At 35.2% G+C, this 144,179-nt stretch overlaps 3 protein-coding genes and 1 long non-coding RNA gene across 8 annotated transcripts; 3 read left to right on the top strand and 1 right to left on the bottom strand.

The window, feature by feature from the left end:
• Positions 1–441: 441 nt before the first annotated feature.
• LOC129292533 (zinc finger protein ZAT3-like) lies at positions 442–1,278 on the top strand. Its single transcript, XM_054930093.1, has one exon. The coding sequence runs from the start codon at positions 520–522 to the stop codon at positions 1,228–1,230; it is 711 nt and encodes a 236-aa protein (XP_054786068.1). The 5' UTR covers positions 442–519; the 3' UTR covers positions 1,231–1,278.
• A 22,433-nt stretch (positions 1,279–23,711) lies between these two features.
• Positions 23,712–28,429, top strand: LOC129292760 (protein NLP2-like). Of its 2 annotated transcripts, XM_054930400.1 has the most exons (5): positions 23,712–23,975; positions 24,591–25,444; positions 25,805–25,855; positions 25,955–26,981; positions 27,230–28,429. In XM_054930400.1, the coding sequence occupies exons 2-5, from the start codon at positions 24,623–24,625 to the stop codon at positions 28,066–28,068; spliced, it is 2,739 nt and encodes a 912-aa protein (XP_054786375.1). In that variant the 5' UTR covers positions 23,712–23,975; positions 24,591–24,622; the 3' UTR covers positions 28,069–28,429. The 2 variants fall into 2 exon arrangements, with proteins under 2 accessions (XP_054786375.1, XP_054786377.1); XM_054930402.1 differs by lacking the exon at positions 23,712–23,975 and having other exon boundaries at positions 24,499–25,444.
• A 2,689-nt stretch (positions 28,430–31,118) lies between these two features.
• LOC129293584 (uncharacterized) lies at positions 31,119–40,679 on the top strand. Of its 2 annotated transcripts, none has more exons than XR_008589174.1 (5): positions 31,119–31,748; positions 33,017–33,193; positions 34,618–34,697; positions 36,420–38,313; positions 38,446–40,679. It is a non-coding gene; the product is annotated as an uncharacterized LOC129293584 (long non-coding RNA). The 2 variants fall into 2 exon arrangements; XR_008589175.1 differs by lacking the exon at positions 38,446–40,679 and adding an exon at positions 38,314–38,429 and having other exon boundaries at positions 36,420–37,416.
• Positions 40,680–41,105: 426 nt separating this feature from the next.
• LOC129293484 (uncharacterized) lies at positions 41,106–133,817 on the bottom strand. Of its 3 annotated transcripts, none has more exons than XM_054931482.1 (40): positions 133,682–133,816; positions 133,310–133,545; positions 132,732–132,805; positions 131,990–132,089; positions 131,753–131,860; positions 130,028–130,144; positions 128,266–128,416; positions 120,882–121,126; positions 120,565–120,756; positions 118,111–118,178; positions 117,889–118,006; positions 115,619–115,702; positions 114,194–114,289; positions 113,947–114,048; positions 113,675–113,743; positions 99,760–99,855; positions 98,362–98,469; positions 89,099–89,212; positions 88,879–88,962; positions 88,583–88,711; positions 74,961–75,159; positions 74,614–74,757; positions 60,318–60,361; positions 59,510–59,593; positions 59,350–59,418; positions 59,153–59,229; positions 55,568–55,637; positions 54,773–54,922; positions 54,445–54,510; positions 54,179–54,323; positions 53,979–54,043; positions 53,819–53,884; positions 44,570–44,663; positions 44,420–44,456; positions 44,243–44,300; positions 43,878–43,988; positions 43,533–43,600; positions 41,922–41,988; positions 41,733–41,801; positions 41,106–41,412 (listed from the first exon to the last, which is right to left on the bottom strand). In XM_054931482.1, the coding sequence occupies exons 2-40, from the start codon at positions 133,352–133,354 to the stop codon at positions 41,314–41,316; spliced, it is 3,882 nt and encodes a 1,293-aa protein (XP_054787457.1). In that variant the 5' UTR covers positions 133,355–133,545; positions 133,682–133,816; the 3' UTR covers positions 41,106–41,313. The 3 variants fall into 3 exon arrangements, 2 of the variants coding, with proteins under 2 accessions (XP_054787457.1, XP_054787458.1); XM_054931483.1 differs by having other exon boundaries at positions 133,648–133,736; XR_008589167.1 differs by lacking the exons at positions 41,106–41,412; positions 41,733–41,801; positions 44,420–44,456; positions 44,570–44,663 and having other exon boundaries at positions 133,682–133,817.
• Between the last annotated feature and the right edge of the window lie 10,362 nt (positions 133,818–144,179).

Raw genomic sequence — 144,179 nt, 5'->3', positions numbered from 1 at the left:
GTGACGAAGCTGTCTTTCGAAAAAAGTAAACGAAAACCTGAAAATTAACCTGAGCGTTGATGGAGAGCATGCATGGTGTGGTATTGTAAATGGAAAATGGTATTAAGATGAGGTTCATGAAATCATCTTCCCACGTACTTGATCGTACGCATCGCTATTTAACAGATGGCGGAAATGTCGGACATCTTTTCTACGAGGCCTGAACTCGAAGAAGCAACACTGAAATATCATGTGTGAATTTTATGACGTAGCGTGTTACGGGAGTTAAGGCCCAACAGTTTGTAAAGGGCTACAACTAGCAACGTCGACCCAGTACGGAGCAAGGAAATAATCAAATTATACTTTTTTTTTTTTTTTTTATAATGAGATAGGAGGAGGAGGGGGAAGAAACCGCCCACTTTAACAGAGACGTTGTAGTAACCGCTTGGCTCGATCCATGTTCATGCATATAAGCCCCTCCTCCTCCATCGATAAAACTTTTTTTGGTGTCTTTCCAACAGGTAACTGAGTCTGATCGCAATGTCCAACTCCGAGTCCGGAGCCGTTGCCACTCCGAGCAGCACCCAGAAACAGCACTGTCGAAGCAAACGAAAGAAACGAATCACCGTGACGGAGCAGGGCGTGGGTTTCAAGCCCAACTACGCCAAACAACCCCACCCTGATGCGCCTGTGATTACCCGCCCGTGCACCGAGTGCGGGAAGAAGTTCTGGTCATGGAAGGCTCTCTTCGGCCACATGCGGTGTCATCCTGAACGCCAGTGGCGCGGCATCAACCCACCCCCCAATTTCCAGCGGCAACCTCCTCCGGAGAAGCAACCACCGGAATTCATGACCCCAGAAGACCACGAGATCGCGGCCGGTCTGTTGTTGCTGGCTAACTCGGACGGGGCGGGGCCGTCGCGCTTCGAGTGCTCCAGTTGCAAGAAGGTGTTCGGGTCACACCAGGCTCTGGGAGGGCACAGGGCCAGCCACAAGAACGTGAAGGGGTGTTTCGCCAACGAAGAAGATGATGAGATGATGATGGCCCTGGAAGGGCACAAGTGTGGCATATGCCTGAGGGTATTCTCCAGCGGCCAAGCGCTGGGCGGTCACATGAGGTGTCACTGGGACAAGGGCGACCCTGACCCTTCCATCGCCCACCATCATCATCATCATCATCAGGGATGTGCCCTTGACCTCAATTTGCCTCCCCCTCTTCAACACGATCTGGATTTGAGATTGGGACTTTAAGGTGGGCATCACATCAACACGATCCTGATTTCTTATTACTTACTCCCAAGTTACACTGATTAATTTGTTCCTGCCAAATTCATTATTATACTCTCGTCTGGATATATAATGTATTATTTTGTATTCGGAAATCAATATATATTCACCTCATCCCCTCTGCTAACTGCTCTTATGGTTGAACTAATTAATGCCATTTTGACTCTCATCCAAATTGATTTAATTACCTCAACACATGCCCACCACCATACTTTTCTTGTTACTATTTTTGAAAGAGCATTTCCTTTGCCATCCTCCCAGCATGTTATAATACCGTCACTGATGAGCCATGTGGCCGGTTAATGCATGGAAATAGGGAATGTTGTTATTGTTCAATTGTTGCTGGTTTATTGTAAACTTTCTAGTATTACTTACGAGCTCTTGATAAAGGCTTTAATTTGATCAAGTCTATCGGAATTGGGTATCGTTTTTCCTTCTAAATTTCCATCATAGAATTAGGATCGTTTGAGTAAATATTAGGATATCCACCTTTATTTTAACAATATTTCACTTGTAATCCGCTGTACATCTAGTGTTGCTTTTAGTTAAAGTTACATGTCCTTCAGTTTTTCAAATAGAATAGGTTTGATATTTTCTTTTCCTTCCCTTTCTTTCTTTTTTTTTTTTCCCCGAGATTTGCCATCTAAGCATCACAGTGAATGGGCCGGCGGACTGGGCATCATTATGCAGTGGAAAATCTTGAGGTTGTAGAGTGCAACAAATTAATTACTCTTGATTTGGGTAATGTAGCTACGGTTTATATTAGCTCAATATTATATGATTGAATCTTCAATAAAAAAATATTATATATATGATTGAATCTTTAAAATACATTATTCATTCAATTTTCATATTTAAAAATTCAATCAATAAACATAAGAACAATTAGACCCAAAGTATTTGGTGATCAAAGCTATAGAGCTTAACTCTAGTAAATCTCCAAGATAAACTCATTCAACTTGTATTATTATTAGTATTTGAAGAAAATAGTCACAATGCTGATGCAAGAGGCAGATGAAATATAGGAAGCGTTTGGACCTGAATCTGTTATCTTGATATCTAGTGTGGGTGTGACGGTTGAATGGAGGTCGCCAGCCCATCCATGTGACAAGAATCAGCAGGCTTTTCTTTAGTTATTACTATCAACTATAATATAAGGAACTTTTTATTGAATAATTAAAGTTTATTTTATTTTAATAATTATTTTTAATATATATTATTTTTTCGGTCTTATTTATAAATTATCTCTACTAACTTTATCAATACCAATATAACAAAAATACAAAGAATAAAAGTAAGTAAAATTTCAAAAATAACTCTCAAGGAAAAAGCAAAAATATACAAACCATGTAATATTTTTTTTTTCTGTTTCTCTCTTTTACTTTTCAAGGGTAGTTTGAGAATTTTAATTTAAAATAAAACAATTCCATTAGCTAGTGATTTATAAAATGAATCAGATTATGCTCTTAAAATGTGTCTAATATATAGGATCGGAGGGAGTATTATTTATTTAAAGACTAGAATAATATTTCTATTTTTAATATATTATTATTATTATTATTATTATTATTATTATTATTATTATTATTATTACACACACACACCCGCGTGCATGTATCTTCATGGTACATTGACAAACCACCCATTAATCTGGTTGGCTCAGCTTTCTTTCTGGATTATTGTATGGTCCTTTCATCTTGACGCTAGCTCATACCTGAACGTACGTGCCTAGGACTTCGTTTCTTAAGAAATCTGCGCAGTGGAAGATCCTAAATTTGATTGGCTGGGGAAAAAAGAGATCACAAATTTGAGAATTGTCCATGTAAACTCACAACATTTGGTAAACTGTCCACGGTGGCCACGAGATAAACTTTTGAACACTTATGGTCTCCTTTGGTTTAATTTGAAGTGATTGATATTATGATTTGTAAATGAGATAATATTTTGTTAATTCCTATTTATAAATTATGTTGGGTGACTATAAATTATGATTTTACTTGTAGATAATGAAAGTAAAAATGTCTGTGTTGTTTGGGATGGATGCAGAGTGATCAAATGTTTCACCCAAGTATTGATGGTGATTAGATGTGAAGTATAATGTTGGAAAACTTTGTTCAGAGCCTAAAGGGAATATCGTGGGTGAACTCTTGAATAGTTCTTTTTTTTTTGGTCCAACCCCGAACTCTCGAATAATTCTATTTGTATAATTGAGAGAAAAGGTATGACGTTTCAAATTAAAGTATCATTGGGAAGTCTGATTTTGAATTGTCTGGGATTTGTTATAAATTTGGGATTTTAAAGCCTTCATCTCAGATTCCATTTGGCATACCTTGTTCATTTAGTAAAATCTTAAATTACCATAATAGGTTTATTTTATTATATATATAATTCTTTATTACCATGGTACACTCTTTTCTACCATGGTAGTTAATTTAAAAAGGGTTTTATTTAATTAAGGAATTTTTTTACCATGCTAAATCTTTATAAAGTTTATTTGATTCTTAATTTCTATAATGGTCCCTCTTTCTACCATAGTAGGATTTTCTTTGAAAGAATATTTTTTATTCTTTTTATTATGATAAACCTTTATTACCATGGCAGTATGTTTGAAAAATAATTTTTGTCCTTTGTACTATGGTAGACACTTTTCTATAATGATAAGTGTTTTTATGAGTTATAGATTTATAAATAATCATTATGTTAGAGGAATTAAATAGGGTTGAAAAATGAAAAAATTACAATCAGGTCTCATAGAAGAAACTTAAATACAATCAAGTCTTATGAAATAGAAAATTATTTTAGAGTCCCTTAGTCCTTAGGTGTAATTTGGGTATATGATAAATGATGAAAATGAAATCTAACCCATTATTAAAACTTCCCACTTAAAGCCTTACACCAGTTATCGAACTCCTTTTATTCTCACCACTCTCACCTTTCGCTGAGTTCATCATTGAGTTCTCACCCTTAAGTTATTTTGCGTCTCGATAGCATTTCGGTGAGGGAATCAACGTCTTCGACTTGGTCGACGTCTTTAAATGACTCAACATTTTCTTCGAGGACCTAAGGTGCAATCGCTTTTCCTTTCATTCTTTCACTTACTCAACTACCCTGTTCACATATAAATCAAAACTCTCAATTATGTTTATGTCACACTGGTTAATTGCATTTGTTGTCATAGAATTTGAATCACTCACATTTTCTTTGCCTCTCTCAATAGCACCAGGTTCCCCTCTTTTTAGTTCTTTATAGGGAAATCTTTTTGCTATTTTTGGTTTTGAAATGTAATTGAATGAGTATATGCTAGTAACAAGTAGGGTGTAGGACAATAACAAGTTCACTTAAAAAATTGACAAGTAATGTACGGGGCATTAACTACTAAATTGGTATTTGCTAGTGACAAGTATGTTATAGGTGAATAACAAGTTCACTTAAAAAATTGATAAGTAATATACAGGGTATTAACTAGTAAATGGTTGTTTACTGGTGACAAGTAGGGTTAGGACAATAACAAGTTCACTTAGAGAATTGACAAGATGTATGAATGTTTTGTGGATCACTTAACAATAACATGAAATTTATATTGATGCTGTGAATGATATGACTGCTTTGTTCATATAGAATGACCTGCGACAAAAGAAAGTTGAATGCATGTGATGGCTTGTCAATCATGGTAACAATAAAAAGGAACCCATTGTGATGTCTATGTTATTAGGATCGCAACAAGACAAAAAGAAAAGATAAAAGGGTTACTTAAGTTGTGCAGATCATTTTAAGGTGGAACTATTTTGAATATTATGTACTTACCTTCTTACACTATGTTATCACTTTTTTCAAACTCAACAATTCTGGATATTGCACTTTGTAAATGCTTAGTATCAATGGTGACTACTAGTTTTAATGCTTATATTATGGTATTCACAACTTGAAATGTTTTAATTAGACTAATAATCATGTACAACTAGGCAAGGGGGAATGATAAGTCATCTTGGGCCATTCACAACTTAGTATGTTTTAAGTATAATAAAAATCTAAATAAATGTATAAATGTTGCATGCCGATTGTTCAATTGGGCAAGGGGGAATGATAACTTCCTATTCATTCATTGTCAACAGGGCTTACATAAGTATTTACAACTTCAAAATATAGAGCAACTGTAGAAGTATCATCCATGTATTTACATAATATTAATAACCCATTTCAAAAATAACTATGTGGGTTGCATGGATATAGTGCACCTTTAGATACATTTACAAAAAAACATACTATATGTATTTACAAAAAAAATACCATATGCATTTACAAAAAAAATTAGCTACATAGCCAAAAAAAATGCACATCTCTAGCATTAATTAGCATGAATTAGGGTTCTTGCAAATCTTGAAAGTATGACCAATCTCATGATATCTTCCACAATGATAAACCTTCTTCTTTTAAAATTGAGATTCATATCTTTTCATTCTAGGCCTTCTAGTCTTTGATAGCTCCAAGAATGCTTGGTTAACATATTTGTGACTATTAATACACCTAGACATGGAATATCATATATGGACATAGACCTCATGCCAAGGGCATATATTTTTTGTTAAGATGTAAACTTATAGCATTTATTACAAATGGATACATATTTTCATAAAGCAGCTTTATTATTACACATGTAAGTGCACAAGGTATTCTACTCGTTTGCCATGCCAAACAAGTGCGTTCATGTTTTGAAAGATTTACATTCAAAGGAATTATTCCATTAGGTGAAAAAGTTTGTATTAAGATCCAATTTTCTCCATGAAATTATAAATGCAAATTTTTAGCCCTCACAAATTGCTCTATCAATTTTGCATTTATATTAGATATTACCCCATCTTTCCAATTTATCATAGCCATTTTGGATTCAAGCATTATGTTTGCCAATTTCTCTCGATGCTAGTGTATTAAACCATCAACATTGTATTTTCTCTTCTTCACAATCCAAGCATTAAATGATTCAGCAATATTAGTTGTAATGTTATTTCATCATTTATAAGTAAACTTACATTGTGCCCATTGATCTACATTCCCTTAAGATTCAACCCATTATACCAATTGTGGATAGAATAATTTATGGTTTCCCATGGCAATATTAAATTCTTCCTCATCTTTAGCATAAATAATAATATCAAGCAACTTGAGTGCATCCTCTTTGCAATTCCTCAAGGTCCTCTTCTTACCTTTATTTCTTTTCACATTTTCTATACTAAAATTTTCCTTCACATGATGGTAGCAATATGCATGTCTCTTACCACCAAATATACAGCTTGCATAGTCTCAATATAATAGCATTATGTCAATCAGAAACTATTGTTATCTCAATTGATCTTATAATGTCTTTGACATTTTTCAAAAACCAAGATCAATCTTTAAATGTTTCCCTACTCACAATAGCATATGCTAGTAAAAATAAGTCATTATTTGCATCATAAGTAGAAGCTGACAACAATGTTTCCTTATATAGACCACTTAAAAAGCATCCATCTACATAAAGTATGTGTTCATAACCTTCTAAAAAATCCAAAATATAGCATCTATATTCAATGAATAACCTCTCAAATCCATTGCTATTTAAGGCATCTCATTTTGCAATTGTAGTTAAATCAGTTTCCCTTAATCTATTGCAAATTCAAAGGGTTATCATATAAGAATCTTATGGAAGACCATATATATCTCACAATTTTTTTCTCTTCCCCTATATGCTTGATTATAGGTCAATCGTACACCATATTCTCTATACAAGTCTCTTCTAATTTATTAGTTCTCTTGTCTATAGTAGACCTCAAAGTATCGACAATGATTGGTGATATTAAATCTGACCTTGTCGAGTACGAAACAATAAGTTTATCCTGTGCATTATGGATATGCTCGCTATTGAATCTTGTTACCTTTAGAAACTCACAATGTTTCCTTATTAAATATGTTACAATATTTCGTGAACAACCTTAACTTTACACTTAGCAATAACTTTTTTTATATTATTCTTCTTAAACTTGCATGAAAACTTATGGCCAATACTATACTTGTATAAAGTTTGTCTAAAGGCCATTGCATCGGTAAATATTTGGCCTTCACCTACAAACGATTCCTTCCATTTTGTTGAATTCATTTTAGGTATTAGTATAGGCACCATTTATACAGCACATGTCAATGATGAGTTTTTAATCTCAAGATACAAACTAGGTGAAGATAAAGAGCCTCCCTCAAACCAACTAATCAATTATCTATCCCACAAAAAATTACAATCCCAACATATTAGCAGTACTACATTTTAACATTATTTATGTTAATAGAAACAATTAAGATAACTTACACATGTTGGTACTTAACTAGATCATCCATTAATACTTGTGCAGTGTCATTTTCATTTGTAACTATATATACATGTCCATTTTCTTCATTATATTTAATTAAATGTTCTACTCTATTATCATCAACAAGATCTATAAACGTGCTTCTATCAATGCTAAGTGTGAACTTCATCTCACTTCCATTGCTTTCATACCCTATAATTGATTGTAACATGCTTCTCAATTCTTCATATGTTGTCCTTTCCTTTATACTTTTTGTTCTTATACTCCCACCCATATATTGCATATTACCTTGTCTATCATATGTAATGTGCCCTCTTATTTGAAAAAAAATATAATAGATATTTTCCAAAACTATTAGCCATCTTTCAGGTCAACCTACACCATACACGATATATTTACAACTATTCATAGCATATTGAAAACTTATGCTTAATATATTAACAACATATACAAGATATTGTTAACCTGAATCGCACACAACATATTGACAATTACCTATAACATATTGATAACTTAAGTTTCAGCTATTAACACACAAAAAATATTATTAACCTCTACTACACATAATATATTGACAATTATCCATAGTATATTGACAACTTATATTTCAGCTATTAACAACACATCTTGATATTTCATGATAGATTTATCAATTTGACTAAATGGCATTAGATTCTCAAATACACCAATAGAAATGCAAGGCCAGTGACCACCCACGACAGATATACCCATCAAGAGAGAGAGAGAGATAGACCACCTACGATTAATATACCAATAAGGAGAGAAAGAGATAATTATATTCTACTAACAAATAATAAAAGACCAGATTAAATGATTAATATGGAGTACATGCAAACCGATCTTATCATTTACCTAGTTTTGTATGGTCACAGTCTTGAATTCTTTAAAGGTCAAAATTGGGTTCAAGCTGGATTAAAGGTAGGCCTTCTTCCTTCACAAACTCTTACCTATCTCAGTTCGAAGAAGATCATGAGAATAGGTTTGAGTTCTAGCTGTAAGATGATCAAACTCAAGGTTATTCAAAAGATGGTCGCCAAAGATCCCTTAGTTGGTTTGGCCTCATCATTCATCAAAATGCCTCCCTCTTTCCTCTTTTCTTTATTTTTTCCCTTTTAATCATCCAAGGCAAATGGGTTATTTTTGTTGCACAATTATTCACCCCTAAGGACTATAAGACTTCATAACAATGTCTCTATTTTGTGGGACTTGGCTATATTTAGGTTTTTTATATGGGATCTGATTGTGATTTTTCCTTGAAAAATTAGGGCATTACATCTTCTTTTTATCTCCTTTGTCATGCCATAGAAAGTTAAGGTTGCATCTATTCAACTCGTCATATATGCTAATAGGAAGAAAGGAGGTTTGATATAACTTGGAATAGCAAATGTAACAACTAAAATCAAAGTATTCCATCCCGTAAGAGAAAGTAAGGTTGGCTTCCACTTTGTCAATCTCCTTTTCAACTCTATCCACTATCTCATGAAACGTGTCTTGTTCACTCTTTGATGTATAATCGGCACTCCTAAGTATTTACCCAAATCAATAGTTTGCAAAAAGCCCAAACTTTGCCTTATTTTCTTGTATATGGTATGGTTAACATTATTTGATAAAAGCATATGAGTATTTGAAGAATTTACCTTCATGCCAGAAGTAGCATAAAGTACATCAAGAACATTACTAATGATCTCAACCTGCTGAAGAGATGCCTTACAAAATATGATAATATCATCTACAAAGAATAAGTGTGATATTAAAGGTCTATTCGTAGTAAGGCAAATAGGTTTCCATTGATCGATGCACATATGCTCCTAAATGAGGTAGGCAAGTTCCTCTATACAAATCACAAAATAAGTACGGAGACATTAGATCACCTTGTCTCACTCCCCTCAAAGGTGTCAAATCATCTGCTTTTGAAACATTCTAGAGTAGTTGCATTTCCACCGTAGACAAAGTCATACAGATTAAATCAACAATATTGGAAGGCATCTTCAACTCTTGCAAACATCTTATTGCAAAATTTTAGTTGACCCTCTCATAAGCCTTTTCCAAATCAATTTTGATAACCATAAAACCTTTTTTGCCCCTCATATTTCTCATGGAGTGGATGACCTCATGTGCCACAATAATATTATTGGAACTGTGCTAATTAGGTACAAAACTGCACTGGTTTAGAGAAATAATATGAGGGAGAAAGCTCCATATCCTTTTTGAGATCACCTCTGTAATCACTTTGTAAATAACCTTACATAAACTAATTAGTCTTAAATCCCTGATCGTTTTGGGGGAATTCTTTTTTGGGATGAGAGCAATTAGTGTACCGTTAACCTCTCTTATAGCATGAGGATTGGAGAAAATGTGTCTAACAAATACACGATAAAGCCACCCACACAACCCCATTGGTGCTTATAAAATAAGGTTATAATTAACGTTAAGGCCTATAATTAATTAGTACATTAACTCATTTGCTTTGTATGTTGATTAAATAAGAACAAGAATTGCTATTGTTTTGCCTTTCCTATGAATTTCTCTCCTTTCCAACATGTTTTTCTACTGATTAAAAAGGAATCAATGCCGAAATGTGCACGGTAACATTTTTGTAAATAAGTTAGTGTTAAAAAGGAACTAGTTAGAAATAGCTCGGTCTCTAGTAATTGTTGGCTGATTGTCTTTTGCTGTGTATTATTGTTGTTGTTTCTACTTGTTTTTAATGTAAAAAGGATGGTTAGTGCGGAAGAAACATAATGTATTTTCTTTTAAAAAAAAGATTATTAGTTTTTATACCACTGGTGCGGAAAGTTAGTTTTTTATAACGGCTATGACATTAACCAATTTAAAAATAAACTTTTTTATTTTACATTGGTTATGACACTAACTAATGTAGAAAGTAAATAAAATAACTATTTTTTTAATTTTATGCTATCATGTGTAACATCACAAATTTTAAACTTAAAAGTTGAAGAATAAGCTTGAATCTTCTAGGTCTAAGATCTGACATGTTATAACTAATGTGGAAAATATTTTCTGCATACCAGTTATATTTATAATTATTTTAGAAGTTAAAGTCATAACTTTTGAGACGAGTTAAATCTAACACTGTATAGGTAACCATATAAAAAATAATTTTTAACCTATCTTAAAAGTCTTTTTTTATAGTAGTGGAAGATTCGAGTGGTGTACTTCTATTTATCAATTTATACTCCTACTGTGTGATGGCAATATTCATCTTACCTAACTTCCCTATTGACATCCTTTGTGATTAGATGACCATGAATTACTTAATGAAGAATAATCATCATCAAGTTTATTTTTATAATGCCAAAGCGGGAAATCAGCCAATATGTCTTTCCCTTCACAGGCTACCTTTAGTTGTTATGTCATGAGTTCTAGGATAATATAGATCTCCAATAATGCACATCAAATATTGTTCTCAACTTGCGAGCTTCTGATTTGCATAATCAAAGCAACCAGCGTACCCCTTCGACTGATAAGTAATTTATAATTTATCTTCTAAAGTGTCATAAATCATTATATTGTTGTGGTCCAGAAATTAAACTTATTCTTGCGTTTTGATCCTGAGAGATTGAGTATTCGAGTTATATATATAGATTCGAATCAATGTATTTGTCGTTACTGAATCCCCTGTCAAGTATACTGTCACCAATATAAGCTATATGTTAGTACTTTCATCGATACACTCATCTCTTTTTGTGCAATATTATTCGAGGAAAAAAAAAAAAAGGGGTATCGTCTAAACATGAAAGAAAGAATCTTGAATATATATATATATATATATATATAGATGTGAGGCGACTGAGATACATTTAGATGCACAATGGATTATCATCATTTCCACATTTCATTGATTGTGTGGGGAAACAAAAATATATGCTTACAACAGATAATATGGATTGACGTGAAAACAATTACGCTTCTATTCTGTCATGTGCAGGCTTGTAAGCTAGAACCATTATTCAATTTGATTTAGGTAGAATCGCAAATTAATTTCTGAAAGAGATCTTGTGTTATTTATATATTCTTCAGGACGGTCTTGCAAGAATAATTGCTATGAGCTAGCTTGGTTTATTTTAATCAAAGACATTCTCAATAAATTAATAATAAACAGTAAAAATTAAGAAGGCTAACATAGAAAAACATGATTGTGAAAGGTAAGGAAGGCCGATATAGTACATCAAAGTCAACAGCGGTCGTTACGGATTTTAGAAACATATAGACATATATACTTTTTGTCATGTCACTGGCCAGTAATAATATAGGGATTATTGAATTAATCAAGAAAAATTAATTCAATGTATTAACTATTAGATATGGAAATCCAAAACATGGCACAACTGTATCTAAGATTTGATATGAGAATCTAAACATTGGGATCTTCAGCAAATCCTCTGATCAACACACTCATTGCCGGCAAACATGCTAAAGAAAAATTTATTTTAAATTTGGCTTCCTGTTAGTTCAACATGTTTTATCCGTATAAAATAAAGTATTAATATGTTTATCAACATTACTTAAACCTAAATCCTTGTGTTTCTATGTCAAGAATCAGTTAAAGTATTTTGGAGTAGCGCAGGCTCTATTCTGGGTGGAAAAGTAAATGAATTGCTTTATTGTATGAATTTTATTTGGCTGGTGTTTTTAAAGTATAGAAATAAATGAAAAAAAACAGTAAATATGATTAAAAAATGCAAACAATTTCACGTTCAAGTTCGTCTATAATAAAAGTCACTAAATATAATCTTTCTAATGATAATAAAAGTGGAAAGTTATTGTGAAAGATCGACCATATAATTCAAATCTCCACCATAAAAGTGCTTTAATTACACATAAAATAAGATTTAATGATATGTACAGTCACTTTTACATAAAAAGCATCAAATTCTATGTCAACCTTTATAAATAAAAATGTGCATCTTTAATTATTTCAGAAAGGCAAGAGATTGTGATCTCAATTCTACAAATAAGTGGAGTATAAAGTAATTGAGCAAGAAAGTAAATGCTAGGAAGAAATGCAAAAACCATGTAAATTATTAAGAATAGAGAGCAATCGCCTGAAAAGAAAAGAGCAAATAAATGAGTAAAAATAACATAATGATACAGCATCTTAACTTAAAGCTTAATTTATGAGTTCTTTCACTTTATATACGTATCATTTATTAAATTTAATTTTATTTAATATGAGACTTCTTATATTAATTCAAATCTAGTCATGCTTAAAAAATTTAAGAAACTTATTTGCAAATATTGTTAAACAATTTACAAGTAATGCCCAAAGTCCTGTAATATTGTTCTTCTCATTGTGATTATGTCCAAGATGGTACGGTGTTAATTACACGATAGAGCATAATTGGAAAGATATTATAGGCAAAGCTTAATTAAAATAAAGAAGTTAAACGTCGTATCGTTCTTACAAATTTTCTTTCGATGGTAATTAAATTTTATATCCTAGCTAGCAAGCGATATATCTCATGGTAATTTAACAGGATGACATTTTCAGGTTGAGGGTGATATGGTATATGGTTAATAATTTGCTTCCCATGTTAGTCCATGCAAGAGTTTCAACTTTGAGCTGCGAATTTATCGCATTCGACAATGTTGTGGTGTCAGAGAAGAGGAATAATTGGCTGAGCATCAAATCAACGAAAGGGGCAAGTGGAGTGGGTCAACCTCAAAACTCTTGAAAGGATCCATCCCCTCCCCAATAATGATTTGTGCCAAATTAATTAAACTAGTTGCCACGATTCTTAATCTCACATCACCATCATTATCGATCTCCAATCCACTCTCATTTCACTATTTTATTATTTAATTTACAATTCGCCGCTTAATTTCTTCATCAAATGACATAATATTCTTGAACAAAGCAGCAACTACGAAAGAAACTTGATTGTATGTTAATTAATTCTCTCTAGGCTCAATGATTCCGCATCTTAATTACTTATTATTTATATACATGGTCTTTAAAGAAACCTTTTATTTCGTTTTCACTGACTAATCTCAAACACTATTATACTATATCATTTTCTGCTAACATTAACATGCATGCTTTCTTGAATATAAAAATGATTGAAAATGACGGACTGCGACTCAACTCATGATTTTGTAAATTACACCAGCTCTGGTTTATTGTATATGCTAATTAAGATGGGTACGATCGATAATCATTTGATTATATAATTTTTTTGGGCGATTCGATTTTTATTTATGGATTGTTGTTGACATATATCTAATTTCATGATGCGAACATGCCGGCCAAAGTTTCTACGCCTTTCTGACATTCCATTCATGTCAAGTCATCATATGCAACTTGGTTTTACAACGGTTTCAAATATAAGCACCAACAAATTTATTATAGTTGAAAGACGAGTTGAGTAAAAAACGTCAATTATTGCCAACCCGCCCCCCGGGGAGGTTAAATTTCCCTCCAAATGTACGTATATGGCCAATTAAGTTCTGAGGATGAAGCGCTAATAGAACCCTAGCTTTACCAATAATAATACAAAGTAGAAAACAAAGAATTTTGGGAGCAAGAGCAGTAGATAAGTAGATGCTATACATGTTGGGGGAAGAGTAACAAAAGTTGGTAAGAAAAGAGGAATGGTGGCAATCACGCACAGTGAGTAAGCAAGCAGTGAAGCATGGAATCTTAAAATGGCCAGCTCATCCACACATATTCACGAGGATTCCCATATCGTATGTGGACCGCAAAGCACATTACATTGTTGCTCATTTAATTAATCAAATTAAAGTGTATTTAAGCAGCTTACTTTACCCCAAAAGTTTGAAAATAACAAACACCATAGTACTATAAGGGCAGATTAATTAAGAAATATATAGTATTTTCAACAGTTGTTTGCGCTAATTTGGCTTCCCGGCGCACTGAAATCCCACCACTTTTTTACCGTCTTCGTGAAAGTGACCCCCCAAACCCAAAGTACTCTCTTCTCTTTCTACCCCTTATTTTCAAATATTTAATGCCTCCCCAGCGGAAAGCCTTCGCCCCCATCATCCAACCACACTGCTTATTTAAAATCATTAAATCGCCGTCCCGTTAATATTTATATCCTGCATATACCTCCCACCATTTTCCGAATAATGCCCTCACATTAATAACATTATTAAATTATCTTCATTATACTGAAATTCAACGTTATTTTATTGCAATGCATTAGATATTAGTAAAATTTAAAGATATTGTACAAAAAATTACATTATTCCTTCCATTTGGCTAAAATTTGTGCACCAAAAAATTGCCGAAACATCACCTATATTTTTAAAATCTATATTTTAGTTCAATTTTTAATGCTGTCAAAAAATTTTCACTAAAAATTCTAAAATTCATAATTTTTTAATTGAAATTATGTTACAAATTTAAAAATTATTAATCCAACCTCATAATCTAATTGTCTTCTTTCTCTCCAATACAAAGAATTTACAATAATTAAGAAGAGTTGAATTAATGTTTCAAAAATATTAAAATAAATGCTTTGAATATGATTGTTTTCAATAGGAGGATACTTATAAGTAATAAAAAAAAATATTTCCTCTGTCCCAAATTGTAAGGTACTTTTGAAAAAGTTTTTTCGTTTTAAAATATAAGATAATTTGAATAGATTAAGGTTTCATTAATTGTACCAATTTTAATATTACCCTTTCTCTCTCTATAATCAATTTCCATCACTTTTTCTTTCAATATATTAAATAATGGGTATTTTGAAAAATTTATATTTTTATTTTGCAAATATAAGGTAGTTAAGTATACTTAATGAGGTTTATTGGTGTGTAAGATTTTGTCTAAAAGTGTCTTATAATTTAAAATAGAAGGAGTATTAAAATAAAAAACACCAACAAATTTATTATATCACATTTATAATTGATTCTCCATTATAAGATAATTTTGGAGGTGATTTGGTATTAAAAAATATAAAATAATTTTTAAAAAATAAGGTTTAATTAAACATTTTTCAATATTATTCTTTTCTCCTTATTCTATTCTCTCCCTCCCTCCCTGAGGTTACTTAAATCAAGGGTACTTTTAGAAATTCATATTTTTGTTTTGAAAAATAATTATAAGATATATTTAATAAATTTTATTAATATATATACTTTTATTTAAAGCTGTCTTATAAATGGAGATGGAGAGAGTTTTTTTTTATTTTTTTATATACATGTTTAGAATATTAGAAAAAATTAATCTTTACGCTTTTCACCTTTTAAATAGGTTCCTATGCTTTAAAAATTAAACTGGTAAATAGTCCCTAAAGTTATCTTTACAGGTCTGTTTGATTCAAGGGGAGGGGAGGAGAGCTCTCCCTCCCCCTAATTTGGAGGGGAGGGGAGGAGAAATTTTTAAAATTTTCCCTCCCATCCTTCTAACCAAAGGAGGGGAGGGGAGGGGAGGGGTGGCTCCCCGCCCCTCCCCCCAACTAAACACACCCTATAAGTTTTGTTAGTTCTTGTAGTACAAAAATTGTAGCAGCCCATCATCAACGACGTCCAATAAGAAACACTGTTGACACGTGTGAAAAAATAGGTTAACTCTATGGATATTTAGACTTAGTTTGGATGGAAGGAAAACTCTCAAAAAACCTCCCTCCATTCAAAAATATAAAATATATAAAATTTTTTTGAGGAGTTGTATGCTCAAAAATATAAAGCAGTTTTAATTTTTGAGGTATAATCATTCTTTTTTTCAAAAGTACCCCTATTAATAATAATTTTATATTTATTATACGATATTTAATAGGGATAAATGTAGAAAGATAGGGTTAGTTAGAAAGTAAGTAACTACTTTATTGGGGAGTGAGATTCGGTTAAAAATATTTTACATTTTTAAATGGAGGGAGTAATAAATTTATTATTTTAAAACAATTTTTTCCTGATATTCTCTCCTGTCTATTTTATTTTTCTTTCAAACTGATAATTATGTATACTAAATGAACTCCTCATAAGATATTGATTTAAGAAAAGCCCATTTTTCTTGTAAAAAAATAATAATTAGATTTTGTATCTCAAATCAATTTTAGTCGTCTGCATCGAAATATTCAAACATCCTATGACAGCATTATGGCTTGTTCAAGGAAGGAATCGAGGAAGGGTAACTGGAATTTGTAAAATATAAGGCCCAACATCAGTGACAGACGCATATATATTTAAGGGTGGGCGATTGCCCCTCTTCAATTTTTTGATACATCATGTAAATATGAATTGGGTTCTAACTTGCCTCCACTGATATATTAATTTTGAACTCAGTAATCAAGAGATAAATAAGAGAAGAGGATGAAAGAAGGGGGACAGAGAGATGACAATCACCTAGATCTAGGTAAGGAGTTTGTGTGCAAAATTTGTGAGGAAAGAGGGAGTATAATTGGATCTTGAATTTTAGATTTAAAATCTTGGGCCGAATGAAGTTAACCATGAGATTATGAAAATTTAGAATAGTAGATAGTGAAAAAGAATTGAGATTTTAAAATAATTTAATCTTATGAACGATTTTTTATAGACTTTTATTTGAAATTGCTTAATTCTTATATTTTTGGTAGAATCATTTATTTTATTTTTTGTTGAAAGCATTCATATAGTTTAAAATAACTGTCATCTTTATATATTTAATTTCTTGTTTATTTTTTTTAGCAAAATCAAGTTTTTATACATGATAGGAGGTTTATTGTTATTATTATTTAAACAAGTTGTTGGAATTTGAATCTTAATTGTTATGCATATAATAAAATCTAATTTATATGGTTCTATACACTGACAAGTTAAATTTTGCTATTAATAAATTATATGTCATTCGTAACTTGTCAAAAATAAATTTACCTCCACTAATTCTGGGTCCTATGTGGCCATGGCCTACCGTAGCTAGGAGAAATAAATTTTAAGGATTGAGATTTGAATTTTTAAAATATGGGAACCTGTTTACAAAATAGAGCTATAAACTATGAGGGCCAAAAGTTGGTCCAAAAAAAAAAAAAACCTACGAGGGCCAAAAGCTTAGTGTTTTTTTTTAAATTATTATTTTCGCTAACTCAAGCATTTTGAAATAAAACTAAAACTCCATACTCCCAAATTCACAGTTAATTACTTCCTTTATTTATTATTATAAAATATTTTAACTAATTCATGCATACCAATGCAATTAGTTAATATCCAATCTTTTTAAATGTACTCTTCAAAATAATTAAATACAATTAACTCTCTCTAGGGAATAAACCAAATTAATGAGGATCAAGTAATTTTTTCATTTGTCAAGACTCAAGAGTATTTTTGAAATAAATATATTAATTACTCTCAACATTCTATAAAATGTCTTATAAATTGAAACATAAAACCTTTATAAATATGCCTAATAAAAAGTGCAAGGAATATTATGAGAAGAAAGAATATATAGCAATGCATACTTTCCTTCTGAATCGATACTATATATTTATTACATATATTATATTCTCTTTCAAAATTTGACAAATGGACTCCTTAGTATAGTACACAATTTTATTACCATATTTTTTTTTGGTTTCCCATTGTGTAAATTACAATAGACTATTTATAGTTAAATTAAGCCATTATTCGGTTGTGTGAAATATACCGTCAGTAGAAAATTTATGAATAATAATCAAACTCGGTTTTTACATTAAAACCTGTTAAAAAATTCAAGAAAACCAAAGAAAATAGGTTGTGAGGAATCGTTAGACATAGTAAAGGACCCACAATCAGATATGCTTACATCAAATTGTTGCTCCCTCCTCCTATCCTTTATGTAAATTTCCTTTTAATCATTTTGTAAGAATTCATAAAGTATTAATTGTTTTATTTTTAAAATATCTTTTCTTTTATCAATTTTCAATGAGGGTTGAGATAGGGAGGGTAATCCTTTTTTTTTTTGAAAGTTTATAGTATTCATCAAGGATAAATATGAAAACATATATAATAAGTAATTTTTAATAATTTTACTGATATAATTAACTTTTCTTATTTCGATAAAGTGGTTAAATAAAGGATCAGATGAAATATTAGACTTCTAATGTGGGAGTTTCCATTTTTTTTTTAATCTCCCGTTGCGAAGTGTTAAGTATCATTATACAGTAAAGTATTATGAGAATATGCTATGGTTTTTCACAAAAGTAATTCTTTCTTTAATTTCTATGTTTTTAAAATTGTTTTTTAAGATCGGTTGTATTGGCGGCCCAAATTTTTCCCAGCCAATAAAAAAGGATTGGAACGTACTAATATCTCTCCAATCCTATTTATGAGATGGAAAGAGAAGAATTTGTTTAATTTTATTTATAAGTTATATCATTAATTTTTTATCACAAATTTTTTCTTTTTCTTTTAATTAAATATTGATGAGAGAAAGTATATTATTTAAATAAGTATATTTAATAGGATAAAGTTAAAAAATTATTAGAGTTTTATGTAGAGTTAATAAGCTTTAATGTTTGTTTTTCTTAATTTCAATAAAAATATGTTAAAATTAACTTATAAATAAGATTAATGAGTAATATATATTAATATTGATCCATAATCCATTCATCATAAAGAAAGATAGCTTACTAAACAAGTTTAACTATGACGTGATGAAGTAAGCCTCACTGCTCTAATTTAATAGTACGTCTTGCCAATTTATGATCCCAGGCGCGCCCCAATTGCAAAATTTGAAATCTAATTGCTTAATGCAGTTATTAATTTGACAATTTATAACCAAGGCCCAATGGGCATTCGACAATTTTTTTATGAATATATATAGTTGAAACTTGAAAAAGACTTTTGATTCTACAAAAATAAAAAAAAGTTATGGCTATAATTATATGAATGTTTGTAATTATCTTGCTATTTGTTTCAGTTTTCCAGACACACAACTTCAATGCTGAACTGTAAATTAAGACTATAATAATAAACAAATACTAATATAGTACTGCGTCCTCCAATCTCATCCCGGCTAGCTAATCTGTATACTTTTTTGGGACCATAGTATAAATTATTTTTTAAAAGTTTTGTTTTATCCTGAATATGGAGCATTGAATGTGTTATATAATTCATCTGTTTTTATATATAAAATGTTTTTAATCAAATTACACATTTAAATAAAACTTTATCATTTAGTTGAAAGTGCATAAAATCATAACAACTTTGCAATTTTATCCCTAATAATATCACAATTAATATGATTGTGGTTGATAAAATATGCAATTAATATCTTCTCCTTTTTCAAGTAATGGGGGTAAAATTATTCAATTACTTTAAAATATCATAACATCTTTATATTTAGAGACAAAATAAACTTATAAAAAACACCTTATATGTAATGACTAAGGGAGTATTTTTTTTCAATTACTTCCTTACTTTATTAAATAATTAATGAGAGTATTTTACATAAGTTAAATGTTATATATATATATATATATATATATTCACTTAATGGCATGATTGAAAAAATGTAAAAAAATTTTGAAATCAAGATTTTAACCAATTTTTTTAGAAACATGAATTAGTTAATGAGGATTTATATTATGGTCCATAAGGAATAATTAAGTATTAAGTAATACTCCATCTATTAAAAAATATAAGGTATTTTTAATTAAATTTTATCCTCTAATAAAATAGTTATTTGTCTTTAAAATAACACCATATTTTTATATGATGTTTCACTTTAAAATAAATATAAAATAATTTATTTATTATGAATACTTTTGAAAAGAATATAATAATTATCTTCTGAAACACTTTTGAAGCATATTAAACGAGATTCTTTTTTGGTAAAAATAATTAAACGAGATTCCTCGACATAAATGATAGATAATTCAGGTTTATAATTAATTGATCCTGACTCTAAAACTTAGATAATGAGCTTTGGTTTAACCAAGTAAATGCGTGTTCTGCATCAATTATCATGGACGATCTAGCGAGATATTGATTTTGTTTCTTAATTTTGAATTTCCATTTATAGCGAATGCTTATAAATGGAAATTCAAGAAACTACGTGATGAATAATAATTGCATGATGAATCCGAGTGACAGTCGGGCGAGCTGATTCTGTAGCAAGGGATCAGAATTAGGAGTGAAAATAAGCTGGGTCGAGTTACACTTTGATTAAATAAATTTGACCTTGTGTCATAAATTAGATGTCTGAGTCTAACTTGAAGTTTGTATAAGGCTTTTTTTATAACTCAAGCCTAAATATACTTAAAACCTGACTTGACCTACAAACCTTTTTAGAAGCCTACTTAAAAGTAAAGCCTTTTAAATAGGCTTACGTTTTAGTTTTAAACATTTTAAATATATTTTAGGGTTATTATAATATACAATATATAACTTAATTTATCAATTATAATATACAAGAATTGAAAAGACTTACTAACTATAATATAATACAACAATAAAGTAACAATATTAAAATTAATATATGAGTCAAATATGATTGAAAATAACTAGAAGTAGTAAAGAATAAATTGATTAAAAATTATATGGTGAAACTGATGTGTTTGTGATATAGTACATAATATATATACACACACACATACACATATAAATATGAATGTAAATATAAATAGGTCAGCTTGTTGGGCTTGTAGGTTAGGCCTTAAAAAAAAAAGCCTGCCTTATTTAACTAAATAGGTTTAATTAAAGGCCTGAGTATGGCCTGAGCCTATTTACTAAGTAGGTTAGACTAGGCTTGAAGTAGGTTAAACTATAGACTCTTGTTAAGGGCCTGACCTATTTTCACCTCTAATCGAAATTGGTAAATAGTTAGATATGAGTGAAATATTTTTCTAGGATTGATCCCTTAGACTCTCTGTGTGGTTGAATTATTTCCTTCAAATTATAATACAACTCATAATTAATTAATTCATGGAAATCAAGAAACCATTTTCAATGCTCATTATATAAATAGACATGGAGAGTTCATCGTCCAATCTAATTTTTATGATCATAGTTTTTCAATTGATATTTTTTAAAGAATTTTTTTGAAAAACTAACCGTTAAAAATTGCTTTTATTTTAAATTTTATATCCATTAAAATAATTTTTTTAAAACAAATAAAAGTAAAAAGTTATAAACTTAAACCATTCAAATTAAATCCGGATGACCTAGAGAATCTCATTACTCACTTGTATGATAAGCAATACAATTGATTTCAATAGTTGAAATATTAAATTCTTAAAAATATTTACATTTTTTTATTTATATTTTTATTAAATATTTTATATAAAAACTTTAATAATATTAATTAAAATTTTAATATATAATTTTTTTAAAAATAATAAATAAAGTAAGAATATATTTAAAAAATAAATATAAAAATATTTAATATCTTATATTTTGGATTAGACGAGTAAACTAAACTCTTTAACTTTGCCTGTGCCGCCGGTGCGGTTGGTACGACGATTCATTTTATGACAGGTGGCACTGGGAACAACTAGCAGTGGTTGTAAGATATATTCTTTCTCTGTTTTTTTTTTTAAGACACACTACACGTTTCATTGTTTTTATAAACAGAACTATAAAATTCAAAAAAACATTATTTATCATATTTTTTTAAATTGCCTTGCATCCGCGGGACAAACTTATTTATTTACATGCTAAAAATTAACTACAAAAATATTTTAGTCTATTTTTCTAATTTTAAATATAATATTATATATATTCTTTTTAAAAAGATATAATCATTATACTTGACTGGTCAATTTTTTTAAATTATATGAGTTAGTTAAAATTTAATAAAATTTAATGAGAGAATATTACATTTTATGTACACTGAACCATGCATTCCTTTCATTTTTATTTATAGGTAAAATTATTAATTTTAGTTTTTTTTATATAAGCAAAATTACATTTCTCAATAAATATTTATTGCAAACTTATTAAATTACCCCTCATAATTTAATTAAGAAATAATTAATGAAGACTCAATTAATACAATTAATAAGGAGTATTATAATCTAATTTTTTTATTTTCAAATATAATTAATATAGTAAGTCGATTGTTTTAAACTATGTAATATAGTTTTTTTTTCCTACCAATAAAAACGAATGAAGTACTTAATTATTCCCTCCATTAAAAAATGTAAGGTATTTTTAATCGAATCTCACTTTCAATAAAGTAGTTATCTACTTTCAAACTACCATATCTTTTCATATTTATTCATATTAAATACCCTATAATAAATATAAAGTCATTATCAATAGGGACACTTTTGAAAAAAAAAGATAATGATTATACTATAAAAGATTAAAAATATTTTACATTTTTAAACATTCAACTTCTTAAAAAATATTTTATATTTTTTAATAGAGTATGTTATATAATGTGCGTGTGTGTGAAAGTACAAATCTTATTCATGCCCAAAAAAAAGTTCAATAAATCTTCTAATTTAGGAAAGCAAACTGCGGAGCTAACATGGTGATATAGTAAGGGGGTTATTTTAATAGAATCAGGAAGTGGTCCAATTAAACAAAACACAGACAGAAATTCTGAAACAGAAGATATGACGTGATTTCAATGAATAAAAGAAAGAACAAGAGGGAGGTGTTGAAAGTGACATATGGATCTCAAGATCAACGATTAATCCTCAGCAATTAAACAGTATGCCCTTCGTTTTCCAAGAGGGGCCCAAACAAACCATCCATCTAACTTTGTTTAATTAAGTTAACCATAATACGTTAATAATGTAGGTTTTTGGAGATTCGTGGCGTCAATGAACTCAACCAATGAAACGCAAGGGAATCTTTTTCACGGCCTCAAGTTGGATGTTAAACACGTAGAAAATTAAGCCCCTTCTCAATCCTCTCTCACGGACAAGGCCGCCATCAACTGGAACGATTTAATACGCAGAGAGGCATCGTTTTCGATCGCCGATATCGTGCACGTGTACGCAATCCCTCGCCCGGTAGATTTTTTACAAAAGCTAAATTTGTAGGATCGCCACGTGGCACATGGAGAGCGAGCCAACTCTCGCTCCCACGCACACCTTCTCGTCTCCCTCCTCTATTCAACTTGAACATTCTTAAACTCTGCTACTATATTATATACTCACACGCCCATTGACACAGATAGGTGACTGAGAGTTGGTTAAGACATAGGAAGGCAGGCAGACATCCGAACGTCATTACCTTTTAATATTACCAATTCCATAATATATACCCTTCTCTGTCTTGCTTACTCACATCCTGCTCCCCCCACTGCTTGAGTTCTTCCTTAGTTTCTTTATGCAATTACGCTTTTTTCGAATTCTGTGAGTTATCGGCAGTCTGCTCAGTGTCCTCAATTTGTCAGCCCAATTACCTGCTGTCTGCTATTACTATAACACTCTCGAGGCCGATCAGTTCTCTAATCTTCCGAAGGTATAAGTCTCTTTTTCTCTCGATCGGTTTATGCATAGAACAACACTTTTCCATCGCCAGCAACAAAATGTCTGCCTTTTCTACTTCTTTACAAATGTTCACAGGATTTTACCTCATCAATTTCTTCTTTTCTTTTGGCAATAATTATGATTAAGCACTAAATTAGATCGAGTGGGACGGTGGGCTTTTAATTTCTTAATTTGTTCCTCTTCTTACCAGGCCAAAAGATTATTCTGTGTTTATTTCACTCCATTTGTAAGATATATGCTACCGGGGTTGACATACGAGAATCCTCAATAAAGATCCCGGATAGAGTCGTATAAGCTTTTCATATTTTGGTTAGCATTATCACATGTCAAAGCTTTCCAGCCAAGGATGTCTCTTTATATTCTCACTAACTAATTAATGCCGTACTTCTCTGGATTCATATTTGAACCAAGTTATCATGAAAAATGATACTTCCTTCCACCGTCAAATCAGGCTTCAATTTCTTCATGCTTTTAATAGAAACAATTTGTTCTTGTTAAAGAGATCAATACCCTTCTTTGGTTGGACTTGGGAGATAGATTCGCTCATCTTTTCTTATCATTCAATGTAACGTGTGTGTGTGTATAGGATCTGTCGGAGAGAAGCGCAATACAAGCAACATGGAATATGATGCCTTGGTACACAATAATTCTGCATTCGAGACCTTATCAGACAGTAGTGCCTCAGTCTCGGAAGGGAATGTCATTGACGAGCTCTTTGCACATGGTTGCTGGCTTGAAACCACTGGAGGATCATACAACTTCACGCAGCCTTGTGCTACGAATCCCCCTTCTCTCAGTGACCCTAATTTGCACTATTGGGCATCATCAGACCCAAATCCCCAAATCTATCAACAAGAATCAGAGGTAAGCTTTCCATTCCAATCCGAAAGTTTTGCGGTTGCAAGCGCTGAAGTGGGTAAAAGGTGGTGGATAGGGCCAAAAGCAAATCCCGTTCCATCTTCCTCAGTCAAAGAAAGATTAGTGCTTGCCGTGGGGTACTTGAGAGAATACACCAAAAATACCAACATGTTTATTCAGATATGGGTGCCCACTAGGAGAGAGGGAGCATCCGTTCTAACCAGTGCTCACGATCACGTTCCCCCATGCTCATCCGTTGATGATCCAAACTGTAAGACCCTTGAATATTACCGAAATGTTTCCAAAGGTTATCAGTTGGCTGCCGAGGAGGATTCAGAAGAGTGTCGAGTAGTCCTAGGAAAGTTGCCTGATCAGTGGAGCCCCACTGTTCGGTTTTTCAAAAGCCACGAGTATGTTACGTATGTTAATTATGCACAGCAGCACTATGATTTTCGTGGATCATTGGCCCTTCCCGTGTTTGAGCGTGGCAGCGGGACATGCCTTGGCGTTGTTGAGATTGTAATGACCAATCACAACATCAACTGTCATCCACAAATTGACAATGTCTGCCATTCTCTCCAGGTTTTCTTCTGCTCTCGTACAATCTTCTTCTTCCTTTATACACTTCTAGCATGTAAAACCCGTTTCTTATTTGATTAATACCCCATAGAGTCCCTCAAATTTATTCTCTTTTTTCTCTTTTATATCATTCTTCTACCTTCCGTGGATTTAACAATTGCCATATGCAATTGATCTTGAAGCCGGCTTGTTGTATAATAGCAGAAAGGATCGGAGAAAAGAAACATAAATATATATGTGCTTATTAATGGATGGCTCCAATGGTTTTGATTAATCAGCATCCTAGTGCTTTAACCTAAAAAATGATGGATCACCATATATAACCTCTCTCACACAAGCATATGTATATTGATTTCCGTGCAGACTGTTGATTTTAGTAAGAATTGCCAGAACCTTATTTCTCCAGCCGTGAAGGTAAGAGAGTGAGATGATGATGAGTCGGGCTAGATTCAGACCACATATAGGCACAAGATACTTATGAATGCCTGGTTGCTTTGTGTCGAATGTGAACAGGTATTTGACGACTTGTACCTAGCTGCACTGAATGAGATAATAGAGGTGTTGACCTCAGTGTGCAAGACACATAATTTGCCTTTAGCTCTGACTTGGGCACCCTGCGGACAACAAGGTAAGGGAGGATGTCCGAACGACAATTTCGTGGGTTGTTTGTCGACCGTGGATTCTGCTTGTTGCGTGGCGGATTTAGAGTTGCTCGGGTTCCAAGAAGCCTGCTCTGAGTACCACCTTCTCAGAGGGCAAGGTATTGTTGGCACAGCATTCACCACCACCAAGCCATGCTTTGCAACGGACATAACTGCCTTCACCAAAACGGAGTATCCTCTGTCTCACCACGCTACAATGTTTGGGTTACATGCCGCCGTCGCTATTCCCCTCCGTAGTGTCTACACCGGATCCGCTGATTTCGTGTTGGAGTTTTTCTTACCGAGGAATTGCCATGACGGTGAAGAACAAAAGCAGATGCTGAATTTACTATGTATTGTGGTACAACAAGCTTGCCGGAGTTTACATGTTGCCATGGACAAACAGGTCGAGGAAGAATTCACGTTTACAGTCGGAGACATGCTGGCTGCGGCTTCAAAAGGTGGAGCCCACAAAGAAGAAACTCTTGAGTTTGGGGGGTCTTGTAATTTAGAAGAACTGTCTTCAAAAGACTCGTCGTGGATTGCACATATGATGGAGGCTCAAACACAGCACAAGGGTAAAGGCGTGTCTGTGTCGTTGGAATACCTGGAAGAACCAAAACATGAGTTCAAAGTGACAACCAACTGGGAGGGCACTCACGGGGGATTCTGCCATGGGCAGACATTTTCTGATTATGTACAAGTTCACCAGAGCTCAGCAGTATCCAGGGCGAGTGTAGAGGGTGGAGGAGAATCTTATGGTTTTGGTGGACGCCGCTCATCGGGCAGCAGAAAATCAGGCGAGAAGAGACGAACCAAGGCAGAGAAGACTATCAGCTTGCCAGTTCTCCGACAATACTTTGCAGGAAGCCTTAAAGATGCTGCCAAGAGCATCGGCGGTACGATCAATCTATCATATATAATCGAGTCTAAATTGTTTTCCAACCATTTTTCTACACTTTTTACATGACTAATAAATTGGAACAATATAATTCGTCCGGTGTTGATCATGGAACAATTCAGTGCTCAAATGTATGACTCGTTCCATCCAAATTGCAAATCAGCATTCGTGTTCTACTTTATTCATTTATAATTCCCAATCTCATTGTCCTAGGTTCTAACCTGAACTTCTTCTGTTTAATTGCAGTATGTCCCACGACTCTTAAAAGGATATGCAGACAACATGGAATTACCAGATGGCCTTCAAGGAAAATAAAGAAGGTAGGACATTCGTTAAGGAAACTTCAGCTTGTGATCGATTCAGTGCAAGGTGCTGAGGGCGCCATTCAGATCGGTTCCTTCTATTCCAGTTTTCCAGAGTTGAGCTCCACAAATTTGTCTGGCAGTGGTCCCTCTCAGTCATCAAACATCAGCGGCGACCACTCTAAGAAAGTACATGCTCATGCCGAGAACGGCTTATATAGCCACGGTGGCACAACATTAAAATCTCCGCCCTCTTGTTGCAGCCAGACTTCCACCATCATCAACGCCGTGTCCAGTGGGGATGTTTTAATGGCAGAAAACCCGGAAGGGTCGCTCAAGAGAGCTCATACTCAAGTCGAAGCGGAGTTGCATGAGGATACAAAACATTTCGCAAGCCGGCAAAAGCCGCTTGGTGAGCATCCAAGTGTCGAGGTTTTGCCTCCATTGCCTGAAAATAGTGGGTGGAACGCGCGAGACGGAGGTGCTTTTAGGGTGAAAGCTACTTTTGGGGATGAAAAAATTCGTTTTAGCTTGCAGCCGAATTGGGGGTTTCGAGAACTGCAACTGGAGATCGCAAGACGATTCAATCTAGACGATGTGAGCAACATCGGTCTCAAGTATTTAGATGAGGAGGGTGAGTGGGTTCTTTTAACATGCGATGCTGATCTTGAGGAGTCTAAAGACGCATATCGATCATCTAAGAGCCGTACAATGAGGTTCGCCCTCTTTCAAGCTTCGCCGCTAAATCTGGCCAACACTTTTGGCTGCAACAGCTCATCCTGACACCAGTCGTCTTGTCTGTTCATTACATTATTCTAGTTCTAGCTGCCTGAATCATGTGCTGGTTCGAACCATCTGAGATTTACTGTCGTTGCCGTTATAGCAAAGAGAAAGAGAAGAGAGAACCATTATCCACTAGGATCTCTGTAAAATACTAATTAAACAAACAGATGCCACATCATAAACGTTCCACTATTATGCCTACATTCTACAACGGGCTGCGTCCATGACTATGGACCGTCCCCGTGTCACTCCATTCATTATTGGTTGAGCTGCATGAGATAATCTTGGATATATCTTGCAATTAAGTTACCCTTTTTACGGTAAATTTTGGAAAATTTATCTGTATACAATGCATGCTTGATCCTGGGGTTTTATCACAATCATTAATATAAGATTAACTTTGGAATATATAATCCTACGTTGTCTAATGTTTGACCTTGACTTTTATTTGTTTTTATAGTGAGTGAAAAAAATAACTAGAAATTGTCAATCATTGAATGTGGAATGATGACTTGTCCCTATGATAACATTCCATAAAATTGGAATGATACATAGAAGATTTGAGATTTGAGATGCCTAAATTGAGAAAAATATGAAATGACTTATTTGATTTTATCTATTTTAATTTGTTATATTATTGTAATTATCCTGATTAAAACTAGATGTGAATCATACATTTTGCAGTGAGTCTCTAAAATGAAAAACATTAATCATTATTTATTAATAGCACTACTTCTTATCAATTATATGTGTGAGTGTATAAATTGATTTCTAAATATAACATAACTAAAAAGCTAATAGGAAGTTGCGTCTGTGGCACCATCTTTCAATATTTTAAGCAGAAAAGAAGAAAAAATATTGTAGAATTTAAAATAAACAGAAGTGTAGTATTTGGATAAATAACTCCCGCCGGATAAGGTAGGAATTTTTTAGTATTTTAATAGGGTCTGGCTCAATTTGCCATTAAAACTGGTATAAAATTCATCATGTTACTTCTTTTCCTTGATTTTTAAAAAGGAGGAACTAATTGGTGTTCCTTTGATAGCGAAGGAGAAATAAAAATGGATTCGATGCTTATTGCAGCTTTGATCATCAATATTAAATGTTAGATGATCCAAGTTTAGTTCAATTTTATTTTTATATTAATATATGCATGATCTAAAAAACTTTTTTCCGAGGAAAAAGAATTTTGAATACTCCAAATGTCATTTTATTGTTGTTCACTAAATCTTGAGAAAATAAAAATTAGCCAAAAAAATCTTAAGAAAAAAGAGTTTGGTACAGAGAAGGGAGAATGCCTGCATCTAAAGATTTTGACCTCAATTTAGGGCTTGTTTAATTTTATTTTTGTTTTTCCGTTTGTGAAACTATATCCTTTTTAGAACATGTTTTGAAAACAAAAGATTAAAAAAAATGTCACAAAAAAAATTAAAAAAATTGTTTGAATAAATACTCTGAAAAATTATATTTAGAAACTAGATGTAAAAACGTGTTTGGTAAATTGCTTTAGCATGTTTTGATAATAAAAGAAGAAAAAAGAACTTGTTTGATTAATTTGTTATGTATAACTAATATTGACATGATTTTTTTATAACCACTTAAAATCATACTGCATTGATAAACTAATTTAATATCTTATTAACTATTTCAAAATTATAAAAAAGATTGTTTCTTTCTTTGTAATTGTAAAAAATAAAAGCAGAAAACTTGACATATAGTTTAACCCTCTCTCTTTTACCAAAAAAAAAAAAAAAACAAAGAAAGAAAGAAAAAGAAAACTTGACATAAAGTTAACCGCTCCTATCAATAATCATAGTAATCATCGACATAATTTTTCCGAGGCTCCACAAGCTTGATATACTTGAAAGGATCTGGGTGCTTTAAAAAACTGAATTTACTTAAATAGGAGCTAATGATTTTGATAAGAAGCACTTCTTAAGAGTACAAGTACAGTAAGCAGATTCGAAAAGGATTTTATTGAATAGTCAAATTAAACTCCATGATGACCCTTTCAATGAACAGTCACACTTAAAGGAAAAATAGGCTTGTAAGCAGCGCATCAATTTTTCTGTGGGAATTGTAGGCGGAAAACAAAAGTAGATCGGACCTAGTCAAGACCAATTAGAATTGCATTTTGCTTCCCATGAGAGTTATGCAGGTGAGGGGAGGGGAGAGAGAAAATTTGACTAACCCCACCCCACCTTCAAATTTTTTTTTTTTATTAACCGAACAATCTTTTTTCTTCCTCTTTCTTCCAAAACCTCCCCAACCAAAGTAAGCTTGGCAAAGACCAATTAATACAATCCTTGTTTTGATTTCACTATTTTGATTGGCAATATCGTAAGTTTGAGTTGGCAATATTTTTGGACTTGGTTTTACAGTGCAATTTTAAAAAAACTACTTACCTGATTATTTTATTAGATTAAGGATCATTTTTATTTTTAAATTACACATAAAAGGTCACAAATGCCCTTAAACTCAAATATGGATCAATTTTATTCCTTAACTTTAAAGATTCCCTCCGTCATCACCCTAATGTTGAAAATACTTAACAGTCCGTTAATTATTAATGGGTCCCATTATTTTTTAATATTTTTTATCAGGTTAAGGGATATTTTAGCCCCTTAAGTCAAATATTTTATAATAAAAAGTATTAAAAAAATAATGTGGGGCTTACTAACAGTCAATTAATAGTGAAAAAATGGTAACGTGATGAGGAAATGAATTTTTTAAGTTGAGGGACAAAATTAATTTATAGTTAAATTTAAAAATTTTTGTGACTTTTTGTGCATAATTCAGTGATAAAAATGACCTTAATCCTATTTTATTTTATTTTAGGTTGAGGAATTCTCCAAGGAAACCCTTCCATCTTGTGTTTCAGTCAATCTAATTTTTTCTTGTGCATGATTTTTCAAGACTGAGATAACATTATTGTAATAGTGAAATGTATATTATCGGCTACAAAGCCCAAGGCAAAGAAAGCCTTAAATAGATAGGTTACAAACCCTAGAGAGTAGGGTAAATAAAACATATGTATAGTGATAAAGAATAAAGAATAAACAGTTACAGCATGTATGCATAATATATTTATTGGGCCCAACTATTTTAGACTCTTGAACTTATTATTTGTATTGGGATTTAGCTTGCACTTCACTTTAGTATGGGCTTCTTTCTGCTTTATCTTAACATTTCCCTTCAAATGAGAGGTGATGGGGCTGTGCACCAGACCGAGTTTGTCGCAAAGTGTGCAGAAACGCGTTTGAGTCAGAGCTTTTGTGAACATATCAATGATTTGGTCAGATGAGGGAATATATCATACCATCGGTTTTTGACTGAGGACTCTATCATGGATGAAGTGCACATCGATCTTGATGTGCTTGGATCTGGCGTGAAGAACCAGATTTGAAGCTAGAGCTGCAGCACTCACGTTATCGCACCAGGCAATTCGAACTCGAGATAGAGGGAAGCTAACTTCTGAGATGAGACATTGAAGCCAAGTTAACTCAGCTGCGAGATCGACCAGGGCACAGTACTCAGACTCAGTGCTCGATAGAGAGACAACACGTTGCTTCTTACTTGACCAAGAAATTAGAGAGTCACCAAGGAAGACATAGTGACCACCGACAGACCTGCGATCATCTGGACATACTACCCAGTCAGCGTCTAAAAGCCCTTGTAAGGTGAGTTGGCTATTTGGCTTGATGTGTAAACTCAGATCTACAGTCCCTTTAAGATACCTTAGCACTCTCTTCAACGCTTGCCAGTGTATATCTGTGGGATTGCCTAGGAACTAAATTTATTTACTGCAAACATAATGTTTGGTCTGGTGTTTATAAGATATTGTAGTGCTCCGATTATCCTTTTATAGGGCATAGGATTTTTGAGTAAGATTCCATCATTCTTAGAGTAGTATTTATTTACTACCATAGGAGTAGGAACTAAAAAACAATTTTCCATTCCAAACTTCTTTAGTAAATCCAATATGTATCTTCCTTGCTTGAGATAAAGCCCCGTGTCATTTCTATAGGCTTCAATACCCAGGAAATAGTGAAGAGAATCAAGATCCTTGAGAGCAAACAAGGCATTTAGTTGTTTAACAAAGGTCTTAAGTGTAGATATAGAATTCCCAGTAGCTATCATGTCATCTACATAGATCAAAACAAACAAGACAATACCCTTTTGTTTAAAGAAGAACAAAGAGGAATCACATCGTGAGTTCATGAAACCCCTAGTAAAGTACGTCTTAGTCTTTCAAACCAGGCTCTAGGGGCTTGTTTAGGCCCATATAGTGCTTTTCTGAGTAGGCAAACATGATGAGGATATTTAGGATATGTAAATCCTTTTGGCTATTTCATAGACACCTTTTCTTGTAAAAAGCCATTCGAAAAAGCATTATTGATGTCTAGTTGCCTTATAGGCCAATTAAATGTCACTATAGTAATAATAATGAACCTTAAGGTTGTGGCTTTCAGAACTGGGCTAAAAGTTTCATCATAGTCAATACCAGGGCTTTGTTTAAAACCCTTAGCCACAAGTCTTGCTTTCCTCTTTTGTAGAATACCTTCAGCATTGAGCTTAGTTTTGAATACCCATTTGCAATCAACAATATTCCTCTGACCAGAAAATGGAACTAAAATCCATGTACCGTTCTAAATTAAAGCTTTGTATTCTTCAATCATTGCTGCTTTCCACTTCATGGATTGGAGTGCTTCCTTAACACTTCTAGGTTCAACAAGTTCAGTATTTTCAACTTGAGCTACTCCAACATAAGGAGCTTTTGGTTTATGAATACCTGCTTTACTTCTTGTAATCATATGATGTTGATTTCCTCCTTGACTAATATCCCTGGATGACTGCACGTTATTCAAGTTTGAGTTAGTATTTTCATGTTGTTGTTCTGTATATTGAGTGTCTCTCGGAATTTCTGATGCATTTGTGACTGATACAGGTGAACTGGCATATAGCTAAGGCAAATTTTGCTGTAAAGAAGAGACAGAAGTGGAATGTGAGTTTGGTTCAGATGCAGAAATCTAACCACCTACAATAGTGGTTGAGCTTGGACAGAAACTTAGGCGAAATGAACTGAGTGGTGCAAAGAAGATGCTTGGATCTACTTGTTCTTGAGGTAAGGCTCTCTTGTTTATAAACCTTGATTCAAAAGGAAAATTAGATTCATTGAAAACAACATGTCTGGATATGAGTATTTTTCTTGTAGAGGTGAGACATTTAGACCTTTTATGAGAGTTGTTGTAGCCTAGAAAAACATATCTAGAGGATTTGAATTGTAATTTATGTCGATTATAAGATCTCAAACATGAATAACAGGCAGATCCAAACACCTTTAGATTCTCATAATTAGGGTTTTTCCTAAAAAGTCTAAGATAAGGTGAAATACCCCTAAGACAGTGGAGGGAAGTCGATTCATAAGCTCAGCAGCAATGTGAAAAGCTTCCCACTAATAGTGTAAGGGCATTTTAGCTTGAGCCAAAAGAGTTAGTCCAACTTTAGCAATGTGTTTGTGTTTTCTCTCTGCACGACCATTTTGAGCTGAAGTATGAGAGCATGAGTGACGAAAAACAATACCAGAATCATGAAGGAATTTAGTGAAACTACGGTATTCTCCTCCCTAGTCACTTTGAACTATCTTAATATAAGTATCAAATTCTTTTTCTGCATAGTTTTTGAATTGAATGAACATGGGCAAAGCTTCTGTAATGACCCTAAATTTTAAATTTTTAAAAAAATTCTTCTAATAGATATTTTATTTAAATAAGTTTAACAGTAAGTAGAAAGGGATAGCTTATAAGAATTTATGCTAGAAACTTCCTCAAAGACTTAAGGTCCAAAGTTTTCTGAGCAAAAGTTTGATTTTAACATTTAAGAAAATGTAGTGTCCTTTCCTGTAATTTTATTATTTTTTTTTGATTTTCTCATGTTCTTTTTTGTAATTTTTCCAAAACTTCTTTTCTTTAGTTTTTATATCTTGCGTGAAAGCAAAAACAGAGCATTTTGGTATTTTCTCTTCACCGATTTAGATTTCGTTTCTTTCATCATTCTTGAAACCTTCCTCCTCACTTTTGAACTTATTCTTCTTCTCACCGGTGGCGTGCATCTTGCTTCACTAGGTCATCTCTTCTGTTGAGCGTGCGAAGTGATCAGAATCCTTCATTCATCCCTGTTTTTTACTGCTTCTTTGTTCAGGTTCAACGGTTCTGTGTGCATGTGGGTTTAGCTTCAGTTTTTCTTCCTCCTCAGTTGTTAGAGGCTTGTGTGTGTGTGAATAATAAGCTCAAGTTTTTTTCTTCTAGTATACAATTCTGTTGCTCACTGTTGGTCTGCGTTGATCCTTACTGTTGCGTCTTTGTTGTTGGGAGAGTTGGGGCAATTGTTTTCTGTTTGTCTCTGTTTTGGGTTGACAGTGGTAGTGTGTGCGCATTCAGCTGCCACTTTTCTTCCTCCTTAGTTGCTGGACACCACGTGTGTATGGTGAGCTCAAGTCTTTCTCTTTTAGGGTCCCTAATTTTCTGCTCCTTCTTCTCGTTTGAACAGCAAAGAAGAAGCTTTTCTTCTCTCCTTTGGCATCATCCGTGAGCTTAGGTGTGGCTGAAGCTATTGTATTTTGGTTTGTGGTAAGTTGTTGATCCTTTCTTCTTCCTCTCCTGACCGAAAGAGGCATCTCTGCTCATTATTGTTCTCTTGACTTTGAGAAAACTGAGGGGTTGTTTGGTTAATGATGGATGCCAACTTATTTTGATATTGAGTTGAATCTTGGTTGTAGGATTAAATATTTGAAGTTGTTTGAAGTTTTGAATGTTGATTTCAAACTTTAGCTTACGGTAACACGCTCAAGGTATTGGTGAAAATACTTGGAAAAAAAACTGGTGGAAATAAAATTGTTTAATTTTTATATTAGAGCCTAAAGAAATTTATGCTACTTAAGAAAGTATATGTCTTTGCATACAAGTTGTAAAGTTGATTTACTCATTGGATTTGTATGGCACCAAAGAGGGAAATTGTTAGGGTATGTGATGATTAAGGTTTTTGTTAAACATGGAATAAGAAGAGTGTTAATAGTTGGGGTTGAATGTTGTTTGATTTTGTTGAATATTTGATAGAAATTGTTGGAAGGTTCAGTGAGAATTTAAGGGATAATGAAAAATTTAAAGAATATTTGAAGAGTCTGAATGTTAATTTCGCTTGTTTTTATTAAGAAGGGAAAATCATAATGATATAAGAGTTGTTGGTTTAAATGCTAGATTAATGTGGAGTATCACCGGAGTAAGTGGGAAATTGAGGGAGTCTAATTATAAGATTATTGAGAAACTCTCAAGTGAGTGGGTAGCGTTCCGAATGAATTTCAAGCAATTGTTTATAAAAATTCTTTTACTTAAATTTTAATACTATTTCTTTATTACTTATATAAACATTCTTGTCAATTCTATTTTTTTATAATTATTTTATTAATGATGATATCTTGATTTTACTAATGATTTATGCTATTGATAAGTAATAATTAAAGTTGATGTAAAAAAACAACTCAATTGTTTAACTTTATATTTGATATGAAAACTTTTAGTACAATAACTCGTGCATGGAAGAAATGACAATGAATATAGGAATGGAAGATGACAACTGAATCATATATTTTGAAAGTGAAAATTTTGAAATTGTTTTTCAATCCTGTGCATGCTTGAATTTAATTAGGGGGACTGAGTTCAGAACGTGGATGCTAACAGTAGTTCCGTTAGCCCTTGGCATGCCATGGAACACCTAGTTAGCAGAGTGTTTATAGGAGGTGCTAGCCTCGTGCAAAGGCTAATACATGTGAATTGGAGGGATGGTATTCGTGAGCATTGTAATCACACTTGTTTTCATGGGCTTCATGCCTGCGCTTGATTCGTGGCTCTTGTCGTGCTTGTTTTGTGGCTTCTAGCCGTGCTTGATTGGTTACTTACCCTCGTAGACTGTATGTCCATATTTGATTGGTTATTTATCCTCGTGGACTGTGTGTCCATGCTTATTATTTATTCTGATAAAGCCCTCCTAAATTTAAAATTGAAATTTATTATTTCTATGAATTCTCTAAAAGCATTTTACTTAATTGTGTCATTACTTGAAATTATTACATTTTATGGGTAGTACAAACCTTAATAAATTTATATTGTTCTATTACTATTGTTAAATTTCACAATTATATTATTGAAAAATAATTCGTCTTTATTGTTAATTCAAGTAAATGTTTCGTTATTTCATAAATTGTTTTAGACTAAATTTATTAGTTCTATCTTCTTAATTATTTTAATTATAATTATGAGTGAAACGCTACTCACCAAAAATTTATTTGGTTTCAGATATTGTAGCTGACTCTGCACTTCCTACTAATCATTGAGAGGCCTCATAGTTTTTTTGTACAGTGGAAGTACCTTTTGATTGTCTCTTAGGTAAAAACTATATTGTGGTGTTAGGTTGTAATTTAGTGCTTCACGTGTATCATAGTTAGATTTTAGTTTTATTTTGCTAATATATAATCTGCTGATGTGGAGCTAAGCTCCTTTGTTGAATTGGATGATAGGTTTTATTATTGTAGAAATTTTGGGAGGTCTAATTTAGGAGGGAGACTGTTGAAATTTTTACAAAATATTTAAGATTTTTTTATAACCTTATAATTATATATATAAATTAGTTATCAATATTTTAGCTTAACCTCATAATTACGGCTTATGGAATGTAAGTTTATCTCAGATTCTGTGCCGATCATACCCTTTGTACTGGGGTGTGACAGCTTCATCTTTGGTTTTTAAAGGATAAATCCAGAATAACGATTGCAGTCATCAAGAAATAAAATATAATATTGAAAGTCATGTGTGGAGGCTAGGGGAGAGGGACCCTATAGATCTGTATGTACTAATTCAAAAGGTTTAGTGGCATGTGAAGGAGATAGTTTGAATAGTAGAGAATGCGATTTACCAAATTTGCATGACTCACAAAACAAAGGCTCTTCTTTACCAATAATTTTCAAATTACATTCATTAATAACTCTTTGCAAAATCCTATCATTTAGATGTTAAAGTCTACAATGCTAATAGTTTCTTGCTAGTTTTAGAATTAAAACTATTTTTCAATGCTGTATCATCTACATTTTCAGCAACAAAAGTTAGATCTTCTCTGCTACCATTCTTTTGAGCCTTTCTTTCGTGAATGCAAAACATGCCACTAGTTGGTTGCCCCTACAATATCACTAGCCCTGTTTCTTGAGACTTAACACAAACACCACTTAATTAAACACCATATCAGCATAATTATCAGCAGCTACTTTGTACACATTGATCAGATTTTTATTAGCTTCATGTCACGGATGATATTTCCGTGACCGTGTAAAGACCAAGATAATGAACGGTCCGCTGGTTAGCCTCGCACAATATGGGTAAAGGGGGCGACATTAGCATTAGGGGTGTTCTGCCTCAGTCTTCAGACTGTGTGCACAACTGGTCGGGGGCTAGTGCCGCCTCCCTGATGAGCCCATGGCAGGGCGAAACCAGTGTGATCCGTACGTGGTAAGGCTTGTCCTGAGGATTATGGGGTCCTCCAGGACGCCGCACGGGCGCCGTGTGCTGCGCCAGACTCTCAGCCCGTGACAGAGTGGTATCAGAGCAGGACGTACTTTACTGTCGTGTGTGCGTGGGGTCCCACGTTGGGACTGGTCGGCCTCGGCACTGCTCCAGAAAGGCCTCCGTGCAGGTGGGTCCAAAAGTGGGGACTCGGGCGGGAAGGTTGGCCGTTGTCGACTCCACTCCTGTTGGCTCGCGGGTGCGAGTGGGTCCGAAGAGTGCAGGACTCGGGTGGCCACTCAGCAAGTAAGCTGGTGTGTTTGTGGCAGTACTGTACGCACGATCCTTGGGCGGAGTCGTTCTCCCCTAGCACGAGGGCGTGCTAGATTGGGTGTGGGAGAATGTCACGGATGATATTTCCGTGACCGTGTAAAGACCAAGATAATGAACGGTTCGCTGGTTAGCCTCGCACAATATGGGTAAAGGGGGCGACATTAGCATTGGGGGTGTTCTGCCTCAGTCTTCAGACTGTGTGCACAACTAGTCGGGGGCTAGTGCCGCCTCCCTGATGAGCCCATGGCAGGGCGAAACCAGTGTGATCCGTACGTGGTAAGGCTTGTCCTGAGGATTATGGGGTCCTCCAGGACGCCGCACGGGCGTCGTGTGCTGCGCCAGACTCTCAGCCCGTGACATTCAGGTGTGTAGAGAATATTATTGAGTTTAACACTATGGTTAGGAATATTTTGAACAGTAGAAGAACCAATTTTCTTAACATTCAATTTCTGTCCACTGCAAGTAACAATTCGAATCTTACCCTTTGTATCAACAGGATTGTCAATGCGAGCAAGGTCATTAGTTACATGACTAGTGGCCCCACTATCAAGATACCAAGCATCATCCACAATTGTTTCAAGAGTTTCCTAAAAAGCATTGTACTTAGAGGAGGAGGAGGAAGAATTTTTGCCATTCTAATTCTGTTTTTTGCATCCTCCTTTAGTAAAGTTTCTGTCAAACCGATAGAAGCACTGCTCAACATGTCTGAACTTGTCACACAATTAGCATTGAGGACGTTTTGAGTTGCTAAAATTCCTGAAGCAATTTGAATATTCACCACCACCTCGACTATTCCTGCCTCATCCTTTGTGACCACCATGACCACGAGAACGCCATCTGGGGCTAGATGAAAATTGAGCATGAGCAATATTAGCAAACTGTTGAGAAGTTTAAAGATGAGAAACTTGTGTTAGTTGTTCAACATGACTTTGAAATGCAAGCAATTCAGCTTGGAAATCAATCTAACTCAATTCATCTGACTCCTTAGCAAGCTGAACAACTACTAGATTGTACTCAGAATCAAGACCAGCAAAAGTTTAGAGAATCAAATTAGGCATGGGAATGGGATGACCAGCAGTAGTGAGTTATTCTGAGAGATGTTTCATTTTAGATAAATAATCATTCATAGAGGATGTACCCTTTCTGGTACATTGGATTTCAGTATAAAGCATAAGAATCCTAGCCTTTGTTTGTGCTCTAGCAAGGTATTTTGCTGCTTTCCACAGAGTAGTAGAAGTAACATGAGTCATTTAAGAAGAAATATCCAAGGTTATTGTGTTTAAAAGCCATCCAAAAAGAATCTGATCAGCTGCAACTTAGTCTTCGAATTTTGGGTTAAGTTTGGTGGCATCATTTTTTGTAATAAATTGAGCAGGGCAAGGTTTTGTCCCATTAAGAAAGCCTTCAAGCTTAAAACCTTGAATAATGGGCAAAACATGAGTCTGTAAGACAATAAAGTTGGTTCTATCCAACTTGATAGCAACCTTAGTGGGTAAAGATGTGGGAGGTCCACTAGTAGCCTTCCTAAGATTGGTGGCAACAAGAAATGAGCTGGTAGAGTTGTTGGAAGACGTGTGGACTAATTGTTCTTAAGCCATAGCTGTGCTTTGATACCAAGATAAAATTACTTTGACAGTGAAATGTATATTGTCAGCTACAAACCTCAAGGCAAAGAGAGCCTTAAATAGATAGGTTACAAACCTTAGACAGTAGGGTAAATAAAACATGTGTACAGTGATAAAGAATAAAGAATAAATAGTTACAGCACGCATGTACAATATATTAGTTAGGCCCAACTAATTCAGACTCTTGGACTTATTATTTGTATTGGGCTTTAGCTTGCAATTCACTTTAGTATGGGCTTCTTTTTCTTCGTCTTAATAGACTGGAATTAAACCCCCCAAAAAAAAGTCTCTGTATATTCAATGAGTAAAATCAAGATGCATAATTTATCTAAAATTTGGTAAAAAATAAGAGAAAACGTGTCTAGTTTCTATCAATTATACTAAAATTCTTTAAAGAAAGAATAAATATAAATGTTTTAGAAGTTAAAAGAAATAACATATATCAAAAGTCTTAGAGATTCAAGGGGTCGAGCATTGAGTTATTGTCAGATTCTTTTCTCTCCTTGCATCTTCACTTTTGGATATTGCCACTCCTCTTTTTGCTTTGTCCCCCATCTTCACAAGCTCTATCTTCACCTCCTTTTCGTTGCCATCACTGATCGCCCATTGTGCTTGCTGTCGTTGCAATCTAAGGAAGTCGAGGGTAGGTTCCATTAAGATTGCTTAGTTCCTTATTTTCTTCTTTTGTTGACCGTGTTGCTCAATATCTATCAAGCTTGCTAGATCTACATATTCTTGCTTTTCATGGTCCTCGTTTGATGTTTGCCATCATTGCACTCGCCGGATTAGCTCTCTATTGTTGTCACTAAATTCACAGAAGGCAAGGAACTCCAATCCTTTGAAACTAACATAAAGCTTAGCCAAGGACAAAGAAGAAAAAGTTGCACTTCTAGTTGTAGGATGTTGATTCGATGAAGATAGGATACTAATTTTTGGTTTCCTTGGGTTTTCTGATTCTGAATGGAACTTTGATTTGTTGGTTTTCATAGCTGGATTTTTTTACCCTCTACGGACAATGTCTAGATTTTGCATATTTTCTTTTCTTATTTTTTTTCTCTTTATTTGTTTATTATTTTTAATTTAATTTTAACTTTTCCTTTCTTTTTAATCTTGAATGGAGCTTAGTATTTGATCACCTTTGGATATACTTTAATTTTCATTACTTGTTCCTTTTCTTTTGTCCACTGGGTGTTAATAAGTAATTGCTGAATTAATTTTTCCAGTTAAGTAGAATGGACTAGAAGAAATTCACAAATAATGGAAATCGATGAAAAATATTAATGAAGATTTTTTAATTTATCAATTTATTTTATATTTTTTAATTCAACTTTTTTTTAAATTTATAATTTGAAGTTTAATATTTTTTCCAAAAATATCAAATTAATAACTAAAAATATCTACAAAAAATTTACATTCATTTTTGTCATTATATATATCTCAACTAACTTTTAAATCAAATCATTTAAATCCAATTGACTTCTAAAAAAAAAAAAATTGCATCCAAATATAAATTATGTTAAAGTCACAAACCTTTGTCATAATCTTAGTTTGTTAATCTCAATTGATTTTAACCTCAATTGTAAATTTTTTAATCCTACCACACCCTTAATCATATAGTATAGTATTTGTGATGGTCAAAACAACCAAAATAACATAAAATAGTAGTCCATGGAATGAAGTTTCTCTAACACCATATACACAGAGAGAAGATAATCATAATCTTCAGAACAAGTCTAAAATCATCCTGAAAGAGGTCCAGAAGGGGCGGGAGGAATGTCTTCCAGTTGGTCCTTAAAGATTGTGTACTTGGACGGAGGGCCAAATAAACTCAATGCTACCTGGAAAAAGGCAGGCAGGGTGCAAAATTGCTAAGGGAATGCTTGCCACAATTATATTATATTCATATATAGATCCATGATAAAGAACTATCCTCCGAAGAGTGGCGGGGTAACTTCACCTTTTCATCACTTATAGTTAGTAATACAAAGATCAAACATAAAAACATTTCATCATTAACTTGCCAACTAGTTACTCAAAAATCGAAGGCAAAAGCTCACATCTGTTGCATCAATAACATGTGACCAGCAAAACCCACAAAATGGAAGAGGACCAAAACCTACCATAAAGAGCCGAGCAAGAGGAAATTATGAAGACTTACTGGTAGAAACACAAGCCCGTGCAAGAAGCCAATGACAACCAAAGCCAGATACATCTTGAAGTAATATACCTAAAAAAAAAAAAAAAAAAATCTCTGGTTTCAGTAATTATAAGCCAATGACGACTAAAACTAGTTTATAATTCCCGAGCAGAAAAATAAATGTCAATAGCCAATGGAGATATCACATGCCACGAATATTTCTGATCTTGAGAAGCAAAGGACAAGAACCCCAACTAATTTCGTAAGTGTAATTCCACTGCCAATATAAAAACAGAAAAATGTTTAGTTATTAGCATAGAAAACAAAATTCAGAATTTGTAGCAGATGCGCCAATTCCGAGGATGCAGTAAAAGGAAACTAAACACAATTGATATTTTGGGGAGAGAGAATTCAAAATTGAAATCGGAGAGCTTTATGGAAAGCAATAGAGCTGGCGGATTTGATAAAACATAGAAGAGGGAATCAATGAAGACCAAGAAGGGAGAAGAGAAAAACACTTCTAGTTCTGGTATCTATCCCACGGATCCTAGTAGTAAGGAAAAGTAAAATCTTGACTAGTGACATTTTGGGGGCTGACTAGGGGTATAGCCTGCGTTCGAAGTGGTGCTGGATAGTTTTTGGGATTTTAGAGGCCTTTCCGCTGTTTTGAAGGCTCATGTGATGTATTTTGGAAACTGAGTATGGTGAGGAGAGCCTGGCCTCTCGAATGCCAGCAATAGAGCCTTGGTCAGAATCAGTGAAGTTCCTTGTAACATTGATTCAGTATTTTTAAGCATTAATATCAAAACCTAAAGATTTCCCTCATTTATTTCTTCTGCTTTTATTTCTGTATTTGGCTTTCATTGTTAGCAGGGTTGCATCAGAAAATAAGCTTGATTTGCAATTAGAATTGAAGTTAAACCAATAACTATAAGGCATAATGTGGGGCCCAACCAAGTAACAAATTGCTGACATTCTTACCAAGGGAATTTCAAGACAGAATTTTGAAGATTGTGTGAGCAAGGTGAATAAGGCTTGTTGTAGTTGTTGTGTGAGCAACTTGGACATGATTAATGTCTATGACCTAACTTGAGAGAAGGAAGGGGGGGGGTTGTAAAAACTTATGGTCACTTGACAGATTGTCTGGTGTGGCTTAAACAGGCGCCAACATGGCTGTTAATTAATGACTTGAAAGTGTCTTTTTAACCCAAAAATGAATCAATTAAATAAATTTTATAAACCAAGTCCAAAATGTTTAACTTTTCTAGGTAAAAAACTCAATAATCCCATCAAGATTATTTTTCTTTTTCTGCAAAAATCACATGGGTAATAATTTTCATCATTATCTATTATCCTTGAATATCTTTCACTATCTTTAAAAAGTTGGTCGTTTTTTTTTTCCCTCCCTTGCTTAGGACCATCACTAATGTTACAGATAGATCCTAGCTAGGAAATTGGGTTGAACATTATGCCATATCCTATGGCTAATGAGATTTGGGAAGTGGCAACGGAGATATTTTCTTCCATGAAGAACAAAGCTGCAAATCTTGAATATTGAAGGTTTCTTGCATGACTTTTGACAGGGCAATCTACATGTTAATGACTACTATAACATTTAACACCTTTGTGCGTCATCGGTAATGACTTGACTTGAATGAACCCAATTTTGCACTCCCATTCTGCCGTCAATAGTGAATCGAGCCAGACGAGGCACCAGTGACTGCTCCCGGGATTATTTCATTTTCACTCAATCTTCACACGTTTGCTACTACTAAAACACAATCAAGGTTACAAATATTATCAAAACACCAAAGAATAAACCTGAATACAGAAGCACCCATGGTACTCAACGCTGTCTTTGCTCGTTGATTCTTATCCCCGGAGCATACCTGTATAAATAGAAGCCACATGAAAAACTTACCAAACAAGCATATCTGCAAGTTACCAGTGGTAAGATTGCCTTGAATTTCCCTCAAGGCACAAGACTAGAATTTTTTAAGGCAAAAAAGAATCTGAATTGCAAGAATAATAATGATACAAAAAACTGCACTTGCATAAAAAAGACGAGTTAGGGAATTAGAAAGCCCCACTATGACAAATGCTACTAATCTGATCTATACGATCATACTAATGGAGAATACACCTCAAATAATAAATCATACTAACCATAAATGCATGTGCTATATGAACGCAAAACTCAACAGCAATCCCTATCGACATTATAATGTTTACAACAGAGACTGCATTTAGTTGAATATCCAGAATTGCCATCACACCCTGCAAGATTCAGCAAAGCTAATAAATTTTATTTTACTTTTTTTTTTCTTTTTTAATTTTTGGCTCCAAATTAGAAAAGTAATAAGCAGACATAAAAATAGACGTAGAAGTCAGCAGACATTGTGAAATGGAGTACACAGCAGACAGGCACCGACTGAAAAGAGGAAGAAAGAAATAATGGACAGGAAAAGGAAAATGAAAAAGTGAAGCCATTCGAAAGATGTAGCAAAATTAACTAAAAAGATGAAATATACCATGAGGTCCACAATTATCATGATCAGAACAACTACGATGATTGCTGAACTCCACAAGCTGCATTTGGAAAAAAATCAGATAGAAAAGGAAAAGCAGATTACAATTTAGTCCTGATAACGATAAAAATTCTCCAAACTACCATAATTACACAACGCTACATTTTAATGGAATTCTACCTGGAAGTAATAACCAGACAAACAACAAAAACAGCACCTGTATGTCATCCAGAGTTAGAGATCTCCCAGGCTCACAAAAGTGTTAATTAAATAGTTCATGTCAACGAGAAAGGAAAAATGGACAACAAAAAGAGAGAACGGAATAGCAACCTAGTGCTATGGTAATGTTGATCAAGGCTATCTTCCAAATATCCAGATATTGTTCAAAGAAGATATAGAACACCGAGTATGGAAAAATATCCATCTGCATTAAATACATTATAATCACAAAATAGAAAATTTAATAGAAGTACAATCTATAATATAAGAAACATTGGCGGAGACTATGAAAGAGAAAATAGGAATTGTCAAATTGTAAAGAAATGGAAAGTGTGAGGATCACGCAAACAAAAACCACTAGAGACTGCCAAAAAAAAAAAAAAAAGCCAATAGAGGCTGAAGATTGGTGCAAAACGCTGGATGTATTGATATAAACCTATGGGTACATTTTAAGTACAAGAACCCAGTCTAAAAGGAGGAGTTAATGCTCCCTAGAAGAAGAAGAAGAAGAAGAAGAAAAGATTAATCCCCTACCACATTAAAATCAAAGCTACCTAGCATTAACTAGTTGACTACCAACAAACAAGGAAATAAACATAAAACCATAATGAATTTGCCATTCATTAAGCTGTAAATCAGGGATTTAGTAGAGATAATTGTACACTTCATTTGAAAATAGAGGCAATTCCTACCTTAGCATTCTCCCCAGGCCTTATTTTGAGTCATTGCTTAATTTATGAGAGATTATGGTGTAAATGACAAAAATCAATGTGAAACAGACTTCTCAAGAGACACGAGTCATTTACAGTTGTGCAAACATCCTGACCACAATGTTTAAGTTGCCTTTGCTAAATTATTTCATGCCACAATGCAGTTGGCTCTCATGGAAAATGCCACAATCATATTTAATTTTCAAAGAAATGTTTTCAAACAACTAGTCCTCAATCTTTTGGGCCATAAAGAAAGAAAAATTAGATGAATATGTCACTTCTTCAAGTAGGGGCATTCTTGATCCTTATGATGTTTAGTGGTGGCTGAAATAGCACAGGGTCTCGGCCATGTGGTTTTATATTTCCACCACTCTTCCACCTTTGTAAACCAACATCAGAGATGAAGTAAAAGAAATGTATGAGCTAGATATTTTGGAAAAAGAAAGGAGCCTGACCCCATTTAATTGTGAAAGACTCCAAATAAATTGGAATATGGTTAAATATTAACCAATAAAATGTTCTTGCTTCAAGTCATGACAAGCCTTTCGTTTGAAGAAATTGCAGTCTCCCTTTATGGCCTATGGAATGTGAGCCTTTGAAAACATCCAAGTAGAGTGAGGAACCCTCTTCAAAAAAAATATTGAAATGGGAACACTAATTCACCATCATACACACATGTGGGACTAGACATCCCATACTACCTTGGTCTCCACCAATAGACCATTTTGGGAAAGCCAACATCCAGATGGCTATACTTAGTGACACTTTACTAACACACTTTAGTATCCCATAGAGCATCTCAAGTTGCTTAATGTAAGATGAGGAATCCTGGAGTACCTCGGTCTCATCCTCCAAACTCAAGAAATTGAAATTTAGAGAAACCACTTCCAAGTAGAACAATAGGCTAGAGAAATATAATTTACAAAATGTAGGCAAATAATACAGCATAATAAATGCACAGCATAGTAAGAAATCAATCTTAATAGTTAATATATGGCATGCACATGATTTGGTTCTAACAAAGTAATAAGTAATATGTGAGAATATTATGTCATTATTGTGAATAATTTGCATTATTAGGCTTTATTAGTATTTATTACGTTTTATCTCACTTGATGTGTATATATAATATCAGTTTGTAAATTAGAACATACATGAATGAGAAATACATTTTTCCTCTTTCAAAATACCACATGGTATCAGAGCATCAAACTCAAAAAATTTAAATTAAGTTAATTTTGAAATGGAACTCCGCCTATGTTTATAGCCGGTCCCAAGCCCGGGTAAAGGAGGAGGGTTGTGTTAGGCCATCAACAGCCAATGTAAAAATTTGTTGAATCTATCATGAACATGGACAATAGACGTTATAATGTTAATGCTAGGTCGTTGCCCGTAAGTAACGCGCTGCATGGCTCGAGTACAGTGATAAGTGAGTTAGAGCCGCTGCATCGGCGCCCGGATGTAGTGTTAAATGAGCAAGGGCTACCGCGTCATTCTGGACGCACGCGGCTAAAGAAGTTAGTCCATAAGAGCAAAATTAGATTTGGTACTTGGAATGTTGGGACATTAAATTGTAAATCTGTAGAGGTTGTAGGGGTTATGATTCAAAGGAAAATCAATATCCTTTGCTTGCAAGAAACAAAATGGCGTGGAGAAAGAGCTAAGGATATTCAAGGTTTCAAACTTTGGTATACAGGAAAAGTAAGTGCACGCAATGGAGTAGGCATCATTATAGATAAGGAGTGGAAGAAGAACGTTGTAGAAGTTAGCAGAATTGGAGACAGAATTATTTCTTTAAAAATGATAATTGGACGTGAGACTGTTAATATTGTTAGCGCTTATGCGCCGCAAGTCGGGACAGAAGCCAGTCTTAAGGAATTATTTTGGGAGGATCTGGAGGGGTTGATTCGACACATACCACAGAGTGAAAAGATTTTTATTGGAGGAGACTTTAATGCGCATGTCGGGAGGGAAGCTGGTCAGTATGCGAGGGTGCATGGTGGTTTTGGTTTTGGAGAGCTAAACAATGAAGGGCAAACTCTTCTTGATTTCTCATTGGCGTATGATTTTAAGATTGCCAACACTTGTTTCAAGAAGAGAGATGAGCATCTCATCACTTACAAAAGTGGAGCCTCAAGGTCGCAGATTGATTTTCTTTTGGTTAGGAACACAGATAGAAAACTTTGTAAAAATTGTAAGGTGATCCCTGGAGATGCTGTAACGACACAACATAGGGTCCTAGTCCTTGATGTGTGTATTATGAGTAAAATCCAAAAACGTCGACAAGTAGTAACACCAAGGATTAGGTGGTGGCAATTAAAAGGTGAGAAGCAAGATATTTTCAAGCAAAATCTTTTGGATAAAGGAATTTGGGATTCTCAGGGAAGTGCTAACATCATATGGGAGGATATGGCTAAAAAGATACGGGAGGTTGCAAAAGTAGTTTTGGGAGAATCGAAAGGTTCTGGTCCGAGAGATAAGGAGTCTTGGTGGTGGAATAATAGTGTACAGGACAAAATCAAGTATAAGAAGAACTGTTTTAAAGCCATACATTTGTGTAACAATGAGGAAAATTGGGAGAGGTACCGTATGGCTAAGAAGGAAACTAAGAGAGCTGTGGGTGAAGCTCGTTCCAAAGCTTTTGAAGAATTTTATAAGAACCTTGAGACGAAGGAAGGAGAGCAAAATATTTATAAGATTGCCAAGAGTAGGGAAAGAAAATCAAGAGATCTAGAACAGGTAAGGTGTATTAAGGATGAAGAGGGAAGAATTTTAGTTACAGATGATGAAATTAAAAATAGATGGGAGACTTATTTTTCTAAACTTTTCAATGATGGAGAGGATTCATCTAGTAACTTGGAGGATTTAGTAACTGGTGAAGGAGAACAAAATTTGTCATTCTATCGAAAAATACGTGATAAGGAGGTAAAGGAAGCTCTTAAGAAAATGGCAAATGGTAGAGCTAACGGACCTGATTGTATATCTATCGAAGCGTGGAAATGTTTAGGTGAAGAAGGGGTGAGATGGTTAACTAAGTTATTTAATGTGATTTTACGGTCCAAGAAAATGCCTGATGAGTGGAGAAGTACATTAATTCCTATTTATAAAAATAAAGGAGATATTCAGAATTGTACTAACTATAGAGGGATTAAACTCATGAGCCACACAATGAAATTGTGGGAGAAAGTAATTGAGCACAGGTTGAGATTGGAGACAAGTATTTCTGAGAATCAATTTGGTTTTATGCCAGGTAGATCAACTACAGAGGCGATTTATCTACTAAGGGGATTAATGGAAAAGTATCGTTGTAAAGATAAAGATCTACACATGGTTTTTATTGATTTGGAAAAAGCTTATGACCGTATACCAAGAGAAGTGCTTTGGAAAGCGTTGGAAAAAAAGGGAGTACGGATTGCTTATATTAAAGCCATACAAGATATGTATGAGGGGGTAAAAACTAGTATAAGAACGCCTAGTGGTCAAACAAAGGATTTTCCTATAAAGATTGGACTACATCAGGGATCATCTCTGAGTCCTTATTTGTTCAACTTGATTTTAAATGTTTTGACAGAACATATTCAAGAGGAAATCCCGAAATGTATGCTCTTTGCGGATGATATAGTTCTTATAGCAGAGACAAGAGAAGAGGTTAATTGCAAACTTGAGTTATGGAGGAGGACATTGGAGTCGAAAGGTTTTCGTCTGAGTAGAAGTAAGACGGAATATTTATATTGTAAATTTGGTAAAGGACTATTCGAAAATAATTTCGAAGTGAAATTGGGAGATCAAATTATACCTCAAGTGGAAAAGTTTAGATATTTGGGAGCCATTATTCAAAATGATGGCGAAATCAGTGGAGATATTTCACATAGAATTCAAGCTGGGTGGTTTAATTGGAGAAAAGCTAAAGGAGTTATTTGTGACCGTAGGGTGCCTAATAAACTTAAAGGAAAGTTTTATCGTACTGCTATCAGACCGGCAATGTTATATAGTAGTGAATGCTGGGCTCTAACGGGACAGCAAGAGCATAAAGTTGGAGTAGCAGAGATGAGAATGTTACGATGGATGTGCGGACATACACGTAAAGATAAAATTCGAAATGAGCACATACGTGAAAAAGTGAGGGTGGCACCTATTGAGGAAAAAATGGTAGAAAATCGATTGAGATGGTTTGGGCATGTACAAAGAAGACCAAGGGAGGCACCAGTGAGAAGAGTGGAACATATAACTTTGAGTCCGATTAAGAGAGGTAGAGGAAGGCCTAAGAGAACACTCTTGGAAGTTGTTGAACGTGATCTCTTAATTAATAATATTTCTAAAAGCTTAATAAATGATAGAGCACAATGGCGTCTTGCAATCCATGTAGCCGACCCCACCTAGTGGGATAAAGGCTTGTTGTTGTTGTTGTTGTAAGTTAATTTTGAAATGGCTAGAATGAGACTTTCTAAACAATACGTGAGGGCGTTTGTGTGGACAATGGTGGAGCAAGTTTGAACTCTCACCACCACCCTAAATGTACTCAGGAGGCTCTGAACGACAAAACCCAAGATGGCGACGGCGAACGGTGACATGTGTGGCCCACGCGCGCTATCCTTACAAACTATGTAAGCAAGCTTCTAGTGGCGTGTGTTAACTCCATTTAGGCCACGACCTCATTGAATGGCGACAACGCACTCTCTTTGGCCAGATACATGACAATCCAGTGTATAGGTACATTGTTTTCGAACCATATCAATCCGCATGGTGTTGTTAGTGCCTTGTTTTGCTGTGTTTGGAGTTATATTGGGTTGTGGCTTTTGTTTTTAGTCTACCATGAAGTCTTTTCCTCATTTGAAGTGCTGTGTATACTCCTCTATAGTGTCGTGACTAATTTTGTCCAAATTTGCACCTATAGCATTAGTGGCAAAAAAGGGTTCCTTTCTTTAGGCTTTAAAGACAACTTGAAGTGCAATAGTATGGATTGTGGATTTCAAGGCATCCGACCATATGACTAACTGTTATTAATTGTTTACCACTTACACCTTGCGTGCTAGAAATGTTAAAGTGAAAATTACAGATGGCTCCTTAGCACCTGTGGCGGGGAAAGGGAGTATCCGTATATCAGATTCTATTGTTTTGGAATCTATCCTCCATGTGCCAAAACTTGATTATAATTTACTTTCAATCAATCAATTGACCAGGTAGTTAAATTGTTTTGCTAAATTTCTCCCGTCCTATAGTGTGTTTTAGGATTTATCATCTGATCTGACAATCGGCAGTGCCAAGGAGCATGAAGGGCTCTATTATTTAGAGGTCGTCACTCGAGTGGGTAACTCATCTATTGTTGGTAATTCTGTGTCTACCTCTAACGTTAATAATTTTATGTTATGGCATAAGAGGAGGGGTCATCCTAATTTTCATTACCTTCAACGATTGTTTCCAATCTTATGCCCCAACCTGAATTATAGTGAAATCTAGTGTGAGGTGTGTGAACTTGCCAAACACCATCGAACTTCCTTTCTTAAAACCAAATACACACCCACCAAACCTTTCACAATCATTCATAGTGACTTGTGGAGACCATCTTGTACTCCAAACCGTACTCAAACAAAATGGTTAATTTCTTTCATTGATGACCATGCTCGTATTTGTTGGGCTTATCTTTTAAAGAACAAGTATGAGGCTGCATCCACATTCATGAGTTTCGTCATTATGATCAAAAACCAATTCAATACTAGCATCCAAGGCTTACACACTGATAATGGTACTGAATACTTCAACCAGTCTTTGAGTAATTTCCTCCAGATGCATGGCATTGTCCATACAAATACTTGTGCCCATACACCTCAACAAAATGGGGTTGTAGAAAGAAAAAATAGACATATCCTTGAAGTTGCAAGAGCACTTAAGTTCACTTGCAATGTGTCAAAGTTTTATTAGGGGAATGCCATTTTAATTGCGACCTATCTCATCAATCGAATGCCTAGTCAAATCTTATCCTTTGAAACTCCTCTCCAACAATTCCAAAGTGTTTTTCCTACGTCGCACATTGAAACCAAACTTTCGCTTCATGTATTTGGTCACACAATTTTTGTTCATATCCATCAAAACAATAAACTCAAACCTCAAGCTATCAAGTGCATCTTTCTTGGCTATTCTCCTACTAAGAAGGATACAAATGTTTTAATCCTATTTCTAAACACACCCTTGTAAGCCGTGATGTTACCTTCCATGAAGAAACTCCTTTTTATTCCAATTCTTCAATTCAAGGGGAAAGTGTAGGTGAATCTTAGACTTGGGAACTAGAACCTTACATAGAATTTGTTCTTCTTGAGCCCTCACCAAAATCATTACCCTTACCATCTTTTCCATCAAACACCCCACCTTCACCAACCTCTTCTCTTATGCTAGAGTTTGGGAAAAACAAGAAAACAGAGGGAGATGTAGAAAGACCATAAAAGGAAGAGTAATTGGTTTACATTCGAAAGAAAAAAAATCAAAAGATAGTGAGCAACTTGTATTTGAGGCACCAAGAGAGTCAGAACAAAAGGTAGTTCTTGAAGCTGAAATACTAAGGATTGATCCATCCTGAGCTAGATGATAACAACGAAGTGAATCTCCTGAACTTGATCTACCTATTGCTCTCCGGAAACCTCAGTCTTGTACTTTACATCTGATTCAAAAGCATGTATCCTACAAGGCTCTCTCTCCTGGTTACCGGGCCTCCATCACTAATTTGGATAAAGTGGTTACTCCCAACAACATCCAAGAGGCATTGGAAATACCAGAATGGAGAAATGCAGTTATGGAGAAAATGAGAGCTTGAAAAAAAAAAATGAAACATGGGAGATTGTTGAGAGACCTAAAGGTAAGAAACTAGTTAGTTGCAAGTGAGTCTTTACCCTAAAATATAAGGCTGAGAGCACACTTGACAAGTCAAAGGCACGGTTAGTAGCAAGGGGTTTTACCTAAACATATGGCATAGACTACAACGAGATGTTTGCGTCAGTGGCAAACCTAAACACTATCAGAATTCTACTGTCAGTAGCAGCCAACCTTGAATGGCCACTTCATCAACTAGATATCAAGAATGCCTTTTTAAATGGAGAATTGAAGGAAGAAGTCTACATGGCTCTACCTCTGAAGTTTGATAGAGACAGAAGTGATAAAGTATGCCAATTGAAAAAAATCCCTATATGGCTTGAAACAATCACCTAAAGCATGGTTTGATAGATTCTCAAAGGTTTTGAAGTTTGAAGGCTACAAACAAGGATTATCAAATCATACGATGTTTGTTAAGGTTGAGGGAGCTAAGAAGTGCATCCTTATTGTGTATGTAGATGATATAATTCTTACAAGAGATCATGTTGAGGAAATAGCAAGGATAAAGACTGTCCTTAAGAAGGAATTTGAAGTCAAGGATCTCGAGAACTTGAAATATTTTCTGGGGATGGAAGTTGCAAGGTCAAAATGAGGCATATATGAATCTTAAAGGAAGTATATACTTGATCTTCTCAAGGAAACTAGCATGTTAGGTTGTAAACCTAAGGAAACTCCTATTATGGTCTCAAGAAAGAAGCCTGAGAAAAACAGTAAGGAAGAGTTAGAAGGAAAAGACAACTCTAATAATGAGGTTGAAGAAGAAGACAAGGAAAATGAAGAAACAAGTGATAAAGACAAATATCAAAGATTAGTTGGAAAGTTGATTTATCTATCCCATACAAGGCCAGATATTGCTTTTGCTATCAGTGTAGCAACTCAATACACGTGTGATCCAAGGAAGAAACACTTGGAAGCTGTATACAGAATTCTGAAATACCTTGAAGGTACACCTGGTAAGGGATTAGTATTCAAGAAGCATGATTAGAGGACGATTGAGTTCTATACAAATGCAGACTGGGGGGGGGGACTTGTGGGGACAGGAGATCCACTTCTGGCTATTGCTTGTTTGTGTGGGAAAACTTAGTGACTTGGAAAAGCCAAAAATAGAGTTTCATCCAAAAGCAGTGCTGAAACAAAATTGAGAGCATTAGCTCAAGGAATCACAAAAGAACTATGGATGAGAAGGGTCATAGAAGAAATACAGGTCAGAATTGATCCACTAATGAAGTTGTATTGTGATAACAAGGCTTCCATAAGCATGGCATTGAATCCTGTACATCACAAGAGATCTAAACATGTTGAAGTGGATAGGCATTTTATCAGAGAGAGAGAGAGAGTAGAGAAAGGCATTGATGTTTGACATACCGACCTACAAAGTTACAAGATGTTAATGTGCTCACCAAGGGACTACCTAAGCCTACCTTTGAAATTTGTATGAGCAAGTTGGACATGATTAACATTTATGATCCCACTTGAAGGGGAGTATGGAAATATTATGTCATTATTGTGAATAATTAGCATTTATTAGCATTATTAGGCTTCATTAGTATTTATTAAGCTTTATCTCACTTGATGTGTGTATATAGCATCAGTTTGTACATTACAATATACATGAATGAGAAATACATTTTTCCTCTCTCAAAATACCACATAATAACAATCATGTGATGCAATTGCCCATCATTTTTTATCACAAGGCAATGTTCTGTGATCAAGAATGCGGGAGAGAAAAGTAGTAACTTGAAAGATAAGGAACACTAGAAAAATGCATCCTGCAATGAATTCTAACCTTTAAAGAATCAGAAATTTTTTTCGAAAAATCCCGTGCAGCTCTCATTGCATTAACATAATCACCCTAACAAGAAGTGCAGTGAGATTAGACAGAAAAGTGTCTCACAAATTTCATGCCAAAGATCTGCAATAAGATTATCAATTAAGAAACTGCATACCTGTTTGTTAAGTGGTGTGTGATATGTACGAAACTCAGATGCCCGTATGACACCACATTGATAACCTGAGAACAGGTTGTAAGCAAATCTTTTACATCAGGAAAGTAAACCTTTACAAATAGAAGTTTACGAAAAAAGGAAAAACGAAAAAAGAAAAAAAGGATATCAGAGAGAGGGAGGGAGCAAAGTGTTTTTCAAACCCTGTAAATCTACACTATTGGTGTAGGCCCCATGACCACCCTTTGCACAATCAGCTGATGGCAATGCATCAAGAAACCATGGAAGCTTTTCTCTGAATTGTACAGTAGTTGGACGGTCATTAACCAAATCTGAGTGGCGGAAACACTAGTAATGAATGAAAAGAGTTAGTCATTTTGCTAGTGCACTAGTTCAATTTACAATTAAAATGCTTTGCAAGCAGTCTTCTGAATCATTTCCAAGAAGCAAAGAGTAAATTGGGCATTACTGTTGTACAGTCTTTGCACACTCCGCCAAACCCGCAAGGGCCTCCATCTGGTGAACAGCAAGGTGGCTGGAGGGGGGGAAAAATTCTCTATCTTAGCAATGAGGAAGGGCGTCTGATGCTAAAGAAACCAATATCAAACTAAATCTTGATTGCCCAACCAATTATGGTACATGTAGAGGAGATTAAAGATGACAAAGACAAGGATCACAATATTGCACAACTATTTATGTGTACATTTTTCTGTGTTGATTAAAGTTCAAAAATTATGATAGAAGAATAAGCAAGGAGGGCGCATAGAATATTAGACGGACAGACATAAAACAAAGACCTGATCATCAGGAGGACAATAAGAGCCATTTGTAAATTTCCTACAGCAACCAAAAGCTTCTGGCGATATCCATACAAGGAAATCATCAAGCCATGAGGCAGCAGGTTTGGCAATGTAACTTGATTCTGGTACCAAAGATGCCCTAGATATCTGCAGTTTTAAAAACAAAACATACAAATTCCATTCATCCAAAGAAAAAAAAATAAATCTCATTCTCATTGCTTTCTACCATTATAGGACAGGACTTTTAGAAGATAGAATTACTTTGAAGAGGTGAAAACACATGGAAGAAGTAACGCCTAACATCAGAGTTAAAACTCAGGGGATTCAACATATTATATGATAGATAGCTTATTATTTAAGAAACCGATAGGAGTATAGTCTGATGAGAGGTGATAGGTCTCAGCTTACTACTACCACCAAAACACACATAAGGAGGCACAAGTGAGGGGCAAAATGACAGAAAATGGGGGATTACTGGTCCCCAAGAAACCACGCATTTTAATATACAAAAAGATAGGAAAGTGTAGGAGCAAAATAAGGTAGTAATAATGAAGGGTGGGGGGGGGGAGCAGTTGAGAAGTTGGAAGTGGGTGTATAAAGAGGCTAGCTGAGAGAATGAAGAGGCAGAGAGAAGTTTAAGTGTGGTTTTGAATGGAGAGAGCCAATATCTTGAATTGGAAAATCTATTGTGTTCTGTTCTTTAAGTGTGTGGTGTAGGATTAAGTGTGTTTGTTGTGTAGTAAAGGATTCACAACCCTCTACTAGACTACCATCAAAAGAGCATTGAATTACCTCATTCAAAAGAGAGTTCGAATCACAATGGCTAATAGAGCATAGCTGATTTGTATGTGTGGATTCCAAGCTGCAGGAGGGATACAAAGGAAACCCATCAAAGCAAGCAGATAATATATGATGATTAGTGACAATGTTAGAATAATTGAGTATTGACCTTTTGTTGTTTATCTTATCTAGTTTGTTATTTAGGATATTTTAAATTTAAATATTGTAGCTAACGAAAACACATAACCAGAGTGAAGTTATCCCAAGAAGGAAAGGTCAAATCATGCACCAATCAGATTTATGGATGTAAGAAGTTTGTGACTACTATCTCATTACATGATTCTAGAGAAAACCAAAATGGAAGATTGCTAACCAAAAGGAAATGAATGCTCTTAAAAAATGGCATGTGAGAAACCTCAAACTTGCATAAAATTTACAATCAAGCATGTTAGAGAATAAGTCTTGATTTGCTATATCCATGTAGCTGTGTAATATGATAGAAATGACTATAGGGATTGATATTTATTAGGAATTGATTAATATTAATTAGGGAATAATGTCTAGAGGCTTCTACTTGTGTTACTGTGTATAAACACATCATTCTTTTGAAAAGCACAAGAACATTTTGTTCTTCTATGCCATCACATGGTATTGTAGCAAAAAAGAATTTACTGTACTCTTGCTGATTTGCAAGTGAGCACATTAGTAAGGGGAACCTTGAATCCTATACAAAATGGTTTGTGTGCGACACCAACTCACAGTTTGGAACTCCTAGATTGGCTATTCCTTGCAATCTAATTTTCATCTCAACAGCACGTGACGCTCAGAAACCACCACTCTAGTGTGGGAGATCATCTGATATCCATTTTGTAGCTGCTATTGATAGCCTCGTTATATTTGGTTTGCCACTGTTAGTCATCTTTTTGCTCTTGCTTTAGAATTATCTGGTCAGGGTTTAATTGATTCCTGAACTTTTTTCTTAATATTTTTTCTTTTAATCTTTTTTAAACTGTCTTTGGAGATAGTTTAAAAAATTATAAGAATAAAAGAGAAGCACTTTAATTCCTATTTATAGGAATAAAAACAATTTTCAGAATTGTGCATAGATGCCTTTGAGAGGCACGTGGTAGCACATGCGAAGGTGGATGGCCATCAGATGGCTGGGGTTGGTTGGTTGGCTGAAAATGAACATGGTGGAGGGGCATGTATGATGAATGGAGGTCAGCCAGCGACAGATCCAATGAATAGTGACGCATTGGTTCGATGAACAGTACACTGAATGAAAAAGAATGGAGGGCTGGAAGAAGCACAACCCAAGAGATCCAGAATAGTGGCTTTGATGCCATATTAAGGAGAGAGTGATTTTGAAAAGCAGTCAGTGTATCTTACTGATCTATCGTCTATTATATTTATAGATATTTATAGAATATATACAAGACAGAGCAGTAAATGAGAGTTAATTACAACTTCTACTCTAGTCAGCCCTAGCAATATACAATAAATGCAAAGAATAAATTCTAATTTTCAACAGTAATGAATGCTGTTCTAGTAGTGACCAAGATCATTGTCTATAAACTCAATTGGACTAATTATCTAGATTGGAGCAAGACAATCTGAATTTATTTATAGAGCATTGAGAAAGATGACCATCATTGAGAAAGAGGACTGCTTGACTGATGGCTTGTTTGGTAGCAAGAAATTGGGGAAAGAAAAGTGAAAGTGGAAGTGGAACCAATATTTTTATCTATTTGGTATTGTGGAAGCCGGTTCTCCATGGAACCCAATTGTATCAAAATCAATGGAAGTGGGTTCCATCCCTCAACCCATGGAACTGGGTTCCATTTCTGACCCTTTTACCCCTACCTTCTCTTTCCCTCTTCCATGATCTTGCCAACCATTCATTGGCTCTACTAGTGATGGCGGCGATCCTCCATCGGCAATGATGGCAATGGTCCTCCCCCAGCAACGATAGCAATGATCCTCTACTGGGCATGGCAACACTTGCTTTGATTTCTCGAACAATGTCTTCACCTAATTCAATCCAACACACCTACTTGATTTGAATCAATGCTTTGGCTCTGACTCAAACAGCAACAGCTCAAAGCTCTAACTTTGATTTCTCGAATAGTAATGGCTCAACTACATTCAAACATAGATCAACTACAGAAAGACTATGACTTTGTCTTTTTCAACATTGCAAATCGGGTTGAGATTTGGGTTGCAAATGTGTTTGAATGTTGAATGTGTTCCATGACTTTCAAATGTGGTTTTATGAAATCTGTTCTTATTAGTTTATGTTTGAATGCTTTGCAAATGTATGCTGATTTTCTCCAACAATTTTCCATAATCTGGTTCCATGGTGGTTTTTTCATGATTTCCATGATTTTCTCCAATGATTTCCCCTGATATGATTCCATGCGATTTTTCCATGATTTTCTCCCACGATGGTTTCCTAGGGCAATTGCTTCATGTGTGTTGAAAGGTTCAATGAGTTTTTTTTTATTTTTTTATAATATTTTCAAGGGTATTTTGATCTTTTCAAAATATAAATACAATATTAAATAAAAGTTCCATCCCATTTCCATTTGCATACCAAACACATTTTTTATATCCCACTTCACTTCCATTTCCGCTTCCACTTCTACCAAAAACAATTCTCTATAGCAAATGGGGCATAAAGATCCTCAAGCTTGAATGAGGGATGATGCATGACTATTTCTACGAATGTGAAACTCCATTGAGAGAGACCAGGAAAATGGGATATTTCCTGTAATTATTAAGTGCGCAATACCTTTTATTATGCACACAGGCAGAAAAGGACTCTTAAGGCCTACTTATATACTGGTAAGGATTTATGAGGAGATGAACTACTGTAGCCTCTAATTTTAAGATTCAAAAGAGAAGATGGCTGTTATGAGTTTTCTTATTGGTCTCGCATCCAAATATGAAACTGTTTTAAGTTTTTGTATATATGGCATTATCAGATGGTATTTGTGAAGGATTACAGCTAAAACGCCTCCTTGGGGAGCTAATAACTCACAAATAACTCCATTGTTCAAACCAAAGATGGTACTACGTGAGAGCATGGCCCAAACCAACATTGTCAAAATTATGTTCATCAAGTAGAACTAGACTAAAACTTGATCAAGGAAGCTTGATACGGGATTAATGACACCTCTTACATCCCTACTAAATGGAAAGTGGCAGACAGACCCACTAAAGCCCTGCCTAGGGTGAAGTTTGGAGATCTAACAACCAAGCTTGGAAAGCTCAACATCCAATCTCCGGCATAAAAGGGGGTGTCACTGATCATAGAAGATAATGAGATTTTATGTTTTTTTTCTGTTCCCATGTTCTTGCACCTGGTCGTTCCAATTAGTTGCTATATTTCCGCTCAATGTTCTGTTTTCTGATTTTCAAAATAAGGGAGATTCGAAACCTATCCTATTAGTCTCATTCCTCTATTTATTCCTGTCACATTTTGATCTGCCATTTCTAACAAGATTTCTTAACCACAAATCAAAAGTTTGCTTGAAAGATGATGACATCAATTCATAAAGAGAAAATAAAAACAACAAAGTGAAAAAAATAATCAACCTGTAATTATAATTTTTAACAACAAAATATAATGGTGGTCCAACTCTGAGGTACTCTGAGATGTTATTGAAATACCCCTGGTAGCATCCAAAAAATTGAACGTTAGTTAGATAAGACAATGTCTAGAAAGAAATTGCCAAGCTTGTGGGGAGAGTTTTTCCCCCCTTTTAAATAATAATAATAAAAAAACTTAAAACCTGAAGGTAGGAATCCCGAGGAAGAACAATCTTTTGCTCTAGACCGCGTTCAATCCTTGTGCATAATGCCTATTGAAGTAAACACAGCATAAAAAGAAAAATGTATCTCTAAAAGTTGTGAAGAAATGGCAACGGAGCACCTTATCTCACATCAACTTACAATGCTTGCTAATGTAAATGCAACAAACATGGCAACGACCACAATCTTAACTCCCCAAAGTCCAAGAATTGGCGCGTGAATCTCCTAAATATAAATGAAAAGAGAGTTATCTTTGAGAATTAAAAACAGGATCATATATTGTTGCCCAAAAAAGAATTAACTTGCATGCATGTTTGGATAAGCTTTCTGATAGAACCCATTATTTTCCTAAGACTTATATGAGGAAGACAAAGAAGGTGAATAACTCAAGTGGAAACACTTTGATTGGTCCAGATGTTTATCCTTTGAATCCTAGTTGTAAGGAACAGTGACTTATGATCTTGTGTTATGATTAGTATCTTTTTGGGCGGTATGGGCTGTGGGGAAGCCATGCTGTAATTATTAGAAGTCTTTTGCTGGTATGGGGGGAGAGATGTCTTTTGTGAGGGATTTGTGAGGAGAGATTGGCCTCTCGAACGCTAGAAGGAATGAACCCTCTTTTGTGAGGTTTATAACTTGTAATGCTGTTACTTTTGTGATCTTTCAAGGGAGATAGGTTTTTGGCCAGAATCAAAGGAAGTCTTGTAACTCTGATTCAGTTTCTCTCATTCTATTAATATCAAAAACCTCAGCATTTTCCCCTCATTTATTGCTGTTTCTGTCTTTTGGTTGCTGTTTTGTTGTGATACTAGTTTGGGTCTCATTACTTTCTAATGTTCTCCCGTTTGCTAACAACATTTTAGCTTGGGAACCATTATCCTGTCATCAATTACACTAAGCAAACAATCCTTGCATTCAGAAAAATCGTCCCATAACATTACAATTTTACCTTCACATATCGTGTCAGCAATCCATCCCTTTCCTGCCTGATGCCTACACTTTTGTGTTGAAATAATCAGTACTATGATTTTTTACCATGAAATATTAATAGATAAAGAGAAAAAAAATATCTAGCGCAGGATAATATATCATTCAAACAAACAAAGAAAATTGAAAACACCAGAAAATCCAAAAGATAACAATTGCTAATTAATCTCTAATATCAGAAAAGTCTGAATAGAGAGGTAGAGGAAGCCCTAAGAGAACACTCTTGGAAGTTGTTGAACGTGATCTCTTAATTAATAATATTTCTAAAAGCTTAATAAATGATAGAGCACAATGGCGTCTTGCAATCCATGTAGCCGACCCCACCTAGTGGGATAAAGGCTTGTTGTTGTTGTATCAGAAAAGTCTGAATACTTTCCGGCTATTCAAATGAGGTTACATAGTATTTGTTATTATAGAGAAGAGCTAGCCTAGGAAAGAAAACGAGTGTATGGAGCAACTTAAGGGAATGATAACCCCTTGATCTATGCCCAACAACTAGCGTTAGCTACTAAATTTTAACAACAACAAGCTTTATCGTGCTCAATAGTTTCATTTAGGTGAACATTGGAACTTTTTCTTAATAATTTCTAGTATATTATTAAGAAAGGATAGATAAAAGTAAGAGAGGATGGCTCCAATTAAATCCTTAAACTCTCCTGAAATTTCTAATAATATAAAGGGAAAATGACAATTACATCCCTCAAAATGCTATAATTTTACTAAAGTCTCCAGGTATTTTTGTGTCAATAAATTTTAAAATGAGAAGACCATATTACCCTTATTGAAAATAACAAGCCCTAGTAACAACTTTTGTTTAAGGAATAACTACTTTTATTTTGTAAATCACAAGCACTGAACAAGAAATTATAGCTTGTTAAATGTAATTTCTATTATTAGAAAACTTTTCAAAACGATAAGCCCCATTGACAACTTTTACTTAAGAAATAACAACTTTTGTTCTATAAATTTTAAGAGTTGAACAAGAAATTATAATTTGTCAAGTATAATTTCTATTATTGAAAACAAGTTCTCAAAATAACAAGGTCCAATCACAACTTTAGTTTAAAATATAATAACTTTTATTCAAAGAATCATAAGAACTAAACAAAAAATCACATTTGTCAATAAGGGTAAAATGGTCTTTTTAATTTAAAATTTATTGACATAGAAGTCTCCAAGAACTTCAATGGAACTATGGACCAGATTGTCATTTGTATAATTCGGGGGAATTTTATTGTCATTTTCCCTAATATAAATGCTAATTAAGACTATAAAAATTGTAGCAATAAGGCTTATTGACTTTGTATTTCAGCCGAGAAAGAGTACAGGGATAAATACAAGAGAAACATGATCATATCTTCGAGAATTAAGGAGATTGACCAACAACTGAATATCCTATAATAATACAAATAACTACCTAAGATATTCTCCTAAACTATTTACAGTAAATATATACAATAAATATTAAGTCTAACCACACTCTCCCTCAAGTTGGATTGTAATGCTAAACATATCCATTGCTTATACAACTATCGAAAGCTGGTTTGTGCAAACTCTTGGTTAGGACATCTGTTGCTTGAAGTTTTAGTAGGTAGAGAGACAAGACATATAGTTCCTTCTTCAACTTTTTCTCTTATGAAGTGTCTATCAATTCCACATGCTTAGATCTTTCGTGTTTGAATAGGATTAGTGCCATACTAATTGCAGCTTTTATCACAGTAGAGCTTTAATGGAGGATTAATATAACATGTATTTCATCCATAACACGCCTTACACATAGTACTTCCGTAACTCCCTGAGTAGTGACCTTAATTCTAATTTTGCACTACTCTTTGAGACACTCTCTGCTTCTGGCTCTTCCAAGTAACTAGATTTCCCTAAACGAATGAGTAGTATCCTGATGTTTGATCTCTTATCTTGGTGAGTTCCTCCCAGTCTGCATTCATATAAATCTCTATAGATCATAGATTTTGCTTTTTGAATAATAACCCTTTTTTCGAGAGTTTCCCTTTAGGTACTCCAAAATTCTGTATACTGCTTTCATGTGCTTCTTCCTTGGATCACACATGAATTGGCTTGCTACAACTTACTGCATAGGCAATATCTGGACTTCTATGAGAGAGATAGATTAATTTTCCTACTAGTCTCTAATATCTCTCTTTGTCTATTGATTCATTTTTTCTCCCTCTTCTACTACTTCTTCTTCTTCCCAGTTGTTCTTCTTCAGAGGCATTTTCCTTTTTTTACTTTTTTCTCTTTTGAACCACCATGGGTGTTTCTATAGGTTTACACCCCAGCATGCTTGTTTTGATCAACAGGTCAAGACATATTTTCTTTGAGACACATAGATCCCATGCTGTGATCTTGCAACCTCTATACCCAGGAAATATTTCAATTTTCCTAGATCCTTTACTTCAAACTCTTTTCCACGAGCCTTCTTTATTCTGAGTACCTCCTCTTCAAAGTTACCTGTGATGATTATATCATCTACATACACTATGAGTATGCACTTTTTTCCATTAGTCACTTTCACAAACATGGTATGATCAGATAACCCTTGCTTGTATCCTTCAGTCCTCAATACTCTTGAAAATCTATCAACCAGGCTTAGGGTGATTGTTTTTAAACCATAAAGAGATTTTTTCAGTTTGCATACATGATTGCTGCGCGTCCCTTCTCAAAACCTGGAGGTAAAGTCATAAATACTTCTTCTTTAAGTCTCTATTGAGAAACACATTCTTGATGTCTAGTTGATGAAGTGACCAATCAAGATTTACAGCAACAGAAATTAGAGTTCTGATGGTATTAAGTTTAGCAACAGGCACAAAAGTTTCTTTGTAGTCAAGCCATAAGTCTGAGTGAACTTCTTGCCACTAATCTAGGCTTTAACTTGTCCAGCTTACCCGTAGAATCATATTTTAGGGTAAAATCCCACTTGCATTCTACAACCTTTTTCCTTTGGAAGTTCTACTATCTCCCAAGTACCATTCTTTTTTAGTGCATTCATTTCCTCTATCACAACATTCTTCCATTCAGGTATACTAAGTGCCTCATGTATATCAGATGGAATCTTTACTTCATCTAGGTTTGTTACAAACGCATGAAATTGAGGAGATAAGGCATGGTAGCTTGCAAATTTCTGAATCGGATGCTGTGTACATGTTTTGGGTTGTTTCCTGATGGCTATAGGCAAGTATAACTCATCAGTTTCTTCATTCTCAGCCACTTCTTTCCCTCTAGATTTATTTCTTACATCACTTTCAGCTTCAGGAACCTCTATTGGTTCAGATTCAGGTTGTGCTTCAAACATAACAGTTTCTCTATTCCGCCATTTCTTTCTTGAGTACGTCAATGGTGTCTTGTTCAGTGCTTTTCCTACATATAATCTGAAAGACTTTTCACTCACTTCAGTTGTTGGCATAGAAGACTGAATACTAGAATCGGTAAGTGGCTGGATAAGAATTCTGGTATTTGTGGGGTGTGTCTGGGAGTTTTTAGATGCTGGAAATAATTCTGGAAGTAATTCAGAATTTTCAGAAATAGCTGAGTTCTTACTCAAAAGCTGAGACACTCCTCCTCTCCCTTGGAGCCAAAGCTTTGGAATAGAATGGGATATGTTCAGCAAAGGTGACGTCACGACTGACGTACAAACGTTTAGACCGTGGGTCAAAGCACTTATATCCCTTTTGAGTTGAGGAATATCCTAGAACAATGCAACAACTTTGGGTTCCAATTTATGAGATGAGTGAGCATGAACATAAGAGGTGCAGCCAAAAATTCTAAGAGGCAGGTTAGTATCAAGGTGGGTAATAGAATGAGTTTCTTTTAATTTTTCAAGGGGTGTAGAATAGAAAGAACCCAACTAGGCATGCGATTTATCAAATAGATAGCTGTTAAAATTGCATCCCCCCAAAAACACTTTGGGTACATTATAAGTAAATAAGAGGGCACAAGCAACTTCTAACAAGTTTTTGTTTTTCCGTTTCTGCAATGCCATTTTGTTGGGGAGTGTTAGGGCAAGTACGTTTATGAATGATGCCATGCTCTTTAAGGAATAGATCTATGGCATTATTGAAGTATTTTGTGCCATTGTCGGTGTGCAGCACTTGAATACAGTGATGATATACACCAACGATCCTTCATGACTGGTAGTCGACCCAAGGGACCACCTGTCCTACTCGGATCAATTTTTGAGGACCCATTGTTCTTCGACATTGAGGAAGAGAGATTTGGGTTCAACTCGGTCTCAGCATTTTTTGAATTAGAGTGATCGGAAGTTTCAGGAGATAAGCCAAGCTCTGATACCATGTAGCAATAAGGCTTGTTAAACTTTTTATTTCAGTCGAGAAAGAGTACAAGGATAAATACAAGAGAAACATGATCATATTTCCAAGAATTAAGGAGATTGACCAAAAACCCAATATCCTAAAATAATAACAAATAACTACCCCCGAGATATTCTCCTAAACTATTTACGGTAAATATATAAAATAAATATTAGGTTTAACCGCAAAAATAAACGTTACAAGCAACACAAAAAAATAAGGAAAATTGGGTCTTGTGGTGTTAGTGGGCTTAAGGCCCAAAATCTAAGGCCCACATCCAACACTCACCCTCAAGTTGGTAAGTAAATATTGATCATCCTAGCTTGCTTCTAAATGCTTCAAACTTCTCTTGGGTTAGTGCTTTGGTCATCACATATGTAATCTGCTGTCTTGAAGGGATGTATGATAGATCAATAACCTTTGTATCTAATTTCTCATTGATAAAATGCTGATCAATCTCCACATGTTTAGTACAATTGTGGTGCAGTGGATTGTTGGCAACCTTGATTGTAGACATATTATCACACCATGCTTTAATTAGTCCAATTGTGCCAACCTTAAAGTTCCTATAAAATTTTGACAATCCACATTCCTTCACAAGTCCCTAAGGTGAGTGTCCTATATTCAAACTTTGCTTCTTACTCCCCTAGGTTACCAAGTTGCCCCACACATACGAGTAATAACCAATAGTAGAATGTCTATCTACCTTTGACCCAACCCAATTAGCATCCGTGAACAATTCTATACCTCTAATGTTGCCTTTTGCAAAGAACAACCCTACTCCTAGAGTTTTCTTTAGGTACCTGAGTACCTTGTAAACAGCAGCCATATGTTCCTTTTGAGAACAGCTTGAGAATTGGGTAACTACACTCACAGGAAAGCAAATGTCAGGTTTGGTATGAGATAAATATATCAAGGGTTTGAGATCCTCGATCTCAAACTTTGTTGCTAGGTTGACCTTTAGTTTGACAATTTCCTCACCACCATTTCTTGTCAAAATACTACATCATCAACATACACAATGATAACTGTCATTTTATCAGCAAAATGTTTATCAAATAGAGTATCATTTGCTTGGCATTGTTTGTATCTCCAGGCTTTGATGGCCCGAGTAAATTTCTCAAACCATGCCCTTGGTGATTATTTCAGGCCATATAGAGACTTAATCAATCTACAAACCTTGTGAGAGCCCGTGGTATCGTCAAACCATGACCTTGGTAATTGTAATATGGGAAAACACCTCGAACGCACCAATCGTACCAGTCAAACCCGTTGCACTAGCAGCATCGGTGTGCTAGTCATCCCATCTTCACTGGTCAAGCTTTTCTAGCTTCCCTTGCTTGTCTGAAATGCTCATGGTGGTTGGGTCGTAAGAGCCCCTATGAACAACATTAGGACAGAGGAGGCAAAGAAGAAAGGCAAGAGAGTCGAGAGCACGGCTCTAATACTATGAAACTTTTTCTAAATAATTTCTTGCATATTATTGAGAAAGGGTTCAATACATATATAGATAAAAAGTAATAGAGGATGGATCTAATTAAATCCCTAAACTCTCCTAAAATTTCTAATAATATAAAATATAATTAAGACTATAAAAATAAGTGTTACAAGCAACGCAGAAAAATAAAGAAAATTAGGTCTTGAGGTATTAGTAGGCTTACCCTATGTTTGGTAAGGTGGAGGGAGAGGAGAAATTTTAAAATTTCCCCTTCCCTCCCCTCCAAAACCTCTCCCCCTAAATTGGGAGGATATCCCTCTCCCCTCCCTCCCCCTACCCCTCACCTCCTTGCCCCTCCATCCCCTCCCCTCCATCCCTTCCCCTCCCCTCCCCTCCTCTCCTCTCCTCTTGAACCAAACAGAGCCTTAGAGACTTAAAATACAAGGCCCACATCCAAAAACCATACTATGTTATTGTGCTATATTAACAAAAAACTCCTTAGACATACCATTCACTGAAAAGATCCCAATCAATGTCTTTCTTGAGTGTTCTTATTAGTCTTACCGTCTATTCCTTTTCAAAAGGGTCAACATCATTAGTTCAACCATCCTCATTGACTCCTCCTTTGGCCTTTTTTATATATGCCCAAAGTATCTTAATTTTTTCTACAACTTCTTAATAGATGCCATGACAACCTTTCCTCATTTGGTTATTATATATCTCTGCAATATCCTCATCTTTGCAACCACTATTTTGGCTATTGTATCTCTCTGAAGCCTAGCATTTACTACCATTTAGCAATACTAACTTGATAATAAAACTTCCCCTTAAGCTTATTAAAAAAATTTAGATAACCAATAACTCCTGATGCCTTTCTCCATTTTAACGCCAACTTGTACTCTATAAATAACATCCGCATCAATTTCACCACCATTTTATATTATTGATCCCAAATATCTAAACTTTCTCACTTATGGTTTGATTTGATCTCCAATTTTACCTTCAAAACATTTCTAGCTTGCTTCTTATTGAACTTACAATGCATATATTCTATCTGACCCATACTTAAGTGAAAATCCTTTGATTCCAAGGTTTGTCTTCATAACTCAAGTTTAAAGTTTAGCTCTTCTCTTAACTTTGCAACAAGGATCATATCATCTGCCAAAAGTATGCACTTGGGGATTTTCACTTGAATGTGCTCAATCAGAATATCTAAACTAGATTAAACAAGTAAGAGCTTATGGATGAGACCAATCCTTACCAGGAAGTCCTTTGTTTCACCTCTAGACATTATTTCATAAGTTGTTCCCCCTTTACACATATTTTATATAGCTTTGATACACATAGCATAGACACATTTCTTTCCTAGAGCTTTACAAAGCACTTCTTTTATTACATGATCATAAGCTGTTTTTTTTTCTTTTCTTTTTCTCAAATCAATAAAAACCATAAGTTCCATCACCTTCTCAACTACTACCCGCTCTAGAGCCTATTCTGCTGCCATTTTTGGGCCCAAGAAACAGAATTGCTATGATGAAGGTGATATGAAAGAATAAAGAAAGACGAGAGCATAATAAAACTAAAATTGAATAAAAGATTCTACACATCCCCTATCACCACCTTGTGCTATATGGGAATATCTTTAGATTTTTATCATTGCTAATTGTAAAGCTTTTATTAGTATTTATTAGCCTTTAATAGAATTGATTAGCCTTGGTGTATACATTTCAATGTAACTCTATTTAGATGAATGAGAAATACAATTTTCCCAAATATCCCACTTGCTACATATATAGACCCCACAATCCCTTGGCTAGTTGGTTAATATTAACTACTCTAACTAAACTTGAGATGGAAGTTTATGGTGAAAATAGAAAATATCAATCACATTTGATTTTGCAACAGACTATTCCATTGCAAATAAGGGATTTTTTTTTTGGGCGATGAATTCCATCTCAAATTTTCTATTTTGTTATAGTAGCCTAAACTATTATTGATACATCATGGTATTTTATTTATAGTTTAATACATATAAAACAAAGCAATTATAGGAAATAAAATGAATGCAAGGAAAAAACTTCAAAGGTTGGCAATGCCTTGATCTATGCCAAACTGATAAGGTTAGCTGTTAAATTCCAATCATAGCAAATATTACTAATAATTTTTGACACATTACAATCATTACAATGCTTTCTAGGATCAGACAATAAACACTCCATACAAGTACCAAGGATTGAACCCAAAGGAACTAACATGAATTCATCCCATAATGTGCAATAGTAAAAAGGTAACCATGAAAATATGAACTTTCGCAAATGAATGACCAAGATAACACGTTACCAAAACATCTTAAATAAATATGATATGCAAATAATAAAGACATGTTATTTAGGTAGTTAGCATCTGATAAAGGGTAGTTAAGTCATTTCTTTATTTTTGTTAGACTATTTTGCCTATTCTAAGGTTGTCTCTACCTGAATCCTACAAATACTAGGCTCCCTCTCAATCGTAATTAGCCTAACGATGATAATGAAGTATATTATTCATATTAACTCCTAATTCTATCGTAATATCCTCTGTTTTTATCCCTTTCTTCCCGAATTCTCCTTTTCTCTTCAATTCTATCCTCTCTCTCTCTTCTCCATTCTACCTCTTCTTCCCTTTCAATATTAGTGGTACTAGAGCTTTCATTCCTTGGCCATTCTCTTCTCTTCTTTTTAATTCTGATGGTATATGGTAAATACGAGCAATCAGACTCAACAAGAAATGGAGGAAAGATTGCACTAGGTTGAACAAAGACTTACCAAGCTGGATACCATTGACACACTTAGTGATCACGTGATGGGTCTTTCCAACCAGATTCAACTCCTAATACGCGATCAAGAGAAAGAATCTGATAACCTGGGGCGTCGCAATAGGAACGATAGAAATGGTCACCATCGTCATTGAGATGAAGACATGATAGATAGGGAAGAGCATTAACGGCTTACCCAGTTCACAAAAAATGGAATTCCCTAAGTTCTCTCAGTCTAAGGTGTTGGGTTGGATCATGAGATGTGAGATATTTTGAACTCGATGATACACCAAAAAATTTCTAAATGCATATTTTTTGCAGATGATATAGTTCTCATTGCAAAGACAAGAGAAGTGATAAATTATAAACTTGAGTTACGGAGAAAAACATTAGAGTTAAAAGGTTTCAGCTTGAGAAGGAGTAAAACAAAATATTTACATTGTAATTTTGAAAAAAGGTCAATAAGTAGCAACTTGAAAGTAAAATTAGGTGATCAAACCATACCTTAAATGTAAAAGTTTAAATATTTGAGAGCGATTATTCAACAAAATGGGGAAATTGATAGAGATATTATACATCAGATACAAGTGGGGTGGTTTAATTGAAGAAAGGCTAAAGGAGTTATCTGCGATCGTCAGGTATCTGATAAACTTAAAGGAAAATTTTATCGAACTACTATAAGACCAGCAATTTTATATGGCAGTGAATGTTGGGCTTTGACGGGATAGCAAGAGCATAAAGTTGAAGTAGCAGAGATGAAAATATTGAGATGGATGTGTGGATATACACATAAAGACAAAATTTGAAACGAGCAAATACGGAAAAAAGTGGGTATGGCACCTATTAAAGGAAAAATGGTAGAAAATCGTTTAACGTGATTCAGACATATACAAATAAAACCACGGGAGGCACCGGTGAGGAGAGTGGAATAGATGACTTTGAGCCCTGTCAAGAAGGTTAAAGGAAGACCGAAGAGAACATTTTTGGAGGCTATTGAGCGAGACCTTTTAATTAACAATATTTCTAAAAGCTTAATAAATGATAGAGCACAATGGCGTCATATAATCCATGTAGTCGACCCCACTTAGTGAGATAAGGCTTGTTGTTGTTGTTGTTGATATACGAGAAAATGAAAAGGCGAGGAAGGCGTCGATCTGCCTGGATGAAAAGGCTTGGTCTTGGCACAGTGTTAGAGGAGACCTAGTTTGGCGTCACCCTCACCTAGGAAGAGTACATTGTTGTCCTTAAAGAAAGATTCGAACCCACCCATGAGACGTTGATGGGTGATTTGATGCGTCCCTTGGCCGAATTCAATGATGCATTTGACTCCATTGCTTGCAAGCTTGATCTTTCACAATAGTACCTCATCAAAGTGCACATGGAAGACTGATGGAAGATTATCTGAGTCCTTTGAGGTTGTTTAAACCGAGAACCCTCCAAGAGGCACGTTCTCTGGCTCATATGCAGGAGATCACTTAGCAATGACAAGCTGAGAAAAAGATAGGTGGCAAGAATAGTGCATAGGTGTCTACACCTTTGATTGCCTTGTCGGAAGCCTTACACAATACTTGGCCACCTTACAAAAATGCCCTCTTAAATGGTAGGACCTAACAGAAAGGGAAGATGACATTTGCACCCCAAAAATCATCTTTTTCTTCCTCTAAAAGCAGCAGTAATCCCCTTAAAATTCTATCTGCAAATGAGAAGGCAGAAACACCAAAGCAAAAACCTGCGATTTTATTGCCATGAAAAGTTCTCGCATGATCACAATTGTCCACAAAGGCAAAAGATGCAGTTGTACTTCATTGATTTGCTAGAAAGCCAAGAAGACCAACCAGCCATAGAATCTGAAAATGATAAGGTGGTAGATAAAGAAACACCCCTAGTTTCACACTATGCCATCAAAGGAGTTGAAGGGGCCTCATCAATGCGGGTTGCAGGCTGTAGCAAGAGGCAGATCCAGGCTTTGATAGATAATGGAAGTACCCATAATATCTTGCATCTAGAATTGACTAGGAAACTTGGTTGGCAGCCTAATTGCAGGGTAGAAGTGGCTGGAGGAAAAAAATTACAAGTCCATGGCATGTGGAAAAAATTTAAGTATGCAAGGTTTGGGGTTCATTTTTTATTTCAGAACTCTTGATCTCAAAACTTATGACATGATTTTGGGTCTAAATTTGTTAAAAAGCATAAAAAATGCCTTTTGGAATTATGAGACCCTCACAATGTATTTTTGGCAAAGAGACCAACTATGCAAGCTACAAGCCATACCACCTAACTCATAGATCATGGTGCAACCCAAGAGAATTGAAATAAAAAGGGAAAGGGATGAATAAAGGTTTCTATGTTGAAATCTACAAAAGCATAGGCCGGTTGTTTTGCTGTTTCAGAGGTATTAGAAGAGCTTCCCATAGAAATTCATCAAGATCTAAGGGCATTTCTTGATGTTTTTGAAGAACCAAAACGGTTGCCACCCATGTGAGAAGGCCATAAACATGCTATAGTCCCTCAAAAGGGGATTGACCCTATTAGTTTAAAGCCCTATCGCTATTCTTCTACTCAAAGGATGTGGTTGAGACGCTAGTGGGAGAACTTTTGCAATATGGAATTATTCAAGAGAGTTCCTCTCCTTTTTAAGCTCTAATTGTGCTAGTAGAGAAGAAGGATGGTTCATGGAGAATGTATATTGATTACAAGGAGCTAAACAAAAGAACAATAAAAAATTAGTACCCAATCCCTCTTGTGGAGGACTTATTTGATGAACTATGGGCTGCAAAGTGGTTTACAAAGTTGGATTTAAGAGCGAGATATTACCAAATTCGCATGGTGCCTAAAGATGCCTACAAAACAGCATTCAAGACACATTCCAGGCACTGAGTGGCTGGTTATGCCATTTGGTTTAACCAATGCACCAGCCACATTTCAGCAAGCAATGAATTCTATCTGTAGACCCTTTTTAAGAAAGTTTGTTCTTGTTTTCCTTGACAATATCCTAATATATTGCTCCTCTCTTACAGATCATATGAAGTATTAACAAAGGTGATGGAAATCTTAAGGAAAAATCAATATCAATATTATGTTAAAAAAAGGAAGTGTACTTTTGCAGCAACTACTATTGAGTACTTAGGTCATATTTTGGAAAATGGAACTGTTTCTACTGACCCCAAGAAGGTGGGTGCAGTCCTTGAATGTCCAAAACCAGCCAACATAAAGCAATTAAGAGCCTTTCTTGACCTAGTAGGATATTATTGGCAATTTATCCAGCATCATGGAGAGACTACTACACCTCTCACTAATTTATTGAAGTAGGGATTTATTTGTCTGATACAACAAGAAAAGCTTTCACAAGATTACAGGAAGTATTGGTTACAGCCCTTGTGCTTGCTTTACCAGATTTTAATAAATTTTTTTTGGTTGAAACAGATGCATGTGGCTTTGGGATTGGCACTGTATTAATGCAAGAAGGCCGACCTATTTCTTTCCTCAGCAAGGTAATGGCTCCATAACATTTGAAGCTGTCTATTTATGAAAAAGAGCTTATGGCAATGGTTCAAGCAGTTGAATATTGGCATCAGAATTTGGAGAGGAAGAAATTTATCATCAAAACTGAACAACAAAGTCTGAAGTATTTATTGGGGGAAAAAGTTAAAGACTCCTTTTCAGATGTATTGGATAGCTCATTTAATGGGGCTATGAGTATGAGAGTTGTTACAAAAAGAGAAAGGAAAATGCTGTGGCAGTTTAAAAAAGGAAAAGGAAAATGCTGTGGCAGATGCACTGTCAAGATTACATGGGCCTCAGTTGTTACATATGGCACTTGACACCACTTCTCCCGAGTTGCTTTAGAAAATTAGGGAGTGTTGGGATGCTGATGCAAATTTAAAGGCCATAATTGTTGAATTACAGAGAAAAGGAGGAAATATTGGCAAATATGTGTGGGATGGACAGCTTTTAAGAAGAAAGGAAAGCCATTGATTGGTGATGTTGCAGCTGTTAGGCAACAAATCCTTGAATGATTACATGCTAGTCCACAAGGAGGCCACTCCTTGGGGGGGGGGTGTGCATGCTACCTATCAAAGGGTTAGAGGGTTGTTTTGGTGGAAGGGGATGCATAAAGATATACAAGACTTTGTGAGAGGTTGTGACACTGTTGTCATTGCAAGTATGAGACAGCAGCTACCCCTAGTTTGTTGCAACCATTACCCATTCTTAATAGAGGTTGGAAGAGCATGGCAACGGAATTCATGGAAGGATTGCCTAGATTTGGGGGTAAAGAGGTACTATGGGTAATTGTGGACAGAATGAGCAAACATGCTCACTTTTTGGCTCTTTCCCATCACTTTTCAGCAACTACCTTGAATCAACATTTTTGGACCATGTTTACAAATTTCATGAGGCTCCTCATGAGATAATTAGTAACAAAGATCCAATTTTTATCAGTAATTTCTAGAAGAAATTTTTAAAGGTTATTAAGGTTGAGCAAAAGCTTACTTCTTCCTACCATCCTCAAAGTGATGGTCAATGTGAGGTGTTGAATCATTGTTCGGAAACATATCTTAGATGTATGTCTTGGGAAACTTCTAAGGATAGGAGCAAGTGGTTACCCTTGGCAGAATGGTGGTATAATACAACTAGCCAAACTTCAACAAAGGAAACACCTTATGAGTTACTTTATGGGCAAAAACCACCAATATATGCTCCATATCTACCTAAAGAAGCTGTGGTTGGAGCTGTAGATAGGAGTTTTGCTGTAAGAGAGCACATGATAAATGTTTTAAAGCATCATCTCAGCAGGGCAGCCAACAGTATGAGGCAAAAAGCTGATTTAAGGTCTGATCGTGAATTTGAGATTGGCCAATGGGTTTTTCTGAAGCTGCAGCCTTACAGACAGATCTCAGCTGCATCAAGAAGCACTCAAAAATTAGTATCAAGGTATTTTGGGCCATATAAAGTGATAGCAAGGATAGGAAGGGTTGCCTACAAGTTAGAACTTCCCCCTACATCCAGAGTTCACTCGACTTTCCATCTTTCACTGTTAAAATTGTGCCCAGATCCCTCAGTCAAGCACAGGCATTCCCCTAAAAATTGGCCAAAGGTTCCATCTACCCTTATTCCAGAAACAATCCTAAATAAGAGAGTGGGAAGGCATAAGAGAAGGGTTATTACTGAAATTTTAGTACAGTGGAAGGGCAAACCTGATGAGGAACCAAGTTGGCTGTCTTTGTTCAACTTCCCAAAGCAATTTCCAGATTTTCAGGTACCAAGCCCTTGAGGACAAGGGCTGTTAAAGGGGGGGCATTGATATGAAAATAATAGACATGTTTTATTTAGGTAGTTAGTACCTAAAAAAGGGTAGTTAAGTAGTTTCCTCATTTTCGTTTGACTATTCTGCCTATTCTAAGGTTGTTCTACCTGAATACTATAAATACTAGGGTCCCTCTCAATTGTAATTAGCTTGATGATGATAATGAAGTGTATTATTCAGATTAACTCCTGATTCTCTCTCGATTCCCTCTATTTTTCTCTTTCTTCCTAATTTCTGCTTCTTTCCTCTTCAATTCTATTCCATCTCTCTTTTTCCATTTTCATATCAAAATAAGTATATTAAAGAGGAGACACAATTTAAATTACTAACGTATCACAAGCAAAGCTTCAATGAAAAATAATTAACGTACCCATGAGTGTTCTATTGCAAAATTACCTTCACTATGTTGTATAGGGGCTGAAGTCACCTTAATGCATGGAAAACAGTCAATCCTATCATTCTCAGCTCTTATAAAGTCAAAAGTCACCAAAGCTACAAAAGCAGTAATTTGCAGAAGAAAGTCCAGCAGAACAGCCAATGCTACAGGAAAGTAAATAAATGTTAATAGAAACATTAATGGAACCTTCAAATTTTTATAGGATTGATTCTTTTTTCCTCCACCTTTTTTGAGGATACATCATATCTTTTTTCCAATATGAAAAAGCATTATTAAAACTCACAGATAGGTCATACACAAAACCTATGAAAATGAAATTGAGAACGGAAGGAGAAAATGATTAAACCTGCAAACATGGAGAAAACACGACATGCTGGCATTGAAATGAAAGATCCTACTGCGAAAGCCAAAATCTCAGAGATGCTGGCCAGCGTAATGGAAGGTCCTACTTGCCCTAGAGCATTACTTATCCGTTCTTCTATTGGCAAACTTGAAGATTGTCGTTTCATAGCATGTACAAGTATGCACATGTTATCCACTCCAACCTGATCATTGAATGGAAATTCAAAAAAATAAAGAGAAATCTCATAATAATTCTATAAAGTGATAACTAAATAGCAAAAAATATTTGAAATTAAAAATGTACAGAATATTTTTGCTTGTGCAAGGATTTAGATGACCCAAGCTGCCATATCAGCTGATTCCAAGGCAAACAATTATCATTTTCTATATTGTGAAATGGCTTGGCCAATTTTGAAGACCGTTTCTCACTTTTAATGGGAGTACGCATTGTCTAGTTGGTCAATAGGCTTGTCTGGCTAATACATTTGCTGTTCATTTTTGTGGAAAATCCCAATAATTAATTAGCTTTAATAGAGTCAATTTTACTCCCTAATTTCTCTCATCTAACCATTAGAATCAGATTGAAATCAGTGTTTAATCCTTCTCCTGATTTTTTGGTAGAGTTAGGCGTTTTCATTGATTCTTCTCAAGTGTATATATTGTATTGTCCATCTGATTGTAATAATATACAATTCTCATCTCTCAACTCACATGGTATCTGAGCAAGAGGGAGAGTTCAAACAAATCCTAACCTCAGACAAAGAAGAAATGGAGCACCAGGTTAACTTGGAAGGCTAGAAGCGTGTTGTGACTGAAATTGAAAGCTCTGATGGTGGTTTGCATCAGATTTGATGCCAGGCAAGGGGATCAAGTGTGACATAGGGTCTTGATGGGTCAGCTGTCCTCATCATGCCAGAGAAACTCAACAATGAGAACTACCAAGAGTAGGTGCAATCTGATAAACTGGCCATTGAAGGCTGTGGGCAACTTGGATTCCTCAATGGGAAGTCTAAAATGCCCAAAAGTTCCAATCCTCAGACTCCATGAAAATAGAGGTATGAAAACTAAATGGATGCCTCCTGGCTCATTAATGCTATGGCTCCAACAATTAAACAAAGTTTCCTGTTTCTACCTAACGTGCAAGAGATCTAGGAAGCAATCCAAAAGGCTCACTCTAATGAAGAGTCTAAGAGGCTTACTCTAATGAAGAGTATGACTGAATTGAAGCCTATGGAAGATGCCTAAATTCCTATATGAACCTCCATTTGAACTTTCATTTGAGTCCATGATTGAGTTTAATCATGATAGTGTGCTTGATATAGATGAGAATCCTACTAAGGGGAAGAAAACAAACACTAAAAAAATTTTACATTTGGAGAAAAGCTTCAAGGAGCAAGACACAAGTTCTTGACACACCTTGAATCCGAACCTATTTTTGAACTCGTTTAGAAGGCACTCGCACACCATTCCCTTGCTACAAGGGGCCAATCCTCCTAATTTGTGACCATATAGGTACCCCCATTACCAAAAGGTAGAAATTGAGAAACAGGTTGAAGAATTGCTACAAAAGGTGTTCATCCGACCCAGCTCTAGCCCTTTCGCCAGCCCAGTCTTATTGGTCACAAAGAAAGACAGTTCATGGCGTTTCTGTGTGGACTATTGAAAGTTGAATAGCGTGACAATTCCAAATAAATACCCAATTCCCAACATCGATGAGTTACTAGATGAATTACATTGAGCAGTTTATTTTTCCAAACCTATTCTCCGTTCTGGATACCACCAAATTCAGATGTCACCAGTGGATATCCACAAAATGGCTTTTCGTACACATTCTGGGCACTATGAATTCATAGTTATGCCTTTGGGTTTAACTAATGCCCCGACCACTTTTCGAGCAGCTATGAACGATTTATTTCGCCCTTACATACGAAAATTTGTATTGGTATTCTTTGACGACATCTTGGTGTACAGCTCCTCCCTTCAACAACACCAAGATCATTTGCGCATGGTTTTGCGGGCCCTGCAAGAAAATGTGTTCTGTGTCAACTTAAAAAAATGCTTTATTGGGCGACCCTGAGTATCCTTCTTAGGGCACAAGGTTTCTGCTCAAAGGGTGGAAGTTGAGGCTGAAAAGATAAAGGCAGTAAGAGAATGGCTTGTTCCTAAAAATGTGAAGGAATTACGCGGTTTCTTGGGCCTTGCAGGATATTATCAACGTTTTGTCAAGATTTTTGGGATCATAACGCGTCCCCTGACTAAGTTGACTAAGAAGGATGCCTTCTTATAGTCTGAACAAGCTCGCAAGGCCTTTAATCTCCTAAAGCTTGCATTGATTATGGCACCTGTTTTACAACTACCTAATTTTGAGAAAGAATTTACAATTGAATGTGATGCATCTATAAAAGGGATTAGGGCTATCCTTATGCCAAATAATCATCCTGTTGCTTACTTCAGTAAAGGATTTTCTATCCCCAACCGCTATAAATCTGCCTATGACCGAGAACTCCTAGCATAAGTCCTAGCAATACAAAAATGGCACCATTATCTCCTCAGGAGACATTTTCTAGTAAGGATAGATAATGCTAGCCTTCAATATCTATTACGACAACAAATCACCACTAATACTCAACAACGGTTGATCCTGAAACTATTGCCATTTAATTTCACTATCATCCACAAGGCAAGTGTGGATAATAAAAGGGCCAAGATGACCCCAGCATGCAGATTTGTTCTAACTCACAGTACCTTTTGCCCTTAAATTGCATGATCTCCCCTCTGAGTTGGCCTTAAATCCCTTTACAAATGAGGTAGTAAGGGATTTGCAACAGGATCTATCATCTCGACCAAGATTCCATCTGGTTGACCAAAAGCTCTTTTATGACAACTGAGTAGTTATACCTTACACATCTCAATTAAGACCAACATTATTAGCAAGAGCTTACTCTTTAGCTATTGGCGGGCGTGGCAGCTTTCTCAAGACATTTAAACGACTCTCGGAGAACTTTTATTGGCCTACAATGAAAGCAGATGTGAAGGCCTATGTGCGACATTGTGCCTTTGAGGTCATATTGGTGGTAGTGGATCATTTAAGTATGCCCACTTTATTGCTCTGGCACACCCATACACTTCAAAAAGAGTCACAGTAGTTTTTTGTGAAGAGATTATCCGACTACATGGGATACCTCTCAATTGTCTCTGATAAGGACCCCATATTCATGAGCTCCTTTTGGCAAGAACTATTCCAACTAAGCCAGACCAAATAAAGATGAGTACTGCTTACCACCCTCAAGCGGATGGTCAAACTAAGGTGGTCAACTGGGGTCTTGAAGCTTATCTTCGCTGTTTTGCTCATGAACAGCCCCGGTTATGGCACAAGTTTCCCTGCTGGGCGAAATACTCATACAACACAAGACATCATATATCCACCAACTCTTTTCCTTTCAAGTTGGTGTACGGTAGAGATCCTCCTCCCCTGCTTCCTTATGTGAAAGGAGAAACTCCCATAACTGACTTAGAAGATCAATTAGAAACTAGACATGCAATGCTCAAACTCCCGAAGGATGATCTGCGTAAGGCTCTAGACCGGATGAAGGCTTATACTAACAAGCATAGGAGAGAAGTCGAGTAAGCCGAGGGTGATGTTGTTTGGCTGCAGGTATAGCCCTTTCGCCAACGCTCACTCACTAAAAGGAAATTTGAAAAATTATCACCTCGCTTCTTTAGTCTCTACAAGATACTGCAAAAGATTAGGAAGGTTGCTTATAAACTAGAACTTCCTTCAGATGCTTGAGTGCACCCTATTTTCCACGTTTCTCTCTTATGACCTGCTCATGGAATGGATCCACCTGTGATCCCAACTTCTTTACCACTTTCTGCTGATTTTGAGTTACATGTGCTGCCGAATCAAGTCTTAGCTCACCGTTGGACTCGCCATAGCTCACTTGAATTATTGGTGCAATGGGAAGGGAGACCTGTGGAAGAGTCAAGTTGGGAAGACTACGATCTCTTGTGAGCTCAGTTTCCTGCTTTTCAACATGAGGACAAGTTGAGTTTTTAAGGGAAAGGTAATGATAAGATTCCAGATAATATCAAGACTTATTCAAGAAGGAAGCGTCAGAAGATAAATTAAGCTTATTATTATTGAGATTTAGTTTTTATATTAAAGATTTAGATTTTATTCAGTATTTTATTTAGATTAGATTTTATTCAATATTTTTATAGATTTTAGGATATTCTATTCAGTTTTATTTAATTATCCAGTTATCTAGATTTTATTATTTTAAATTGTATTTAGCATTATAAATATGACTAGCAACTTAGAAACTAACATATCATCAATAAAATTAGTCTTTTTACCCTTTGGAGATTCTCCTCAGCGTGGCTATTGAGCGAAGTATAGAATGAGATACTTGTTCTATATCATCTTAATAGATTTGTTCTTATTATTTTCGTTGATCATTTAAGCTCCTAACAAAATATTCGTCAATACAAATTGGGCCGTTGCACATGATGATAGAAAGTCTATGTCAGGATATTGTACATATGAGTGGGCTAATTGAGTAACTTGGAGAAGTAAGAAGCAAAACATGGTTACAAGAAGAAATATTGAAGATGAATTTAGAGCTGTGGGTTATAACATATGTGAAGTGATCTAGGTAAAAAGAGTATTGGAAGAATTGAAGATTGAGCTATAACTCTCAATGAGGCTATACATAGATAGCAAAGCAGCTATAAATATTTCACACAACCCAATTTAGTATGATATGACCAAACATGCAGAAGTGGACAAACACTTTATTAAAAGAAGGGCATCTCATATCTCTCATACATGTGCCTATGTGGAATCAAACAATGGACATCTATACCAAGGGCTTGTATAAAGAAGCCTTTGAAAAATTTGTTGGCAAGTTGAATATGATTGACATATATAGTCCAACTTGAGAGGGAGTGTGGAAAATCTCAATAATTAATTAGCTTTAGTAGAGTCGATTTTACTCCCTGATTTCCCTCATTTGACAGTTGGAATCAGATTGAAATCAATGTCTATTCCTTCTCCTGATTTGTAGGCATGAGTTAAGCGATTTAGGTGATTTCATTGATTCTTCTCAAGTGTATATATTGTATCGTCCATGTGATTGTAATAATATACAATTTTCATCTCTCAATTGAAAGCATTGAATTAAAAAAGGAGCATAAATGCTTTTCTGTCATTACATCAAGGGGTATCCTCAAGCTATGAAGAAGGGAGTTTTATTCCATTCTGGTTAAAGATAATAGTCAACTTTAATGGAATGTGGTTGAATGATCATTAGAATAATTGAATTACTAATTTTGGTTTAAGCTTGTTAGTATACGCAAGCCACATAGGACAAACTTATAACTCAAAGGGAGACCAAGCTACAATGGAGGTTTTTACTAATGCTGAGTGGGTAGGATCAACACATGACATGATGTCCACTAGTGGATTTTACATGTTGATGTAAGGGAATCTATTGACATGAAAAAGTGTAAAAACACAATATAGTGGTCAACAGTAATCATGTTGAGACTAGATCCATAGGTCAAGGAATATGTGAAGGTTTATGGCTATATTGAATATCTGTACAGAACATCCTATCCATCTTTATTGTGACAAGTCAGCAAGTGATTTCTTTTTCAATCCTTTTCAATATGATAGAACTACACATGTTGAGGTAAATAGACACTTCATTAAACAGAAAGTTGAAGAAGGAATCAAATGTATGACCTTTCATTATGTTATTAGGCTGTTTACAACAAGGGAGTGCTCTAATATACATAGGACTTCAAGGGCATTAAGTAAAACAATTAAAAACAACTAAAAGACCAAACTACCCCCAACAGTCAATAACTACCTAAAATGACATAAATTTATTATTTTCGTATCAATGCCTCCTAATCCTTTTATTTAAAACTGCTTCAAGAATGAGAGTTGCTAGAGCTTTGGGCCAATTTTTAGGAGGGTATCTCCACACAACCGAAGGGTCTGAACATAATTTCAACAATGAGACATAAAATGTAGCCCACCTTCCCTATCTTTTCAAGTACCCTATGTGGCCCAAAATACCTTCGTGCCAATTTTTGAGCGCATCAAGAGGCTACTAAGATTTGTCTATAAGACTGAAGCTTCAAAAATACCTACTGACCAACTTCAAAAACTCAATCAGACCTCTTACGGTTAGCATTTTGTTTTATACAATTTGCTGCCCTATCCAAATGATGCTTCTGAACATTATTCATATGTTCTCTTGCTATAAAACTTCTATCAACAGCTTCAACTATTGCTTCTTTAGGTAAATATGCAGCATAGATTAGTGGTTTCCAGCCATGAAGTAGCTCACACGGTGTTGCTTTGGTTTAAGTGTGGAAGGTTGGGGTTGTACCGCCACTCAACCAAAGGTAACCACTTGCTCCATTCTTCAGGATTCTCCCAACTCATACACTTGAGATGTGTTTCTAGGTGACAATTCAACACCTTAGACTGCCCATTAGTTTGAGGATAATAAGAAGCAATTTTTTGCTCTACTTTGATCCCCCGTAAGAATTCCTTCCAGAAATTGCTTATGAAAATTGGATCCCAATCACTAATAATCTCACTAGGGCACCATGTAATCTGCAAAACACTTAGCTAATGTAGCTGCCAAAAATGGATGAGAAAGAGCCAAAAACTGGGCATATTTACTCATTCTATCCACCACTACCCCAATTACTTCTTTGTCACTAGATTTAGGTAAGCCTTTAATGAAATCCATTGCTATGCTTTCCCAAACATTATTAGGAATAGGCAGTGGCCATAATAATCTTGGAGTTGATGCTGTTTCATACTTTCAGTGAGCATACATGTCACATCCTCTCAAAAAATCTTGCACATCTTTGTGCATCTTCTTCCACCAGAATCCTCTAATTTTTTGATAAGTAGCATGCACCCTTGAGTGGCCACCTTGTGGACTAGCATGTAACCACTGAAGTATTTGTTGTCTCAAAGCTGCATCAACATCAACTACCAACTTACCCTTTCTTCTCAAAATTTGCCCACCCCACACATATTTCCCAATGTTACCTCCCTTTTTCTGCAATTTAGAATTAATGGCCCTTGAATCTGCATCTCATTCTCTTTTTCTAGAAGAAATAGCTTTCTTGCCTAGGGTTAGAGCTCTAGGCTCAAGATCTTGTTTATGAACAATGGCGCCTCTACTCAATAATGTACGTGATGGCAGAGAGCTTGTTGACTCTTACCACCATCCTAAGGAGCATCAAACAATCCCAATCAGCCAACCCTGAAAGTCTCACTGTGAACAACGGCATGTGTGGCTTACAAGTTCCACCAAGCGATTTTGACGTAACCGATGCATGGTGGCGTGTGGGAGCATGTAAAGGCTTTGGTTGGACGGCAACCCCCTTCTCTAGCATTGGCGTGCTGTTTCTGGCTAGATCCTGATGTTTCCCAAATTTGGGCAACCTTCTGCCTGAATGTCATTCTCATGTGTTCCTTATCATGCACTGTAGCTTTGTGTTCAGGGCTATGGCATCTGATTCCTCCCTATTATGAGAGAGATTTTTTGTTTAAGGCTATTGGAGTGTCAATATGGCTACTCCTAACTATCAGACCACATGTAAGCAAATTTGTACCTCTAGCATTAGTAGCAAAAAGGGGGCATTTGCTCAAGCACTAAAGAAATCTATCCTTTTTAATTTCAATCAATCAATTGACCAAACAATCCAACTGTTTTGCTAAATTTCTCCCATCACACTATGTGCTTCATGATCTATCGACTAGTATGGCAATTGGTAGTGCTAAGGGGTATGAAAGGCTATACTACTTCGAAGTCACTCGAGTGAGTAGTCAACACTCACCTATTGTAAGTAATTCTGCATCTTCCACCAAAAATAATTAGTTTTTGTTATAACATAAGAGGATGGGTCATCCTAATTTCCATTACCTTCAATGGTTGTTTCTAAATTTGTGCCCAAACCAAAATGTGTGAAATTCAATGTGAGGTATTTGAACTCGCTAAACACCATGGAAATTTCTTTCCACGAGCTTAGTATACACCTACTAAACCGATCATAGTCATGCACACTAACGTGTAGGGACCATCTCGAGTTCCTAATCGTACCAACAATAAGTGGTTTATTACTTTCATAGATGACCATACCTGTCTTTGTTAGGTCTATTTGTCAAAGGACAAGTCTGAAGTTTCGTCTATATTCCCTACCTTCTAGGCAATGATTAAGAACCAATTCCACTCTAGCATTCAAATTTTGCACATTGACAATAGCACTGAATACTTTAACCAAATCTTATGTTTCTTAAAAAACATGGCATCGTGAACTAAAGTACTTGTGTGCATACCCCCCCCCCCAACAAAATGAGATAACTGAGAGGAAAAACCAACAAATATTAAAGATGGCAAGAACCCTCATGTTTACCTGTATTGTTCCAATAAACTTCTGGGGGGATGTTGTTCTCATTGCTACTTATGTACACCCTAATTCCTATATTGAGAGCAACCTTCCACTTCAAGTCTTAATGTGTTACTCCTTTGTTCACCTTCACAAGAGTCGTAAACTTGACCCCATGCACTTAAGTGTATTTTCCTAGGTTACTCAACCACATAAAAGGGTTACAAATGTTATGATCCTATTTCTCATCATCTTTTCATTAGTCTTGATGTAACAGTTTTTTTTTTTTTTTTAGGATGCTCCATTTTATCCCCACTCTTCAATTTAGGGGGAGAGTATAGGTGAATTTCAGACTTAGGAAAGTGAAGAGACCCAACAAAGATTCCATCTCCAGCTCACCTACATTCCTTGAACCACTTGTGGCCTATTCTCTTGAACCACTTCCAACTCTACCATCACCAACCCCCCTCTTATGCTAGAAACTGAGGAAAATAGGAAAACAGGGGGAGATGCAAGAGAACCACAATAAGGGAGAGTTGTCTGTTTACACTCAAAAAAACAACCCAAAAAATAGTGAACAATTCATGCCTAAAGCACCAAAAGAGTCAAGACTAGAGGTAGGTTCTGAGACTAAAGCACTGAGAGACATAGAACCTAAGAGAATTTCTGAACTCCTAGATGCTAAGCAATCCAATAAGCCTGATAGTCCTGCACAAGGAAATGAATTTACTAATCTAGATCTCCCTATTTCTCTAAAGAAACAACCTTGCTCACATACTCATCATCCTATGGAGAGGTTTGTGTCTCGTAAGGCTTTCTCTAAGACTATATGCTTTCACCACTAATATTGGTGGTATAAAATACCTAGCAATATCCATGGGGCACTTGAAATACCATAATGGAGAAAGGCTATTATGGAAGAAATGAAAACTCTAGAAAGGAATAACACTTGGCAAGAAGTAGATTTACTAGCAAAAAAAAAAAAAAAAAAAAAACTCATTGGATGCAAATGGATTTTTACACCAAAGTATAATGATGATGGTTCCTTAAAGAAATGCAAAGCTAGGCTTGTTGCAAAAGGATTCACTCAAACCTATGGCATAGAAGACACTAAGACATTTGCCCTAGTTGCAAAGCTTAACACAATCAGACTATTATTATCATTAGCTGCAAATCTTAATTGGCAACGCCATCAACTGGACATCAAGAATGTTTTCCTTAATGGTGACTTAGCAATAGTTTATATGACCCTTCCTCTTGGTTTTGAAAAACAAAGGGGGAAAAAAGGTTTGTAAGTTAAGGGAATCTCTTTATGAGCTGAAGCAATTACCCATAACATAGTTCTATAGATTCTCAAAGGTACTAAAAAGGAGTATTATCAAGAAGGCCAGTCTAATCATGCACTCTTTGTTAAACACAGGGAAGGAAAAAAGACTATATTTATTGTCCATGTAGATGATATGGTGATAACTGGTGCTGGCTATAAGGAAATAGAGAGACTGAAGAAAGTCCTGACCTTTAAATTTGAAGTAAAAGATATGGGCCAAATAAGTTATTTTTTGGGTATGGAAGTAGCTAGGTCAACGAGAGGAATATGCATCTCACAAAGGAAATATGTCCTTAATCTCTTGACAAAAACTAGAATGCATGCTTGCAAGCTGATTGACACTCCCATTGCAGTAAAAAAGAAGACAAAAGAAGAAAAAAGAAAGCAAAGTTATGGGGGAGGAGGAAGAGGAGGAAGAAGAAGGCCAATTGGTTGACAAGGAGAAATATCAGAGTTTGGTAGGGAAGTTGATATATTTATCACACATGAGACTTGACATTGCCTTTGTTGTGAGCTTTGTAACCTAGCATATGCACTTGCCAAAGGAAATCCACTAATGAGCTGTGTACAAAATCCTGATATACTTGAAAAGCACTCTAGCATAGGGTTTATTCTCTAAAAGAGGTGACCAACCTAATGTTGAAATATTTACTGACGCTGATCAAGCTGGTGCCTCAAAGGATAGAAAATCTACATCCAAGTATTGTACCTTTGTTTAGGGCAATCTAGTAACTTTTTCGAAGAGCAAAAAGCATAATTTTGTGTCTAGGAGTGCAGCAAAAGCTGAGTTTAGAGCTGTGGTGCATGGTATTTGTGAGGGCTAGTGATTGCAAATACTTCTCAAAGAACTACAAATTGGTGTAGAGTTGCCTACCGAGCTCTATTTTGATAGCAAGCCATCCATAAACAAATCTCGTAATCCAGTTCAACATGAGAGAACGAAACATTTTGAAGTGGATAGACATTTCATTAAAGAAAAGATTGAAAGTAGAGCCATATGCCTAATATATGTTCCATCAAAGAAGCAAGTTGTTGATGTTCTCACCAAGGGCCTTCCAAGAGAGAACTTTGATGAAGGCAAAAGCAGGTTGGACATCATAAATACATATGATCCAACTTGAGGGGAAGGGTGGAAAATCAGAATTCATTGCATCAATTATAGGAAAATTAGAGAACAAATACAGGAAAATCAGGGATTAATTGCATCAGTTTCTTCTGTATTTACTGCATTTTATTCTACTGCATTTATTGTAGAGTATCACCCTCTCAGTATAAAATCCCAATCTGTACGTATCAACATAGAAATGAGAATACACAATTTTTCTCACAAAATTCCAAAGACTATTAGGAGACTTCTGCTCCGATGGCCAAGTTCAACTCCATAAATGTTCTTACTTTTCCAACAAATTTGCATTGGCTTCAACATCAACTCTACATCAAGAATTCCTTTCCTAATGAGGAGCTAAAAGAAGAAATATATGCTTGTACCACTTGGATTTGAAGCAACGAACAATGAGATGGTGAGTAAGCCTCTCAAATTAATCATATACCCATAGATTAATTTTGATTGGGTACATTGATGACATCACCAGTACAATAAGTTATGTAGAAGAGATATGTAAATTGAAGAAGACATTTGCAAAGGCGTTTTTGACAAAAGACCTTCATCCTTTCAATACTTCTTTGGAAAGGAAGCAGCTAGATCCACTAAAGGTATTTTGGTGTAACGATGGAAGTGTACAATCGATCACTTGACTAACACAGCTATGTGAAGTACACCTAGAGAAACTAAAAGCATCTTGATGTATCTAAAACTACTAAAAAGGGGATTTTTTTTTATCACAAAGGTCCACATTTGGTCATTTAACTTTACAAAAAGTTTCAACTTGGTTCCTCAATTTTATAAAGTCTATTTTCAATCGTGTGAATTCTGTTAGTGGTGCCAATGGAGGGTAGAATAGACAAATTTGAGTTCTATGAAGAAGGATAGAAGAAAATAAAAGAGAATACTTACGAAAGAGATCTTTTTGTTAACAATTTATTCAAAGATTGGGTTGTTGATAGAACATGATGGCATTATACAATCTATGCAACCGACTCTACCTAGCAGAATAAATCTAGTTTTATTGTTGCTATCATCCCTTTTTCAGTCCTTCAACCCTCACAACTTTAGTATCGTCAACAAAAACTACTGACGTTGCAATTTAAAATGTCGACAAAACAATTATCAAATACTGATATATTAAGTTTAGTTTTTTAAAAAATAAAAATGATTGGATTAAAATATCATCATTTGAGAATTCTTAGCATTTGAAATTATAGCATTAACCTTTTTGGTTTATGAAATTAATGGTATTATAGCTAGAGGACTGAAAAGATACTTTATAAAATTAAGAAATCAAACTAAACTTTGAATAAAGTAAGAGGATTAAAGGTGAGTTTTGCCTTTATTTAACATCCTAGCTAGATATTAGATATAAATTGTGGTGCAATTTAGGGTTGGATCAATTATGGATCGAAGATTTGTAATTGGTTATTGCACTTATATTTGGGGTAAACTTTTAAACTAGAGAAGCAAAAAGTAACTTCTTGTTGCTCACCACAATGCTAAAGCAAAATATTGGACCATGGCTCTTCAAATTTGTGAAGGGATTTGGCTTAAACATCCACTAAAGGAACTACAAAGCAAAAAACAGGGCAAAGGAAAAAAAATTTCTGCAACATGATGGCACCAAACAGTATATATAGCTAAGAATCATGTGCAACATGACATAACCAAGCACCTAGAGATGGACCAAGGCATTATGCAAATCAACTGTAGAGGAACATGGATGCAAGCTAGGATTAATTAATATTTACTGCCCAGTATGAGCTGGAATGTGGGTATTTGGAAAGGAAACTAGGAGTAACTAGATTGATTTGGTGAAATTATTAAGCGCAACTGAACTTGGAAAATAATCAAGATCTGGAACTAATGATTACAAGACCTAATCTTCCTCTTAAATCCCTAACCTCATGCAACTGATATAATATCTCTCTGAATCCTGAGTTATTTTCTTGCTTTTTATATTTCATAGTCGTCAGACTTTATTTTATGACCAATGCATTTCCTTGTTTCCCCACTTTTCAGATGGTGGTACGCAAAACTCTCTTCTACTACAACCAGCTTATTTATAGTTTGCTTTTCTTCAACCTTTGTTTCAAGATATTTCTTCTGATCAATAATACAACTCCAGAAGGTTTCCTGTTGAACGGCACATCTCAACCAAGGAGGGAGTCTATGCTGTGTCTAGGGCATTAGTTCATTATTTATTTTTTAAGATCAGTATTTCTCTATTTATTATTTATCCAGTCAGTTCTCATTTATTTTATCCTTCATGGGATTTAATTAGATTTAACCTAGATTTTAATAAAGCTTGAGCTAGGAAGCAGGCTTGTTATCTCTAAAACTTTAAATATGTGCTGATTACCATGAATAATAGCAATGGACTGAGAAAAATAATCAAGCTCATCCTCTTTTGATCATATCCGACTATCTTAGCTAGACCCGTTTGAGGGATCATAAAGTACTTCAGCAAAGTGCTGTATTTTTTTAACCAGAACAGTCTTACATATTTGGGGAAAATTATTTTTGTCTCCGTAGTAGCATCTAACAATACTTTTATGACTTTGTTCTGGTGTCCTACAAATGATTTTTATTGGGCAGCCCCCCAGTGGATCTACAACGGGATTATGAAACTCTTCTAATCAAATTATATATAGGTTGAGTTCAATGCAATATTTACACTAAAGAATGCAAAGCATAACTAAGTTCCAGACAATGTGGGGCAGGTAAATACTTTAAGATGGCAATGGTAAGAAGAAATTTAGAGTCTTACAGCCAAAACAAGGAAAGGAATGACTTCCATGATGATTAAGGTAGATTTTACTCCAACGACACTGAAGAATCCGATTGATCCAAGTACAGAAAGCATAACAAGCACAACACCAGAAAGACCAAGCAAAACCTGAATAACATAAAATTAGATTATGAGCGATGTCAAATAATCATAACTCTAATAATTTGAGAAGCATCTTCTGACCATACGCACACAAACAAAGCATCTTATGGCGCTTAAAATAATTCTAGCACCTTTGTAGCATTCACACGAGAAACTTCAAGAAAACATCATACCTTGGATGATATGTAGACGGTTGATAGATGACGTATATCTCCCAAGGTTATAGATATATAAGCAAACATTACAAGGTAGCTTACCTAAGAAAAGGTTAGATAAGAACTTAGAGGTTAGGATGAGCACAGGATATTGATTCAGTTAAAACAAGCAAATGAAATAGTTCATAGGCACACTATACACAAATGATTCCATTGGAAAAAATTGAAAATGCCATACTAGTATTGTTACAACATCTGCAGTGCTTTCTCTCTTTAGTTCTTCCTCAATTGAACTCTCAGCTGAAAATGACAGAGTAAGGTTTCTAGACCTCACCATCGGCATCAACTTTTCCTGTCAAATGAAAAAATTGATCTAACAATCTGCTGTATCATACAACGTGCAAAGCACACTGGCTCAAACAAATAATTATTACACGCACCTCATGAATGGTCTTTAAATAAGACATTTTGTCTAAATTTAATTTTCCCCAAATATTGCTTGATTTGATATTATCTAACCAATTAAACAACTTCCTAACTAAACACCATCCTCTAATTAATGAATTTTATTGATAATATCTTAGAAATTTTACAAGAATTAACTAATTTTAACTAACTTCCTTAATCTACGTAATGCTAATAAATGCTTATAAAAAAGGACCGGAGGGAGAATGTGATACAAGCATGTTAAAGTACTATGAATATTAACCTATTGGAGCAAAATAGAGTTGCAGCAATGTAGCTCAAATATAGTTATTTCAACTAAAAAAATAAAAAATACACACACATCTAGTAACAGTCAAAGCACTCCTAATAAAAAAAAGGAAACAAAATTTAAAGTTCTAGTTGAATATGAAGGAAATGAAAATAGCAAGATAAGATTTGTTAAAATAAAAAGTTTAAGCAGAAAACAGATGAATAAAACTTAATTTTCAGAAAACAAGGACAGATTGATAAGAGGCTGCTAACTATGCAACCTCTCAAGATGTACTCCAAAAGGTAAAAACATGCCTGTACTAAAAAGATGGACACTGTCAGAGATTTGTTCAGCACTATGAGCAAATCGTGCATCCATTGACTGGCCTCCGCCTCACCAAAAAGAATGCACTCAAACGGTCAACTGCAGCTAAAATGCCTTTATGAAGCTCAAACAAATCATCACTTCAGTTCCTGAGCTTAGACATCCATATTTTTCACAGCCCTTCATTGTGGAATGTGAAGCATCAAGAAATAGGGTTGTAGCAATCTTACCTCAAAATGGACATCCTACTAATTCTTTTAGCAAGGGATTTTCCTTTTCCAGCTACCATATACCTCTTAATAGGCATGATTTGATTGGATGGGATTTTGAGGTACAACAAGTCTTATCTAACTAGATGACGTCGACCACATAACTTGCACAACAACAACAACAACAACAAGCCTTTATCCCACTAGGTGGGGTCGGCTACATGGATTGCAAGACGCCATTGTGCTCTATCATTTATTAAGTTTTTAGAAATATTATTAATTAAGAGATCACGTTCAACAACTTCCAAGAGTGTTCTCTTAGACCTTCCTCTACCTCTCTTAATCGGACTCAAAGTTATATGTTCCACTCTTCTCACTGGTGCCTCCCTTGGTCTTCTTTGTACATGCCCAAACCATCTCAACCGATTTTCTACCATTTTTTCCTCAATAGGTGCCACCCTCACTTTTTCACGTATGTGCTCATTTTGAATTTTATCTTTACGTGTATGTCCGCACATCCATCGTAACATTCTCATCTCTGCTACTCCAACTTTATGCTCTTGCTGTCCCGTTAGAGCCCAGCATTCACTACTATATAACATTGCCGGTCTGATAGCAGTACGATAAAACTTTCCTTTAAGTTTATTAGGCACCTTACGGTCACAAATAACTCCTTTAGCTTTTCTCCAATTAAACCACCCAGCTTGAATTCTATGTGAAATATCTCCACTGATTTCGCCATCATTTTGAATAATGGCTCCCAAATATCTAAACTTTTCCACTTGAGGTATGATTTGATCTCCCAATTTCACTTCCAAATTATTTTCGAATAGTCCTTTACCAAATTTACAATATAAATATTCCGTCTTACTTCTACTTAGACGAAAACCTTTCGACTCCAATGTCCTCCTCCATAACTCAAGTTTGCAATTAACCTCTTCTCTTGTCTCTGCTATAAGAACTATATCATCCGCGAAGAGCATACATTTCGGGATTTCCTCTTGAATATGTTCCGTCAAAACATTTAAAATCAAGTTGAACAAATAAGGACTCAGAGATGATCCCTGATGTAGTCCAATCTTTATAGGAAAATCCTTTGTTTGACCACTAGGCGTTCTTATACTAGTTTTTACCCCCTCATACATATCTTGTATGGCTTTAATATAAGCAATCCATACTCCCTTTTTTTTCAACGCTTTCCAAAGCACTTCTCTTGGTATACGGTCATAAGCTTTTTCCAAATCAATAAAAACCATGTGTAGATCTTTATCTTTACAACGATACTTTTCCATTAATCCCCTTAGTAGATAAATTGCCTCTGTAGTTGATCTACCTGGCATAAAACCAAATTGATTCTCAGAAATACTTGTCTCCAATCTCAACCTGTGCTCAATTACTTTCTCCCACAATTTCATTGTGTGGCTCATGAGTTTAATCCCTCTATAGTTAGTACAATTCTGAATATCTCCTTTATTTTTATAAATAGGAATTAATGTACTTCTCCTCCACTCATCAGGCATTTTCTTGGACCGTAAAATCACATTAAATAACTGAGTTAACCATCTCACCCCTTCTTCACCTAAACATTTCCACGCTTCGATAGATATACAATCAGGTCCGTTGGCTCTACCATTTGCCATGTTCTTAAGAGCTTCCTTTACCTCCTTATCACGTATTTTTCGATAGAATGACAAATTTTGTTCTCCTTCACTAGTTACTAAATCCTCCAAGTTACTAGATGAATCCTCTCCATCATTGAAAAGTTTAGAAAAATAAGTCTCCCATCTATTTTTAATTTCATCATCTATAACTAAAATTCTTCCCTCTTCATCCTTAATACACCTTACCTGTTCTAGATCTCTTGATTTTCTTTCCCTACTCTTGGCAATCTTATAAATATTTTGCTCTCCTTCCTTCGTCTCAAGGTTCTTATAAAATTCTTCAAAAGCTTTGGAACGAGCTTCACCCATAGCTCTCTTAGTTTCCTTCTTAGCCATACGGTACCTCTCCCAATTTTCCTCATTGTTACACAAATGTATGGCTTTAAAACAGTTCTTCTTATACTTGATTTTGTCCTGTACACTATTATTCCACCACCAAGACTCCTTATCTCTCGGACCAGAACCTTTCGATTCTCCCAAAACTACTTTTGCAACCTCCCGTATCTTTTTAGCCATATCCTCCCATATGATGTTAGCACTTCCCTGAGAATCCCAAATTCCTTTATCCAAAAAATTTCGCTTGAAAATATCTTGCTTCTCACCTTTTAATTGCCACCACTTAATCTTTGGTGTTACTACTTGTCGACGTTTTTGGATTTTACTCATAATACACACATCAAGGACTAGGACCCTATGTTGTGTCGTTACAGCATCTCCAGGGATCACCTTACAATTTTTACAAAGTTTTCTATCTGTGTTCCTAACCAAAAGAAAATCAATCTGCGACCTTGAGGCTCCACTTTTGTAAGTGATGAGATGCTCATCTCTCTTCTTGAAACAAGTGTTGGCAATCTTAAAATCATACGCCAATGAGAAATCAAGAAGAGTTTGCCCTTCATTGTTTAGCTCTCCAAAACCAAAACCACCATGCACCCTCGCATACTGACCAGCTTCCCTCCCGACATGCCCATTAAAGTCTCCTCCAATAAAAATCTTTTCACTCTGTGGTATGTGTCGAATCAACCCCTCCAGATCCTCCCAAAATAATTCCTTAAGACTGGCTTCTGTCCCGACTTGCGGCGCATAAGCGCTAACAATATTAACAGTCTCACGTCCAATTATCATTTTTAAAGAAATAATTCTGTCTCCAATTCTGCTAACTTCTACAACGTTCTTCTTCCACTCCTTATCTATAATGATGCCTACTCCATTGCGTGCACTTACTTTTCCTGTATACCAAAGTTTGAAACCTTGAATATCCTTAGCTCCTTCTCCACGCCATTTTGTTTCTTGCAAGCAAAGGATATTGATTTTCCTTTGAATCATAACCCCTACAACCTCTACAGATTTACAATTTAATGTCCCAACATTCCAAGTACCAAATCTAATTTTGCTCTTATGGACTAACTTCTTTAGCCGCGTGCGTCCAGAATGACGCGGTAGCCCTTGCTCATTTAACACTACATCCGGACGCCGATGCAGCGGCTCTAACTCACTTATCACTGTACTCGAGCCATGCAGCGCGTTACTTACGGGCAACGACCTAGCATTAACATTATAACGTCTATTGTCAATGTTCATGATAGATTCAACAAATTTTTACATTGGCTGTTGATGGCCTAACACAACCCTCCTCCTTTACCCGGGCTTGGGACCGGCTATAAACATAGGCGGAGTTGACCACATAACTTGCACATCATCAACAAAACCTTTGGGAATATTGTTAACCAAGAGGTTCTATTTGACAACTTCTATGAGCGTTTTCTTTAGTCTTCCTCTACCCCTCTTTACAAGCTCAAGACTATTTGTTCCCTCTCCTCACCATGCCTCTCATAGCCTTCTCTATATATGTTCAAACTATCACAAACAATTTATTACCATTTCCCCGTCAATATATGTTACGCCCACTTTTTCTCGTATATGCTCATTATTTCCGAATATCATTTTGATATTAGGAAATTAATTAATTGGATAAAAATTAGGAAGTGAAATTTTACATTTTGAAATTTATTTTCCTGAATGATAATCTTTATTGAATTAACCCCCCAAGAGAGATTTTTATAAATTTAGCTCTTGAATATATTTTATTATTGTAGCAGCTAGTTACTTGAAAATTGAAGGGCTAAGATTACCAAGGAGGGAATTAATGAAATTGGATTTATTAGATTATTTCTTGTATGGGACGTTTAAAGAGTGATCTAAAAGGCCAACATTTTCAAGAAAGACCAAGGGCATTACAATATTAGATTACTCTAGTTAATATGAAGATATTGTAATATATAACATAATCATAAGGATAAGGTTATTATGACTCATTATGAGCCATTAATGCCAAGGCTCCTCCCTCTTGTATATATTCTAATCCTCCAAAATGAACAAAATACTTTGCATTCAAATTCCAAAGGGTATGAGGTGCTCTCCTTCATTAGATTTATGCCTTCATGAGAAAACCAACAAATCTTTTATCAATTTGCCTTTCTATATCTCACCCTATTTTGAGTTATCTTCTATATTTGGCACAAAAGATAACTTTTCTACACCACCCCCAGTTTCGAGATTCTCTTTAGTGTCTGGCTCAAGAGATGGTTTAGTGATGATGAGGACTTTGGTAGTGATAGTGGTAATGGCTCAAGTAATGCATGTTCTTTGTTATGTTCTTGTTCCCAAATCTAAGATTCATTCATGCTCTCCCTATAGATTGAAGAACTAGGATAGAAAGGGGAATCCTCAAAGAAGGTAATATCAAGGCTTACAAAGATGCGTTTGGAAAGAGGGTCAAAGTACTTGTATCCCCTTGGAGTAAGAGAGTACCCAAGAAATATAATTTGCTAGCACATGGTTCAAGTTTACTACTTCAATGAATGTCACAAAGGCTATGCATCCATGATGGCAAGATTGGTTTCAAGGTTAGATGTGAGAAAGACACTTCGCAATCAGTTGACAGTATCAAATGGTTGGATCCTACCCGGTGTCTAGTTAATAAGGTAAGATAGAATTAGAATGGCATCCCTCCAATAAAAACTTTAGCACATTGCAACTAAACATCAATGCTCTCAAAACTCCAAGAATATGTCTATTTTTCCATTTTGCTATCCCGTTTTGTTGGGTTGCATAAACACATGTAATTTTATAGAGAATACCATGCATTTTGAGGGATGCTTTCAGTGTTTGGTTGAAGTACTTAGTACTGTTGTTTGAATATAGGGTTTAAATGCTATTAATAAACTTATTTTTTATCATGGTTTAGAAATTTTCAAACACAAATGAATTTTCCAACTTATCATTTAAAAGATAAACCCAACAGAGACCATCACAATCATCTATCAAGGTGATGAACCATTTTGTCTTGGTACAATTTGGAATACAGGATGGTCCCCACAGGTGACTATGGATAGTAGCATATGGCTTGGTTGGTTTGTATTATGATCTCGAGAAACACATTATGTGGTTTATGGCTAATTCACATACTCCAAATTTCACAATAATGTTACTGTTTAAGTGCAAGGATGGGAATAATGAGATACGTAACAAAATTTGAGTGTCCCTGCTCACTCATGCCATATCATAATATCCTCATTTTTAGAGATGGATACAGAATTGCACAAACTAGTTCGGTATTGGTGTCTCATTTGAGCATTCTCAAGGAAGTAAAACCCCTTATACTCTTTCACACTATCAATTGTCATCCCCGCCAATAAATCCTAAAAAACACAATGGGATAGGAGAAAATTAACACAACATTTGGATTACTTTGTCAATTGGCTAACATAAAATAGATTACATGCTACCTTTTTGGTATAAAGAGGATAGAGTTATAAACTCTGAAAAAAGAATACTTCCCTTCGAAGCAATAGGAGAAAGTCGTCTACAATTTAAACTTTGAAGCTGCTAGCACATGGCACATAAGTTGATGGCAATCAGCCATATGATCTCAATGCTCTAGAGTAAGCAATTTACAATGTTTTGTCTCAATAGATTTTTGGGCTTTAAAAAAGTTACCTCTCTAGGCCAAAAAAGAAGATACTAGATTTGAGATTTGACTTATAATTACTGTGTCCTTAAGCTGAACACATTAAGATTGAGTATCTCACATGATGAGCCTTTGCAAAAGTAAAATAATTATGCTACAAACCAAATCCATGAAGCTAAGACAGATCAATATCTAGATCAAAAAGATACATCCCTCTTAGTGCTTTATGCTCTCTTCAGGTCTCTGTTCCCTTTTTACACAGGCGACAAGCATATCCAACAATCTCAAAACAAATACAAAGGACCCATATCCAGGAAGCCATGGGACTAGACCATAAGTGATCCATCGTCGCCAAAAAATATGACTATTGTCAGAATGAATTGACCACATGCCTACACGCACCATCGCACGTGTTCTATAGTAGAATCTTATTTGCATGTAAGTGCCATGAGCCACCATTTACTGTGAAACTTCTAGGATAGGCTGATTAACAGCCTTTGATTCTTCCTATGTGGGCGGTGACTATGAGATTCAACCCACACAAACACTTAAGATTTACCTAAGAGCTACAATGAAACTCTATGCCATTGAACATAGCGCTGATACCATGTGGATTTGAGAAAGAAAAATGATTTTTCATTAATCAATCTTCATTTACACCTAGTATGGGAATTGATACAATATAGGAGATAATTATAATAAATGCAAAATTTTTCCTACAAAATCAACATCAGCTCTTAATCTTATCAGAAAAATAAATGCAATAAAATATGATTTTCCATAATGAAGGAGTTAGGGATTTGGGTCTACATAAGGAGGGGAAGAGGAGTGAAGTGATGTAATGAGTAATTTGGGTTGCTGAACTGAAAAGTTCAATTAGGCCTATATGTTCTACTCATTAAATTTTATTTAACTGTTTTACCATGACCGATTCGATTCATGGCTAGTAAGCTTATTTCACTAGCTTTACCATTATAGAGCAGGTGCTTATATTGTCTCGTTTAGCATGAATTATGGACAAGCCAAAAGACAAGTTCCCAGTTCAACCAGTTGAACTAGTTAGTCCAATTCGATTTTCAAAACAGTGCTCTTCATCTCTTCTTTTTAGGTAGTTATTGAAAATTTCTTCACACTTCTCTAAACTCTAAATTTCTTCATCATTTATTGGCCAGCCAAATTTCACCTTGCTCTCATGCAAGAGAGACTAGTGGAAACCCACTAATATTTTCAAATCACATTATGCTGCAAAAACAACAATAAGCTAGTCAATTATTTTAGGAAACAAATAATGGGGAGGTTCCAAGGCTGACCAAAGCTGGTGAAGAAGTCAAAGGTGGCTTGCTTGCAAAAATCAAAATTGATGACTATGTTAATGTCTAGATACGCTTGAGATTGATGATGAAATTGTCTTATTCAAAATTAATTATGATACTAGAAGTAATAGAGAACTATACTGATGTTGTTCTCTATTACTTGTAAAAACTAATTGATGACTATGTTGTCTTCTTCAAAATTAATCATGATACTAGAAGAAATAGAGAACTATAGTGATGCAAAGTCAAGCTTACCCATAACTAAATTGCAAATCAAATGCAAGGTAATGAGTCACTAATATGTAATCATAACAAACATAAGCGATGGGAAAGGACATTGTAAAAGTTAGTTACACGTGAGATATCAAGCCTGCAAAAATAGATTCCAGCTTGTAATTCAGATTGTGTTGTGATATGAATGAGAATATTCAGTTCCTATTCAAATTAATCTCCTCTATCCTCTTCTGCTCTTCTCTTCTCCAAACCTCTCTTCTCCCCTCTATCTCTCTTTCTCTCTCTATTTCCCTCTCTTATCTCTCTTTCCAAATTATAAACATCCATTAGTTACATTACAATCATAGATATCATCAAGACAAAGGAAGGTTTTGAGAACACAATTTGTTTCTTCTTTGGAAACAACCATCTACCCAACAAAGGCATCCTTTTGCACACAAATTTCAATCTCCCTAAGGTCAAGCATAGTGCAATTCAAAAGTCTGCTCTCAAAATGGATTTGATTGAAGACATAATTTCAATTCAGGGTTGTACGCCTTGACTTTATCCTTCTCAAAGCTGTCTTCTTGATTGGAGAATTGCTCTAATTCCACGTTCTAAATTTTCCCAAGGCAAAGTGTATTCTTCTCCTCAAGCTTTAATAACAAATTGTCAGGAGGTTGCCAAAGAATGGTGAATGTGTTCTCACCCACGTCTAGTCTACAACTCATTAAATTCTATTGCTAATTTCACTAGTTGCTCTTACACAATGTTTCCCACTTCCCTAATGTCTATAGGCAGTAATTTCAATACTTTCATAATCATGTTGAATTGAAATTCTATAGAACCTCCATCTTGTGGAATAAAGCTTGCTTAGATACTAATTAATACATTTCAATTTACAAATATATCCAGGTGTAAATAGATGTCCTAACAAACTTCAATAGACTATCAACTAACCCTTAATTCTCTTGTGACATATAAGGTCAAGTTATCAAGGATCTTCGTTATCAAGTTATCAATAGACTTCGTATAACAAGCATATAAGCATCATATTAAAAAAATATTAATAATAAAATGAATTAACAGCAGTTAATGTGCTCAAAAGCAAAACCTCTGCTAATTGGATGAAAGCCTTTTCCCATTCGATTGCTTTCCCATTTTCATCTCCAATTTCAGCAATTGCATTGTTGACTGGGTAGGTAATCACAAATGCAGAGGCCTAAAATAGGGTAATTAATGAAAGATTAGCACATAGATAGATAGCTAAGATCAAGGTTTTCAAAATAGAGCTGGCCACTGAACCCATTGAAGTACTAGTTCAAGGATTAATAGTTGGACCATAGTCAAATCATGGTAAGACTCAGTCATGATTAATTTAATAAATTTTAAAATGAAAAAATGACAACTATAGACCCAGTGAAGACATTAATTACAATTGAAGACCTTGAATTATTAAAATGTTATGAAAAAGCCATGGCCTTTATTTGCAATTAAAAGACCTCTAGTTATTGAAATAGCCAACAGAAAGCCACTTATGAATTTAGAGAAAATTAGTTGTGAATTTAAGGAATGACACTTATGAATCCACACAAAGACAGTTGTAAATAGATAAATAGTCTCACAAATTTATGGATCGTCACTTGCAAATTTAAGGTTAACCACTTTTGAATTTTAGAAAAGTTACTTGGAAATTAATAGAAAGTCAATTGTGAAAGGATATTCAAAGACAGGAAAAAGTCCCTAAATCTTAGATTTACAATTAAGATTATTCATATCCATTCACAATTAACATTCCATAAATTTACAAGTGACCTTCCTTAAATTCATAATTGATTGAACCTAAATCACAAGTGACAATGCATAAATTCATGAGACTATTTGTTCATTCAAAACTAACTTTCAATAAATTCAAAGGTGAAAATCCTTAAATTTACAAATGACGATGCATAAATTCATAAAAATATCTATAATATCTATCCATTCACAATTGATATTTCATTGATTCACAACTGAATTTGAGTTTTTGATTATCATTAATGCCTTCACAAGGTCCGTAACTATCATTTTCCCGTTTAAATTTTATATGTTAAATATAATATTGAAGATAACATTTTATAGAAAATTATTTAATAAAAATAAATTTTTAGGATGAGTTTATTTTGGTGTTTTTATTATTAAATATCATTTTATTAGTGAATAAAAATTGGAAGACAAGAAGGTGAGAGGTTGCCTTTACTTCAATTTAGCAAAAATGTTATCATATATCTAAAATGTGCAAATATACATAAAATATAGATTAGAAACATGATTTAATTTTTTTAGAAATTAAAAAAAAAATATGACCAATTCAAATCAGTTCACTTGTTTTAACGGTTTCTCAATCAGTTCTAGACTGGTTCCCAATTTTTCCCTCAATACCAGCCTAGACATTAGATTGGTTCAACCAGTTAAATTGGTTAGTCTAAACCAATTTTTTAAACATTGACTAAGACAAAAATAAAGATCTTACCTCAGAAAAATTGTTTGCAGAAAACCCTCCCAATGCGGTGGTTGGGTCAAGAGGAGCTTTAAAAGCGCTAAAGCATGTTTCTGATGAAGTGTAATGCTAAAAATAAAAAAATTTAAGACAATCAAAGTCAATATATAATATGAAGTTGGACAATATAAAAACAAGAAATTAAAAACGAAATCTCATTGCTGGCCTACACAAGGTAATATATAAATTCAATAATATTCTTTAACAAAAATTAATACGGCACAAAAATACTTAAGGAACATTAGTAGAACTCGATGGTTTCTTACTTTTATTGATGACCACACCATTACAACATGGACTTATTAGGAGACCTTTGTGTTGATAGCCAAGTTCAACACTATCAAAGTCATACAATCAACTGATGCCAATCTTGATTGACCTCTTCACCAATTTGAAGTGGAGAAAGGATTTTTAAAGAGAACTTGGAAGATGACGTACACATAAAGATATGTCCTGAAGTTAAAATCAATTTCAAGATAACAAGGTGTGCAAATACTCTATGGCCTTAAATAGTCACCTAGAGTTTCGTTTGACCAATTTGCAAGGCCTATTGTCAAGGGCAATAAGATCAAAGATTGTTCCGATGTACAAAATTCGCTTATGGTTTCAAGGACAAGGATTTTTAGACCATAAGTATAAAAAAAAATACTACTGTTCCGATGTAGAAACCAAGTTGTTCAGAAAATGATGCTTAATAAAGAGTTTTATCATGGCATTCCCGTGATCCAAATCTACTTCCTACACATCAATCTTATGAAACCTATTATGGTAGTTTCAAATATACAATAAAGACATTAGATGCTACTATGATGTTTTCCCAATCTTGTTAACCAAATGCATCAGGGCATGGACATTACAAGTTACAACCAACATGAGCAAGATCAAGTCCCTTAGAATGAACTCAGCTATTGAATGCCCACCACATCTTCAACCAAAGATGTAGAAAATCGATGGGAAAACTTTATCATAATGACTCTTATCAATCTTCCGTCTAATGTCAATCATATTCAAGATCAAGTTCTTGAAGGCTCAACTATCCCCAATATTGGTGTTCGCACAAGCCATGTGCACATTTCCTAAAGTAATTTAACCATTCTAGAGATGACAAATATAATGCTTTGGCTTCACTTCCCAAGAATAATGATAAATGGAATCATGGAGGAGGAAGTGAGTTTGGAAACATCCTCAATGAAATCACTCCAATAAGCAAGAGTATACACAAGACTGTCGTTGGCCTCTTCATGATCATACACCCCTAAGCTTGCCTCACCCTCAGGCCCAAACCAATTCCATCTTCCAGTGTCGCATGCTCATCTTCTAAGCACCATAAGCTCTATCCAAGCACGATATCGATGAACATAGGCACAAGAGCCTTTCCTATTGGAGTGGCGATCACTATAGCAGCACCCATAAATGTCACAATTCCCCAATTTACGCACTGATTGTGGAAGATGACCCTAAAGCATTTGAAGATGCGCGAGAAGACATTGAACCTGGGGAACCTACTGGGATTATTAACACTATAAAGGGGAAGGAAGGAATCTCTACCTTATGCCTGTTAGGACATGTGAAATGCCAAAAGATAGTAAGTTTGATTGACACGAGAAGCACTCATAACATGCATGATTCAAAAATGGCTAGACAACTTCACTTGCCAATTCATGAGAAGCAAGGCATTCGCAACATTATAGCCTTATCGATAGTTATAGGCTCTCTTAGATTCTTTCACAGATGTCTTTGTAGAATCCTCTACTCTTTCCCCTTCCTGTGCATTTAACCATGCTATTCCTCTCAAAGTGAATCACCCATTTCTTGTAAGCCTTATCGATACAGCCCTATTCAGAAGTTTTGAGATTGAGAAGAAAGTACAGCAAATGCATGATAATAGGGTCATTCGGGAAAGCAATAGTTCTTTTGCAACACCTATTGTTTTAGTTTAGAAAAAAGATGGGGCATGGCATTTTTGTGTTGACTATAGAGAATTAAATAAAGCCACTATCAAGAACAAATTCCCAATTCCAATTATAGAGGAGCTTTTAGATGAGCTTACAGGATCTCAATTTTTCTTTAAGTTGGATTTACAAGCTAGGTACCATCAGATCCATATGAGTGAAGCAGACATTGCCAAAACAACCTTTCACACTTATGAAGGCATAATATGAGTTTATGGTGATGCCGTTTGGCTTAACCAACACTCCTACTACAATTCAAGGTCTTATAAACAAGGTTTCAAGCCCTTCTTACGAAAATTCATTCTAGTTTTTTTTTTTTTAATGATATTCTTGTTTATAGCAAAGATTGGCCAACTCACTTGGCACATTTGAAGGCACCTTTGTTACTCTTGCAGAAGCGTCAACTCTTTGCTAAGAACTCCCAAGTGCACTTTTGCTACCTACCAAATTGATTATCTTGGTGATGTCATTATAGTAAATAGGGTACAAGAAAATCCGAAGCTGGACACCATTGTGGGGTTTTCTTGGCCCCACAGGGCATTACCAACGCTCCATCAAGGGTTATGGTTTTATTAGCAGCCCCTTAACTTTGTTGTTAAAGAAGAATGAGCAATTTGTTTGGTCTCCACAAGCTCAGGCAACATTTGAGTACCTTAAGAAAGCCATGACTTCCCCTTCAGTGCTTGCTCTTCCAAATTTTGGTGAGACCTTTATGATCAAGATAGATGCTTCATGACATGGCTTGGGCACAATTTTATCCCAAAATGGTCATCCTTTGGCTTTTACTGGTAAGGCCCTTTCTACTAGCAAGAGACATTTACCTGCTTATAAGGGTGAATTATTGGCTATTGTTTTTGCTGACAAGCAGTGGCGCTCATACCTTTAGGGGCATAAATTCATCATCACAACAGACCATTTGCCTTTGAAACACCTTTTAGAGTAGCGTGACTTAAGCCAAGAGCAATATGAGTAGCTTCATAAGTTGTGGGGACTAGATTATGAAACAGTTTACCTTAGGGGTTGCAATAATACAATAGCTAACACTCTTTCTAGGTGCTCTAGTAGAGATTGCTTAGCTATTTCAATGCTTATTATATGAAAGAGTAAGAGATCTTAGGTTCTTGATGACCAATTATAGCATCTCATTATGGATCTCAAAAATGATCCTTTGTTAAATTCTAAGTACACTTGGGAACATCAATTGCTAAAAAAGAAGGGTAAACTAGTGGTAGCGGCTGATCGTGCACTTTGAGAGGATTTGCTCTAATTTTTTCATCCTAATGGCATTGGTGGACGTTCAAGTATGACTCCAACTTATAAAAGGCTAGCTTCTTTCTTTTACTGGAAAGGAGAGGAGAGGAACGTTTGCAATTATGTGTGTCAATGCACAACTTGTCAAAGCTTCAAGCTTGAGTTAGTAGCTTCACCAGGGCTTCTTCAACCGTTACCTATACCCAAACATGTTTGGTCTAAGCTCTCTATAGACTTTATTAGTGGCCTTCCCAAGTCTTAGTCTAAGACCACTATTTTGGTAGTAGTTGATCGCCCATCAAAGGCTTTGAAACATCTTTTTACTACTGTGCAAGTTGCTAATTTGTTCATGGATAATGTTCTCAAGTTGCATGGCTTTCCTAAGTCCATTGTTTCGAACCAAAATCCAATCTTTTGTGGTAAGTTTTCGAAGGAACTCACAAGGTTGCATGGGGTTAGACTGCACTTTTCTTCCGCTTATCACCCTTAAACCGATGGCCAAACTGAGGTGCTTAATCGCTGCTGGGAGTGCTACTTCTATTGCATGAATGGTGACTTCCCACAACAATGGGTTAAGTGACTTCCTCTATTTGAGTTGTGGTATAATGCCACTTATCGCTCTTTGATTGGGATGTTTTTCTTCATTCTACCATGCCACAAGTTGATGATCAGGACCAATTTATGTTAGAACCAGAACAAAATTAAGGATTGGAAGATTGTTAAGCACAATAACTTGCCTGTGACTCAAGTGCTAATTCGTTAGAGTTTTTCCCAACCTGAAGATGCCACGTGGGAAGACCTTTCAGCTATTAAGCAACAATTCCCTCAATTCAATGTGGACACACCCGCTACAACTTCCATCCTTAAGGAGAAAGATGTTTTTCAAGGGGGAGTATTGTTACATCTTACTGATACACAAGGCTCTCGTCTTTTTATGCTATTTGCTACTACTTTTATATTTTATATATGTTGCTGAATTCTACTTAGTTATTGACAGTGTAAGACCTTTACCTTTTAAGGCATGTGTCTAGGTTGAAGGGTATACACTATGTCTTAACCTCTATCAATTTTTGTGAAATGAATTTGCCTCTTCTACTCTTCTCCTTCTTCTTCCTCTTCTCTCTTGGATCTTCTTAACCTCAAAGGTATACACTATGTCTTAACACTTGCCTAGTTGACTCTCTTGGATCACGGGTCCATGCAAGTGCCACCAATCATATGCTGAGTAACAAGAGCCTTCTTTCTTATCTTTGTAATTTTGTCTCTTCTTCTCTTGTTACTTCGGCTAATGGTTCTAAGATTGTTTCTAAAGCCACCATACAGGTAATTATTACACCTTCCATAACCTTGAATTCAATCCTTAGTGTCCCTAAATGTCCCTTTAACCTTATTTCCCATTGTAAGCTAACTTACTCTCAATTGTTTTGTTAACCTTAAAGGCAAATATGTTCCTTTACAAGATCAAAGCAAAGGTTAGACGACTAGCATAGGGCTTAAGCCACATGGGACTTTATCATTTTCCATCTACCATATCACTATTCTAGTTCACAATCATTTAGGTAATCTTAGCCTCCACAAAAGATGGTTCCTTCTATCTACTTTGAAATCACTTGAATGTGAGTCATGTCAACATCATAAACAAGCTCATGCTGTGTTGCCAAATGATAAGATCCCAAGAATAGGTAGAGAGAAAAGGAAGGAAAAGTAAGTGTTAAAATATGAAATCAAAATCTAACTTCACAAATTAATAAAGATAAACAAAAATTGCTATTAGAATATGAGTAAGGATCTTAAACTCATACAACTAATAAAGCCCAAGGAGAATCTCCAATGATAAGAACAAATATAAATTTTATTTCCAAATGACTTATACATGATGCGATCCTCATTATTTACAAACAAAAAATGACTTATGACTCTGAAAAAACTCCTATTAATCCATAACTCAAATAATGGAGAACAACTACCTGACAAATAAATAAATAAAATTACTAACTTAATCTGAAAGTACCATGATCCACTACTCCTGAACCTGTGGACCACTCAACAAAACAGAAAAATAACTTAAATAATATTATTAAATAGAAAATATATAAAATAGCTTAATATTTATTCCTACTATTTCTCTAACTTCCCACATCACCTATTATCCCACAATAATCGGTATTCCAACACCAAATCATGCCAATAATCGAGCTGTGTCCCCCTTCGAATTCGTCTGTTTTGAATGTTTGGGGTCAATGTTGTTTTTTATCCAATTCTCATTTTTAATTTTTTACAGCCTTCAATGCCATTCTAAGGTCTTCCCTATTTTTCAATCCTTTTGTGCTAAAGTTATTCATTACCTCTATTATTACCTTGCAAAGTGACAATGCACGTGAATATACTCACATCTTTAGTCTTCACTATGGTGATGCCTTTTCTCCAGTTACCAAAACCACTTCTATTTGGTTTCTACTCTATAATGCTGCCATGCATCATTAGCCTCTTTATCACCTTGAAAAAAAAGAATGTGATGGATACCTAAGTGAGATGGAGAACCCTACCCCAAAAGCTAGATGTTGAAGTGGGAGAACCACCCCACTTATATATCCCATTGAGCATCCCATACTACTTAATGCGAGACTTGATATCTCATACTATCAAGTCTCCATCAATTGGCCCTCCATGGAAAGCCGATGTCCCAACGGCTGCACTCCATAACACTTAACTCGGTCTCCTTCCGGTTAGAACCCTTTGTGGGTAACCCTTTCCAGAACCGCCGACAACGAGGCTCTAATACTAATTGATGGGTACCTAAGTGCAATAGGGAACCCTACCCCAAAAGCGAGCTGTTGAAGTGAGAGAATCCCCCAACTTATATACCCCATTGAGCATCCCATACTACTCAATGTGGAACTTGGTATCCCATATTACCAAGTGTCCATCAGAATGCCTTTCTTCGTGAGGTAGATAGGTTCTTTTATGATACAGATTAGCATGTGAATCTTATTCTCTTATTCTCTCTATATATAGCCTTGTACTTCCATTTTCAAATCAATCAAAATGAAATAAAATAGTATTTTGGTCTTTGTATCAAAACCCCCTTCACTTTCAAGTATACATAGATGCTGATTAGGTAGGGTCTATATAGCTAACAGAAGATCCATCACTATGTACTACACATGTGGGGTAACCGGTAACATGGAAAAGCAAGAGACTACTTATGGGAATTTGTGAAGGACTGAGGATCAAGAGACTACTTGATGACCTAAAGCTTCCTTCCAAGGCCCTATGGAAGTATTATGCTATATGAAGGCCACCATTGACATAGTGAGGAATATAATTCACCATAATAGGACCAATCACATAGAACTGGACAGAAACTACACTAAAAACACAAAAAAGCTGAACTCGGGATAGTTTAACCACAACATGTCTCCTGTATGTATCAAGTAACCTTAATATGCTGAACATCCACTAACTAGCTTGACGAGGAGTGTTGACTATACCAAATGCAAAGTTTTGTTTAACTTTTATATAACCTCGCAGTTATCTTTTATTCTTTCCAAAATTAGCTGCTAAGATATTGTGTTTTGATAAGCTTGGGAGAATCCCCTGTTTTTTGAATCTCTCTGTTATTTATATAAAATGCTAAGATTGAATTTCAGATCACATGAGCCAAAAAAAAAAAAAGATGATCTTTCTGGCCTTGCTCATCTATAAAATGCTGCAACAACAACAACAACAACAAGCCTTTATCTATAAAATGCTGCAATGAGAAATAAAGATTAAATAGGTGGGACAAGGTGAATATAACAATTAAGAAAAGAATGTGGTTAGTAGCGTGAGAAGCATGCCATCAATTCATGGACATGGGGGATATTTACCAAATACAAACCATAAGCAGGAATAAGCTAAAAGAAGAACCTATTGCTGATTTAAGAGTGTAGCAAATGCTGGTGGGAAGGCTCATATCTAACTCTCACTTGGTTAAACATGACATACCCAATTGTGTGATCAGTTAATTCATGCATAACCCCAGAGAGCCTCATCTTCAAGAAATTCTGTGGTTGAATAAGTTATTGCAACCATTTAATAATTAATATTTACTCCCTAATTTGTGGGGATAGTAATCGAGTAGGACAGATTTTGTTTGTATTGATGTTATTTCCTATTTGTACAGACTCCAACTTCTCCCTATCGTGTATATATTTGTATACATTTGTGAATAAGATATCAAATCATTCTTACCCACATGGTATCAAAGCCGGCCATCCATACATCTTTCGGTGACGAGTCTAATTCTCACAGCGATGGCACCTCAGACAAGTTGAGTTCCACACAATGGTCAAAAATCGATTCCAAAATGGTTCATCACATTTATTGATGACCACACCAAACATTGTTGGATTTATTTGTTATGGGACAAAAGTGAGGTTACCTCTGTCTTTGTTGAGTTCCACACAATGGTCAGAACTCAATTCCAAACCTCAATTCAAATTCTTCATAACGATAATGGCAATGAGTACTTCAATAATGCGCTAGGCTCTTTACTAAAAAGTGCTAGCATTTTCCACAAAGACACATGCCCAAATAGCCCCCAACAAAATGGGATTGCTGGACAGAAAAACAAACACCTTGAAGTTTCCCATGCATTAATGTTCAAGTATAATGTTCCAAATTTTTTCTAGGGCAATGCTATTCTCACAGCCACATATCTCATCAATTATATGCCCAATCGTGTCCTTTCATTCTCCAACCCACTAGCAAAACTCAAGAGTCTTTCAGCAATTCTTACCTCAATTCATCTCTATCACCTGAGGTCTTTGGTTGCCAAGCCTTTGTTCACCTCCATAACACACCCAAACTCAACCCTCATGCAGTCACATGCATCTTCCTTGGCTATTCATCTACACAAAGGTGTTAAAGACAAAAGGCTACCAACAATGCCTCCCTAATCATACTATGTTAATCAAGATTGATAGAGGTAAGAGGTGCATCCTCATAGTATATGTTGATGATATAATTATCACAAGAGATCATGAGGATGAAATCATCAAGGTGAATGGAGCCCTTGGCAAAGATTTTGAAGTTAAAGATCTCAGGAAGTTATAATATTTCCTAGGGATGGAAGTGACATGATCAAAGCAAGGAATCCATGTGTCACAACAAAAATGTGTTGGATGTGCTAACAGACACAAGAATGTTAGGTTGTAGATCTATTGACACCCTTATTGTAGTAAAGAAAAAGAAGCTCGCTAAGAAGAAGAACGAGGATGGGGAAGACTCAGAAGAAGAAAATGCAAGTGATGAAGATGAGGAAGAAGTTAGTGGGAATAATGAACCTGTTGACAAAAAGAGATATCAAAAACTTGTAGGGAAACTCATTTACCTCTCCCACATAAGACCTGATGTAACACATGCAATTAGTGTGGCAAGTTAGTACATGTGCAATTTGAGAAAGAAACACATGGAAGCAGTATATAGAATTCTGACATATCTCAAAGGAACACCTAATAAGGGGTTACTCTTCTCAAAAACAAACCAAAGAAATCAACACAGATGCTGATTGGGGGGGAACACATCTAGAAAGGAGGTCTACCTCAGGTGGCTGCTCATTTGTATAGGCAAATCTAGTCAATTGGAAAAGCCAAAAGTAGAGAGTGGTTTTTAAGAGTAGCGTTGAATCTGAACTAAGACCATTGGCTGAAGGAATCATGGAAGAATTACGGTTAAGGTGAGTAAAGGATGAGATACAAGTCCAAGTGGAGTTTCCACAAAAACTCTATTGTGATAACAAGGCTGCCATCAACATGGCATTGAACCTGGTCCAACATGAAGGACCTAAGCATATAGAGATTGATAGACACTTCATCAAAGAGAAAGTCGGAGAAGGAACTGTTTGCATAATCTATCTACCCACTACACTTCAAGCTGTTGATGTCTTAACAAAGGACCTTTTTGGACCATCATTTTACAGCTGTATAAGCAAGTGAGACATGATTAACATATATGATCTAACTTGGGGGAGTGTGGTTGACCGACTTATTGTAAATATTTAATAACTAATATTTACTTCCTAATTTCTTAGGATAGAAATTGGGTAGGACAGGGATTTTATTTGTATTGATTTTATTTCCTATTTGTAGAAGATACAACTTCTCCCTATCATGTATATATTTGTATACATCTATGAATAAGATATCATATCATTCTTACCCACAAGTTTACCGGTACTTCACTTCTTAAAAGGTAATCTAAGGAAATTTTTTTTTTCGTGGGGGGGGGGGGGTTTTATTCAAGAGAAACAACACTCACCCCTAGAACCAGCAATTAGTTGATGTACAAATAAAAGGGCTGAACATTTCAAGTTTCTATAATTTGGTATCCATGCTAGGAATGTAAGACATCTATTCCTCAACTTGAGGGGGTTTCCAAAGAATTATGCATAAAAATATCTGTAAATATTTAGTAATTAATCATAGATAGGATCAGTTTGATCATGTAGGATCAATTATAATAATGGAGAGATTAGCTAGCAATTTAGTTCCCTAATTTTCCCCCTGCACATTCACATATAAATATGTAGCATTCATTGTCATTATTAGGCTTTATTAGCATTTATTAGGTTTTACCTCACTTGATGTGTATATATAGCTTCAATTTGTACATTCGAAAACATATGAATAAGAAATATACTTTTTCTCTCTCAAAATTCCATATGGTATCAGCATCAAGCTCAAAAAAATTTAAATTAGGTTAGTTCTGGAGTGGCTAGAATGAGATTTTCTGAACAGTATGTGAGGGCGTTTGTGTAGACAATGGTGGAGCTAATTTTGAATCTCACCGCCACCCTAGACGTACTCAGGAGGCTCCAAACGGCGAAACACAAGATGACAATGGCGAACGGCAGCGCGTGTGGACCACACGTGCCACCCCTGCGAACTGCATCAACAAGCTTTTGGCGACACGTGGAGGCTCCATTCAAGACGCGATCTTCTCAGACGACGACGATGCACTCTCTGGCTAGATCCAGCACAATCCAGTGTACGAGTACATCGTTTTCGAACCATATCAGGTTGTATGGTGTTGTTACCAAAACTTGATTGCAATTTGCTTTCAATCAGTCAATTGACCAGGCAGTCAAATTGTTTTGCTAAATTTCTCCCGTCTCATTATGTGTTTCAGGACCTATCATCTAGTGCGACAATCGGCAGTGCCAAGGAATACGAGGGGCTCTATTATTTAGAGGTCATCACTTGAGTGGATAACTCACCTATTGTTGGTAATTTTGTGTCTACCTCTAACTTTGATAATTTTATGTTATGGCATAAGAGGATGGGTCATCTTAATTTTCATTATCATCAACGAGTGTTTCCAACCTTATGCACCAACCCGAATTATAGTGAAATCCAGTATGAGGTGTGTGAACTTGCCAAACACCATCAAGCTTCCTTTCCCAAAGCCAAATACATACCCACTAAGCCTTTCACAATCATTCATAGTGACCTGTGGGGCCCATCTCATACTCCAAACCGTACCCAAACAAAATGGTTCATTTCCTTTATTGACGACCATACTCGTATTTGTTGGGTTTATCTTTTAAAGAACAAGTCTGAGGCGGCATGCACATTCATGAGTTTCTTCACCATGATCAAAAACCAATTCAATACCAGCATTCAAGTCTTACACACTGATAATGATACGGAGTAGTTTAACCAGTCTTTGAATCATTTCCTCCAAAATCACGGTATTATCCATACAAGTACTTGTGCCCATACCCTTCAACAAAATGGGATTGCAGATAGGAAAAATAGACATATCCTTGAAGTTGCAAGAGCACTTATATTCACTTGCAATGTGCCAAAATTTTATTGGGGGGATGCCATTTTAATCGCGACCTATCTAATCAATCGAATGCCCAGTCGAATCTTATCCTTTGAAACTCCTCTCCAAAATTACAAAGTGTTTTCCCTACATCCCACATTGAAACGAAACTTTCACTTCGAGTATTTGGTTGCATGACCTTTGTTCATATCCACCAAAACAGTAAACTCAAACCTTGAGCTATCAAGTGCATCTTTCTTGGCTATTCTCCCACTCAAAAAAGATACAAATATTTTGATCCTATTTCTAAACGCACCCTTGTAAGCCTTAATGTTACCTTCCATGAACAAACTCCCTTTTATTCCAATTCTTCAATTCAAGGGGAGACTATAGGTGAATCTCATACTTGAGAACTAGCACCTTACACAGAATATGTGCTTCTTGAGCCCTCACCTAAACCATTACCCTTACCATCTTTTCCGTCGAACAACCCACCTTCACCAACCTCTTCTCTTATACCAAAGTTTGGGGAAAACAAGAAAACAAAGGGAGATGAGAAAGACCACAAGGGGAAGAGTTATTGGTTTACACTCAAAAGAAGAAATCAAAAGATAGTGAGCAACTTGTATCTGAGGCACCAAGAGAGTCAGACCCAAAGGTAGTTTTTGAAGCTAAAGTACCAAGGATTGATCCATCTAGTAAGCCAAATGATTCAGAACAAAGGAAGTGAATCTGCTAAACTTGATCTTCCTGTTGCTCCCCGGAAACAACCTCGAACTTGTACTTCACATCCAATTCAAAAGCATGTATCATACAAGGCTTTCTCTCCCGGTTACCAGACCTTCATCACTAATTTGGATAAAGTTGTTATTCCTAACAACATCCAAGAGGCACTGGAAATACCAGAATGGAGAAATGAAGTTACGGAGGAAATGAGAGCTTTGGAGAAAAATAGAACATGGGAGATTGTTGAGAGACCTAAAAGTAAGAAACTAGTTAGTTGCAAGTGGGTCTTTACCCCAAAGTATAAGGCTGATAGTAAACTTGACAAGTTAAAGGCATAATTAGTAGCAAAGGGTTTCACCCAGACATATGGTATAAACTACAACGAGACATTTGCGCTAGTGGCAAAACTAAACACTATCAGAATTCTATTGTCAGTAGCAACCAATCTTGAATGGCAACTTCATCAACTAGATACGAAGAATGCCTTTCTAAATGGAGAATTGAAGGAAGAAGTCTACATGACTCTACCTCTGGGATTTGATAGAGGCAAAAGTGACAAAGTATGCTGGCTGAAAAAAATCCCTATATGGCTTGAAATAGTCACCTAAAGCTTGATTTGACAGGTTCTCAAGGGTCCTGAAGTTATAAGGTTACAAACAAGGATTATCAGATCATAAAATGTTTGTTAAGGCTGAAGGAGCTAAGAAGTGCATCCTTATTGTGTATGTAGACGATATAATTCTTACAGGAGATCATGTTGAGGAAATAGCAAGGACAAATCATTGGTAAGGAATTTGAAGTCAAAAATCTCGGGAACTTGAAGTATTTTCTTGGGATGGAAGTTGCAAGGTCAAAACGAGACATATATGTATCTTAGAGGAAGTACGTACTTGATCTTCTCAAGGAAACTAGCATGTTAGTTTGTAAACCTAACAAAACTCCTATTATGGTCTTAAGAAAGAAGAAGCCTGAGAAAAACAATAAGGAGGAGTTAGAAGGAGATGACAACTTTGATAATGAGGTTGAAAAAGAAGAAGATAATGAAAAAGAAGAAACGGTTGATAAAGACAGATATCAAAGATTAGTTGGAAAGTTGATTTATCTATCCTATACAAGGCCAGATATTGCATGTGCTGTCAGTGTAGCAAGTCAATACATGTGTGATCCAAGGAAGAAACACTTGGAAGCTGTATACAAGATTCTCAGATACCTTAAAGGTATACTTGGTAAGGGATTGCTATTCAAGAAGCATGATCAGAGGACGATTGAGATATATACAGATGCAGACTTGGGGGGGACCTATAAAGACAAGAGATCCACCTTTGCATATTGCTTGTTTGTGTAGGGAAACCTAGCGACTTGGAAAAGTCAAAAACAAAAAATTGTATCCAGAAGCAGTGCTGAATCAGAATGGAGAGCATTAGCTCAAGGAATCACAGAAGAACTATGGATAAGAAGAGTCATGGAAGAAATACAGGTAAGAATTGATCCACCAACGAAGTTGTATTGTGACAACAAGGCTGCCATAAGCATGGCATTGAATCCTATACAACACAAGAGATCTAAGCATGTTGAAGTGGATAGGTATTTTATCAGAGAGAAAGTAGAGGAAAGCATTGTATGTTTGACATACCTACCTACCACGTTACAAGCTACTGATGTGCTCACCAAACGACTACCTATGCCTGCCTTTGAGAGTTGTATAAGCAAGTTGGACATGATTAATATCTATGATCCAACTTGAGGGGGAGTGTGGGAATATTGTGTCATTATTGTGAATAATTAGCATTCATTGTCATTATTAGGCTTTATTAGCATTTATTAGGTTTTACCCTACTTGATGTGTATATATAGCTTCAGTTTGTACATTAGAAAACATATGAATGAGAAATATACTTTTTCTCTCTCAAAATTCCACATGTACCCATTTGTTTCAGCAATACAAGCAATTATTACTTCTTTCATATCTTCAAATCATGCCCTCACAATACTATTGTCCTTAGGAGTTGTATGCGTGGACTACAAGCAAGCCTTCCCATTCACCATTTCTTTAAATTAATCAGAAATTTGAACAAATACATAAAATAAAAATGCTCAGAAAATAGTAAGATTTATAATCAAACTAAGTGAATCAAGTTAGTGAGGTTTACCTGAAAACAATACTCAGCATGCTCAACACCTCCATAGTTATCATAATTCTCAGGGTCCATTTGAAAATACTATCAGAATCAAATAAAAGAGGAAAGACAGGACAACAAAAGAAGACATCAGAATTATGCACAAGCACAATAGTGCCATGAAAAGGTGTCAAACAAGAAAATCCTACTGATTGTACTTGACAAACACAATAGAAGCCATACAAATACATGCAACACAAAATTCAAAACCACAGGACAATCATTTCCGAATATGGATGTCAGACCTGCAGAATGCTTTGGGTCGCACAGTCCTGGCCTAAAGGCTTCAAGCAAATGTCACCAAGAGATATCAATGAACCAGAATAATTAACACGAATTTCATCGACCTGCCAGAATAATTAATCAACAAATATGTTACCTAAAAAAATAATCAACAAATACTATGTAATATGAAGGTTTGGCAAAGTATAAAAAAGATTCACTCAGTTCATGTCAATTAGCAAGTAAAAAAGGAATGAAAGATGAAAATACCTTTTCCTGTATCTCAAAAAGTAATTCAATGTTTTCCTCGGTTATGATACTTGGTGGCTTACCATTCTTAGACACAGGGATTGTTGCAATCACTAACTGTAATATAAGCCAAAAAAAAAGTACTCCAAATGTGATTTCAAATATAATGTATAACATCAAAATAAAGGAAATTAAATTAACTCAACAGAAAATAAGGGAATAATGGTTTGAAGTGACATTTAAACCAAACATGATTGCACAGATCGAACAAACTTTCTGGAACCAACAGAAAATTTACAAAACCCAAAAAAACAAAAAATGGCATAACCATGTGGTTCAGAAAATGAAAAGGAACAGCGAAAAATAACAAACCCACTGAAGTTTAATTACAAAACAATAATCATCAGCTGCCAAAATAAAAACAAACATGACCAAACTTGTGAGAAAAACCAAAATCTTTCGAGAGAATGTCCTCCTTATTCTGATACTCAAGTCTGCCCCGGGGGCGGTTGCCCAGCTGAAGGAAATAAGCCATTATGTAGTTGTGTCAGTTATGCTAGCATACTCTGTTATGTTAGTTATATCATTAAAACATGGTAGGACTGTTGTCTGTACCCACTCTTAGAACAACCAATACGGATTACTTCCTGTGATTCTCTCATCTCCACACAAAGAAATAGTAGAGGAAATATAGCACCATTTATGACACAAAACTGACCTAATAAAGATATTTGACTCAAAAATAGGAAAGAAACTATTATGGCTTTAAGAAGATGCACTCCCATCATTGATGAGGTGCTGATGAGGCGATTCCATCACAAAGGGGAGCAAGCAACTAGGGTTTTAATGCTACAATACCAAGAGATAGGCTAAAAATTTAAATATATCCTATCCTAAAAGCAGCAAATATAGAAGCAGAATGCATTCAACAATACCATAAATTAATACACAACATCAGCCAATAAAATGAAAAATGGATCAAAAAGTCAAAGAAAGAATAGTGCATTGAACACACTTTTTAAACATGATCTTAGAATTTGACTTCTTTTTTTTTTTTTTTTGGTTCTCCCAAGCACGGAGAGTCCCTTCTCTAAGTTTTCTCGGATCCTGAAATAATAAACACTTTTTTGTTTTCTGAAGTAATCCATACTTCTCAAAATAGAACTTGAACATTCCATACTACCTTAAGGGTCGAACATAAACATTCAATAGCAATATAAATATTAAGAAAAGCTTGCCACATATAGAGTTTTCATTTTGTACAGAAAAAGGTTTTGACAAATTTTTATACCCTTTCTCAAGTAGATGACCAAACATCAGCAACAACACGACATGCAAACATTCCACAGTATCCTAATAATAATAAAAAGCAATCTTATCTCACTAAGTAGGGCCAGCAACATAGTATCCTAACAAAGTAAACAAAATTATATGTGATGTGAAAACCTGCTCAATTCTATAGAACGGGGCAAGGTGACTGTCAAAAAACTGTTTCTCTTCTGCTGCCTTGCTCGCAGGACCAACCCATAACTGCAATCAAACGAAGATGAAGTTTAAAGAGGATTAAAAACAATCAACAAAACCAATAGTAAAGAAAAGGAGATCATATCTATAAAAATTTCAAGTGATAATAATAACAATTGTACAACAACATTCCTAGCTTTCAGGGTAATAAAAGATGAATCATTGCAGCAAAGAATGTGAGTGAGTCCGTGATAAAAGCAGATTAGATAGAAGAATAGAGATGGCACTTATTCACAGAGCCTCTAAGAAATTGTCAAGGGTCGAGTAGCTCAAAAACTTCAACTATTAAGAGCAGTCATGTTGAAATCGTGCATTTATCGTAAACAGTCAAATAATTATTCAGGTATTATTAGGGGCATGGTATCTATGATTTGACCACCATAATTTTAGGGATTAGAAACTGATCATAGGATATTAAATTTTTCTAATTCTCTGTCCAGTCATCAGCCCTGATAATGTGTATATTATATCATTCTTGTATGGCACTCTAATAAGAGAAAAAAACAGTTTATTTTTGCTATTGCCATTACTTCTCTACACTGTTTTTCTTAGCACGAACTACAAGGTATCAAAGCCAATGTAGTATTACAATTTTTAACAAGCAGTAGCTTGACAACCAGTCACTAGCAAGAAAGGAGTCAAACCATGTTGCAAGTGTAATCCCTTCAATTACAGCTTCTAGCACTGATGAGTCCTCCATTGCATATCCTAGTATAGATAGATCCTTTCAAATGGAGACACAGAAGCTGGATGGGATGAACTATACAGAGTTGGTCTAGGCAAAGAGATTTACTGCAAATGGACTTCAAGGAAAATGTGGCTTCTGACCAAAGACTCCCAACCACCATAGACTACAGACATTGCTGCTCCAAGGCAATGGAAGACCAAAAACGCGCTCAGCCAATGTTAAGGGACCACAGCTGACTTATTCCAGCAAGCCACGTCAGAAAAAGAATTAGTTTCCTACTTATTATTTTTCATCATTTATTTAGCAGCACGTTGAGAGAAATAAGGACCCTTAGGGTGTTATGGATTCTAACATGCAAGTTGTTATTTGTTTACTGTTGGAGATTTTCTAGGCATATCCTGATTTATTCAGTTGTGATTCACACACACACATATATATATATATCCTAGCTACCTTCAAAGAAGGATATTATTGAGTAATCAAAATTATTTTCTTTCAATTGGAGATTCTCCTATTGTTGGCTGTTGAGAGATATTATGAGTGAGATTCATGCTTATTTATTTCTTAACAGAATTTGTTTGGGTACTTATCAGCCTGAACCTGGCTTTGGCATCAAATTTGGCCTCATATGTCAATCCTTTGAACTTGAAAACTGTAGATGCTTAGGGTTTGCCTCTTATGACAAATGTTCTATCAAACTCAACCCAAGAGTATCCTGGTCAAATGATGCCACCTCATCATTACTGTTTGGAAAGCCAGAGTGACCCAGCTAGCACATGAAACCATGATCAGATGAGGAAGATATTGGAAATTCTATCCACATTACAAGCATCGAGCAAGTTTCCCAAAATGATTCCCCCTAGTTCTTTAGTTCAAAAAATGTAATTTCCTACAAGCCTAAAAAACCACTAGCACTAAAACCCCTTAGACTATTGATTTGGGAGGATCCTATCACATGACAAACTCCTATCAGTTCTCGTCTTATAACCCTTTTGGTTACCAGTAATTGAACTGGGAACCTCTAGGTCAAGACCAAAGATTTAGGCCAGACCACAAGGACCAGTAACCACGGAAAGAAAATTGACGCTGAGAAAATTTGCTAGGGTTAAGGGATTGCTAATCCCTTAATTCTAAGCCTGTTCCTATTGAACTTAGTACGAAACACAATAATTACATTAATTATAATAATTACGAAATATCTAACATTAATAAATAGTCATGAAAAGACAGTCATCAACAGATAAAAATACCTGATAACTGTAACTACCTTGGTCACCCTAATGAGAATATAAATAAGAGAAACAAGAGATATCACTGCGTATCATACAATAAGAAGTTTACAACAAATTGAGCATTTATTTTCACAACCTAACCAAACATGTCTAAAAGGAATTTTAGAAGACGATATAACAACAAAACAGCCCATTAAAGAAAAGTAAGCACCACAAAAAAAAAATCTTTACATTAAATCACAAAAATAAATCTGACTTGCTAATTGAGATACCTTCTCAGGCTGGGTTTCAACCTTAAAACGAAGCAGACCCAGACAAAGCAAAAGAACAATTGCTAATGAAGAACAAAGAACAACAGTGGGATTTCTCGCAGTCCATCTTCCATAACTCCTGGATCCAAAAGCAAAATTTTACTCGGCAGAGAAAAAATATAGGAAAGAACCAAAAAAAGGTGAGGGGAAAAACAAAAACTAGCAAGTACTAAAATTTCTCACCTATAAAACCTGGACATATATCCTTGAACAAGGGAGAGTTGTTTTTCATCACTTGCATGAAGACCTGCCTGTTAAACAATAAGAAGTCAAGACAAAAAAAAATATACATACAACATTACAATATGGAAATAAAAGAAGTTCTGTAATAAACCAACATGTATATTTAATGTTATTCCAATGGGTCGCAACCCATTGCTGCCACCAAAGCAGAAAGGAGACATAAGGGAGTGGCAAAAGGGCAGAAAAGATGGACTACTGGTTCAAAAGAAAGCACAAAGGTTATGGACCAGAAAAGACAGTAAAAGTTGTTGACAGATTATATAGAGGGGGGAACTTAGGCTATGAATCTGAAAAATGGGGGAAAAAATTGGCCAGACCTTGGAGAGAGCCAATCTCTTGAAAGTTGGCAAATATGTTGTCTCCATGACAATTTATCTTTATTGTGGCATGTGTGTTTGTGTAGTAAATACTTAAGTTCTTTTGTTCTTCTTATGTGCTGGTGTTATGAAACTGCATTCCATTTCTTCAGTTGTCAAGTCATTTGTAGTATTTGTGTTGTTCAATATCCTGCAGCAAGGGTATACCAATTGCATTTGCATCATTTTGTACCTTGTTGCTGTATTTCTGTGTTATTTAGAGCATTATAAGGGGAAAAAAATAAGAAGGAAGGGAGAGAAGAAAAAATTTGGCCAGGCCTTAAAGGAGAGAGCCAACCCCTCAAAAGTTGGCAAACCTGTTATCTTCTTGATGATTCACCTATGTATTGTGGCATGTGTGTTTGTGTAGTTCTTTTGTAGTATCTGAGTTGTTTAGTGTCCTGTATTTCATCTGCTTCATTTCGTAGTCGTTGCCGTATTTCTGTTCTTTTCTGGGTGTAATAGGGTTATTGGGTTGGATCCTCAAAGTCAGTATAAATAATATCTATTAAGTGAAATGGTAAAACTCCACTTTCATCATATGGTTTGATTTCAGATTATATTGTCCTGAGTTCAGTGAGAAAACTTCACAAGTCTCTAACATATTCAAATTAATGTTAGGTCTACGTCCCAACTAAAAGAAAAAGGTCTAGTCTAACCCCTAACCAACTTAGCAAATTTTGAACACATGTTTTTCACAATATAAGTAACAAGAAATCATCAACAATGGTTGGCTTGAGTGGAAAGAACTCGATTCCCCTACGCAAGTTCATGGTTTGAACCTTGTAGATGGAAAAACTTAGCTGGGAGAGTTGCCTCCAATTAGGCCCAACAATACTTAAATCCAACTTAGTAGTACCGGATCACAAATAAATGTATCCAAAATAATAATAATAACAACATTTGGAAGTCCAATCTGCAAAGTTGAAGTTCAGGAAATGTGTGCCAATAAGAAAATGAAAAAATAGCAACACAAGATTTGAAAATGTACAAGTCAAGGCAGAAAATACAGTTTGTCACTTCCCCTTGTCGTTTAATTTTATCTCCTTATTTTTATTTGTGGGATTTAGCAACTAAGGGAGGTATTTGCAGAAATATAGGTAAGAAGAGAATGATTCTGAAATGAAGAACCTCTTTTATTTCATGTATTGAGAATACACTGAAACTGGTACACATATACAAGAAAGAATAGCAACAAGAAAGCAGAAATCAAGCAAGAAATCTGTCGCTTCTAATTGCAGAATATTTTCCCCCATAAACTCTAGTAGTAATTTTCCAAAATATATAGCTGACCCTGGAGCAATTAATCCTCAAACATCAGGGTTTCCCACAGTATTTGATTTATTTGTGCCAATAAACTGTACAAGGGTGATTTGTATATCTAATCCCCAAGACAATGGGCCAAGTAATATGCCCTAATAGCCTAATATCTGCCCGGATAATTGTCTTATTATTTACAATAATTCAATAACTACAAAGATTCCTAGAGTATTTTTCTGCCTTGCCAATTACATTTTGCGTAGCACCTTTTTATTGATCAAAATAACTAGCAAACCAAGGCCAGGACCGGGGATTCTTTACATCTTTAGGTTAGCATAAAAATTATTGATCAAAAAATAAGCATACTGATAAACATACACCCTGTATCACAAATTTTATACATCAGTGTTCCCCATACTCATGCTCCACAGTCCGGCTTACCACATACTAGGCAAAACCAAGACACTTGAGTGTCTATCCACTTAAAGAAAGTGTTTTCATTTTCTTAATAATTAATTCATACAATAATAATTAATAATTAATAATTATATATATAACAGGTTCCACAAACCAGATCTAGAGACGCTCATGATGTCAAAAAGTAGAAATCCCATAATTTTGAAAGTAAAGCTAAAAAAGGAACGCATGAGAAAGTCATAATTCCAAGACTCTAGAACCAGCAATTGAAAGCTAAGTCTAAGCAAATTGAAATCTTTCTTCAGGATCTCAAACACAGATTGACATCAAAACAATTTTGCATTAATAAAACAGAACATACCGCTATAAGATTGTTTCCATCCTTTTGAAGATTATTGATATTGCGTTCATTAGCACCCATATCACTCAACAATGGTTCTGCATCGGAGCCAAGTCTCCCTCTTTCTCTTGTCCCTTGAAACCAGACCCATCCAAACAACACAGTAACCAATGCAACATAAAATATTACCAATGAAAATTCCAAGCATCGGACCTGCAGATACCATTGAACAGAAACTAAATTCACAACAGGCATCTAATGGAAAACAGCACAGTCAATAAGTCAACTAATCATGCGTTCCACTAAATCATTAGACCATTAATGTTTACTGTTTAAACCTTTAAGGATCCAAATCTGACAGTGCAGGGCTCTTTTTTAGGGGGAACAGGTTCAGGACCAGAGCACACAGGAGACGAAGGGCAATCACCACAAGAGCAGCCCAGTGAAGTGTCAGTACATGAATAGACAGATGCATTCATAGGTTCCATTGGAGATGAGTCAGGAACAGCTGTCTTGAAAGTTATAGAATAAGGTGAACCAGGACCTCCAGGAGGTACTTTTTGACCAATAAATTCAAACCATTCTGGCATTAACCAAAAAAAAAAACATTTAAAAAAGGATGCAACTAAAACCAAAAGAAAAAAGAAAGATCTGCTATTAAAATGATGTTGAGAGGTGTCAAATCAAAACACAACTAAGACCATCACCTGCAAAGGCAATGATATAATTCAAGGAATTGATGCCATGTCTATACATTAAATCCTAACAACAAGGGTCAAAAGAATCTCTTTTCTGATGATTCAAATGGTAAGTTTACACAAGGTATTCATACAAAAAGAGAGAAGCTACCTTGAAAAGAGAAATAAATGCTTTGAGGTAGATTATAAGACGACGATGACGACAAGCCCGATCCCACTAAGTAGAGTCGACTACATCGATTGCACAACACTATTATGCTCTATCATTAACCAAGCTTTTAGGAATATTGTTAATTAAAAAGTCTTGCTTAACAACTTCCATAAGTGTTCTCTTTGGTTTTTCTCTACCCCTCTTTACAAGGCTCATAATTATCTATTTTACTCTCCTAACCAATGGTCCCATGGCCTTCTCTATGCATGTCTATCTCAAACGACTTTCTACCATTCTCTCCTTGATAGATGCCACACCCACTTTTTATCATGCATGCTCATTTTGGATTTCATCTTTTTTGTGCATACCTGCACATCCATCTCAATATTCTCATTTCTACTACATCAACTACATGCTCCTACTGTCCTTTAAAGCCTAACATTCACTACCACATAACATAACTAGTCTTATAAATTACAAAACCTGAGGGATAAATAATCCCAAATTCTATGTCTATTTCCTGGCATTGCAATTATTACAATAACTACAATATCACAATATCTAATGCTTCCCCTCAAGCTCGTTTATAGGTACTTTATCATCACATTTACTTTCACAAGAAAACTTTGGGAAATAATATGATACTTATTTTAATTACTCAAAGATATTAGGGGTAAAAATCACAAAAAGTGGTATGTGGTAGGGACCCACCTCCACTTCATCCTTTCAATAAGGGTGAAACTCACATTGCTGAGCTTGCTGACCAACTACAAACTAGAGATCACATGTTGCAACTCCTCAAGGATAACTTGAACAAAGCTCAACATAGAATGAAGACTTATGCAAATCATCATAGACGTGAGCTTTCTTTTGAGGTGGGAGATGCGGTTTTCTTGAGGATACAGCCTTTCAGGCAGCATTCATTGTCCCATAAAAAGTATGACAAGCTCTCACCTCATTTCTTCAGACCTTATACTATCATACGCAAAATTGGAGCAGTGGCCTATGAATTGCAGCTACCATTAACAACTAAAATTCATCCAGTTTTTCATGTTTCATTATTGTGACCAGCTCACAGAAAGCCCCTTCTTGATCTTCCAGCAGATTTACCATTGTCAGCTGATTTTGAACTTGTTCTAGAACCTGAAACTGTTATATCTCATCACTGGAAGGGTCCTCAGTTGGAGCTATTAATCAAATAGGGGACCAGACCAGAGGAAGAATCAAGTTGGGAAGATTATGATCTTTTCAAGTTATTTTAGATATTATCTTTTTAATAATATTTTTTAGATTGTTTTTCTGTTTTGTTGAGTAGTCCTTAGATTTAGGAGTAGTGGGTATTGTAGATTATGTTAGTCATTTTATTTATTTATTTATTTTTCTAGTAGTTATGCCCCATTATCTGAGTTACGGATTAATGAGAGTATTTTTAGGAATTATTAATTATTTTTCTATCAATAAATACTAAGGCACGACATGTAAAAATCATTTGGAAATATAATCATTATTTTATTATATCAGTGGAGATTCTCCTTTAGCTTTATTAGTTGTATGAGTTTAAGATTCTTGCTCATCTTCTATTAAAGATTTTCCTTTATCATTACTAATTTATGATGTTAGATTCTGATTTCATATTTTAATAAAGATTTATCTTCCTTATTTCTCCCTACCTATTTTGGATCCTATCATTTGGTCTCAAAGCCGTTCGATCCTTAATGGATTCCTACCACGTATACACCCCTCCTAAACCTTCATCCCCACTGCCCATCTCAGTATGCAATCCCCTATCTAATCATTTTTCCTTGCCTTATCGTACACACCAACCCCTTTACATCATAGCTCATCTTGATGTCTTTAATTCTACAATTAGGGCACCACCAATTGTGCCAACTAGCAAAGGAATCAAAGCTAGAGCCAAATTTATTTAGGAGTTAAAAAAGAGGTCAAAATCCATAAATTTGGAGTCAAGAAACACAAGTCAATTTATAAAGCCATGAATTTAGTTTTAGAAGTTGAAGGGATGGCACAACACATTTGCAGGCCTAATTCACAGACCCAGTCCAACCAAAATAGAGCTCCTTTAACTAGGTCTTCAGCAGCCACACATGACAGCAGTGGCCTTCAAAGCTTTGAGCATTTATTTCAAAACCCAGTTTTTGTTTGTTGCCATGATAAAGGTCTTTGCTTTCCTTCTGGAGGTACCTTTAAATCTGGAAAATGCGGCAAGTCATCCTTTTCTCTCTCTAAAATTATTAAAGATGGCATGGAACTCATCTCTCCTCTAGAAGAGAATGTTGAAGCTGAAACAGAGCTAGAAAATGCTGAAAATTCCATCGTTGTAGTTTTGAGGAGGACTGCTACAGCAACAATGAAGCTTCAAGGGACCCTCTTTAAGATTTTGCACTTGGTAAATACTGAGACTACACAAGAAAGATATTGCCTCGCCTTGAGGACAAGGCAGATTCCCAAGGAGGGAATATTGATAGAGTACCGAGTAGCATGGGATAATGGGCGATGTGCGGTAGTTATAGAAATATTAGGAATAATTATTATTTTCAAGTTATTTTAGATATTATCTTTTTAATAATATTTTTAGATTTTTGTTTTGTTTTGTTGAATAAATGATAGAATCCAAAATAGGTAGGGAGAAATAAGAAAAATAAATCTTTATTAAAATATGAAATTAGAATCTAACATCATCAATTCATAAAGATAAAGGAAAATCTTTAATAGAAGATGAGCAAGAATCTTAAACTCATACAACTAATAAAGCCAAAGGAGAATCTCCACTGATATAATAAAATAATAATCATATTTCCAGATGATTTCTACATGTTATGCCTTAGTATTTATAGACAAAAAAATAATTAATAATTCCTAAAAATACTCCCATTAATCCATAACTCAGATAATGGGGCATAACTACTAGAAAAATAAATAAATAAAATGACAAACATAATCTACAATACCCACTACTCCTAAATTGAAGGACCACTCAACAAAACAAAACAAAAATCTAAAAATATTATTAAAAAGATAATATCTAAAATAACTTGAAAATAATAATTATTCCTAATATTTATATAACTACCCCACATCACCCATTATCCCATTCTACTCGGTACTCTATCAACCAGTACCCTAAGGATTATGGGAGGATTATGAATTCATTATAGGGGGACATTTTTTCTAATTTGACGCCCTAATATTTTTCCTAACTTATTATCACTAATCTATATATTTGACTTCTATGTACACAAAATATATGAATAAAATAAGCAAAAGCTCTCCTCTCACTTAGCATTTTGTTTCTGTGGTACAAGGTGTCAAAGCTAGTGTAAATAACTCATATATCATTCTCATTTATTCCATCCTTCTCATCAATGATAGAGGATGCATTTGACAAGATACCCCCAAGTAATGCTTGCGAGTAGTCAAACACTATTATGACCTCAAGCCTCTAGCTTCAGTGTGGTTTCCTCAAACATAGGTGTTGCTGGTTCATTCCAGCTCACAACAGAGAAGCTAAATCAGAAGAACTATAAGGAGTGAGCTCAAGCCATCAAACTCATTATCAAAGGTATAGGAAGGATGGGCTATCTCATCAATAAACTCAAGGAGCTACAAGAACATAAGACACTACTTGTGAGAATAGTCAAATTAATATTTAATGTATTTAATATATTTAAATTAGAGAGAATTACTCCTTAGATATTAGGATATGATTAAATGGGATCATAGGAGTTAATATTTTATTTTATTTTATTTTATTCCCCGTATAGATTATCTCTATAACCTATATATAAGCTTATTGCCCTTATGAATAGAAATCATCAAGGAAACCCTAATCCAAAATGCCACATGGCATCAGAGCAGGTCAAATCTAACTTGGAAAACTCTATCAACACCTCAAATTCAGAGTTGTAGTTGCATGACCTCTCTTCTTCATCTCTAGTTGACAATACTTCCTCCACTCCAAAATCGCAATTGCACGTCCCACACCTAGATACAAAGTCGCATAACAACAACCAATCCTCAACTCCAAAGTCACACAACAGCAACAATTCCTCACACCTAAATACAAAGTCGACCTCGCGCATACCAAACCCTTCAACCATGGTTTCTAGTTCTAGCGCAGAGAATGACTCACAATTGAACCCACATGGTAGAACTCTCCAAGGGTTGAGTTCTATCAAAGGGACTTCTATCCTCCTCAAATCAAAAAAATTCAATGGCTGCAACTATCACGAATGGGTCCAAGTGATTAGACTTGCTATCCAAGGACAAGGCAAGCCAAGTTTTATTGTTGGCCACTCTAAGGCTCCAAACGCATTAGACTCGAAGGAAATGGTGAAGTGGGAGGTCAAAAACTCTAGTGGCTTCATGGCTAGTCAACGCTATGACACCACAAATTCAACGCTCTTTCATGTTTCTTCCAACAGCACATTTGAGGCAGAAGGTGATATTATTGAGCAAGAGGAGGATAAGGGGAGAGAAATCAATTGATAAAGATAGATACCAGAGACTAGTTGGGAAACTTGCCTACCTCTCACAAACAAGACCTGACATAGCATTTGTTGTGAATATAGCTAGTTTGTATATGTGTGAGCCAAAAGAAAAACACATGGAAGTGACATACTGAATTCTAAAGCACCCAAAGGGTAATCCTGGAAGAGGTTTGTTGTTTCAAAAGGATGAATGAAGAAATATGGAAGTTTAAACAAATGAAGATTGGGGTGGACAACACCCAGGTAGGAGATCAACTTCAAGCTATTGCTCGTTTATATGGGAAAATATTGTTACTTGGAAGAGTCAGAAGCAAAAGGTTGTCTCCAAAAGCAATGCTAAATTTGAGTTACGAGCACTTGCTCAAGGCATAATGGAAGAACTATGGTTGAAGAGGGTATTAGAAGAAAACCATGTCCAACTAGATCTACCACCAAAATTGTATTGTGATAGTAAGGCTACCATAAGCATGGCCTTGAATCCCATCCAACATTGAGAGATCTAAGCATGGGGAGATAGATAGAAACTTCATCAAAGAGAAGGTGAAAGATGGAATCATGTGTCTAACCTTTCTACCAGCAAACCTTCAAGCTACAGATGTGTTGACTAAGGGGTTACATAAACCCACTTTCAAAAGTTGTATGAGCAAGTTGGACATGATTAGTATCTATGATTCAACTTGATGGGAAGTGTGAAAATAGTCAAACTAATATTTAATGTATTTAATACATTTAAATTAGAGAGATTTACTCATTAAATATTGGGATAAGATTATATGGGATCATGAGAGTTAATATTTTATTTTATTTTATTTCCTAGATAGATTATCTCTATAACCTTATATAGGCTTATTGCCTTTGTAAATAAAAATTATCAAGGAATCCTTGATCTAAAATGCCACACTACTACACTTCTTTAATTGAGGATACAAAATTCCCTTGTTACATCTTGGATAGCGAGTTTAATGATACCTACCATCATATGCTTCCTCATGTTCCACAAGCCTACAAGAGATCTGGGAGGCTATTTAACTAGCATACTAAGATGGGAAAGATGCTTCTCTAGTCTCCAAAATAAAGATAAAACTCTAGCAACTAAAGCAAGGTGAGAGATATTGTTGACTATTATCTTGAAATGATGACCTCGTGGCAAGAATCAAATGATCACAATAAGAAGGAAAGAAAATGCCTAATGGACTGCCTCTTGTTCAAACAAAAGGTCCAAAAAGAGAGAGTGTATGATGTTTAAATCACACCTCACCAATGAGGTATTTCTCCTTAATTCTTCCTTTAATAAACATTAATATGCTCTAAGGCCATTAAAATTGTCACTATCAAGCTCGTGCTCAATTAATAATGGAAAGGAAAAAATTCAAAACATTCCATAGTATTGCTAGACCCCTTGATGTGAGCTTATCACCATCGAAGCAACAAGCCCTCAACTGTGGTTCCTCAATATTGATGAGGGGTTCTAACCAACAACAGTCAAAATCCCACTTGTGTAACACAACAACAACAACAACAACAAGCGTTATCTCACTAGTGAGGTCAGCTATATGAATAGCACATGCTATTGTGCTCTATCAGCAACCAAACCTTTTGTTATATTGTTAGCCAAGAAATCTCATTCAACAACTTCCATGCGTGTTCTCTTTGATCTTCCTCTGCCCCCTTTTACAAAACTCAAGACTATCTATTCCAATCTCCTCACCAATACCTCCCACAGTCTTCTTTGTACATGTTCAAATCATCTCAAATGATTTTCTACCAACTTCTCAATAAATGTCATGGCCACTTTTCTCATACATACTCATTAAGGATTTTATCTTTTCACGTATACTAACACATTCATCTCAACATTCTCATCTCTGCTACTCCAACTTTATGCTCTTATTGTCCCTTTAAAGCTTAACATTCACTACCACATAACATGGTTGGTCTTATAGTAGTTCAATAAAACTTCTCTTTAAGCTTATTAAATATATTCCAATCACAAATAACTCATGCAGCCTTTCTCCATTTTCTACTTGTGCCAAATATGATCAGATTTAAAGGATATATTGAGCACTACATCTCTGATATGCTTCCCAGAAATCTGATTCTATTCCTCATTAACAAATGAAATAAAGGATTAGTGAGCACATTATCCTAAAAAAAAAAAAAGGAAAGTAATTAGCTAATATACATCAAAATAATACTCGAAACAATATCTTGATGATATCACAACCAAAAATAGGAAAGAGAATAAAGAGGACATGACAAAGTCAAAGCCATAACCTTGACCTAGTAGGTCAGCCAATATGATCAAATCACATAATAAAAAAGTTACAGTATTACATAATGCATCTACCATATTTAAATAAATTACCTTCAAAATTTCTAGACCCAGCTCCAATAAAATCTAATGCCCTTGTATTCATTGTTCCAAACTTTACATCCTTGCATGAGTTATATAAACCTTCACCGAAAGTTTTAGTGACATAGAAATCAATGCCATCCACAGTTTTGTTGCCATTAACCTAGGAATAAAAGATGATCTTCAATATCAACTAAAAATTGGATCTTCAAGTGAAGCTAGGCAAACTAAATCATGTGATAAAATAGAGCATTATTCATAAATTTAAGATTTCATTTGCAATATCACATAATAGAATAGAGCATTATTCATAAATTTAAGATAACATTCATATGGATAAGACAAAGTAGCCAATTTTGTTGCACTGTTATGACACTTAGCTTCATTGACTGGCTCAAGTTTTTCTATTTAGAAACACATCTCATCCTCCACCCTCATGTTTTCCTCATAAGAGAGTCATTTCTTGGACTCCCAATTGGAAGTCACTATTTTATATTTATATCTCTATTTTTAATTCATTAAACCTATTATGATTTTATAATCTAATCGATAGAATATTTTCTTAATTAGCTAGACAGATTTAGATTTATCCCATGATATTATTTTATTTTCAGTCTTATTGCTTTGCAATAGGAGAAAGGCTCCGCCTTTAAATGTATTTCACATCTGTTAAAAAAATATGAGGCTTGAGTCGCAACTAGCTCAACCAATCTTCATGGTATCAAAGCCATGATCATTGTCAGTGACTTTAACGCCATTGAAACAAAAAACACATGGAAACTCAGATAGAGCGGCTATGGAGTCCCTGTTCAAGAAGCCAATAAGCTGCCCACAGCAATGATAACAGGACACACCAGCATGATGGATATAATTATATCCCATGGTCAACAAAGTTTCCTCATGTTCATCCAAGGAAGAGGAAAAGAAGAGTACATGGATGGCCAAACAGTCCCACTGAACAGCCACAATCAGAAATATGCAACTTGAAGACTTGAAGAGCAAAGAATAATCAAGATATGTTATGCCTTGTTCATACAATTATGGTCAGGGTCAGACAAACATTTATGCCATATAAAATGGGCAAAGAAATTTGAGAAGCTGCTCAAGACTCCTGTTCATAAATTCAAGCATGAATATGCTACCCGAAACCAAGGAAAAGCTTCACAGCATGAAATGGGGGACCATGTCTATTATAATATACTCTCTCCAATCCTACATGTAGGAGCTAGTTAACAAATTCACATAGATTAAGGAAATTGGGTAAGTTATTTATTTGTAAAAAATTTGCATTAGTTTTCCTTAAATAGCCTTTTCAATCATTTACATTGGTAACTTACCCTACTGATTGTATTCAATTGATTAGGGTAGTTTGGGAAAAAAATAAATGAGGGAGAAAGAGGGGATTGAGGTCTTATATTTAGGATCAAAACAAATTCCCCATCTAATTCGTACATTTAGGATCAGAGGAAATACTACAATTCACTAGTAATACTGTGGCAGCAAATTTTAACATCACATCATCTAAAGTGTAACGGACAGCATGAAAACCTCAAGACCAGCACCTTCCTACTAGAAGTTTATCAAACAGGGGTGCACATGGATTTAAGAGAAAAAGACAGACAAAGGCTAGAAACATCATATTATGACACATGAAGGAATTTCTTAAGCCTGGATGCATTAAATTCAAGCTCATAACCAAAAAGAGGACACCTAAATGGTTCAATTAGGACAGCAGAATCACTTTGAAATAACATCCACAAAGAAAATGTATGACCTCGGAAACAGCAGTCACGTTGATGAATAGACTTTGATTCGGAGAGCAAGAAAGTTCACAGAAAAGATTTAAAAAGTTCCTCAAGCATGCCGGACAGCCCACAAGAATTGGTATTGCCTGCAAGATAACGAGTGTTCATGTTACTTACAAACCATAGTGAATAATATAACCATAATTTTCATAATTATGTCAAACATAGCATGTTTATATTTATGAATACTATACTGAGAACAATACAAGCAAAACAAGATTTATTACAATGATCTTAGTTGGTGATGCACATGCACGATTAGGCATCCAACGAAGAATGGTTTTTGGTAATTGAATTGAATTCTCCCATGCCGAACACTTGTGAGTTATACATGGGTTTTAGCCATTAAATATAAGCCATGGCATAACACCAAATGCCTAAACCCATGGTATTGACTATCAGTAGACTTATGACCCAATTGCAAAGTTCAATACCACAAAAATATTACTTCCTCTAGCTGCAAACTTAGATTGGCCCAACAAGCCAGATGTATAAAATGCATTCTTGATGGAGACTTAGATGAGGTAGTATAGATGGAGATCCCTCCTATTCCAAGTCTTGATAATGAGCTAAAAGAACCCATTGGTGGTGTCTAATGTGTGGGGCCTTGTTGCCATCTCCAATGACTTGCCTCAATAGGCAAGCCACATTTGCGTCTGTTTGCTGATGCAACTACGGGGAACACAAGTTAGGGCATGGAAAGATGTGTTTGGCAGCTTCATAGCAAAATTCTGGTGACTTTAGCAACGGGAGGATCACAAAGAACCTAGCTCTAATACAAATTGATCTTTGTCCTACACCATTGCATTTATAGTTGGTTGCTTCATATTGGGCTAAAAGGATCCAAAGGAACCATTATCCCATTATCCTTTCTCTACAAAAGATTCCTTGATCACTTTTTGTGACTTGCGTTCTTCAATATTTCATCATCAAAACCCTCAATAACATGATCATCCTTATCCATATTATCTACCAGCATTTTAACCAAAGTTCTTACCTCTTATTGCAATTATTCACAAGGCACAACCTCCTTGTGTGTTCCAACTAGATCATATTTCATCCTAAATGCTCGTCCCCATGTCAATTTGGGATGCTAGTTAAATAGGCAATTGCATCTCAAGGGGAAAAAATTATCAAGGTCACATGTTCCTTAACTTTCATTTTAGAAGCCATAGATTAATCTATGAGAAGAAAAGTAAAAATTAAGGAACCAATTGTGAACAAAACTAACAAAATTTTTATAATTTGTAGTCAACCCCACCTAGTGGGATAAGGCTTATTATAGCTGTTGTTTTCATATCAAATTAACACACCATAAGAAACAAATGTTGCTTGGACATTGAGGCCGAATGTGATTTAAAGAATATTGCTTCCTAAGTCAGAGTTTATAAGTGGAAGGTAAATATACTAGGCATCATTCATTGATATTAATATATATATATATATAATATTAATAAAATCTATGTTAACTTCAAATCATTCTGAAGAAAGTGAAATTATAAGTTTACATCTAATATGATAAATACAAGTAACAGGACAACTATACCTAAGAGGATAACTAATTAAAAGAAAAATATGTGATTTATCCCCTAGAATTTGCAGACTTGTTATGGCCTTGAAGTTTCAAAGAAATTGAAGACATCATCACAATAAATACTATATGAGAGTGAAATAAGTATAGAATTATAACTTGCCTGTTGGACCTGTGCCCTTAATGTATCAAATTGGGCCTCTGTACAACAAACATTTCCAGTTATGGTGGGACACAAACTTTGAATTTTGGCAGATAGGAGCTCATCAGGCTGCAATGTAACATGAAGCAGTTGAATTGACCATCATAAGAATTCACATTTCTCAGGTTTCCCAGACCAAAGAAAAGATGAGTAGAGCTCAAATGTAAGTATCATGTAAAGCCAAAAAAGGACAAATACCTTCACAGAAGGGGAACTATATGGGCAGTTCAGAACTTTCCCATCACTAAGTTCACCACATATGTCATACATTGCACAGTATTCACCAGAATGCTTGCCCCTAGACAACAGCAGAATCAATAAAAGCACTCTTTGCATTAAAATGAAAAGAAAATGAGAATACCAAATTCTAACTTTAAATTAGAGATTTCAACTGAGGCAAACAAAATTATAATACATAAGGAAAGCAATAAAACACATACACAGACACATAAAGAACAGTGCTCGTTAAAGGGAGCGCACAAAGATTTCATTATAGTTCATGGATGTCCATTTATGAATATTGGAGTTGGCTATTAACTTATGCTTCACAAACAAGAAACCAAGCAATGCTTCCAGAAGACCAGAAATAATTTGTAGCATAGAGACTAATTAATCCAAGAACCAAGAAAATGTTAAATTAATTAACCATATAAGAGTATGTGATCAGTAGCCACTTTCACGTGTCTCGGTGGCTGCATTCCACTTATTGGCACCAGTAGACAGTATGTTCTCGACATAGTACAGATTCTCCGGGACCATGCTCAATCAAACAGATGAAAAGTATCATTTTCAGATTAACTTCTACCACAAACAGGCGGTCAGGATACTCCATTGTCCATCCAACATCATACCAGGAAAAACTCCAGGTAAAAGGAATGAGTTGGAGAAGAAATCAATAAGCTGTTGCTTGATTCTAAAGGCATGGATTGGGCAGCCTTACCTAGATGTGTCATCGGAAATCCAATGCGAGTCAGAAGTCACAGCACTCGGCAAAGTTGAACACAGTAATAGCACCTGCATATTCGAAACATTTTAAGTTCAAGTCGGTTGTCGATTGCTAAGGTGGCATTGATACCTTCTTTCTCGCGGGCGATCAAGTCTTGCTTTGGGCGAGAAGGCCAGGCAAAAAACGTAAAAAGAACAAGGTTACAACTTCAAAATAAGGGGTGTACAAAGCCCCAAAAGCATCACAGAGCAAATGGTCGCTCAGCTCAGAAGGGGCAGGCTAGTTGGGTTTCACACAGGTACCCAAAGTGTGATCCAAACTTCGATTTGGAAGCAATCAACGGGAGAGTTGCAATCTTAAAGTATGGCGAACTCTCACTGCGCAGTGATATGTGATGGTAGCTTATCACCTTAAAATTGTTTGCTTTAGTACTTGTGTTAAACAACGAACACGATGATCAGACGGAAATAGCATAGTCCAGTGAATGTCATCGCGGAAATCATAAACCGAATCAATAATTACCTCTGTTGTACATGAGAAGGAGAAATATCAAAAAGTAATTCAATTCTTGCCTGGAATAGAAACGCAGCAACGACGATGCCGATAGCAGTGCCCATATTCTCCTTTGTTACGTGACACGGTGGAAGCAAGTCGGATGCTTAGTTAGGTTGATCTAGTCCTCCGTATAAGGACCAGAACCACAATCAGAATCAGAACCAGTAGATGCCTAGTTGGCTTCTTTTTCCGTTTCTCAGTTCGGTGGGAGTTTTTGGTCGCAAAATCACTTCGTGTCGAATGGGATGTAATTCTGCAAATTTTTTTTTTTTTTTGTCAGAAGGAAACAGAACCAGCATACAAAAATGAAAAAATTCCAAGAAACGCGAGCCAACTAATCTGAAACGAATACGACCATCAATTATAACGCGATTATCACGATGCCTCACCGTTCTTCAAGCTCCAAACCAGGAAGGGAAGTCGTTCAAGACAGTCCAGACACGGAGTCGATTTTTCCCCTCCCACCCTCTTACTTTTTTATTAAATATGAACTATAGTTAAAAACATTTAATCTCAAAAAAATCCCAAAAAATTCCAAAACATTAATAGAGTCTCAAGGTTCTTTAGAAGTTTTACATGAACAAAATTAATTTATCTAAATATCTTTGTTCAATTTCTCAAAATATCATTCTTCTTCCTCCCGTTCATTCACATCTCAATTACAACTCAAAGTTTGAAACCAAAATCAAGAATCCATGAAAGACACAGATCTCACCTGCAACACCTACTCTCAAAGCTGCTTCAGTGATGGCACAATCCTTTAGCCAAGAACTTCATTAAAAAATCACAAAGAGGCTTGCATCATCATAGTTTGCTCTGAGATTGCTACTATCACATTTCATGAACCTAACGGCACTTAACTAGACAACCTTGTGGGCTAATCTCGCTTCAAAGATGGTGTGGCTACCATCATAGTTGGCTCCGCCCTCATAGTCCTCATGAACTCTGGTTGATGTTTTCATAATTTAGGATTAGATCAACTTAGATTTGGTTGACATATATATGTATTGGTAGTTTTAGGGAATTTTTTTTTTATATATAGCAACCCCTTTTTTTTAAAATCCAAATTGATGATTTTGTTTATGTGAAGTTCTAATATGTGCAAATGCACTAGAAGAATTAATACATATAGCTGATATGTACAATTCATATCTTCTGTGCCCCTTGATGAATAAAACTAAGAAAATGTATTGTCATACTATAATGGAAAGAGTTTTTCTATTACTATAGTCAATTCACTCAAAGATCGAGAAAGTAATGGTCAGGTAAAGGAGAATGACAATTCCATATTTTACACTTGATCAAAATATCACATGACAAAAGAGATGTGATACAGTTATATAACATCGAATCATTGATCCCTATATGAATTGGGTAGTCACAATGTCTTGCTAGAGGCCATTTGTAACTTGTAGACTAGTAGCATTATTGGCCTCCTACCAACTTCATATGGGCCTATAGAGTCGCACATAAGAACAGCTCAACTCGAACTATAATATCTAAGTTTATTGAATCAGAAATTTATCTAAATTCAATGAATGTAATGATTTACCTAGGATGAACAAATTTTATATATATATATATATATATATATTTGAATATTTATCAAATAATTATTTGTATATATATGTATATGAAATATAACATTCAAAATATAATATATATATATATATATATTTGAAATGTATATATATATATATTCGTGTGTGTGTGTGTGTGTAATATAATATGTATATTTGGTGGGGGTATGTGTGTTAATTTTAAATTTAGTTTTATGTGATAAATTAAATTTAATAACTAACATGATATAAGAAGATATCATATCAGTTTTATAATTTAAATTTATAAAATAAATTTAAATTAGATATGATATTATAGATTTAATTTATGAGATAAATTAAATCTAATTTCGTTGGCTACAAAACCCTAATCTATATAATATAGATAAGGGATGAATTTTCAATGAGAGAGTTTCTTGACGGCAATACTCTGAGAGCCACGAAAATATCCTAGAAAATAAAGGAACGTCTGATTGACGAATGATCGGACATTGGAAGTGCTAGCACGCTATTCGTATTAGAAAGCTGTTCATGTGGATATTAGTAGAGAGAGCCAATCTGCGTTGTCAGCTCCTGAGGTTCAAAATACTTGAAGAAAATAGATGAGAAATTTGACACCTAAAAGGTAGCTCCTCTATCCATCTTGACTTAAATAAATTTGATAGGTCTGTGATTGCAATTGAGGATTTAAATTTTAATTTTCTGCTACACCTCTCAATCCAACAGTAGGACTTAAAGTTATGTTTTTCCTTTTTTTAATATGTGATGTGAATTTGGCTCTATTTTAAGGGATATTACATATTTAAGCTGTTATGCTGTTAAATTTTGTACATAGTAATAAAATTCATGGTTTTATTACTTAGCAGTTAATTTTTTACTTAAACTAAATTATATTATATTAAAGCTTATATAGGGATTAAATTTAATATAAAGAGAGGGTAAAATGCTAAGGAATATTCCATTTTTAAGCTACCATGCTGGCCAATTTTTTTCATGTGAGAAAACTTCATCTTTTATTACTTCATTGTCAAATTTTTACTTAAACTAAGTACTTTAATTTAGTTTAAGTACTTGTAGTCAATAAAGCCTCGAGGAATTATGTTTGAAAGCATGTGACTCATGATTGATTATTTGATTAATGAAATATCAATAAGTTAATAATCACATTTTTCCTTGAAATGAGTCTTTCTAGATTTGGAAGATGAATAAGGAATTGATATCTTTCAATTGATTAACGAAGGAATACTTGAATGGGGTGAAAGGGTTTGTTAAGTTTTCACTTGAGCATGCAAACAACTATAATAGAATTGTGTGCCCTTATGTAACATGTTCTTTAATGAAGTAGGTTTGTGCGTCTGAATTGGAAGATCATTTAGTATACCATGAAATTGATCAAAGTTAAAAGTGTTAGCACGAGTATGGGAAGGCAAGGGATGCGAGCCGGGGGTATAATAAAAGCCATATGTCACATGATTTTGATACAAGTGGATATGAGGCTGAGGAAGAAGACCATCTTGAAGAGATAACCCATACAATTGAAAAGGAATTGAAGGATTGTCTTAAAATTCCTGGGAGGTTGAAAAATGATGCAAAAAAACCTTTATATAGTGATTATATTGATTTCATTTTATTGTTAGGGGTATTGAGTTTGTACAAGTTGAAAGTGAGTAGTGGATGGAGTGATAAGAGCTTCAATGAATTGCATGCACTTCTTAAAATAATGCTACCCAAAGTGAATGAGCTTCCTATTAACACGTATCAAGCAAAACAAATACGTGCTATTGGCATGACCTATGAGAAAATTTATGCTTGCCTAAATGATTGTACATTATTTATAAATGAATATTAATTATTAACTGAGTGTCCAAAATGTAAGGCATCACGCTTCAAAGATAATAAGAAAGGTTTAGAGAAGGCATTACGATATTTTTGTATTGTGCTTAGATTCAGATGATTATATAGTAGCAAAGGAGATGTGAAAAATTTAACATAGCATGTGAATGAAAGGATTAAAGATAGAAAGTTATGACATCTTACTGACTCTCCTTAATAGGGAAGGATTGATCATGAGTACCTTAAATTTAGACAAGAATTAAAGAACTTATACCTTGCATTATCTACAGATCGAATGAACCTGCATGGGCTCTAAAGTAGTACCCACAACACTTTGCCAGTGATTTTGATAATTTATAATCTACCTCCATAGTTATGCATAAAATGCAAATACATGATGCTTTCCATGCTAGTTTCAAGGCCAAAACGACCCTGAAATGACATAGATATATGATTGGCTCCTTTAATTAAAGACTTCAAGTTATTATGGGAGACATGGGTTGAGGTGTATGATGGGCATAGGGAAGAGAAATTTAATTTGAGAGCCTTGTTATTTAGTATCATAAATGACTTTCCTATGTATGGTAAATTATCAGGGTATAGTATAAAAGAAAAATTTGGATGCCCTATTTGTAGATTCAATTAGGCTGAAGCATGGTATGGAAAATGCTTATATGAAGCATTGTAAGTTGTTGCATCTAAGCCATTATTGTAACATTCAGGAAAATTTAATCATAATTTATTAACTTAATAAGTGTGATTAGTGAGTTAATGAGGTGTGTGACCAAAGGGGGCTAATTGGTATAATTAATTGTGATTTTAGCCCTAGAAGTAGGTCCAAATTAATGGTGGGCCACTTAGGCAAGGAAAGAGGAAGAAAAAGTAAGGAGAAGCCCTTTGTGCCACATGTCGCGACGTGTGGTCAATTCGCCGCTGTGCATAGAGGTAGATTTATATGCAACGGGCCTTTCTATGTGTAATATCTCACTCTACTAAACATAATTAACTAATAAAGCTCATGGTAATCAAAAGATTAACCCATAAAGGTGATGATCAAGTTTTAGTTCAAAATTAAGGGATCCCAAGTTTTCTTAACTAAAATGAATTTAAATTAATCATAATCTCATATATCAAAGTAAAATTAAGTTATGAAAGTATGGGATGCCTCAGAGGAGTGAAAGAAATCGAAAACAAGTAAAAAACAACTCTTTTGATGTAAGACAGGGCAATGTGCCAAGTAGCTCGTGCATGCTACACCGCAATGTGTTGTTCTTTGTGCCACGTGCTGCGACTCAAGTGCCGTACACCATGGCATATTACACGTAAAAATGACAACAGATTCTCCTATCATTTGATAGCAAAATTGGAAAACTTCTGACGCATCTAGATTTTCTGTCTGACATCTGAATGATATGATCTAGGTGTCTATGAAAAGTCCTTTTCATGAACTAGCTAATGGCATGGGTTTCACTTCTAAATAAGTCACACTAAGAAGTTGGATACCCAAACACATTTTTATCACTTTTTACAACTTTCATACAAAAAAGGTGTTTAAAACCTACAATAAGTGCCAAAAGCCTTTTCTAACACGTAGACTATATCCATTGGACCTAAAACTATCAGTATAACATGTCACATGCATTAAAACACCAATATAGCATAAAATCACTCCTCACCCCTTTTTACTAAAAACAGAAGGGGGAGGTATTTACCATTTCATTGCATCAAAATCATTATAACATGTTTAAAACATTTTTTGTACACTTGCACCAGTATTTTAGCCCTATCCATACATATATCTTTTCATACACAAATACTCCGAGCTCAAAATACAATTCAGATATTTGAAATAACAAAATAATGGAAGTGTAACTATATGCAACCTAGAATTAGCAACAATATGCTATTACACAAAATGAATCGAAACTAGAGGCATGTAATAGGAATGTACTAATTCTTAGCCTCTTGAGCCTTCTCCTTCCCTGCACCAGAGCTAGAGCCTTAAAAGTGTTAAAGAAGAGGGGTGAGTTTAGCCACTCAATAATCAAGGTAAAACCTACCCTATGCAGTTATTTGTCAATTGTAAAACAAATACATGCATATAAAATCGGGTACTTAAAACATATCATATCTTACTAGGCCAGTTAGCACATTTTTATCTCACATAAGCTAGGTACATAATCACAAGACACTCATACATGTGACTATGACCAAATATATCATACGACTTGCCATAACTCAAAACATGTGACATGTCATAAGTTTATATAGGCAATTGTCAACTAACCTTATACCCTCCTTATTTTCTCAGACCGAAATCGTGGGCTATAACACTGAATAGGCCTCTATCTGTACAACTGGACTACCTAAGCTCATTAATTGTGAGGTGTGACCTGGTCAAAGATCACATGACTCACTCTCGGACTATGGCTTCGCCCATTTTCAAATCTCTAAGGTGTTTTATACCCTAAGCTATTCTCCTTGTTGAACTGGTAGAGAAAGTTAGGTTCCAGTCCCTCGACAAACTGTGGGATAAGACTATAACCTCGTGCATCGAAGGGTAGCCTAAATATCATATAGATTTTTCTCTACTCCCAATCCTTAGGCAAACTCTCGCCTACTGATCATGTCATAAATGATGCTTACTCATTTTCATATTTTCATTTATTATTTATCACAATCACATATTGGGTTCACGATCATACACTACCCAAGTGAGCATCCAATAACATTTCACAACATTATCCTTACTTATCACACTAATCCATTTCTTTATTAACATGCATTTACCTCAACACAATATCACATTTATCTTCCCAAAACATATGCACATCCAAGTTCGAAAACTATCTTGATTTCACATCTTACATTTCAAGCCAAATATGACATTATGAATAATCATGTTTTTAAATATTGGAAATCAAGTCATACATGTAGTGTTCACAACTTTACAATAAACAATCAATTAACAGATAACTACTTAAAGTAGGGTTCCCCTAATTACCTTAAACCTTTGAGAGGTCAAATGTTTACCTCTTAATATAATAGCTTCCAAGCTTGAATTCCTAAGCCAATTATAGGTGTTCAAGATCTAAATCTACAATCAATCAAGTTAATCTCTATTAATATTTCTAAACTCAAGCATTTAACTCTCATATCCACTTTTAAATTGCCCAATGCCTACTATACATGAGTTTAAGCCTATCCATTAGGTTTATTAATTATCTTTAGTCCATAATAATATTAATGAGCTATTAAACTCCTATTTATGGCATCATACTCTTCCAACAACTCACATTAATGTAATTTTAAATATTTATGGTGCCTAATAACCCAAGATACCAAAATTTATCATACCTAGGTTTAGATACTCTAATCTACTCCCATTAACTCTATTTGAACCAGTAGATTTAGACCCATAACTTATATGGACTAAAAATCAACTTTCACTATCAAACCCTAACCATATACTTATAAGTGTGGAAGAGATGAGGAGATTAATGAGTGTGGTACTTATTTTGGTTGTTTGTAACTTCCAAAATACTCCCAATATCATCCAAGAACAAACCCTAGTAGAGCTTGGCGTACCTCTTCCATTTTCTCTTTCTTTTTATTTCTGTCTTAATTTTGCGACTGATAAATTACATAAAATGACAATGCACTATGGCACATGCCATAAAGAGGCCCTCATTCTATATCTAAAGTGGCTGTGCACCGTGGTGAATGCTTTGCACGCTATAGTATGTGGCACAACATTAACCCTTCATTTTCTTCTCCTTTTCATGCCTGGGTGGCTTGACTTGATACCAAACCCATAATTAAGGCTGAAATATAATCAAATGTGATTATTAGATCTCCTTGGCCACATACTACTATAATTTAGTCAATTATCCTAATTAAGTTTAGTTAATTAGGGGATTAAAAAGTAGGATATTACACTATAGCATGTGCCATGGTGGAGGATTACGTGCGCTACAACGCATGGCCAAAAATTTGATTAAATCTGTTCATCTCTGCGTGAGAGAACAAAAGAGAAGGGAGGAAGAAAATAAAGAACACAGTTGAGCTCTGCTAGGGCATATTGTTGGATCACATTGGTGATAGTTTGAAGCTCCCAAATACCTAAGGTAAGCATTCTATGCCCTCTTCCTCCTTTCTCTCCCTCATTTATAGATATTTGAGTTAGGGTTTGAGTTGGAAAGTTGTTTTTTAGTTTATAGAAGTTATAGGCTGATTGTACTAGATAAAATGGATATATTGGGAGTTGTTTGAGGTAGTTAAACCCTACATTAATGATTTGTGTATGGTTAGTTGAGAAGAGCACTTCATGTCTGAAAATCAACATAAATGAGGTAGTTGGGAGAGTTTTATATTCATTAATGGTGGTTTGAAGATCTATTAATCATACTGTGCATTAATGGAGCCTAATAAACCTATTGGGTATGAATGAGTATTGATTTAGAAGATTAATAGAATAGATATGTGGAGATTGATGTGGGTAAATCCTTAAAATGGGATTATGATGATATTCTCAATTATGATTTGTAGTATGATATGTATTTGCACCATTCAAGCTTGTGAGAAGCTTTAAAAGTGTTTTGTGTGATTGATAATCTGGTTGGTGGCATAGTGAAGTGAAAGTGATAAATGTGCTATTTTAAAAATGCTCTACATGTGATATATTGATTATGGCTTATTAAGAGTGAGAGATTGATATGAAATTGTGTTGGTTTATGAATTGGGTCACATTTGCATTTATATATGGCAAGTGTATAGCATGATCATTAGCGAGAGTTCGCTTAGAGAGAGGAGTAGTTAGTAAATCCATGTGGTATTGGTAGTGACCATTGAAATTGGGAGGTAGCCCTTGTCTTATGGTTGATTCAGGACTATCCCACTTATTTTATGAGGGACTCGAACCTAACTAATCTCCATCGGTTTATGAGGAGGCTAGATTAGGGGTACGACACCCCGTGGTTATTAGTATTGGGGAAAATCAGATTACATAAGTGAGTGAGTTAACCCCGACCTGGTAGCTCCTCACAATAGTCCATGAAGGACATAGCCACATGATAGCCACCGGTTTCATGTTGGAAGTAACAAGAAGGTATAAGGTTGGCATTTGATCATGCATATAAATTCGATCATATGGTTGTTAGTATTGTGGTTCAGTATGTGTTAGGGACGTATGGTTGGTATTATTGTGACCCCACAATGTGCATTGATATTTTGTGGATATGAATATGTGCCTTAGGCCTGGTCACATGGTTGTTAGTATTGTAAACCGTAGCCAAGCCTATCATATGTATTGTGTTGGTGTATTTTTACTTATTTATATTTTTTATAATTGATATGCAACTGTATAGACTAGGTGAAACTTGGTTACTAAGTGGTTGTACTCACCCCTCAATTTTCAATATTTTCAGGGCCTAGCTTACTGGATTCAAGTCGAGAAAAACACGCGGAGGCTTAGGATTTGTAGAGTAATCCTTTTGTATGCCTCTCTTTGTTATTTTATGTGTATGAATATTAATACAGTTGCTAATTAGGAGTTACATGTTATTTTTGTACTATTTGCATTATGGTAGCATATAACTTATGTATTTTGTATCCTAGGTTAGAGAATTTTGGTTGTAAACCTGTGGATAGGCCCAAAATACTTGTGTAAGTAGAAACATGTATATTTTGAATGATTTGAAATAAAAATGATGGTTTTATGCATGATTTTCCTCCCCTTTATGTTTTGTGAAAATTAGGGTTGAGTAGTGATTTTAGGAAATATGTGTTTTTGGTTGTGTATGGTGCATTCATGGGTCCTCTAGAATCCATTAAGTGTGGTCGGATGGTCAGTGTAAGCTTTTGGTATGTGAGATTGAGTTGGGACACTATAGTTGTGAAATTTTAGTAAAAAAGTGGTAAAATGGGTTTTGGTATTTAACTTTTTGTTGAAAATGAATTTAAGTGTAAAATCTATACCATTAGCTAGAGTTAGGAGAAAGCTTCGTGTAGATACCAAAACCACCTCAATCGAATATTGGATAAAGATTTGGGACATATTGGAAGTTCGCTCCCACTGCTGTCAAATGATAGCAGCTATTGCAATCAAATTCGTGTAATGCAAAAAGTGCATGGCACAAAAGCATGTGAGCCATGACGCATTTGCCATTAGTTAACTCATTATTTTAGATCCCATGTGATTTTTAAGATTTTACACTATTTTCAAACTCAGGATTAAGAATTTCAAATGTGTTTAAGATTGAAAATATTGAATTTTGGGATCCCGTTATAAACAATTTAAGAATTCTTCATTTTGTAATTTTACAATTTTGGTAATCCTTTGAGGGTTAATCTCTTGATTACCATATTTATGGAGTTAAGTGTGGTTGGGTAAGGGAGACCTTATGATTATTATTGGAGATTGAGGAAATCTTTTAATGAGAATTTAAAAGAAAGTGCCTTTAACATTGACCAGTTGCTAACTATTTGAAAAAGTTAATGATTTGCATATCGAGTTTGAAAACCTTTTGCAAAGTAGCTTAGGACAAGTGGGTGGAAGAAAAAGTCTATTTTCTTCGAGATATCATATTGGAAGGTCTTGTATATTAGGCATTTTCTTGATATGATACACATTGAGAAAAATTTATGTGATAATATTATCAGTACATTACTTCATATTCCTAAGAAGACCAAAGATGACATCAATGCAAGGTTAGACATGATTTCTATAGGAATAAGGGAAGACTTAGCGCCAAAGGAGAAGGAAATTCATACCTTTCTTCGTCCAGCAACTCACATGTTGTCTAGAAAAGAATTTTTTTTTTGAGTTTCTTATTGCAGTTAAAGTCCTAGAGGTTTACTTATCAAATATTAAAAGCCTTATGTCAATGAAAGACATAAAGCTAAAGGGTTTAAAATCTCATGATTATGATATTTTGATGGAGAATTTTATTCTGGTGGTGATATGTTATGTTTTAACATATAGGGTGTGAAAGACCATCACAAACTATGTTTCTTTTTCAAATTTACTTGCAGTAAAGTGATTGACCCTAACAAATTGTTAAAGTTACAAAGTCAAATTCTAAAAGCATTGTGTGAGCTTGAGATGTATTTCTCACTTGCTTTCTTTGACATCATAGTTCACCTAATCATTCACTTAGTAAAGGAGGTGCAAATGTGTGGTCCAACTTATTTAAGATGGATATACCCCATTGTGCATTATATGAAGATATTAAAAGGGTATGTGAAAAATCATAGTCAACTTAAAGGTTGCATTGTTGAACAGTACATCAGTGAAGAAGTGGTTGAATTTTGTATCGAGTATTTAAAAAATGTCAATTATGTGGGGTTACCAGTGTCTCGGCATATGGTAATAGAAGGTAGGGAGGGGATAATAAGAAATAATGTTATTACTATCTTAAGTTTACATTAGGACCAAGTACATCTTTCTGTGCTACATAACTCCAAAGAGGTTCAAGAACTTATAAACAAGCATTTG

Source organism: Prosopis cineraria, unplaced genomic scaffold, assembly GCF_029017545.1.
Source record: "Prosopis cineraria cultivar Desert tree isolate PC_DT_omini unplaced genomic scaffold, ASM2901754v1 PC14, whole genome shotgun sequence".
In the NCBI taxonomy this organism is placed as follows: domain Eukaryota; kingdom Viridiplantae; phylum Streptophyta; class Magnoliopsida; order Fabales; family Fabaceae; genus Prosopis; species Prosopis cineraria.
Note: the sequence above shows the minus strand (reverse complement) of the source record. Positions and strands in the feature narration are given on the sequence as shown.

Coding starts and splice junctions, on each gene's coding strand:
- LOC129292533 (XM_054930093.1), top strand. CDS start 520: ATGTCCAACTCCGAGTCCGGAGCCGTTGCCACTCCGAGCAGCACCCAG.
- LOC129292760 (XM_054930400.1), top strand. CDS start 24,623: ATGGAATATGATGCCTTGGTACACAATAATTCTGCATTCGAGACCTTA. Junction 25,445..25,804: donor ATGTCTGCCATTCTCTCCAG/GTTTTCTTCTGC, acceptor ATTTCCGTGCAG/ACTGTTGATTTTAGTAAGAA. Junction 25,856..25,954: donor TTATTTCTCCAGCCGTGAAG/GTAAGAGAGTGA, acceptor GAATGTGAACAG/GTATTTGACGACTTGTACCT.
- LOC129293484 (XM_054931482.1), bottom strand. CDS start 133,354: ATGGGCACTGCTATCGGCATCGTCGTTGCTGCGTTTCTATTCCAG. Junction 74,758..74,960: donor TGTTTTCTCCATGTTTGCAG/GTTTAATCATTT, acceptor ACTTTCCTGTAG/CATTGGCTGTTCTGCTGGAC. Junction 41,413..41,732: donor ACGGGCTTGTGTTTCTACCA/GTAAGTCTTCAT, acceptor GCCTTTTTCCAG/GTAGCATTGAGTTTATTTGG.